This window comes from Schistocerca cancellata, chromosome 9, assembly GCF_023864275.1.
Source record: "Schistocerca cancellata isolate TAMUIC-IGC-003103 chromosome 9, iqSchCanc2.1, whole genome shotgun sequence".
NCBI lineage: Eukaryota > Metazoa > Arthropoda > Insecta > Orthoptera > Acrididae > Schistocerca > Schistocerca cancellata.
The window spans coordinates 305,056,135-305,200,313 of NC_064634.1; the positions used below are offsets into that span (position 1 = coordinate 305,056,135).

Sequence of the window (144,179 nt, forward strand, 5' to 3'; positions counted from 1 at the left end):
AGACTCTTCAATCGGTTTGCTACAGAATCTAGCGTGATTCATCACTCCAGATCATTCGTTGTCAGCCATTCACTGCGCAGTTGCGCCACTTGAAGAGTCGCTTAGCTTTGGCTACGGCCATTGAATCCCATATACCATCACCCTAACCTCGTTTAATCTGTCGGTTCCCGTCAAATCATCGAAGTTTCGCAACGCTTGGGATGGCTTATACTTGGTAGGTATCCGCCGGCTATTGACAATTTTTCCCCTTGCCGTTTCGGCAAACGGGAGACGGAGTGGTGGCAAAAATTTTCTGACCAGCAGCCTTTACACCGATTTACTGCATTAAATTCCGAACCTCTCCAAATTGTCTAACGAAAGGAGGGCATATGGTACTGTTGATGGCGATTCGTCCATCGGATGAAGACGTTATTCTTTGCGGCGCCTTTGGTACTATTCGACAGGTGTAGGTTATGTGCTGGCACTGGGTTTCACCCTATCCCTTCTCTCATTATCGTGCAACGCAAATATGACACCACATTACACACGCGCCCATTACAGTCGACTATACATATTGGATACATTTAACACACAAATCTCACACCTAATGAGTGAAAGTTGCAAGTGTGCGTGAAGAATAGGAGATACCTTTCCGATTAGGCCGCTGAACCTGCCTCTCGGGGTCACCCAGCCAATCATGCCATACGGCTTTACTTTTTGTCATAACCCTCTCTTTCTAACCCTCTACTACGCACAGTCAATGTTAGGTGGACTGGGGGAAGTAGTTTGGAACTCGTGATTGCGTTCACTGGTTTCGTGAAACTTCTTATTACCAGTCGCTGTGATATTGTACGGTCCCTGCCCGTCTGCTTGTGATGTCAGACTGGCCTTAGTGTAGCTGTTGGTGTTTGTTCTCGTTTCCACCTTACAATTATTTCACCACCAGTCGTCTTTGGCAGCTTTAGAAGGGTTGAAACATCCCTGATTGTTACTCAGGTGACAACAAGTTACAGTTCATGTTGGAAGCCACTGAGTATTCCTGATCGACACGTTCTGCTCTTGCTGTTATTCTACTGACAACAACCCCCCCTCCCGCCACCTTTTATACTGACAGGATTAGTAGTCAATTTCGCACTACATAGGGGTGTTTGAATAATTTTGATCAGATAGTGTATGTCACACAGTCTTCTTGGTAAATTTTACGTGATCGTCCCCTTGTTAACGTCTCCTACTTACACTATGTGACTTTCTCACGACATTCATCATTAGTCATGTAGTCATATAATATCGGGTTCTTTGTCTCCGTTGTGGGCATTATTTTACATTCATCCAAATGGAAATTTTGTCCAAGTCTTTCTGCATTTCCTTATTATCGTCCGTTGACAAACATCCACCCCTTGAAAAGAATGCATCTAAGACGCTGACAGGGTGACGAGTTCTGCTGGAATAGAGAATACAGCGTGACATTGCCCGTTTGCTCTCTCTCTCTCTCTCTTTACCTTCCGCTCCCTCTCTCTCTGCCTCTCTCTCTTTCTCTCTCTTTCTCTCTCTCTCTCTCTCTCTCTCTCTCTCTCTCTCGTTTTCCTACTTTTGCATTTGCTTTGACCAACGTGTCCTGCCAATTGTACTTCCTGAGACATGTTCCAGCATCCTGACTCATCACTGAGAAGAAATATGTTACAATGAACAGAGTCCGCAGCTCGCGGTCGTGCGGTAGCGTTCTCGCTTCCCACGCCCAGGTTCCCGGGTTCGATTCCCGGCGGGGTTAGGGATTTTCTCTGCCTCGTGATGACTGTGTGTTGTGTGATGTCCTTAGGTTAGTTAGGTTTAAGTAGTTCTAAGTTCTAGGGGACTGATGACCATAGATGTTAAGTCCCATAGTGCTCAGAGCCATTTGAATGAACACAGAAACTATGTTGCTGCCTTGGGTTTCGCTGCCGCAAAAGAATAAAGAAAACTGCGTCGGTATAATTTACTTTAGCAAATAATTTTCAAAGTTCTTTGACATTTTACTTTTTATTTATATGCACATTTCCAATATAGTTTCCGTTCATAAACAGGGGACACTGTAATGCAACATACACAGAAACATACCAGTTTTCATGAGCTTCCTATCAGTTTATATAATCTTCCAAAATAACATATTATTATTAAGCTGATGGCATCTGATAGTTCCTAGTCTTTTGTCTTTACTGTAATACATATGTCACTTTCCCTCTCAATTTATTTTTTAAGATGAAAATGTAGGAAAAGCCATTCGTTTCCATGAAACTTCCTGGCAGATTAAAACTGTGTGACCGAGACTCGGTCGGGCACACAATTTTAATCTGTCAGGAAGTTTCATATCAGCACACACTCCGTTGCGGAGTGAAAATCTCATTCTGGATTCGTTTCCATTTTTGTAGTACATTCAATTTTCCTTATTTGTTTCGTAAATTAAAACCGCCTTCTCTAGATGCACTGTATTTTATTTCACGCAGACACTTTTCACATTTTTCACTTCGAGGCTTCATCAGTGCGACATTTCTTCGCGTCCTTGGTTGGCATCTGCGTTTCCTCTCACCTAGTGAAATGCTGGAGGTCGCATTAGAGCTCTATTTAAGAAACATAAGAATATTTTTATGTTCCGAACTTTTTTCTTCCGAGTTCTCATCTTGTTTTCCCTTATTGTTGTGATGCGCTATCAGTCTTGTGTCACTAGTTATAGATATTTGATAGAAAACTGAGGTTTCAGGACGTAACACATAGTGAACTCACAGTAGTTCACTATGATTTCACTGTGATTTCGAGAAGTAACACCGAATGAACTCACAGTGGTTATGTCTGTACCTGCTGCGAAGGATGACCACGTAAACAAACTCATTATTTAATTTCCTCTTTCACACTAAACTCAATTATTTGCAAATTCGACCTCTGTTGACACTGATTCTTTGGTTCTGTCGGCTGACGTGCAAATAAAGGTGTATTTAGCTTTTTCATCAAGCTTAACGCAGACGGGATATCCCGACCCGTCATGCCATAAGATCATCTCATTTCATCTGATCCTAATTTAATTTCATGCTAGCCTCGTCAGCATAATATGAGGAGCAATAATGCACTGACGTTTCTGTGAACGTGACTGATATCGCTGCGTTCTACACTGAAATAATGCAGATTATTCTAATCGAGCTTATTATGAGTTGTAACGCTCTTCACAAAATAGATTATCAATTCTGTGATACTTTTATTTGCTTCTTTGCAATTAACTGTTGACGGGTGCCAATGTATCAATCTGACTGAACACGAACCACAGATGCAAATTTTGTTTCGAATCATTTCAAAGTGACTCGGCCTCATATTTAACTTCCAGCTATGCTTAACAGAGATACCTGAGTATTTGTAATTTATTCTTTCGTCAGAGGTTTACAAGGTTGTGCGCACAGTTAAGTGCAGATCTAAAGTGTGGCCCGAGGCCGTATTGAAAAGTGGTGTCTACTAAAGATTTTTAAATAAAACAAACGTTAACCGACCGGAGTGGCCGAACGGTTCTAGGGGCTTCAGTTTGGAACCGCGCGACCGCTACGGTCGCAGGTTCGAATCCTGCCTCGGGCATGGATATGTGTGATGTCTTTAGGTTAGTTAGGTTTAAGTAGTTCTAAGTTCTAGGGGATTGATGACCTCAGCCGTTAAGTCCCATAGTGCTCAGAGCCATTTGAACCCCTTTTGAACAAACGTTATTAGCATTCCACATCCCTATTCTTCATGTCTACATCTCTATTTCTCGACATAGTCACCTAGACGACGAACAAATTACTCCCAGCAAGAGATCAATCTGTAGTTACTTTCACAGTAGAATGTTTGACTTTTCTTACTGAACCACAACCTCAGGTCTGCTTGCACCGCTTCATCGCTATCCAGGTAAAGTCTTTGAAGCTGTTCTTTAAGTTTTGGAAAGACATAAAATCGGAAGGAGCCAAGTCGGTATTGTATGGCGGATGATCGGTGACAGTGAACCCAATACGTCGAATTATTGCTAATGTCGCAGAGCCCGTGTGCGGCCTGGCTTTGGTATGCTGAAGAAAAGGGCACTCTGTGTGTGAACGAACCCTTCGAATTTGTGCTTTCGATTACAGCACGCCGTTTCTCAAGCAGCGGCATAGTTATGTTACACAGTGCCATGTTACACGCTACACTTCGAAGCCTTGTAGAGGCAGAGGGCTGCAAATATGTGGACATGATTTATGAAGATGTAGAATGTTAAAAATATTTGCTTTAATCAAATGAAACTACATTGTTACAGAGATCTTTTAAAGTCTCAGATATCTACGATGTGTATGTGCAGACTCAATGGACAAATGAAAATTTGTACCAAGGCCAGGATTCGAACTCGAGTCTCCTGTTGACTAGGCAGGTGTGCTAACGACTATCCCACCCTGACATAGAGGCTTTGTGCAACTAAGCAAGCTACTCTAGCATCCTCTGTCCCAAATTCCCCTCAACTGTTTAGTGCATCTTCCCAGTGAGCAGGAGGCACGGGTTCAAATCGTGATCCTGGTACATATTTTCATTTGTCGCTTCATCATAAACGTTTATTTTATTAAAAGAGCATTAAGGGCTTTCCATAAAACATCCCGAGGCATTACTTTTCAGCTTGCTCTCGCATATTGTACTGCCAGGTGACCTGGGGTGGTGACTACGAGGGAGGAATCCATACAAAAAAAGATAGTAGAAGCTTTTATAATTGTGGGAGGAAGGCAGATGTTTATAATGAATTACAATAACGATGAGTACGTAGTACAATACAGAATGTAAAGTGTATACTGGCAATGACATGAAAAGTAATTCGGAAGAGGACAAATTTGTTAACATCGAATATAGATTTAAGTGTTACGAGACATTTGTCTCGAGTAGCCTTGTACGGAAATGAAACGTGGATTATTAGCAGCTCAGACAGGAAGGGAAGAGAAGCTTTTGAAATGTCGTGCTACAGAAGACTTTTGAAGACTAAATTGTCGATCACTTAACTAATGAGCGGGTGTGTGTATGGTGTATTGAACTGGGGACTTAGAAACGACGGAGAGGATTCGTCCCGCCGTACCCCACAGTGGTCCACAACCCCACAACAGGCCACAGCATTCACCCACCCCGCCGCCGCCCCGAACCCAGGGTCATTGTGCGGTTTGGCCCCCAGTGGACTCTCCCACTCCCGGGAACGTCTGATGCCAGACGATTGTAACCCCCAATGTTTGCGTGGTAGAGAAATTATGGTGTAAGCGTACGTGGAGACAGTGTTTGCGAAGCAAACATAGTGTAACTGAAGCGGAATAAGGGGAACCAACCCGCATTCGCCGAGGCAGATGGGAAACGGCCTTAAAAACCATGCACGGGCTGGCCGACACACCGGACCTCAACACAAATCCGCAGGGCGAATTCGTGCAGGGTACCGGCAAGACCTCCCGCTCTTGAAGCAGCGCGTTAGACCGCGCGGTTACCCGGGCGGGCTAATGAGAGGGTACTGCATAGAATTGAGAGACAAAAAATTTGTGGCACAACTTGACCAAAAGAAGAGATCGGTTGATAGGACACATTCTGAGGCATCGAGGGATCACCAATTTAGTATTAGAGGAAAGTGTGGGGGAGAAAACTCGTAGAGGGAGACCAAGAGATGGATACAGTAAGCAGATTCAGAAGATGTAGGTTGCAGTGGTTATTCAGAGATTAAGAGGCCCGCACAGGGTAGAATAGCATGGAGAGCTGCATGAAACCAGTGTTCCCTCTGAAGACCACAGAAATAACAACAGCAGCAACATGGTAAAAACATGGTAACAACATACAACTATACATACGTATTACTAAATGAAAGACCCACATCTTCTTTTTCTGTCAGCGTGTTAAAGCTCATATCAGAAACTAATGTGGGGATTTTGGTACGGTTTCTACTAATAAACTGGTTTGCGACGAAAGTTTACGCCAGATTGTGTTTCAGCCGTATTTACTTAACGTTACCCATATGAAGTGGATCAGGTGGCTAGTTGTCATATCCAAATTTTTTACGCATTTCATTGTCATTAAAATCGTGCAAATCTGTGATACGTAAAAATGCTGGTGACGGCAATTTATATTTGAAGGGAAGAAAGGGGACGAGATAGAGACAGTAACAAACTATGAACCCCACCCCACAGAAACGAATCCCCTTATTCGCGCCGGGATACAACTGTCAATGGAAAGAAGAGTTCTCGATTATAAAGACTATACAGACTCGATTCAAGTGTTATTCATTTTTTCTATCTCACAGCCTGTGTGGGTGTCGTGCTATACTTTGTTGTTATCTCAGGTTCAAACCTGACACCCTTTGTCGCCGGTGGCTCATTGCAGAGAAACAATGTAATTATGATTTATTATGGTTTTTTGCCCCACTAATCTCTGTTTCTGTAAAAATACATCAACCACAGTGAAGTAGCCTGTAAGACGAAGTGTACGAGGAAAAAATGATACTGATATTTTTATCCACCAAAGTTTTCTTTTTCTAAAACAACGATATCGTCCCCTTCAAAGTAGTTCCTTCGGGAGATATAAACCGGCAGTGTCGTAGTCCCCTGTCTCGGTAACAGCGCTGAAAGGCTTTAGCTGTTAGGAGGGCCTTTAACATGTCGGTCACATTATTCTGAATGTTATCCAGAGTCTCAAAATTGCGTCCTTTTAAGACATTCTTCAATTTCTGGGAAAGAAAAAACTCGCAAGGACACAGATCAAGGGAGATGGTGGTGCAACAGGAATACCTATTGAGATCAAAAATTCCCGTTGTCATGATGCAGAATCCACTTCTCTGCAGAGTCCAGTCTCACTCGTTTCGCCCATTTCCTGAGTCTTTCAAGAACATCTTTGTAAAACACTTGGTTAACAGTCTTGGGGGAACAAAATCTTTATGCACCATACCCTTACTGTCAAAAAACAAAATCAGCAGTAATTTGTTTTTTGATTTGGTCATTCGAATTTTTTTAATAGGCCGAGGAGATGTCTCAGTGTACCACTCCTCGTTTTTCCACTTTGTCTTAAACACGTACTCAAAAATCCAGAACTCACCACTTGTGATCATATGACTGAACGATTTGCGGTCATTCTCTCATGAAGATCAACGCACACGATTCTTCGATTGTCGTTCTGCTAAGTTGTGAGGTTTTTTGGTACCATTTTGGCAGAAACCTTTCGCATGTGCCAAACTGCGTTCAAAATTTGATGTACGGTGGAAGTACTACAGAATAACAGGTCATCCATCATCCTAATTGTTGAACGATGGTCTGATCTCACAAGACCCGCACACGTTCTACGTTTTCGTCGGTTTTTGAAGTTGGAGGTCTCTCATAGCGAGGTTCATCTTGAACGTATTCTCAGCCTTACAAATATGATTTGTGCCAGCGAAAAACTTGTGCTCTTGATAAGAAACGTTCCACATAGGCCTGTTTCAGCTTTTCAAACGTAGCACACAGGGGTTCCTCAAGTTTAACATAAAATTTGCTAGCGTAATGTTGCTCTAAATTCCGCAGTTCAATTTTCGTAACATACAATAAAAATACAGCTTCGCTAATGGCTCTATGGAGCTGAAACTCTGACAGAGCGTTTGGTACTGATGGACATACTGATCTAGACCAGCAGAACAACAGTGAGTTGTCAGATCGGTCACGATGTTGTCAGCCTCATTACTTTTTTCTGAGTCGTTTGCCACTGTGGAGTCTTGTACCAAGAGGAGTAAGGAGAGAATGTTGTTTGGTAGCTGGTATCTAGCTGGTATCCTCTTTCTACAACACAAGTGCACTGTTGTATTAATAGGGTTCTTTATTCATAAGAACAAGAAAGCTACTTATCCTTAAGCTAGTACATGTATTGAGGTACAAGCTCTTCTGTAATAGTCCACATTAGCTTCACTGCTGGTGAAGTATAGGTCCTACTATAAATATTGCACTGTCATAGCCATTGACATGATGCCAACAAGAATAGTGACTGAGACTGATTTACCCCGAGACTGCGACTCCGACTGTGACTGGACTGACTGTCTGTGAATTACTGGGCTCTCTGGTCTACAGCGGCTACCTAAATACTGGCGGTCGAGAGGGTGTTGGCGGTTCATGGCTTGCGAGTCTGTCTTTGGCCTCTCTCCTGATAGGTGCACTTGATTCAGCACCTATTATCGATCTTCTTGCAACCTCTTTGCCAACCAGTGTGCAGGTGACAGCTTACGCCACCACACTTTCCTCACACACTTCGTATACAGGGTTCAAATGGCTCTGAGCACTATGGGACTTAACATCTGAGGTCATCAGTCCCCTAGAACTTAGAACTACTTAAACCTAACTAACCTAAGAACATCACACACATCCATGCCCGAGGCAGGATTCGAACCTGCGACCGTAGCAGTCCCGCGGTTCCGGACTGTAGCGCCTAGTACCGCACGGCCACCGCGGCCGGCTACACTTCGTATACAATCACTGAAATGTACAGCATAATACACAGAGTAATTCAAGAACTCTCAGAATCTAGAGTCGTTTAATGTGGCCCCCGCCACTGCGGAAACAGCTGATCACAGCGTCGTCGTTGTGCCGCATTAGCTGCCACATCATCTGCCGGTGGACACAGCAGTCACCACAACCACACAGACTACCTCAGCATTCTCAACTTACACCGCACATTACGACCATAGTGCCCCTGCTCATTACCATAATCTCGTCGATTCTTACTGTTTTAGAATGGCGTAGTGGCATGCACATCTGCCTGGTAAGCAGGAGACCAGAGTTCTAATCCCAGTCCAGCACAAATTTTCAACTTTCCCCGTTAATATAAATCAATACTCCCAGGCATCTGATGCCTTTAATTCCTTTGTGAGAAGGGCATTTACCTGTAGTAACAAACATTAAAAGTAAGTTTTGATTAATACTTACCACAAAAAACAGCGCGAATTGTTGTTTGATAAAGATGCTAAAGAAATCGATACAGTCATTTACTTCAGCATCAGCTACTAGGAATGCTTCCCAGCCCTTCACTAGTTTGCTTTCTGCACAGTGCTCCACAATAAGGCTGATTATCTGTAGAGTACAACAACCATACTTGTCGTGCTCTCTGTGGCTCCAGTTGTATAACGAAGTTTTGCAATAGCTTTAATAGGCAGTAATATTTAAGTAGGACCTGAAATTCTTCCCTTGTTGGTCACCAAGGACAGAAGCTTTTTGACTTCGTATTATTTGGCGGTTATAGTGCTCCAGCTCATCCCACTATCTTCCACAGTAATTTAGCTGAAGATTGAGACAATTTGACTTTGTCTTACCCTTTCTCTCCTTCATTACAGCTGCTTGTGTTCTGTAGACTGAAATTCTAGATGTACACACTTTGACATAAAACTCGACCGGCGGGCGGCCGCTGCAGAGGCTAAGTCCGCGCCGATCGCGACATGGGACAAATAAACTGGCCAACTCGCTAATTCTGGTGCTGCGGAATCAAAAATGTGGTACAGACTATGCCACAGTAGCAGAGAGCTGCTAATTTCGGACCATGACCGTGAATTACTCTTGGTTCAGCTGCTGGTTAGTGTGTTGCATCTGCAAATGGAAGAGCCGGCCGGAGTGGCCGAGCGGTTCTAGGCGCTACAGTCTGGAACCGCGCGACCGCCACGGTCGCAGGTTCGAATCCTGCCTCGGGCATGGATGTGTGTGAAGTCCTTAGGTTAGTTAGGTTTAAGTAGTTCTAAGTTCTAGGGGACTGATGACCTTAGAAGTTAAGTCCAATAGTGCTCAGAGCCATTTTTTTTTCTTTGTAAATGGAAGGCTTTGTTTGATGTCTTGTGCTGATTCTGAATATACTATGCCAGTGGATAAAAAATGGTTTAGTTTTGAGACCTAACTCTCAAGGGGGTCTGTTTAATGAATGAAACTCAGAAAGCGTTCGAACAACTACTTTCATGCAGAGACATGCATTTGGTATCTGTTCATCGTTTAGGGGCCAAACAAGAGGAGAACATCACCAACAATGATCAGGCTACTTAATATATAATAGAGCATATAAATTTCAAGGAGGAAACTTATGAAGACACAGATTTCCGCGTTGTCCATATATGCGGCATATCTTTCGTGTTAACGAAAGTAATATCCCGCTTTACCTCTTCTTACATCTCAAATGAAATGAATGCCATGTGGAATCAAATATTTGTTGATTGTTTCTCTTCCTGCTTCGATCCATACTAACAAATTTATTAAGACTCGTGGTAACCATGACATTCTATATGTATGCTGCAAAAGATTGCACGTGGACACATTCGACACCGAGGTGCAAAGTGTTTGATATGTTACGTTATATTCAATTAAAATAAGATTTCGATGTATGTTTACTTCGTTTGTATTTTGAGATGATTATGAACGTTACGGAGAATAATCTCACATGCGTTATGCTGAATGAGAAACACTGAATCATCCGATTTGCTTTCCCTGCGATGTAATGATATATTGTCGGCGTCAACAGCCTCCTTCCACGCCGGAAGCTGAAACTTAATTCATTCTGGATTAATGATAATTGAATGCCTCAAATATATACATAGCCCACAAGGCGACGTCAGAAACTATCAGGGGAGAACGCCGCATAAAAACCAAACGTGCGCGCGCGTCTCCCCTCTGAAGAACCGTATCGGACAATCACGACAAGCATTTCGCTAAAGAGCTGTCTCGTAAGAGAGCTGAGAATTGGCAGCGTCGTAGCAAGTATTTGTCAACACTGTGAGAGTGCATTTACTTCCGGGTGTAGCCCGGCATTACGTCGCTAAATTCACTTGGAATTCGTTTTTCACATCGAAGACTAATACGATATAATCCACTGTAAGATGAGACACGTAGAAACCATATTTAATTTCTGGTCTCCAAGAACGGCATTCTTCACATAAGTAACACCTGTTTGTGTATTTAATGTTGCGTTTTTGAGGCTCAGGCAATATCGCAATGACTATAGTCCGCCTGTTGCCGCGAGCGTCTCGTTAGTTCAGCGATTCCCTTATGCGTTGCGATGCTGGTGCTATATGAAATGACAGTTACAATCTCGGCGAAGGCCGCTACACAAAACGTTTTATTTTCCATTTTAACTAATGGAGTTGCAAACTGCTAAATCTGAAGAATGCCTTTACACATAAATCTTCTTGCAATTTCGACTTAGTAAATTATGTTAATATCATGAATGTATGTTTTGCAAATGCCAAGGTGCTTCACTGTAAAATAGTTTCCGAAAAGATTCAAACCTACTGTCATCGATTAGAATTTGAGGTTGGTTCATCATATACGTCTAACATGTCAGGAGGTTGTTTATGAAGTGAAGATGTAGATAAATATAGTTCCTCTCTTCTAAATTTTCCAATAGCAGTTAACTATAGACGTTTGCTGACACCGGCGTTAGCAATTCCTTTCCATTCTATGAAACCTCAAAATCGATAAATTTTTCTGGTTTAAATCTGATGACCTTAACTATCACTTCCGATGAACGTTAAATACTTCCTGAATCCATACATGGAACTCCAAATGTGCAGTGTTCCTGCACTGCTAAAGAGCATGCATTGCAAGGTATTCACACAGTTTATCGCATAGACTTACCATAAGGAATGAAACAAAAACTGTAATACACTTTACACCACAGACGCTCACTCTGGCTGACGAAAACATCCGAATATTGGCCAAAAGTTGCACAAATAATTGACTTTGAAAGGAAAAGAAAGAGTTATGAAGCATTTATAAATTCATCGAATGTAGTGAGGTGGTTTAATTTCGTCTAAGTCTGTCAAATTAGTTTCGGACCATACGCAGCTCTTGCCGATTAGTGTAATACAGTCATGGACTGTGCGGCTGGTCCCGGCGGAGGTTCGAGTCCTCCCTCGAGCATGGGTGTGTGTGTTTGTCCTTAGGATAATTTAGATTGCGTAGTGTGTAAGCTTAGGGACTGATGACCTTAGCAGCTAAGTCCCATAAGATTTCACGCACATTTGAACATTTTTGAATATATTACAGTACCCATCTACTAATCAGGGCGTCGGTCTGTGTTGCTTTCGAGCGTGAATGGAAATCGTCGGAACCTTCTATGGAGCATCATTTAATAATAATAAAGTGTTTCAAATTATCAAAAGCAATGAGCGGTAGCAGGCGCTTTCGATAAAAAACGGGGGAGTGCTTCGCCGCTGCTGTCGCCACAGCCGCTGCCAGTAGCCAGCAAATGGATCCCAGAAGCTTTGCCGCATGCGACGTCCATTACATTCATGTCTTCAACATTCAGTTGGAAGAGGCTATAAATTTTTTTTTGCACCAGCTAGTTCCGATACACAGACATTGTAGACAGAAACAAAGCACGGGACCGCTGTACCACGGATGTAAACAGTGTATGGTTTCTTTTTATGGGACGAGACTTCCTCCAGGAAGTGGCACAGTCTACAGTGTTGCCAGATTGTGCAGATTGCCGGACTTAGAGAATTAGCGAGTTGGCCAGTTTATTTGTCCCATGTCGCGATCGGCGCGGACTTAACCTCTGCAGTGGCCGGCCGCCGGTCGAGTTTTATGTCAAAGGGTGTACATATATACTCCATATGCCGTTACACGGTACCTGGCGGAGGGCACCTTGCACCACTACTAGTGATTTCCTTTTCGGTTCCAGTCGCTAACAGAGCAGGGAGAAACGACTGTCTGTATGCCTCAGTTTGACCCCTAATTTCTTAAGTTCGTGGTCCTTATACACAATGTATGTTGGCAGTAATAGAACCGTTCGGCAGTCAGCTTCAAATGTCAGTTGTCTAAATTTTCTCAATAGAGTTTCGCGAGAAGAGCGTCGCCTTCCCTCCAGGTATTCCCATTTGAGTTCCTGAAGCATCCCCGTAACACTTATGTGTTGTTCGAACCCACTGGTAACAAATCCAGCAGTCTGCTTCTGAATTGCTTCGATTTCTTCCTTAAGTCCGACCTGGTATGCTACTAAATACCCGTGCAGTACCCAGGAACAGATCGCATCAGCTTCCAATATGCTGTCTCCTTTACAGGTGAAACGAGCGGTCTAGGTCGCTGCAGTCATGGACTGTGCAGCTGGTCCTGGCGGAGGTTCGAGTTCTCCCTCGGGCATGGGTGAGTGTGTTTGTCCTTAGGATGATTTAGGTTAAGTAGTCTGTAAGCTTAGGGACTGATGACCTTAGCAGTTGAGTCCCATAAGATTTCACACACATTTGAACATTTTTTACAGGTGAGCCACTCTTTCTTAAAACTCTCCCAATAAACAAAAGTCGACCACTCGCTTTCCCTTCCACACTTCTCGCAAGTTTGTTCCATTTCATTTCGATTTACCACCTTATGCCCAGATATTTAAAGGACTTGGCTGTGTCAAAGAAGACTCTATCCGAACGTTACAGGTTTTTTCTTCCGCCTCATACGGAGTAACTTACATTTTTCCACTACACTACTGGCAATTAAAATTGCTACCAAGAAGAAATGAAGAAGATAAACGGGTATTCATTGGACAAATATATTGTAATAGAACTGACATGTGATTACATTTTCACGCAATTTGGGTGCATAGATCCTGAGAAATCAGTACCCATTACAACCACCTCTGGCCGTAATAACGGCCTTGATACGCCTGGGCATTGAGTCAAACAGAGCTTGGATGGCGTGTACAGGTACAGCTGCCCATGCAGCTTCAACATGATATCACAATTCATCAAGAGTAGTGACTGGCGTATTGTGACGAGCCAGTTGCTCAGCCGCCATTGACCAGACGTTTTCAGTTGGTGAGAGTTCTAAGGAATGTGCTGGCCAGGGCAAGATCAAACATTTTCTGTATGCAAAAAGGCCCGTACAGGACCTGCAACATGCGGTCGTGCATTATCCTGCAGAAATGTAGGGTTTCGACTGCTAGTGATACGAGGACGTTGTGACCTAGCACGGCGTTCCGTATTACCCTCCTGAACTAACCGATTCCATATTCTGCTAACAGTCATTGGATCTCGACCAACGCGAGCAGCAATGACGCGATTCGATAAACTGCAATTGCGGTAGACTATAATCCGACCTTTATCAAAGTCGGAAACGTGATGGTACGCATTTCTCCTCCTTACACGAGGCATCACAACAACGTTTCACCAGGCAACGCCAGTCAACTGCTGTTTATGTATGAGAAATCGGTTGGAAACTTTTCTCATTTCAGCACGTTGTAGGTGTTGCCACCTGCGCCAACCTTGTGTGGATGCTCTGAGAAGCTAATCATTTGCGTATCACAGCATCTTCTTCCTGGCGGTTAAATTTCGCGTCTGTAGCACGTCATCTTCGTGGTGTAGCAATTTTAATGGCCAGTAGTGTAGCTACCACTTATCACACCAACTAGAAATTTTTGTCTAAGTGGTCTTCCATCTTCCTACAGTCACTCAACTTTGTCATGTTATCCTACACCACAGCATAATCAGCAAACCACCGCAGGTTGCTGCCCACCTGTCCGCCAATTCATTTATGCATATAGGGAACAACAGCGGTCCTGTCCCACCTCCCTAAGGCACTCCTGACGATACCCTTGTCTCTGACGAACTCTCGCCGTCGAGGATAACATGCTGGCTTCTATTACTTAAGAAGTCTTCGAGCCACTCACATATCTGTGACTAATAACGTATGCTTGTACCTTCGTTAACAGCCTGCGGTGGGGGTATCGAACGCCTTCCTGACATCTACAAATATGACATCTGCCTGTTGACCTTCATGCGTAGTTCGCAGTATACAGGGTGAGTCACCTAACATAACCGCTGGATATATTTCGTAAACCACATCAAATACTGACGAACCGATTCCACAGACCGAACGTGAGGAGAGGGGCTAGTGTAATTGGTTAATACAAACCATAAAAAAATGCACGGAAGTATGTTTTTTAACACAAACCTACGTTTTTTTTTTAAATGGAACCCCGTTAGTTTTGTTAGCACAGCTGAACACATAAACAAATACGTAATCAGTGCCGTTTGTTGCATTGTAAAACGTTAATTACATCCGGAGATATTGTAACCTAAAGTTGACGCCTGAGTACCACTCCTCCGCTGTTCGATCGTGTGTATCGGAGAGCACCGAATTACGTAGGGATGTAAAGGGAACGGTGATGGACCTTAGGTACAGAAGAGACTGGAACAGCACATTACGTCCACATGCTAACACCTTTTTATTGGTCTTTTTCACTGACGCACATGTACATTACCATGAGGGGTGAGGTACACGTACACAACGTGGTTTCCGTTTTCAATTACGGAGTGGAATAGAGTATGTCCCGACATGTCAGGCCAATAGATGTTCAATGTGGTGGCCATCATTTGCTGCACACAATTGCAATCTCTGGCGTAATGAATGTCGTACACGCCGCAGTACATCTGGTGTAATGTCGCCGCAGGTTGCCACAATACGTTGTTTCATACCCTCTGGGGTTGTAGGCACATCACGGTACACATTCTCCTTTAGCGTACCCAACAGAAAGAGGTCCAGAGGTGTAAGATCAGGAGAACGGACTGGCCAATTTATGCGTCCTCCACGTCCTATGAAACGCCCGTCGAACATCCTGTCAAGGGTCAGCCTAGTGTTAATTGTGGAATGTGCAGGTGCACCATCATGCTGATACCACATACGTCGACGCGTTTCCAGTGGGACATTTTCGAGCAACGTTGGCAGATCATTCTGTAGAAACGCGATGTATGTTGCAGCTTTTTGTTACAACACGCAACTGAACGTCGGAGGTTTCAAGCGTCAACTTTAGGTTACAATATCTCCGGATGTAATTAACATTTTACAATGCAACAAACGGCACTGATTACGTATTTGTTTATATGTTCAGATGTGCTAAAGAAACTAACGTGGTTCAATTTAAAAAAAACGTAGGTTTGTGTTAAAAAACGTACTTCCGTGCATTTTTTGTATGGTTTGTATTTAACAATTGCACTAGCCCCTCTCCTCACGTTCGGTCTGTGGAATCAGTTCGTCAGTATTTGATATGGTATACGAAATATATCCAGCGGTAACCTTAGGTGACTCACCCTGTATAGTGTGAGAAAAGGGCAAGAGAAGCTTCGCAAGAACGTTGCTCTCTAAAACCATGCTGATTCGTGCGCATAATCTTCTCAGTCATAAGAAAGTTTATTATATTCGAACTGAAGTTAGGAATATTGGACCGTAATTTTGCGGATCCGCTCTTCTACCCTTCTCATATATTGGAGTCACTTGCTGTTTCTTCCAGTCGCTTGAGACTCTGTGGTGAGCGCAAAATGTACACTTTTCCCCACTCATTCAGAGGGGAAATTGTCTGAAGACCAGTGCTGGCACACAGTAGTACTCGAATTACTCAGTAAACTATTGTCCTTTCAGTGCGTTTAGTGCTGCGCACAACCTGTACTTCACTGTATCTTACGTTGGCCCTATAAAGTGCTATGTCCCATAAATCAAGTTTGTTCTTGCTATAACACTTCCAGAACAGATGTATCCATTCTTGAAGAGGTTGAGAGATTGCAGGGCACTCTCACTTCTGATACAGTGTTATGCTGTGCGGTGTTCTTGGGGAAGTTGATCTTTATTACTTGGTTGCTTTACCTGGATACTATCTGACTTCATTCATATGATGAAGTGTTTGGCAGTAGTTAACGCTCTTGCCTGTGTGTCCTAGTGAAGGAATAGCTGTAAGCTTTACCTGCATTCAAAGGAAGAGGATACCAATTTAAACGACTGCAGGAATAGCGTACGGCGGCTGAAGGCCGAGAGGAGCGTTTTTGCAAACTGCCCAGCTCCTTGCTCTCATTGTGCAGACACGTTGGATGGCGCCGGTCGGTCGACGGCCGCGTCCAGGTAGGCTGACTAGCGGCAAGGACTCGCTGCAGCTATGGGCAGAGCAATGATGGCCGGCAATAAAGCAGACGATTGGCCCTTGTTAGGCAGGAAGCCAATGAGGCGACTGTGTGTTCCTGCGAATTTCTGTGGGACAGGTCAGTGGAGCCCAGACATCCAGACTCTGCTACAAAACATATTTGTGAAGGCACGAGGCTTTTAGAGAGTTTGTGGCCGTTCTTTGAAAAGTTCGAAATGGACCCAACAGTGGAGATAACGATCTTTTTATGGAAGGCTGTGGTTCCATCCGGGTCACGCTATTAGCAAAAGATAAGGCGTAAATGCCTGGGAAACACGCCATGAAGCTGAATACTTTTTCCTTTTCTCCCAATTAATTTTTTAAGTCAGATCTGTGTAAGCAGAACAAGGGGCGGTCTCCCAGCTTCGAGTGGCTCTCTCCAGGTCCTGATTGGCTTGGGTTAAAGTGGGAGCAGTCCAAGATGTAGATGTGCTAGGCTACCGAGCTGGTGAGGAAAGCTGAGAGAAAGAGAAGAATATTCTCTTGTACGAGGTGCATTCAAGTTCTAAGGCCTCTGATTTTTTTTCTCCGGACTGGAAAGAGATAGAAACATGTACATTGTTTTAAAATGAGGCCGCATTCATTGTCAATACGTCCCAGAGATGGCAGCACCATACAGCAGATGTAATTTTACCGCGGCGAGAATGAGAACTGTTTTAAATACTTAAAATGGCGACGTTTTCCTTACTTGAACAGCGTGCAATCATTCGTTTTCTGAATTTGCGTGGTGTGAAACCAATTGAAATTCATCGACAGTTGAAGGAGACATGTGGTGATGGAGTTATGGATGTGTCGAAAGTGAGTTCGTGGGTGCGACAGTTTAATGAAGGCAGAACATCGTGTGACAACAAACCGAAACAACCTCGGTCTCGCACAAGCCGGTCTGACGACATGATCGAGAAAGTGGAGAGAATAGTTTTGGGGGATCGCCGAATGACTGTTGAACAGATCGCCTCCAGAGTTGGCATTTCTGTGAGTTCTGTGCACACAATCCTGCATGACGACCTGAAAATGCGAAAAATGTCATCCAGGTGGGTGCCACGAATGTTGGCGGACGACCACACGGCTGCTCGTGTGGCATGTTGCCAAGCAATGTTGACACGCATTAACAGCATGAATTGGACTTTCTTTTCGTCGGTTGTGACAATGGATGAGACGTGGATGCCATTTTTCAATCCAGAAACAAAGCGCCAGTCAGCTCAATGGAAGCACACAGATTCACCGCCACCAAAAAAATTCCGGGTAACCGCCAGTGCTGAAAAAATGATGGTGTCCATGTTCTGGGACAGCGAGGGCGTAATCCTTACCCATTGCGTTCAAAAGGGCACTACGGTAACAGGTGCAACCTACGAAAATGTTTTGAAGAACAAATTCCTTCCTGCACTGCAACAGAAACTTTCGGGAAGGGCTGCGCGTGTGCTGTTTCACCAAGACAATGCACCCGCACATCGAGCTAACGTTACGCAACAGTTTCTTCGTAATAACAACTTTGAAATGATTCCTCATGCTCCCTACTCACCTGACCTGGCTCCTAGTGACTTTTGCCTTTTTCCAACAATGAAAGGCACTCTCCGTGGCCGCACATTCACCAGCCGTGCTGCTATTGCCTTAGCGATTTTCCAGTGGTCAAAACAGACTCCTAAAGAAGCCTTCGCCGCTGCCATGGAATTATGGCGTCAGCGTTGTGAAAAATGTGTACGTCTGCAGGGCGATTACGTCGACAAGTAACGCCAGTTTCATCGATTTCAGGTGAGTAGTTCATTAGAAAAAAAATCGGAGGCCTTAGAACTTGAATGCACCTCGTACTGGCGCTTCACTAGTAATGAACTGCAAGTCTTTACCTAAACGATGAGACTTGTGTCCTTTGCTAGTGTGCCACTTAGAGCCTGTGCCACTCACCATATGAACCATCAGAGGTACTGTTTCTGGCACACAACAAGTGATGTGTGGATGTACTTATTCGTTTTGAGTCAGCTGGCTAAAACTTTGACATATTCCGTTACGCATAGTTGTGGCGAGGAGCCAAATTGGTTTGGCAGGCCAGCAAATGGGTCCACCTGCACAGAGGAATCCACTGGGGTTCAGAGGCTCATAGGGAAATACCTGCATTCTGAATTAGCCTAATGCGAGACCGCATACTTTCACTTTTTGGGCGTGCGCAATTAATTATAGATTACTGCCACCGATGACTCCAGTCGCCGAGAGCATCGTGGTATCCCGCCCTGACCAGCAGGAGGGTAAAGTATTCGTTGCTATGGCGTAGGGCTCCAAAGTATGCTTCTCAGCACCCTGTTCTTTGGAACCATATGTTTATTTATGGAATAGTAGAGTATAGATGCTTGATAGTAGCGTAGTTTTTAGGCCATACCACGGGTTCACATGTATAAAGGCAGGTAAAGCAATTATTTCTGGTTAGTGTCGTATGTTGATCCGCAGCTGATCACTTTGTTCACCATAGACCGCATATCATTGAAAACGTTTGTCCAATTTAAAAAAAAAAAAGTGTTTGTGTGTCGTTTCTTTAGCTATTTTTTGTTGTTTTTTGTCTGGTGATGTTAAGAACGAATAAATGAATTGTTATTTAGATCACAACTCCCCCTCGTGTTCTGAGGAACATTACCTTTGCCATTTTTATTAAAGTATTGATTGCGGTTGAAAGCAGGAAGCTTGCAAGTTTCTTGCGAGATTAACTCTTTCCTACAGTTACCTTGGACAACTGTGCGTGAAGACTAATGCTGAAAGATGTTTTGTGGTTCCATTGCATATCACTTCTCCATTTGTCTGAACTCCTGGTCTCATCAGGTAACAAGATAGTAATTTGATAAATGGAAGAATAGAGTGGCGGATAGCTGTGAAGGAGGCAGGGAGAGGAGTTGGGGTAGAGGTAGAGGATGGTGAAGGGGGGAGTTGGGCAGTTGAGATACCTCAACCAACGCAATTTACAATTCACGCATTAATTCAGAAGCTACTACTCCCTTAAGGGTTGCCAACTTTTTACTGGGAAAGTAAGGGATCGAGGAGAAGACTACAAAATAAATACTTCAAATAATGTTTTCTAAAAGAACAGTAGAAATATATTTAACGTGTACATGCATATTTTATTTTACATTATTGCCTATATTTTTTTACAGATTTTCCTTCTTTTTGCAAATATTGCTTCGACTATAAAGGTATATAAGTATATAAAGAATTCTCTACTGTTAAAATTCACTGCTACTTACAGTTCTGCTTCTACAAACCCGCTGCTACATCTGTTGCACACTTCTGACCATTTGCATTCATTAGGGAAGAAAAAGGTCTGACTCATCATTTGAAACAGGAATGTTTAATACAAACGTAACTACAGCCATCAAATTAAGAACCTGAACGTTTTTGGCTCTCAGGATACAGAGAACATAAAACTTTCTGTTTCCATTGCCTTCCACGGATATCCCTTGCTTCTAAATATCCTTTACATTACAAAATTCATCACACGATCTTCATCTCCTTTATCTGTCTGACCTGAGTCAAATATTTCTCAAAGATATTTAAATTTTAGATCGGAACTTAGGCAAAGAGGTACCCCAGACACTGTTGGCATTGGAAGTTGATCTTCAGATTTGAAATTCTTGACTAAATATTTTTTAAATGACACACAAAATTTCGTAAGATTATCACCAATGTGTTTTCTGGTTCAGGAACAAGTTAACGGCCAAAATATCTGTGCTCATTCTTTGTCAAATATTGCTAACCAGAGTCCTGGCTGTCTCAAAAGTTTCCATCATGCAGAGCATCCTAAAAACTTAGAACAATGAACAATCTAAAACAACTACACGAACATGCGAAAAAAGTTAAATAAATTCTCGCTGTCGTCAGAAGCATTTTAAAATGTCTTTAGACCTCAAGGAAGGCTCCCTCAGCATCCAACAGTTGCTTTCTATTGCTGTACATTGCTAACAATAACTTCATTTACTATAGGCAAAGAGTTTCTTCCAGATATACATTGTGGATAAGGTTGGATATCTCAACATATCTTAATCCTATGACAAGGGTGACGAAGTTTCCGACGGAGGTCCTCATATTTCTTGAACTACATTTACGGAATTAAGACTGTGTCGGCAATTTACGTTCAGGCTGCTTAAGCATTTGGGTTCAAGACCGACCATACAAGCCTGTGAAAAGGTTTTGTCGTGTAAATTACAAATACAACACTGCTGCTGCCGTTACTCATTCTTTTTCATGTCACTCACTACACGTTTTGCGGACAATGCTTTGAAACCAGCCCAGATTGCCAACGACGGTAGGCAGAACGCGGTCAGCGCGGCAGCGACGACATCTAGCAGCATTATCTGGTACCAGCTGAGGTCCTGGCCGGCAGAGCGCAGGGCGGTCGCTCCGCGGTGCCTGACAACGTATTCCGTCCACCAAACGGCCTCTTCCAGCGGCGCGCGAGGACGATCGTGGAAGATACGAGACACCTCACGGGCCCTTATGCGGTAGCTGCAAGCGTCAACAATATCTGTTATATCGACTGTCTCATCTCTCAATCTGAGCAAAAACTATTACTGATGTGAATGTAAACAGAAACAGATCTAAAGAGATACATCTTGCAACAGGGCTGACACATCTGAAACATTCCTAATGAATTACAGTCACCGTTTGAATGTTGTCTTACCACTGAAATATTGGAAAATTAGTCTCTCTCTATTTTTTCAGTGCACATTAGCACTGGTGAAATTTGCAACTTTCACCTCGGTACGGAATACTGACAGTTGCCATCTATAACATTACAAATTCGTTTAGCGGCTGTAAGGTTTGGCCTAACTGAGATCTTTCTTACCACACAAGAAGGGGATGGGGGTCTGATTTGCATACATGTCTGTCACCCCTCTCTCCTTCATAGTTCGCTCTCTGTTTCAAAGGCTGCCTACCAGCACCTTCCGATGAAAAGCCTATGCTAGGCCACTACTTATGACACACAACTCGAATTGCCGGTATGATGGTCAACCAGAGTATTTTCTTTATTTTCCAATCCTTAAAAATTGTTTTATGCTATGGGAATGTATGACAATCCATAGGAACTTGTAACATCGCTGGTAGGAAGTGGCAGCTAAACGACTATTTAAGTTGGTGCGTAGAAACTATGAAACTGGAAACGTGTCACCAAACTCGCGAAAAAATTTTCATCCACACGATCGCAAAGATAGCAAGGCCACATAAGTGAGAAAACCGTCGTACAATAAGCTTCACAGTGTTTGCTTCGACATCGCTTATAAGAATGGTACGTAGATGATTGAAAAAGAGAATGGAGGATCTGTTAGATGATCGTTTGGGATTTAAATAGGTAAGGCGTCAGTGAGTCAGTCCTGACGTTGCGCTTGATAATCGAAGGATGAATTAAGAGAAACCAAGACGTCTTCATACGATTTGGCGAGTTAGAAAAAGTGTTCGACAACGTAAAGTGGTGTAAGACGCTTAAAATTATCCAAAAATGGATATAACGTATGGACAATGTGCAAGGTTGTGTGTGTGTCTGAGTGTGTGGTGTCTGTTCTTTGGACATGTTCGAAAGAACAGACGTCATATTGGTCTAGCAGCCGTTATGAATTCAGACACAAAGGAATTTTAGACATTGGCTGCAAGCGGGCATTGATTGAAATTAATGGGGAAAATTGAAAATCTGTGCCAGACTGGGATTCGAACTCGGGTCTCCTGCTATGCTAATATGCAGGAGATCCGAGTTTGAATCCCCAAATAACACATATTTCCATTTTTAAGACAGGTAAAATTATGAAGACTAAAAAAAAAAACCAGTTCATTTGCAAATGTTCGTGTGTCATGGTAGAAACCTTTCGTTTCAAGGTACAAGACGAAGCACAACTGACATAGTATGGCTTAACCACCCATTCGACACGTGACTAAGTACGGGGAAAGATCGGAAAGTAAGGCACAATTATTGTATTACCAGAAAGTGTAATAGATAACAAAACAAAAAAGTCACAAATGAACTTACCTCATTTACCTATTTTTCTACTTAGTCACCAATGTTCTCAACTTATGTATCCCAGCCGGCCGCGGTGGCCAAGCGGTTCTAGGCGCCTCAGTCCGGAACCGCGCGACTGCTACGGTCGCAGGTTCGAATCCTGCCTCGGGCATGGATGTGTGTGATGTCCTTAGGTTAGTTAGGTTTAAGTAGTTCTAAGTTCTAGGGGACTGATGACCTCAGATGTTAAGTCCCACAGTGCTCAGAGCCATAGTCTGATAGCAGCACCAGCACATGTGTTACTCTCAAAGTAGAACCATGTACGACGTGTTCGTTGATTTACAAGGATTTCGGACCACAGATTGTTGCAAAAGAAATAGCATTTCAGATGCTGGATGACGACGATCGCAGTAGTGTGATGGCATCCGGTGTTTCTACGTTTGGCCGCACAACCGTCTACCATGAGGTGGACGTAAGTTCTGCAAAATGGTTAATCACCACCAGCACAGTATGGACTCAGCTGTCATGCCATTGGAGATGATGTTGAGTTGTATAAGCTCAGTTATTACAGTCAAGTCACGTTTTTCCGTGTAGAACTTCGAGAAAGTGAAATGGGTTAAGCTGGTTTACCAGAATATGATACCTATAATAATGGGGGCTGAATCATATGTGGAATTTTTGGGTCATTAGTGGCGTGATCATCGTTCACGCCGGCCGGTGTGGCCGAGCGGTTGTAGGCGCTACAGTCTGGAACCGCGCGACCGCTACGGTCGCAGGTTCGAATCCTGCCTCGGGCATGGATGTCTGTGATGTCGTTAGGTTAGTTAGGTTTAAGTAGTTCTAAGTTCTAGGGGACTGATGACCTCAGAAGTTAAGTCCCATAGTGCTCAGAGCCATTTGAACCATCATCGTTCACATGTTTCAGTATCTTGAACAGTGAACATTAAAGTCTCGCAGAATATTGAAATCAGTGAGTATCGTCACGTTTTTGCGTTGTAAACTGAACGTCTTCGCAATTCATAAAAGAAAGATGGACACATCCGATGCTCACGATGTTTTTTTTATGAGTTATAATATCGTCGAGGATAAATTCCATGGTGACGATGAAGAACTGCTTTATATTAACACTTTTTAGTGACGAGAACGGTATGCTAGTCGGGGCTACACTTGCGTTTCATTCCTGCATCGCAGAGACTGTCTGTCGTATGAGTATGTTGCTGGACAAGGCTGTGTGTAACTGAACCATTCTCTCGACGATATCCACATTTGCAAGGGTATATTCATACGGTCTCATTTAACGTACAATATTGGATTTGTCTGTCGGATGGCAATAGCCTTACCAATTTCGCAGGTACTTTCTCGACTATTTACGATACGTCATCTCACGACGATAACCAAGCATAATTTTTTAAATAAACAGGTGGATCAGAAATAATTAATAATAGGTTAATTACAATCTAACTATCTTTTCTCGTAACTAAACGACACGTACGGCGCTTAGTGCTTGACGCACGTGCGAAAACTTGTGCACTATATTTAACTGAAATTATCTCGTGTTGGGAAAACTCGGACAGAGTTTCGGTTTGGAGTAGTTGAAAATTTGATGTGTTCCTGAGATTACATTCCCTAATGCATCCACCTAACTTCAATAATAAAAAAGTTTCCGGCATGTTGCAAAGCCGGAAACGTCGACGGAAAAAAAAATATATATATTTTTGCAAACTGTCCGTAAGTAATTTGCTGTCACAGGTAAAGCTAAAATAAAGACATAGTGCAGCTCTTCCTTATTTATAGCGCTAGTAATTGACGAGTTGAATGAAATGTTAGGTTGCGCGTGAGACGTAGCACCTCCACGTGTTCCTGCCGAACAGCAAAATAAGTAGGGTATAAGTAGGCTATAAGCAAAATTCACACAGCACGTCGTGCTCGGCGAACTGCATACGTGTTTGTCTGCATAGAGCTTTAATAAAACACTACCTACAGCTGATATGGCATAGAAGCGGTATATTAAAGTTACTTGGACAGTGATACAGTCCAGCGCATCTCGAAAATTGCCACATGACGGCTTTCGTTATGGTAAGCGGATTCTAAGGTAACTTCCAACGTAAACAGTTTGCTTTCCTAGACGGAGCGTAAATTCGCTTGGAGGTGACATACGTGGATGACCTCTAATTGTAGACCACTATAACGTAGCAAGTTATCACGAGATGACATTCGTTACTGTGAGGCAGGCAACCGTTTGATACGGTGGCTGCAGGATGGCTACGTTCTTTTTTTCGCTTTGCTGCATAGAGTAACACTGAGTCGGTAGAAAAATTAATACCATCTACATATCTAAATAATCCATATTAGTTATTATTCGAATTTGTTCAAATTTGGTACACAGCCTTTTATTAGTAATGGAATAATGCTGTCAAAATTTCAGATATTTATTTATTATAGTTCCGGAGATAATGAAAATTACCTAAAACTCGTAAAACTGACGCTAATGTTTTAAAACCCACTTAGAAACAATAACACATTGACTTTCATTATCATTTCAAGCCATTACAAAGTTATGAGAGCATAAAATCAATTAATTAATATTTTCTTTCCAAAACTTTATTTACTATATATTACGTAACACAAAAATCGCTCAAGACTTATAATTTTGCTGTGTGCGTGCATCAGAATGATTGAGAGAGTGTATGTGGTACATACGTTAAAACTTAATATGTCATTTTATGTAAGACCTTGTACAAACGACCCGTGGGAAAGTTATGGTCAACCACGATTCAGATGACGTATGTCGCTGTGAGCTTGCTTTTGTATAAAAGCAGCCAGAAAGAAAGAGATGGAATAAGTTTATTTATCAATTTGGGGAATATGTTGAACTTCACTTCTTTTGATTAAACAATATACTAGAAACTGAAGGTTTAATTATGTTTATTACTATTAGATTATTGATTAGATAAGGCAAGTTTTGCCGCGAGAATGATCTGAAAGGAATATTCTGATTGGTCGTTTAGATCAACAGCCAATCAGAATTAAGCTGTTCCCGCTCGAATATAGTAGAGTAGGCAGTGAATAGAATAGTTCGAGATAGTCGCTTGCTAACCGGCCTACGGATAGCACCATGTTAGATAGCTCGGTAAAAATAGCCTGTAAGATGAAGAACTAGAGAGTTCATTTCGGTTAGAGCGTGTCGTGACTGAAGCAATTGGACTTACGAACATTTTAATGAAAGTTTGCTGTTTCTGGAATAATTAGTTGGAGATTTATGAGTGTGTGAACATTCTGGTCACAGTAAAAATTCCGCGTGGCCTATTTCGTGCTCTGTACGGAATACTTTGGCGAATACTTCTTACTAAGAAGACCACTGACACGACCGAATGTTTAACTAGCGAAGAGTGCTGGATCTGTGACTGTTATATCGTGAAAATTAGTCGGGTCGGAATTGCAAAAATTCTGGCTGCTTTCCGAGTGAAACTACACTACTGGCCATTAAAATTGCTACACCAATAAGAATTGCAGATGATAAACGGGTATTCATTGGACAAATATATTATACTAGAACTGACATGTGATTACATTTTCACGCAATTTGGGTGCATAGATCCTCAGAAATCAGTACCCAGAACAACCACCTCTGTCCGTAATAACGGCCTTCATACGCCTGTCGTCGAACAGAGCTTGGATGGCGTGTACGGGTACAGCTGCCCATGCAGCTTCAACACGATACTACAGTTCATCAAGAGTAGTGACTAGCGCATTGTGAAGAGCCAGTTGCTCGGCCACCATCGACTAGACGTTTTCAATTGGTTAGAGATCTGGAGAATGTGCTGGCCAGGGCAGCAGTAGAACATTTGCTGTATCCAGAAAAGCCCGTACAGGACCGGCAACATGCGGTCGTGCTTTATCCTGCTGAAATGTAGGGTTTCACAGGGATCGTATGAAGGGTTGGGCCACGGGCAGTAACACATCTGAAATGTGTAATCAACGGCACCCCATACCATCACGCCGGGTGATACGCTAGTATGGCAATGACGAATACACGCTTCCGGTGCACGTTCACCGCGATGTCGCCAAACGTGCCATGTGGCCATCATGATGCTGTAAACAGAACCTGTTTTCATCCGAAAAAATGACGTTTTGCCATTCGTGCACCTAGCTTCGTCGTTGGGTACACCATCGCTGGCGCTCCTGTCTGTGATGAAGCGTCAAGAGTAACAGCAGCCATAGTCTCCGAGCTGATAGTCCATGCTGCTGCAAACGTCGTCGAATTGTTCGTGCAGATGGCTGTTGTCTTCTCCAAACGTCCCGAGCTGTTGACTCAGGGATCGAGACGTGGCTGCACGATCCGTTACAGCAATGCAGATAAGATGCCTGTCATCTCGACTGCTAGTGATACTAAGCCGTTGGGATCCAGCACGGAACGTATTACCCTCCTGAACCCACCGATTCCGTATTTTGCTAAGTCGTTGTATCTAGACCAACGCGAGCAGCAATGTCGCGATACGATAAACCACAATCGCGATAGGCTACAAACCGACCTTTATCAAAGTCGGATACGTGATGGTACGCATTTCTGCTCCCCTTACACGCGGCATCACAACAACGTTTAACCAGGCAGCGCCGGTCAACTGCTGTTTGTGTATGAGAAATCGGTTGGAAACTTTCCTCATGTCAGCACGTTGTAGGTGTCGCCACCGGCGCCAACCTTTTGTGAATGCTCTGAAAAGCTAATCATTTGCATATCACAGCATCTTCTTCCTGTCGGTTAAATTTCGCGTCTGTAGCACGTCATCTTCATGGCGTAGCAATTTTAGTAGGCAGTAGTGTATGTTGTACAGACAGTGAACTAGGAATGACAGAGCATTACCATATTAAATAAGGGTTTGATAGCCATTTCATAGGTTTCCATATGAATAAAAAGCAGATTCAGTCTAATTTTAAATGCTTTCGGCAAGTAGACTGCATCCTCCGAATGCCCGATTTTTGGAATATGAACTTCCAGGAACTGACTTTCAACCCCAGTTACGCGGCCTCTGTTCAAAATGGTTCAAATGGCTCTGAGCACTATAGGACTTAACATCTGTGGTCATCAGTCCCCTAGAACTTAGAACTACTTAAACCTAACTAACCTAAGGACATCACACACATCCATGCCGAGGCAGGATTCGAACCTGCGACCGTAGCGGTCTCGCGGTTAGCGGCCTCTGTGTGGTAGGTGTTAGGTAGTAGTTTCATCAACGCTGCTTTACACTGCCTAGCACGTATCTGCTACTACAAAGTGAAAGGACGTCGGAAGGAATATGGAGGTAGGTGGACTTCCGATAAGTGAGAGAAAGAGGGAGAGAGTAGACGAAGTCGACCGACGTCGCCCCGCCGCATCACGCACTACGTAGTATACTTATATGTAAATCGCAAGCATAGGGATGAACGACATTATCGATAGGCACCAGAACGTATAAGCGTTTTAAACGCCAATAACTGGCGTTTTAGAGCGTGCTTCAATATGGTGTCGGGTAACAAACACCTTACGGAACTGCTGCTGTTTTGTGCTTGACAACTCTCTGTGATTTGTCTACTCGTGCACAGGTAAACCATCCCGTCAAACAATATTATTATTAACTATGCCCTGCCCATATACAGCTTTCATAAACCACGCTGACTCCCATAGCAGCACTATATTCAACAGGTGAAACACGTCAGATATCTGACTCGTACTCATAGCTGGTGCTGCCTTTCACATGTAAATATTTTCGTTTTTCGCTGTCTCAACATGTCGTAACAAGCTGGGGGTAGGGCAGCTCACATTCACCGGCTTGGTATAATTTTAGACCAGCAGAAAATTGCCTCGATTTACCACAAATTCAGCTTGTCTGCTTTTAATACTTAAGTGAGGAACTGAAGCTGACTTTGGTGCCGTGTAGGGGCACACAACGGTACCTAATTCAATTACTACAATAACAACAGAAGCTACGATTTCTGTGTTTGCCGGCAAAGGTATTGAAAAATTTATGGCTTCCTGATATGTAAATGAGTCAATGCGCATTATTTTAGTCTTATCTGTATTTAGAAAGATTTGCGTATCCTCGCATCAGGAGGAAATTTCTCAATTTTTTTTACCGTCCTCCAACGACGATCCGTCCTACAAGCATAATTTGAAAATTATCTCACTGTCGACTAATAACGAAAATACGAGCATAAGAACTATTTTTTTTCGTGATGTACGTAGACCCAATGGCCGCTAAACTATTAGTGCTGCAGTTACGTGTCCTTGGGTGGGGAGGACGGGGCGGCACAGGATGTTGCTTTCAATTTTTCTATAAATTACGTAAAAAATCGTAGTACGCGTCCGCGACCATTGTCTCTAGTGTCCGTTTTCGTCGCAGCCTTCATCGGGACAAATGAGAAGTATTTAATAGTTATGAAGAGCAAAACGAAGACATGGCACATTTACAATCTCGATATCTGCATAAGATTGTCCGTATTCTTGCAAGACAGCCATATAGATTGTAAGTAGGCTGTTTATGTTTTCTTATTGGCAACGTTACATAGCGTTCTGTATGAAAATCGCTGGCTGTGCTGTTACATTGTTTGTTCTCTATCAAAATCTTTCATTTGCTAACTATGCCTATCAGTAGTTAGTGCCTTCAGTAGTTTGAATCTTTTATTTAGCTGGCAGTAGTGCCGCTCGTTGTATTGCAGTAGTTCGAGTAACGAAGATTTTTGGTGAGGTAAGTGATTTGTGAAAGGTACAGGTTAATGTTAGTCAGGGCCATTCCTTTGTAGGGATTTCTGAAAGTCAGATTGCGTTGCGCTAAAAAATATTGTGTCAGTTTAAGCACAGTCATGTATAATTTTTCAAAGGGGACGTTTCATATGTCGACCCTTAGCCGAGGATACCTCACTGGAATCTTCTGATTTTTTCTTGTAGTTTGTGTAATTAGTGTAGATTTTGTTTATTGCTAGAGCGTAATTGTAGAGAGAATCTCCTTTGTAGTTGCAGCCTTTCATTGTTGTACAGTAAAACAGTTGTGGCATGCATGTAGATTTGCACCAAGTATTTCGCAGCTGCGCTTGCAATTAACGAGATATTATTTTCAGTGCTATGTTAATGTGTTCTCTTATTGTTGCTCTTCAAATTGTGTTTTTCTGTGTTGTCATGTGAAATATTGTGACAATAATGGGGTGTGAAAAACGTAACACTAGGCTTCAAAGTAAACTGAGAAATAATAGTGACGACGAGCGTAGCTTATCAGCACCACTGTGTAGTGAATTAACAGACATTCGAAGTAGTAATTTGGTAATTGTGCATAGGGAAATGGAGCGGGCGGCAAATAATGGTGTAGACAGTGAAACAGGTAGTGAAAAAGGAAGCATTATCGATCGATCGGTCGGCAACAGCTCGCCTCAGGAATCCGAAATGACAGAGCACAATATTGCAAATACTGTAGACTTAGGTTTTGGGTCCTCACCGTTTTCTCAAATGAGTCAAGACACATTTTCTGCTTGTCAAAATGTGAATGTTGCCGGTGATAATGCACTGCCAAAAAGCATAGAGAAACAGATTCCAGACACTAATACATTATTATTGCAATTAATGCAAAAAATGGAACAAAATCAGAAACAAACACAGCAACAGTTAGACACAATGGAACAAAATCTTAAAAAGTTAGACACAATGGAACAAAAAAAAAAAATATTGTGTGTCAGTTTAAGCACAGTCATGTATAATTGTTCAAAGGGGACGTTTCAAGATGTTTACGAAAGGTATTTTACATTGGTTTTAATACTCTACAGGAACAGTTGTTAATAATTTTTATTGGTTATGCGACACGAAGCAGCTTTGTCAAGGCAATTACAGTCCCGAAAATAGCAGCTCGTTCTGGCCATCTATTATCACCCTAGCATTTCAGAGCCACTGTACGGTGCGTGCGTGCTTTCTCTGTGTATGTCGGCATGAAACGGGAGACTGTTTAGGTCTGCAGCGCTGGTCGACCAACCTCGGGCATCACTTCTGGTTTACTCGCTGATTTTCCGTCGGTTACTGAGAGAAAATTACGGATCCAGTCGCACAACTGAAACGATGCCCCATAGGCACACAATTTGTGGAACGGCGTCAAAAGTCTTCTGAAAATCTAGAAATACAGAGTCATTTTGAGATCCCTTGCCGCTTTTACTCATTACTTTGCCCGAACAAATAGTTAGTTGTATTTCACAAAAACAACGTTTTCTCATTCCGTGCTGACTGTGTATCAATAAACCGTAACCTGCGAGCTAATTCACAAAAATAATTTGTAATAACAATTACACGAGCTCTGACAAGTTGTGTATTTTACGCTGATATGAAGGCGTCATATTTATCGAGTACTTTAAATCAATTTCTCATTATAACAAATACTCGAGCCCTGAACAAATTGCACGAAAGAAGTTGGGAACTGCGCCATTGACGATGACGTCGACAGGAGGCGCGCCGTGAGGCGTAGCGGTGGCAGGAGAGATGGACGCACTGTGTTTTGTGTTCGTTCAATGACGAGAAAGTGCTGCTGAGAAGTGTAACACTCGTGTGGTGTATGATACAAAGCGCACGCGGCACGCGAGGTTTGGGGTTGGTGGGATGGTGCTTCATGCTGACAACACACACACACACACACACACACACACACACACACGCAAATTTACGCTACATTGGACATGAATTAGAGTAGAGCTCATGGGTACAGGGGTGCTGGTTTCAGCGAAATATGACATAAATGTTGAAAGGAGTCTACTGGATCACACTTGTATATGGCACCAGACTATGATAAGAGTATTAATATAAATTAAAATGAAACTAGTATGCTATAAACGATATATGTCTCTGGTAGGCTCGATAACGCGGATCGCTGACTGTGCACGACCGCAGAGCCAAAGATACTGTTTTTGGTTGAAATTGTTACAGTGTTGCAGTAAGAGAGCTCTCGGCGCACGGTTGTAACTAGCTGTCTGTGAGGGAAAGACGATGTAGTAGGCAGTTTTTCGGCGTGGTGTGTGAAACCACCAAGTGTTAGATTAATTTAGGTATGCCAATATTGTTGACCATGGAAGCAGAAGTCTTCATGCAATCAAGGTAAAGATGTTCAATAATTATGATTTTGTTTTGCCAGCGCGTTAGTATAGATCAGTTGGCTGATAATTTGTAATTGTTGAGTAACCACAGAATGTACGTGGACGGTTTTTATAGAATGGCTAGTTAGATATTTCATTTTTGTTATGGTTTTAAGATTTATTAACAGAGCTATATGTAATTTGATGATTTGCATTTGGTTTAATGAGGTTAGATAATACATGCTGTTTAAATATCATTGTTTGTGAATCAGTTGTGAGTAATGTAACTTCAATTGTCAGATGTTCCTTTTGAAAAGCTAAACTTAACTTGCAATACAATTTTGCTAAGAAAAATACAGTGTTAGTAATTCATCACAAACTGTACCACCTTCCTGTCCAGGTCATATATTTTTCCAGGAAGTTGGATTTCTGATAAATGTGTTCATTTATCAGCCAACAGAATTACAGGTGCATTGCAAAATATTACTGTCAGTATTGCACACTGCTGAGCCTGTAGCTAGCATATTTTGGTTTTTCATGAGAGACCAGAATATATCGCGTTACTCCGTTGCTGCTCTAGAGGTTAGGCAATTCAATTTATTTGTTATGTACACAGTGACCAAAGTTATCAGTTTTGAACAGGGTCAGAGGATTCAGTGCCTATGGAGCTGACTGTATTTTGTATTGGCTGTACTTCTTTATCGGTATTGGGAGTTGCATAGCCCAATCGATTTGTGTAATGCTTAGCCAACCGTAACACAGTGTAAGTACACCACTTGCAGTTGCAACACGTTACACGATAATTCGAGTTTCGCATCAATTTCACAGTTCAGACTTCATTTAACGTAATCGTAAAGTTCTCTCATTATTAATTAAAAGAACGTTCTACAGCTACACCTACATCTACATGGATACTCTGCAAATCACATTTAAGTGCCTGGCTGAGGGTTCATCGAACCACCTTCACAACTCTCTATTATTCCAATCTCGAATAGCGCGTAGGAAGACAGAACACCTATATCTTTCCGTACGAGCTCTGATTTCCCTTATTTTATCTTGGTGATCGTTCCTCCCTATGTAAGTCGGTGTCAACAAAATATTTTCACATTCGGAGGAGAAAGTTGGTGATTGGAATTTCGTGAGAAGATTCCGTCGCAACGAAAAACGCCTTTCTTTTAATAATGTCCATCCCAAATCCTGTATCATAACTGTGACATTCTCTCCCATATTTCGCGATAATACAAAACGTGTTGCCTTTCTTTGAACTTTTTCCATGTACTCCGTCAGTCCTATCTCGTAAGGTCCCACACCACGCAACAGTATTCTAAAAGTGGACGGACAAGCGTAGTGTAGGCAGTCTCCTCAGTAGGTCTGTTACATTTTCTAAGTGTCCTGCCAATGAAATGCAGTCTTTGGTTAGCCTTCCCCACAACATTTTCTGTGTGTTCCTTCCAATTTAAAATGTTCGTAATTGTTATAGCTAGGTATTTAGTTGAATTTACGGCTTTTAGATTAGACTGATTTATCGTGTAACCGAAGTTCAACGCGTTCTTTTTAGCACTCACATGGGTGACCTCACACTTTTCGTTATTTAGGGTCAACTGCCACTTTTCGCACCATTCCGATATTTCTCCTAAATCGTTTTGCACTTTGTTTTACAATGTTAACTCCAGTCGAGTCTCGCGTCCACGCATACAGTGCAGTGAGAAGGGCGCACAAGGCGAAGGGGGAGGGGGGGTGTGTGCTTCAGGCTGATTTTGCAGAGGTGCAGGGGGGGGGGGTCCTTCACTCCTTGACCTTGCCAAATGGCAGGATGTCAATATTTCTGGTATGACCTTGCAGGCAAGGAAATGCCGATAGTGATACCAGCAGCAAATGACGTGTGCAATTGTTTCAGCTGTAATATGACAACATTGATAAAAAAAAGTGCTGGCAGATAATGAATCAGCATTTTTGGCCTGGACATACACCGCCACACCACTCTGATACACTATGTCATCAAAAGTATCCGGACATCCCCAAAAACATACGTTTTCCATATTAGGTGCATTGTACTGCAAGTCACTGCCAGGTACTCCATATCAGCGACTGCAGTAGTCATTAGACATCGTGAGAGAGCAGAATGGGGCGCACTGCGGAACTCACGGACTTCGAACGTCGTCAGGTGATTGGGTGTCACTGGTGTCATACGTCTATTCGCAAGACTTCCACTCTCCTAAACATACCCAGGTCCAATGTTTCCGATGTGATAGTGAACGGGAAACGTCAAGGGACACGTACAGCGCAAAAGCGTAGAGGCTGACCTCGTCTACTGACTGGCAGAGACCGCCGACAGTTGAAGAGGATCGTAATGTGTAATAGAGAGACATCTATTCAGACCATCACACAGGAATCCCAAACTGCATCAGGATCCACTGCAGGAGGTGAGTAAACTTGGATTTCATGGTCGAGTGGCTGCTCATAAGCCACACATCACGCTGGTAAACGCCAAATGACGCCTTGCGTGGCTTAAAGAGTGTAAACATTGGATGACTGAAGATTGGGAAAACGTTGTGTGGAGTGACGAATCATGGTACACAATGTGGTGATCCGGTGGCAGAGTGTGGGTACACCGAATGCCCGGTATACGTCATCTGCCAGCGCGTGTAGTGCCTACAGTAAAATTCTGAGGCGGTCGTGTTACGGTGTGGTCGTGTTTTTCATGGAGGGGGCTTTCACCCCTTGTTGTTTTGTCTGGAACTATCACAGCACAGGCCTACATTGATGTTTTAAGCACCTTTTTGCTTCCCACTGTTTAAGAGCAATTTAGGGATGGCGATTGCATCTTTCAACACGATCAAGCACCTGTTCATAATGCACGGCCTGTGGCGGAGTGGTTACACGACAGTAACATCCCTGCAATGGCCTGGCCTGCACAGGGTCCTGACCTGAATCCTATAGAAGGCCTTTGTGATGTTTTGGAACGCCGACTTCGTGCCGGGCCTCACCGACCGACATCGATACCTGTCCTCAGTGCTGCACTCGGTGAAGAATGGGCTGCCATTCCCCAAGAAACCATCCAACACCTGATTGCACGTATGCCAGCGAGAGTGGAAGCTGTCATCAAGACTAAGGGTGGACCAAAAACATACTGAATTCCAGCACTTCCGATGGAGGGCGCCACGAACTTGTAACTCATTTTAAGCCATGTGTCCGAATACTTTTGATCACATAATGTATGTCTCAAATTGCGCACCTCTGACAGGCGGGAACCATTGTCAACAGTGAAACTAATGCTACGTTTCTGTTACACATTAAGCTAACAGAATATCTTAAAATTAGATTGTAGCGCGAGAATGTCTGTTCTATACTGAACAGCACTTGTATAAAGACACCAACGCGTCCTGCCGTTCGTGAGAATGCGTGTTGTGTCCAGCTTACCTAGGGCTATTAAGCACTTCTGTAAGTGCCCAGGTGAGTGACTCCGCTGTGACGTTACTGAAGTCAAGCCTGACGGCGTAGCCGAGGCGCTCGGCTTGCCTGGCGTTGAAGTGCTGGTCTCCAAAGAACGGCACCACCACCAGCGGTACCCCGTGGTGCACGGCCTCTGTCATGCTCAACAAGCCGCCGTGCGTGATGAACAGACGCACGCTATCGTGAGCTGGAACACCGACATCACAAAGGTAACTGCACCAACGCGTTAAAATTTATAATTACAATTGTTGGAAGACAATTCGGGATTGCAGCCAGTCGTTGTAAACTTCACTCCATGGTAGTTCAAGTGGACACCTGCCAATCATCTTCAGGTGATCCATCGGAGAATCACGAAGGCGTCCTCCACTCCGCCTTGTATAGCGCGCTGATGATATTGCTTTGGATGCGTCAGAGTCAAAGTGACAAACGGACCACACCATCCGGCGGCAGCGTCCTCGCTGGTGGAACTGCCAGCATCAGCTGGTTGATTTTGGGCGGGGCGTGGCGGGGAGGTGGGGAGGGGGAGGGAGCGGATCAAAAAGCGAGGTCATACGCCCCCTCGGATTAGGGAATGAAGGAAGTCGGCCGTGCCCTTTCAAAGGACCAACCCGGTATTTGCCCGGAGCGATTTAGGAGAAATTCAGAAAACCTAAATAAGTATGGCCGGACGCGGGATTGAACAGTCGTCCTCCGGAGTGCAAGTCCAGCGTCTTAACCACTGCGCCACCTCGCTCGGTAAGGATCAGCTGTCTTTGTCGTTGACGCACTCATCGGATTACTCTGGTGTCTTCGTTTGGAGCAAATCTCAGAGATGACTGGATTCCACGCATTATACAGGTAGTAGCCTTTGTCTCAATAGCGAAGAGTATTGCAACGGATTCTTTTATGGTGGAGTCGAAAAAAGATGTTGCTGTGGTCAAAATTAATGTTTTGTTCACAAATGGTTCAAATGGCTCTGAGCACTATGGGACTTAACAGCTGAGGTCATCAGTCCCCTAGAACTTAGAACTACTTAAACCTAACTAACCTAAGGACATCACACACATCCATGCCCGAGGCAGGATTCGAACCTGCGACCGTAGCAGTCGCGCTGTTCCAGACTGAAGCGCCCAGAACCGCTCGGCCACCGTGGCCGTCTAATGTTTTGTCATATTCTATTGAATGTCTGTTGGAGATATAATGTTCCGCACTTGTAGACTTACTGGGTTGCAGAAGGCAAGTGTAGTGTTTATGTTCTGTGCAACGTTCTTCCTCTGTACGTGCTGTTTGTCCTATATAGGCCATACCACGCTAGCAAGGTATTTTGTTAATTCCCGTCTTCCGCAATAATAAGCTATCCTTCACTGATCCCAGCAGGTCCGAAATCTTAGCTGGTGGGGGGATAATCACTTTCACCCGAAGGTCACTAAGGGTTCTTGCTACAGTGAAGGAAATATTTCCAACAAATGGAAGAAAAGCTGGGAGCTTTACTGGCGCGTTTTGCCCTTTATCCACTTCCCGGTTCTTAGTTTTAGCTGAGAATGCCCTGTTAATTTGACGTGTCGAGTATCCATTTTCTATGTACACTGTCCTTAAATGTGCGAGCTCTTTAGGTAAACTATCTGCATCCCTGAGAAGAAGGGTTTTAAGCACTCTCGTGGTTTGGGATGGGTGACGGCAACTTGAAGAATGGAGGTACAAATCAGTGTGAGTGGGCTTACTATAAACAGAATGTCCCAGAGAGTCGTCACTCTTTCATCTAACCAAAACATCCAGGAATTTAATTCGCCGGGAAAATTTTAAATTTCACATAGTTATAATTCCAGTATAGTCGTTGGCTCTTTAATAACGTTAAAACCTGAGTGTCGTCTTTTATTTATCGTAATACTAGCTGAGAAACCCAACGTTGCACGGTTATTTATTTATTCCAGTCTTACATTAATCCGTGTCCTGCTCACTTCTCCCTCAGTCCATCTTCTTCTCTCCCCTTTGTCTGTCCATTTCCCCCTCCTATGTCTCAAATGGCTCAAATGGCTCTGAGGACTACGGGACTTAACTGCTGAGGTCATCAGTCCCCTAGAACTTAGAACTACTTTAACCTATCTAACCTAAGGACATCACACACATCCATGCCCGAGACAGGATTCGAACTTGCGACTGTAGCGCCTAGAACCCCTCGGCCACCCCGGCCGGCCCCTCCTCTATCTCTCTCCATATCCTCCTCCCATCTGTACCTATCTCCTCCTTTCCCCCAAGCTGCCTGTCCATCTCCTCGTCCTCCATTCTCTCTCCCCGTTATCACACTCACGGTCTTCCTTAGCCCTACAGTATTCCTTACCAAACTGTAACCAATATGTGAACCAAATATGACTGAAATCTTTCCAGCGGTTTAGGATGAGTTTTTACCCGTGGTTTTACTTGGATACGCATATGTCAAATATATTTCACACAAACTGAACACTTATATATACACATATTTCACCTGTGTGTCTAGCAGATTTTACCCTTCAGTTTCATTTCCTTGCTTTCTAATGTTTATGACGTCGTAACTTCTGACCTATGCTCTGTGCAATGATATAATTTTGTAGGTACATCCAGTGGTATATATGCCTACCCTATACAACGTGTGTTGTGAATAGAGTTAGTAATACAGAAGTAACAAAACAATACGTCATTAATGATTCGCCGGCTGATGTGGCCGTGCGGTTCTAGGCACTGCAGTCTGGAACCGCGAGACCGCTACGGTCGCAGGTTCGAATCCTGCCTCGGGCATGGATGTGTGTGATGTCCTTAGGTTAGATAGGTTTAACTAGTTCTAAGTTCTAGGGGACTAATGACCTCAGAAGTTGAGGTCATTCATCAGTGTTTAACGCATCTCAGTGTTTACGACGGCATATCTCCTGAAATTCGTGTCATGCAATGATGTATTTTTCTACGTGCGTTGAGCGGCATATGCGAATACCGTCAGTGAAATGTGTTCCGGATAGAATGAATGGGTACCGCCTTTAAAATGAAATATTTGCTGTTTAGTCGCTTCGATTAGTGGCACTGAATGCTGAACACAGTGCAGGCGTGTTTAATTTATGTTTCGTTACACAAAACTTCCCGAAAAATTGAAAGTGAATTTGCACTTACGATGTTTGCAGATTTTACGTGACGCGTAGCTGTTGGTAACGACGTGATGAATCAAGAGAAGTCAAGACGGTGAATAATGAGTCAACTGTAGACAGCCAGTGGGAATGTTGTTCTTCACTTATTTCGCTTTTTTGATAAAGTTAGCTGATATTTTCTGAAGTGTGGCTAGGAAGGAACTTAAGAGCACAGCTTAGATCGCTGCGAACAAAACGAGCAGCAATATTTAGGTACAAGGCACTGCTGTATTGCAAATGATCATGCCGTGGAAAAGCCACTCATGCAACAATTGAATTTTCACGACTGCCGGGAGTTGAATCACGGTTTCTCATATTTAGTTTGTAGGTTCTCAAGTATATGTGGCTATTGCTTCCAAACACGTCACGATTTTTGAAGATGTTGTTATCGCGCTTGGTAGTAACAGCATAACTAAAATTTTAAATTCCTACGAGAGGAACGAAGTGTCAGATAACTATGCAGCTACGTTTATTAACACAGCTAATGAAATGAAGAACAACGTTCTTTGAAATTCGTACGAGAGAAACGAAGTATCCGCTAACTGTACAGCTACGGTTATTTACACAGCAAAAGAAATGAAAAACAACGTCCTCACTGGCTATCAACATCTGACTCGTAATTGGTAATCTTCATTTCCCACGATTCATCGGGCCATTACCAACAGCTGCACGTCACGGAAAAGCTGCCCTCGTCGTAAGTGCACTTTTACCATTCAAATACTTAGCTAATAACAGCACAGCTAACACTTCGAACACAAACAGCGGATTGGCCAATCGTAATCAAAATGGTTCAGATGGCTCTGAGCACTATGGGACTTAACATCTGAGGGCATCAGTCCCCTAGATTTGGAACGACTTAAACCTAACTAACCTAAGGGCATCACACACATCCATGGCCTAGGCAGGATTCGAACCTGCAACCGTAGCAGTAGCGCGGTTCCGGACTGAAGCGCCTTGAACCGCTCGACCACAGCGGCCGGCTAATCATAACCCTTTGGTTGCCGAAAGAAGCGCTGTAATTAGTGTCTAAACCGCCCTATGAAGTGTTAACTCCTTGAACCGTGTAGACGGCAGGGTGGGGCAGGGAACAGTGGTAGTGGCGGGCGCTGCATTGAGAACAACGTCCACGGAATAGTGTCGGTGTTGTATGACAGCTGAAGGCTGTGCACAAACGTATATCTCGCATTAATTCTAAGCTACAGCAGCCGAGTCTGAAAGTAATCGTAGAAACAGTGACGCCAGTACGAATAAAGCATACAAGATATGTTTACAAAATAAAACTGATATATCTTATGAAGTATGTAAAGGCCCACGAGGAAACATGGAAAATGTTTATATGTGAAGTAGGGTACGATGTACGTGGAAGGCAACTAATTGGATTTAAACTAAATTAGCACATAAATAAGCCATAAAAAGATACTTCGAAATTAAAGTTAATACGCGAACAACAATAAGTAAGACATTATTAACGGCTGTGGTATAATGAGTGACTGAGTGACACAGATGTAGACAGGTCCCATGGATGAGTTGGATTGGTGCGCAAGTTCGTACAGTTTCTCCGTAAGTTTAATAAACACAACAGACACACGTAACAGAGACTTTAGTCATCAATAATATACTCTCCTTCACTATTTACAAAAGTCTGCCAACGCTGGTTTAACTTTTCGATTGCGCTACTGTATAAAGCACGTGGTTTTGAGACGAAGAACACGTAGAGCCATATTCGCAGCACATTTTCATCCGGATAGGAAGTTCCTTGAAAGCTGTTCGGTAGAGAACGGAAAAGGTGAAAATCTGAAGGCGGAAGATCAGGTGAATAAGGTGGCTGCGAAATGACTTCCCAACCCAACTACTGTACAGTGAAATAGCATCACTTCATGCATTCTGCCTTGTCGTTGTTCTTGGATTGCGGCTGAAAGACTTCTCAGATGCTAGGAATAAACGTCAGCAGTGATGGTTATCTCTAGGAAAAGAAATTCGTAGTACACCACAACTTAGTTGTTCCACCAGATGCACAACATTATCTTTGGTCGATAAGTGCAGATCCTTTTACGGGGAGATGGTGCTTTGCCTGGGCTCAGCCATTCCTTCCTCTCTCTTGTATTAGCGTAAAGACACCATTCCTCATAACCAGTAACGATGCAGGATAGGAATGATTAGCGTTGCTCACGAGCCAATTGATGACGAGCGCCGGCCGAAGTGGCCGTGCGGTTAAAGGCGCTGCAGTCTGGAACCGCAAGACCGCTACGGTCGCAGGTTCGAATCCTGCCTCGGGCATGGATGTTTGTGATGTTCTTAGGTTAGTTAGGTTTAACTAGTTCTAAGTTCTAGGGGACTAATGACCTCAGCAGTTGAGTCCCATAGTGCTCAGAGCCATTTGAACCATTTGATGACGAGCAAGAATAGATCCACATGTGGCCACCTGCTGAATTTTGTGATTTTGAATTAGAGCATACGTAACCGTATACCTGATTTTAGAACCTTCCAGACTGCATGCAACTGTCGCACGATAGTGAAATCATCAAGGTTCAGCCACATTTGCCACTTCTCCAGTACTGACCTCGACCATTGTGAATTAATGCGTGTAAACGATCTTCATCAATCCATGAAGGTCTTCCTGATCGTGGAGAGTCACAAATGTCAAAACGATCCTCCGTAAAACCAGAAAACCATTTTCCAGCAGCGCTCTGTCCAATGACATTATGTTCATTCACGGCGCAAATGTTTCTGGCTGCCTTCGCTGCTGTCACCACTCTAATGAACTCAAACAAAAAAATTATGTCGGAAATATTCCGATTTCTCCGCTTTACATTCCATTTCTAGCGTTCACAGCTCCAACTACTAGCTCCAAACGATAAAATGACAATTTGTAAACTCAAATAGCAGCAGTGAATTACAAATAAAAATGACAGTCCATAAGTAAACCTATAGCAACCGAAATACCAGCGTGTAAAACAAAAACACTACGAACTTATGCACAAACCTAGTAAGATTCCAGAATTAGACCCTATAACAGTACAAGAACAAGATACACTACTACGATATGTAAAACATGGGAAGATACCTGGATTCGATAGAGTGAAAAAAGTTAAATAAAGGTATATAACATGCAAGTTAAGAATTTAGAGTCTGCTCAGTAAATGCAGGGAAAACTGTAAGATACTCGTACCTCTTTCTTGGTCGACAGCTCTAGTTAAAAATCTAGTCAAAAGAGGAGATCGCAATAACTGTGAAAATTACGAGAAAATTTAGTCTCTTGGATATACGATACAAAATCTATACTAAAATAATACATAACAGATTAAACAGTATTGCAGATTGTCTATTAGGAGAAGAGAAACTGGATTTAGGAAAGGGAGATTTCGCATGGATAATGGCTTCACCATTATATAAACGACAGAACAAAGAATAGGAAAGGATCTGGGAACACATCTCCCTTTTATTGATTTTGATAAGACGATAAATAGGATAAATCGAATAATGTTCTGGCAAATAGTAGAAAATGAGATGTATCTTCCGAACCAAATTTTAGTAATAAGGAGTCTGTATAGGAATATCAATTTTATCATAGAAACACCAATTAAAAGACGTGAACACATTTAGGAAATACAGGAGTTAAACAAGGATGTAGCTTATTATCCACTCTTTTCTGATGCAAGTACTGACGAAATGAAATAAATAAATAAATAAATAAAACTACTAGCAGGTCCAGGAACTGAATTATCAAACAGTGTTTATTCAAACACTCAAATAGTGGCTCAACTAAATGATATACAGTAGAGCCTAGATAGACCAGAATCGTGCAGAATATATGAGTTATTACGTCGAACCAAGAGAAATGTTGACAATTACAAAAAACATCCATGTAACAGCAAAAGGTATTCCCTATTAGCTACAAAAACAATGAAATTTTGAATTGCAATATGCAGGTAATTATTTTACGAAATTTTTACTAAAAGTCAAAAGACTATTACCCATTATATCCGACTGCGGCAGCCATTTTTCAGTTTTTACGTTTTCTGGTTTTCCTTCCAGATCATCTGTTTCCCACTTCCAGAGAATAATTTGTTTCATTTTAGAAAATGTCTCGAAAAATGCTTTTGTTTTAGCTTCAGGCATGTCGGAGCTGCGAAGATTAGATCCAAGGCTGAAAAGTATTACTCCATCCCTTGCATCATCCAGGAGCTTCTGAAAATACTGCAGACAGGAAACAGTTTGTTGTCAGAATATTGTAGTTAACTTTATTTTGAAGTTAATTTGGTCTTGATAACCGGGAAAGTAAATTTCGTTTATGACTTCTGGGAAACATGTAACAATTTTGCATTAGCAACAACAACAGTTGTATTAAGTAAGAATATACGACTTCTGACATTGTTTGAATTTAGCTGTAAGCTACGCACATTATTTCTGAACTTTACTTTTGTGGGGCGGCAGGTGGAATAATTGTTAATGTTCCTATTATTTATTTAATGCTGTTGTTTGCCATTCTCAACACTGGATCTCTAACTACAATATTGGCAACCAGAAAGTGATTAGCAAAACGTGAAGCCTGTAATTAGAATTCCTAGTGCCCACTTCATCTGAGAAATACATTTATAGCTACAGCTTATAGATCTGAGGAATTTGGAGATTGTCTGGGATTCATAATCAAAAACCATTCTCTCTAAAATGTTCACTATATTCTGAAAGTCACAGACCAAAAGGATTCCACACAATCCAACTACCAGAGCAGTTCAGAGTCTAATGCGCTGATGCAACTATAACTGTTCAAATTAAATGTTTAAGTGAATGCTCGCCATAATTTGATGATAATGTTCATCAAACGCCACGCTAATAATGGTAGAATGTCTGTCCTCCAGCGGCACGTGAAAATACGACATACGCAAACTAAAGATAGATCATTAATGTCATCCCAAAATTAACACTTCACTCGAAAACGATTTCATGGTTATGCGTATCCCGAGAAACTTATTACTGCATCCGAGGCTGTTTATATCAACGATACCGACGCGACGCGACTCCTGGCACAGGTGGTGTGCTATTCAGCGTCTGGAGAGAACTGGGGCCTTTTTCTTTCACGCCGCTTTCTTACATATAAAGCCGCAGTGCGGACGGCTGAGGGAACGCCTGATCAAATCTGCTCTCCCGACTAGCTGCTGGGCTAGTAATGCACCACTTTAAGTTATCGAATAAATCATTGCTTCCTTTGCTGATGGCTGATGAAGCTCTCAATTTAAATGCGCAATCAGCACACAGGTAAGTAATCATAATAAAAGTCTGACGTGGCTAAGTCAAATATTTTGGGCGAGATCATTAATTTAATTACACTACACGCAGTAGACGAACTCTGAAATTGCCCTTTGGAGATACGCTATCGCTATAGTTTTACAGTTATTCAGTTGAAGCTTCTCGCATCTTTACGATTATAGCGGATCTCCCTTCTACTTAAATTTAAACATCCTAGCTTTATTTATTCGCCTACTTAATCTATCTTGCTTCCTTAATTTTTAAGATAAAAACCAGAAAATCATGAATTTCAACTAAAATTTTAATTTGTGAGATCCAGAATACTGTTTCTACTAAATTATTATGCAAAAGGAATCTAATTATAAATTTTTAAGTTTCTAGCTCTTTTATGTTGCGCCAATGATTTTTACAGAAAAACATCCAAATTTCGAAAATGGTTAAAGTTATTGAACCGATATTCAACACATATTGATTTAGTATTACTCCTGACATGCTAGAAACGTTTCAGGTTATTTACTTGATTTTTAAAGTATTGCGCAACATTTATGACGTCAGAGCTAGTTACAGCGGACTGGGCTGGCACACAGTGGAAAGACTGATGTGAATTTTATAAGGTGTGAGTAGGCTGCTTCCGTACACTTTGTCATTTACATTGTCCAGTCTTAGGAACACAGGCACAAGCTATGCTACTGACTTCAGTCTCGGCATTAAGCTAGCTGAAAATTAGGAATAAACTGTGATCACGATAAAATAATTATGAGATGTGTGATGGGATGCTGATAATTTAAATTATCATGGGAGACTCAGGACGATGATACATCGTTTGTAAATGGTTTGGTTTAGATGTGGAGAATGATACAAAAGTACTGCATTTGATAGGTAGAACAAAAAGGGGCCCGGTTTTGCTGTACCAGGTCATACTAGGAAGCAAAGCACCAAAGATGAGCATGGAGCCGTCACAATAAGCGGAATGATGCACCGATAGAGAGCGGATAAGCATTCGGGGAGAATGGGATTTAATTTCCCAACCGGTTATCCTGAGGCAAACTTTCCACGATTTCCGAAATCACTCCAGACAACTAGTGTAGTTCCTATGAAAAGGGCCATAGTCAATCTTGTGCCATATTCTTGCCCAGTCTCGTTGTCAAAGAGATGTTAAGAGTCTATTGCCTCGTTTATTTTCATTACTTTAGGATGCCCATTGCGGCTACGATTGGTAGGGTGGATTGCCAGTGGTAGGACGGGTTAATTGCATTGATATCCTGATCTCGATGCGAAGCTTTTCTAAATCATCTACCTCTACACTTATACTCCACAAGCGACCTTTCGATGTGTTTCGGGGGCAATTCCGCTACAAATATGTTATGACCCCTTTTCCAATTTCCATCAGCGATTGCACGAGATATGTAGATGCAAGGAAGGTTGGAATACAGTCTAATGATGTGATTCAAATTTAAGAGAGATGTAATAGAGGTGAAACTTATGTAGTTATTAGAGGAAATATGAGAACTTAACGAGGTGTTGCAAGATATGGACTAGAGGGACAATCCAGTATTGAGAAAGGTATTGTGCGGCGAAGCTTAATGGAGTTAACAGAAACTGGAAGGAATGGAGACGTATGCAGCGTTTACAAACCTGAAAGTGGGACAGATGAGGATCTGGTACGTCCGGATGGTGACTGATGACGATTGAGCTCTCTCTTGCATGGATTTTGGTTACTCATACGTAGGTAGTTGCTGGAGGAGAAGTATACCCAGATGTTTTTGTGTACTGGTTGGAAGAGAGAGGCAGACTAAAGAGCAGGTACATAAACTGTATTTGTGCAGACCAGGAAAGAAATAACTGGTGGAGGACGACACATACTGCCGGGTTAAATGGAATAAATACGCCAGGGAAAAAACTGAAGAAACACGACGGAAAAACAAACTAGTCATAAGAGAGGGAAAACGATGGTGAAGAAGAAGAATGACTATTATGAAGACATCTCTCACTTGTAAAATTCTGATATAGGGCTATTGTAGGAAGGTCTTAGTAATCCCAGGTGTTTATATATAAAAAAAGGTAATAGACGAAAATTGCACCTTGTAGTGCACAATACAGTATATGCTTACTCTACATCGTCATTTTATTTAGATGTATACTTTTTTCTTTATAAAAAAGATAAAGACATATCATAAAGAAATTAGCTGAATTGGACTGAAATCGGACGATGTGGTGTAGATATACCAAAAACAAATGATAACTGTTTCAGAAAAATTGGATGATTTATTGAAGAGAAGAAGCTTCACTGATCTAAAGAGTCACCAACTCTTTGGTCCACCTCTATACGTTATGCGTGGAGTTATTCGGCTTGGTACTGATTGTACTGATTGGCAGAGTTGTTGAATGTCCTCGTGAGGGATATCGTGCCAAATTTTGTCCAATTGGAGCGTTAGATCGTCAAAACCCCGAACTGGCTGGAGGACCCTGCCCGCAACACTCCATACATTCTCAATTGGGGAGAGATCTGGTGATGTACCTGGCGTAGGTAGGGTTTGGCGTGCACGAAGACAAGCAGCAGAAACTCTTGCCGTGAGGCGACGGGCATTATCTTGCTGAAATGTAAGCCCGGGATGGCTCGTCATGTACGGCAACAGAATGGGGCGTAGGATATCATAGACGTACCGCTGTGCTCTAGAGGTGTTACAGATGTCAAGAGTAACGGTCCTGCTATGAAAAGAATTTGCATTACAGACTAAGAGTGCTGGTTGTCGGGCCATATGGTGCGCGACAATCAGTTTGGTATACCACCGCTTTCTTGGACGTTTCCAGACACGCCTTCGCGATTTCCGCGGATCATTTCGAAGTGGGACTCCACAATTAAGACAGTTCTACTCCATTCGAAGAGATTTCGCTCCAAATGTAACCTGGTAGCACGGCAAACGGGCTTTTTGGTGTACGGAGGTGGTGGCAGTCGGCTCAAATTGTGCCGTGAGCTCAGATGCCTTTCTGAGCTCCCTGTGAATGGTCCTTGTAGTCACTGAAGCACCGGTGGCACGTCGGATCGACGATAATGAATCCGGGGATATGAGTGTCCCTTTGACAATTGCTCGAACCTCACGTTTTGTCTCTCTAGCTCGATCGCTTCCATCTTGACTCTGTGTTCGGTCATGGGTAACCCATTCCTGCCAACATCGTCGAATAATGGCGTCGCTCCTACTGAAATGACGAGAGAGCCAATTACTCGAAGAGGTTTCTTTGAGCTCAAGTACACGTCCTCTCTTTGAGACGCTGACATCTGCCTTCTTGTTCACGTGCCTGTCTGCGAGGCACAGTTAGTGTCCAGTGGAGTACACGGAATGGAATTCTCAAAGACCTACTGTCCTGGTAGCAACACGTCTCCTCCTTACTCTCCCTACCAGCTGCGCAGTGAAACTTCACTGCAGCGTCACACACTGATCCATCGGCAGCCAAAGTTCACAGTTTGTCATTTTTCATCGATACCTGCATCGATACCTGCATGATTAGAGGAAATGCCTAGAAGCCACGGTAAATGCGTCTTACTGATTAATCTGTTCGCCTACTGCAAATTTCGTTTGGTCACTGTGCACGGAGACGAGGGATGTTAGGTTTCTTAGACGGCATTGAAACCGTCGTGCAGTGCAAAAGAAAAACTGTAACTGTCTGACTCTCAGAAGTCTAGATCCGGCCATATGCATTATCTCACAGCACTGTGGAATGCGGAAGCTCTGCAGGAACTGTTGTTCTCTTCTGGACGTGCTGTAGCTACGTGACAGGTAGTAGCGTAACAGTAAGCGTCGCACACTGTAGCTGAGACGTCGCGATTTCTATTACATTTTCTGCTACATTTTTTAAAACGCAATTCTGCTGTCTGCTGAAGTTATCAATTTAATGGAACTTTGAACATAATCCCCTTCACTTCTCAACCCAAAATAGTCGCATGTGGAAAATGGGCAAACTTCTGCGACATTTTGTTCTTTTCGGGTTTAATAGACGGCCAGGTAGCAGATGCATCTCGAAGCTTTTATATTATGTATGGGGAGAGTGCATCGTACCAAAATAGTCAGAAAAGTATTTTATACATTAGCTGTCGTCTGGTAGTGGCATTTTATTCTTCTTCAAACCTTATTTAACAGCTATTCGCATTTGCATATGTCGTTGATGATTAATTTCTCGCTCATGTTTAGTTTTGTTTTAACAACACTAAAAGAAACCCTACGAAATTATGCACTGTATTATAAGAAATGCAATAAACTACCCACGATAATCTTACGACGAAAGTCTGTTTTAATAAAACTATCTGTACACAAACGTGCCTCTATTGGCCTCTTTATTTCATAAATAAAGTTATGTAATTCTAGAAACCCAAAATTTGCTTTTCAGCGGTTGAAAGAGGCGTTACCTGTTGTGCAGTATTGTAAGGTTTTCACCATTGCACTATGAGTTGAAAGTATTTTCTTGCGATTTCCTTATCAATTCATTTCCTTGACGCTTATCAACCTAGCATGTGAGTCTTAAGTGAAGAACAATACTGAATTTCGCATGGTTGACGGTCGATTCGAATTTCTTCAGAGACGCTTTTGTTGTGAAGCAGCTTGGCAGTCAGAAAACCGAGATCTATGATCATTAACACAAATTACTGTGTCGAGCTACCAAGAGGATTAGATGTGTTAAGGTTTTCTTCTGACTTCGTTACAGAATTTTTCTGGAAATTCGCAGCTCCATAAAATAAACCACAAAAAAATCTCGCATACGCTGGCCCCTACCATAGGTAGAACTGACGACTCCTTGGAACCGTTGCAACGCGAGACATGGGCGGTACTTCGGGGCTAGGGAGACACTGCTGCTAGCGCGCCACTCTCATCATGGTAGTGGTCGCTCAGCCTAATTACGCATCGTGAAAGATAATAAACGGACCTCATATTTGCGGTAAGGCAACTGCAGGAAAGGCACTATGAGTACGGGAAGGACTTAATCATGGCCTTTTTAGATATTGAGAAGGCGTATGACAGTATCTGTAGGGACAAGCTCTGGGATGTGCTGAACGCAAAAGGGATAGATGAAGAGATAACACGAAAAGTCAGAAAAATGTATGAGGGAAGTGAGAGTTGTGTGAAAGTGGGGAGGGAATGTACTGCATGGTTCAAGCTGGAAAATGGGCTGCGACAGGGAAGTGCACTTTCGCCTTTATTGTTTATTATTGTTATGGATGAAATCCTACAGCAAGTGTCAGATGCAATTGGAGATCATAAAATGAAAGCAGTGCTTTTTGCCGATGACCTGATGTTATGGGGAAATTGCGAGAAGGAGGTGCAAGAGCAGTTAGATGCATGGGAGGCAACGGCAGCACAATATGGAATGCATTTCTCTGCAAAGAAAAGTAAAATAATTGTCACAACAAGGAAGACGAATAGGCCAAATGTGGATATAACTTGTGGAGGGGAAAAACTACAAGTGGTAGAGAACTTCAAGTACCTGGGAAGCGTGATTGAAAGTAAGGGGGGAAACGCAATGGAAATAAATGAAAGGTGCAGAAAAGCAGGGCAGTTCTACAAATGCATTAGGGGGCTTATTTGGAGCAAGGAGGTGCCACAGAAATCCAAGGGAATTATATACCGAACCTACTTTGTCCCCATATTGGCATACGGAAGTGAGACATGGGTAATGCACAAAAGCGACAAAAGTAGAATACAGGCTAGCGAAATGAAGTTCCAGAGGAGCAGGTTGGGTGTAACAAGACGAGACAGATTGCGAAATGAGTATGTGAGGGAAAGACTAAAGGAGGAACCAGTACAGGACAGGATAGAAAAATCAAGACTGCAGTGGTATGGACACATGAAGAGAATGGATGAGGGAAGAATTCCTAAGAGGATGTTTGATCTGCAACTGGAGGGGAAGAGGCCCAGAGGAAGACCAAGAGATAGATGGGTGAAGGGAGTGAAGGAATGTGTGACGAGAAGAGGAGAGAACTGGACGAAGGTGGAAGAGGGGGAATGGTGGAAAGACAGAACACGATGGAGAGGCTTGTGTTCCCGACAGACCCAGCCAGTGGCTGGAAACTGTCCAAGATGATGATGATGACTTATGTCAAGAATAGCATTTGTTTAGCCACAAAATTTAATTTTCTGAATCAGTGTCTTAGTTTACATGAGGATTATATAGCACGAATCATTCAAATGGAAAGGGAATATCAAGTGAATTTAGCGAGTCAATTCAGTACCATACGCGGAAGTGATGCACTGTCATGGTGTTGCCAAATGTTTGTGACGATGTTGCCAATTCTTAGCAATGCTAGGAACAGTTTTGTAGCGTTGTAAGAGGAGAATCCCGTGCTCGTGTCATAGGAGGATACGGCGAGGAGGCGCGAGGTTTGGTTAATATGCAGCGTTTTCTCCTACCAGTTGTGTCAAACATTCAAGTGTATAATCTTCCATCACGATTAAAGTTTCCCACCAAATATATACAAATATAAAAATTACCTTGTTACTTTGTGACAAAACATTATTTCAGTACAATAAAAAGTTTTTGGAAATCAACTTTGCCCACCTGTCACGAAAAGTAAGATAACAAACACTTTGCACTTCGAAATCGATTGCATCTACGTGCAGTCTTGTGATCATACAAGTAGAATTCCATGAATTGCACGAGAATGTAGAAAAATGTTGGTGCGAATGGAAACTGTAAGAAACACAGTTAACTAATTATTCTGTACCATGTAAAAATCAATTCATTTGTAAATTCAGAGAGAAGAACCTAAAAATTATACCCATCAAGACAGAAACTAAAAGTGCAGATACGGGCACTGTGGAGATCTGCACTTTTTCATCTTCAGATCTATACAAATAATGTATACTAACCAGCGTATTCATTGCTTTCGTCATGTTTCCCTCTTGTTTAGTCTTCTAATGATGAACTGAATCCACACCCATGAGTCTGATTGTTTCTTCGTATCCTTCCATCTACCATCTTTGTGTGTTATTGTTCGGTGTACAAAAACCAAAATATTATGCCTGTTCCCACGAGGTATTAAACGAGGTCGCAAGGAGGCTTAAGAATTATAATCAAAATAAAGTGAGACGCCAATTTGTCTACCGACATTGTGTTAAGTCGACAGAAATAATTGGGTGTTATTGCCTGCATCACTGGCATCCCGCTGTAGTCTCCTCTTATTGAGATTTTCATATTACCCTGAACACAAGACGTCAAGATAAATGTGTACATTCTACGTGACGAAACATCCCACATTCCATTCATCCTGATCCATTCGTTACGTGCATCGGCAGCAGTGAGTGATAGGAAAGCTGTTGTGAGGTGCCGAATAACAATAACAGTGGTAGTAATAACAAATCAATAACCAAGGATGATTACTGCATTACAGACGATTAACAAAATAACCAAGAAAGGCTGAGTGTTTAATTGGCACACTGCGTAGGTGTTCTTACCACTTTGTTACTGAATTCTGTTCTGGTTGTTTGCAGAGAGAAAAGAAAGAACCCTGTAGCCATAGATATAGCTAGTACAACGAGATATTACCTATCAACTATCCTTGCTCTACATCACGAGACGAACATGGCGTCACTGAGCTGACATTTGAAATACATTTCTGTTTTCTCTCTCTATCTCTCTCCTATTTATTTTTATTTTTATTTTTATTCTTTGAGGAAAGCATCGAGAGGCGCGATAAATAAGCAAATAGGCATTAACCTGTTTACAGTTATTTTCATCGGGATACATAATGCAAAAATACAATTTTAAGTGTATTATTGCGTAATTCCAGTTATTGATGGTCTATTCGTGAGCTTGCTCGCATTCAGTGGGGTGAAACCTAACACAGAGGCAAGCAAAACACAAATATTTCTTGCACCATGCGCAACACACAAACGAAATCTCGCTGCACTGACGTGTTGTCCGATATATTGCACGGAAAACATATGTGATTCATGTTGCTAAATACAGCTCTGTCAGATATCAATTTAGATGCTTACCAAGTGTATAAAAGTATATCTTGAAGTACGCAGAAAGGCACACTGAGGTATTCGACTGAAACATAGCCATGATCAACATATAACTGCGGTCGACAGCATCGTCGTCTACGACCTTAACAGCTCGAATGGTGACAGTCCTCGGCCGGTTACTTACGTTTACTGGTATCAAAACTACAGCATGAAAACACAAAAATGTTAATAACCCGAAGATCATTAACTTTGGAAGCCATATTGAAGTAAAGCGGTCATCAGTTGGAAGATCGGTTTGAACAGCACAAGGCTTTAATAGGCATGATCTTGTTGGAGGTGGTATGCTGTTGCTTTCCTCCGACCTCTGAGCTGACTTACCTACGGTTTAACGTGGCTTTCGGACCACAGTGCAACTCGGCATTTTTCACATCAACAAACACTGCCCGAGGAGAAATTAATGTAAAATGTCACATAAAAATCGTGGCACTGACGAGGGATCGAACCTGAGACCTTCGCATCCGCAGTCTTGCTCTTTATCACATTCTTTTTTTGTGTTCGTTATTGATCGTTGTGTTTGGTCGTTGGTCGTTACGGACGTCGCAAGTTCGGTGGTTGATCCTTCCACTCAGTTTTTTATTACAGAGGCCAACCGGCTCTCTGAAAGAACACGCTGAGCTACCGTGCCGGCAACTTCCCACTATGCAGCCAACACTGAGGGTTCTACTTGGCATTAAAATTAAGGATCTCTCGTTTGTACTTGCGTTGACACTTGCGTGGCCCTTAGGAGACCTTACCTATGGCAGTACCCTCGTATACGTGTGTAAACGCATTCCAATGCCCACTCAAGGAAGACAGGGATACACAGTCTAGCTTCAATATTATAAATACGCCTCAGGTTGTGGATGAACTCAGACGGTTGTGGATGAACTCAGACTTAGGTCGATAGTAATTTTGAATATTTGAAAGTGCTGTAACCATTGGTGTTAAACTCGTTTACAACCAATGATACACACAGCTACAGGAACACTACTTGTGATACCACTTAGACAAAATAGTTACACAGTGCTATCAGACGAAAAGATCAACCTGACACAAAATGTGGGAGTTTGTTTTACAACCTTCGTACCTAGATAAAGAGCTTTTACTATTTGAGATATCTGTGAACGTTGCTGCTTAAGACGATTTCAGAAGAAACTAAACACCTTCAGCTATGCCAATGTTTAAAGAAATCGTCTTAACGGCATTAAAGCGTGGTTTATGAATCTTTTACCGGGCGTACTCTGCCTCATTTCGCTGGTTGGAAGGCAAAGAGCTTACTGACAAATTTCACAGAAGGAAAAGTTGTTGTGGTCTTCAGTCCTGAGACTGGTCTGATGCAGCTCTCCATGTTACTCTATCCTGTGCAAGATTCTTCATCTCCCAGTACTTAATGCAACCTACATCCTTCTGAACTTGCTTAATGTATTCATCTCTTGGTCTCCCTCTACGATTTTTACCCTCCACGCTGCCTCCAATGCTAAATTTGTGATTCCTTGTTGCCTCAGAACATGTCCTACCAACCGGTCCCTTCTTCTTGTCAAGTTGTGCCACAATCTCCTCTTCTCGCCAATTCTATTCAATACCTCCTCGTTAGTTATGTGATCTACTCATCTAATCTCAGGCATTCTTCTGTAGCACCACACTTCGAAAGCTTCTATTCTCTTCTTGTCCGAACTACACTCATGGAAATTGAAATAAGAACACCGTGAATTCATTGTCCCAGGAAGGGGAAACTTTATTGACACATTCCTGGGGTCAGATACATCACATGATCACACTGACAGAACCACAGGCACATAGACACAGGCAACAGAGCATACACAATGTCGGCACTAGTACAGTGTATATCCACCTTTCGCAGCAATGCAGGCTGCTATTCTCCCATGGAGACGATCGTAGAGATGCTGGATGTAGTCCTGTGGAACGGCTTGCCATGCCATTTGCACCTGGCCCCTCAGTTGGACCAGCGTTCGTGCTGGACGTGCAGACCGCGTGAGACGACGCTTCATCCAGTCCCAAACATGCTCAATGGGGGACAGATCCGGAGATCTTGCTGGCCAGGGTAGTTGACTTACACCTTCTAGAGCATGTTGGGTGGCACGGGATACATGCGAACGTGCATTGTCCTGTTGGAACAGCAAGTTCCCTTGCCGGTCTAGGAATGGTAGAACGATGGGTTCGATGACGGTTTGGATGTACCGTGCACTATTCAGTGTCCCCTCGACGATCACCAGTGGTGTACGGCCAGTGTAGGAGATCGCTCCCCACACCATGATGCCGGGTGTTGGCCCTGTGTGCCTCGGTCGTATGCAGTCCTGATTGTGGCGCTCACCTGCACGGCGCCAAACACGCATACGACCATCATTGGCACCAAGGCAGAAGCGACTCTCATCGCTGAAGACGACACGTCTCCATTCGTCCCTCCATTCACGCCTGTCGCGACACCACTGGAGGCGGGCTGCACGATGTTGGGGCGTGAGCGGAAGACGGCCTAACGGTGTGCGGGACCGTAGCCCAGCTTCATGGAGACGGTTGCGAATGGTCCTCGCCGATACCCCAGGAGCAACAGTGTCCCTAATTTGCTGGGAAGTGGCGGTGCGGTCCCCTACGGCACTGCGTAGGATCCTACGGTCTTGGCGTGCATCCGTGCGTCGCTGCGGTCCGGTCCCAGGACGACGGGCACGTGCACCTTCCGCCGACCACTGGCGACAACATCGATGTACTGTGGAGACCTCACGCCCCACGTGTTGAGCAATTCGGCGGTACGTCCACCCGGCCTCCCGCATGCCCACTATACGCCCTCGCTCAAAGTCCGTCAAATGCACATACGGTTCACGTCCACGCTGTCGCGGCATGCTACCAGTGTTAAAGACTGCGATGGAGCTCCGTATGCCACGGCAAACTGGCTGACACTGACGGCGGCGGTGCACAAATGCTGCGCAGCTAGCGCCATTCGACGGCCAACACCGCGGTTCCTGGTGTGTCCGCTGTGCCGTGCGTGTGATCATTGCTTGTACAGCCCTCTCGCAGTGTCCGGAGCAAGTATGGCGGGTCTGACACACCGGTGTCAATGTGTTCTTTTTTCCATTTCCAGGAGTGTATTTTTCGTCCATGTTTCACTTCCATACATGGCTACACTCCATACAAATACTTTCAGAAGCGACTTCCTGACACTTAAATCTATACTCGATGTTAACAAATTTCTCTTCTTCATAAACGCTTTCCTTGCCATTGCCAGTCTACATTTTATATCCTCTCTACTTCGACCATCATCAGTTATTTTGCTCCCCAAATAGCAAAACTCCTTTATTACGTTAAGTGTCTCATTACCTAATCTAATACCCTCACCATCACCCGACTTAATTCAACTACATTCCATTAGCCTCGTTTTGCTTTTGTTGATGTTCATCTTATACCCTCCTTTCCAAAGTTTTTATTTCTTCTCCATGAATTTTAATTCCAACTCCGAATTTTTCTGTTGTTTCCTTTACTGCTTGCTCAATATACAGATTGAATAACATCGGGGAGAGGCTACAGCCCTGTCTCACTCCCTTCCCAACCACTGCTTCCCTTTCGTGCTCCTCAACTCATATAACTGCCATCTGGTTTCTGTGCAAATTGTAAAAAGCCTTTCGCTCCCTGTATTTTACCCCTGCCACCTTTAGAATTTGAAAGAGAGTATTCCAGCCAACATTGTCAAAAGCTTTCTCTAAGTCTACAAATGCTAGAAACGTAGGTTTGCCTTTACTTAATCTTTCTTCTAAGATAATTCGTCAGGTCAGTATTGCCTCACGTGTTCCAACATTTCTACGGAATCCAAACTGATCTTTCTCGAGGTCGATTTCTACCAGTTTTTCCATTCGTCTGTAAAGAATTCGCGTTGGTATTTTGCAGCCGTGACTTACTAAACTGATAGTTCGGTAATTTTCACATCTGTCAACACCTGCTTTCTTTGGGATTGGAATTATTATATTCTTCTTGAAGTCTGAGGGTATTTCACCTGTCTCACACACATCGTGCTCACCATATGATAGAGTTTTGTCAGGACTGGCTCTCCCAAGACCGTCAGTAGTTCTAATGGAATGTTGTCTACCCCCGGGGCCTTGTTTCGACTCAGGTCTTTCAGTGCTCTGTCAAACTCTTCACGCAGTATCGTATCTCCCATTTCATCTTCATCTACATCCTCTTCCATTTCCATAATATTGTCCTCAAGTACATCGCCCTTGTATAGACACTCTATATACTCCTTCCACCTTTCTGCTTTTCCTTCTTTGCTTAGAACTGGGTTTCCACCTGAGCTCTTGATATTCGTACAAGTGGCTCTCTTTTCTCCAAACGTCTCTTTAATTTTCCTGTAGGCAGTATCTATCTAACCCCTAGTGAGATAAGCCTCTACATCCTTACATTTGTCCTCTAGCCATCCCTGCTTAGTTATTTTGCACTTACTGTCGATCTCATTTTTTAGACGTTTGTATTTCTTTTTGCCTGCTTCATTTACTGCATTTTTATATTTGCTCCTTTCATCAATTAAATTGAATATTTTCTCTGTCACCCAAGGATTTCTACTAGCCCTCGTCTTTTTACCTTATTGATCCTCTGCTGCCTTCACTACTTCATCCCTCAGAGCTACCCATTCTTCTTCTACTGTATTTTTCTTTCCCCCATTTCTGTGAATTGTTCCCTTATGCTCTACATGAAACTCTGTACAACCTCTGGTTTAGTCAGTTTATTCAGGTCCCATCTTCTTAAATTCCCACCTTTTAGCAGTTTCTTCAGTTTTAATCTACAGTTCATAGCCAATAGCTTTTGGTCAGAGTCCACATCTGCCCCTGGAAATGTCTTACAATTTAAAACCTGGTTCCTAAATCTCTGTATTACCATTATATAATCTATCTTATACCTGTCAGTATCTCCATGATTCTTCCATGTATACAACTTTCTTTTATGAGTGTTGAACCAAGTGTTAGCTATGATTAAGTTATGCTCTGTGCAGAATTCTATCAGACGGCTTCCTCTTTCATTTCTTACCCCCAATCCATATTCACCTACTATGTTTCCTTCTCTCCCTTTTCCTACTCTCGAATTCCAGTCACCCATGACTATTAAATTTTCATCTCCCTTCACAACCTGAATAATTTCTTTTACCTCATCATACATGTTATCAATTTCTTCATCATCTGCAGAGCTAGTTGGCATATAAACTTGTACTACTGTAGTAGGCGTGGGCTTCGTGTCTATCTTGGCCACAATAATGTGTTCACTATGCTGTTTGTAGTAGCTTACCCGCACTCCTATCTTTTTATTCATTATTAAACCTACTCCTGCATTACCTCTATTTGATTTTGTATTTAGAACCCTGTATTCACCCGACCAAAAGTCTTGTTCCTCCTGCCACCGAACTTTACTAATTCCCACTATATCTAACTTTAACCTATCCATTTCCCTTTTTAAATTTTCTAACCTAACTTCCCGATTAAGGGGTCTGACATTCCACGCTCCGATCTGTAGAACGCCAGTTATCTTTCTGCTCATAATGACGTCCTCTTGAGTAGTCCCCACTTGGAGGTACGAACGGGGGACTATTTTACCTCCGGAATATTTTACCCAAGAGGACGCCATCGTCATTTAACCATACAGTAAAGCTGGATGCCCTCATGAAAAATTACGGCCGTAGTTTCCCCTTGCTTTCAGCCGTTCGCAGTACCAGCACAGCAAGGCCGTTTTGGTTAGTGTTACAAGGTCAGATCAGTCAATCATCCATACTGTTGCCCCTGCAACTACTGAAAAGGCTGCTGCCCCTCTTCAGGAACCACACGTTTGTCTGTCCTCTCAACAGATACCCCTCCGTTGCGGTTGCACCTACGGTACGGCCATCTGTATCGCTGAGGTACGCAGACCTGCCCACCAACGGCATGGTCCAATGTGGGGGGGGGGGGGGGCAGAAGGAAAAGGGGGACGAAATGTCTCCCACTGGAAGGTCATGTTGTTTTATTTAAATTATTACAAAACCAAGTAAAACGAACAGTGAGGCTATCAGTATAAGCACATTACTCTTGTCAGAGTGATGTTGCACCGCCCAGGGCCTGTAATGATATAGGGCCCGTTTAGGTCAGGAAAATTTTATATAGAAGTGGAAGAGAGAGTACCACTAAATTCTACAATCCGTACGCATTGCATACACACAGAAAATACTGTTACAGAGTACTTATGGAGTGTGTGCTTGTATATTTTCCAGTGATTAAGAGCACTGGCATACAGTCTTCGCTACATTAGGTTACTTAAACTGGTGTCACTCTGAGGTAGAATTTATGGTCAGCGACTAAGTGTAAGGACAATGAGTCGGATGCGGGTTTTGCAACTGTGAAATACTTTCCCACATTATAGAAGCGAATATTAAATTTGAACTACTATTGCGAAAATTTTGGACTTGGATAGCTTAGAATGAAAATCTTTCTGTTTATTGCAAAGGAAAACAATTGATTTGGTAAAACATTCTCTGTCATACACAACTTGAAACCGGTCAGGTCGACCAAATCATATGAAAGAACAGACAGCGTCGTATTTCGGAAGGCAGTAAGATCCCTTGGCTTTTGTTTTGGCAGTATTCGACAGTCATTTCTAGGTGCAAGTAAATGAAGAAAGGCAGCGTTTTTGTTATCAAGTAACGTGTTTAGTTTTAATGTGATCTACGAGTAATTGCTGATGTTTGATATTAACATGAAAAGGATTCCGTAGACACGGAAAGAACTTGTTCTTGGGCAACTACTTCTATAATGACCAAAAGGCCTTAAATGATCTTCAAGGGCATGTGTTCCAGCAGCGGTATGAAGAAAATGATAGTAATAATGACGGTAATAATCGAATTATCTTGTAACTTCACATTTCACAGTGGATTTTCTCGAACTAAGAAATTTCTTGAATTAGTGAAAATTTCAGAATGGCTTCACATCGAGGCTATGATACGTAGAAGGGTCTTTACATCCTGATAACATGAGAATAGCATAATCTCCACGTCAGAAGCTTTCTTCTACTTTACCATTTAATAGACTCACATTTTTTCCACCTTGACTAATTTTGTAAGCTGAGCACATCATCGATTACACCACACTCCTGGGGCTGGGAAATGTGGCCACAATGGTCTGGTGGGATGAACTATCACAACTGCAATGCGTGGGTTCAGGCATTTACTTTTAAGAGTCGCAAAACTGATTTACTTTACCTTTGGTAACCTCAATAGAAAGATGTTATAATCCAGAATCCGCATTAAACATCACTTTCCTTCATTCCCAACTGGGCAGAGCCGGTTTACGATGGGAAAGGACATAGGTGGAGGTAATGGTAAACAGAAATACTGCAGCCAGTAAACTTACTTACATTAGAAAATTTTATTTTATTTGATGAACCGATAGCCATTTAAAGGAACAGGGCTCTTATTTTACTTGTACTTGATTGAACTAGAGACGTTGAAAAATTTGGTGCTGGACTGTGATTCGAATCCTCTTTCTAGGATCTGCATCTCTCGGAACAGTATAATTCAATCATTTCGTCCTTTTCCCAAGACTTCTTCTGTAGGTCTTCTCCAAAAGTTAAGTATGTGGGTCTGAATATTGATCCTATACAAAAATATTCATAATTTCATTTCAAGCCCTATCACGTGCACACCGGCCTGCTAGTGAAAATTAACGTGCATTTTTAATGTCTGTTCATGTGTTGCCAATAATTTCTGGTCAAACACCTACACATCTTACTGTTGGTGAGTAAGCAATTGATACTTATGCTATATTCGTGGACGATAAAGAAGAACGATAGGAGTGCGGTTCGATTGTCGCTCAGGCACAAACATTTGTATCCTTATTTTAGATTCAACCATCTAGCAGCTGATAAAAAAAAACCGATACGTAACATTTGATTTTACTTTGTTAACAATCCGATTACGTGTTGTGTTCGTATCTCCGTCATCTTTAAATGCATACACACTTTGTTACTTCTGAATGGAGGTATATCAAACATCTTTCGTGGTTAGTTAACAGGGATGAAAGGGTCTTGATAGGAGTACCGGTTTATTACAAAAACTGTCGTCTTTTATTTTCAAGTTTAGATTTGGTACTGATATTGGCGAAAATTTCGGTAATTCATGACCCTTCAAGGCTATTCAGCAATATGATATGATTAGATTTGATTAGATTAATACTAGTTCCATATATCATGAACACGACATTTCGTAATGCTGTGGAACATGTCATTTTAATGAAAGATTTCTTTACATAGCAGTATTCAATTTCGTTACAACAATTTTTTACCCTCTCTCTCATTCTTTTTTATTTTTATCTCTCTCTCTCTCTCTCTCTCTCTCTCTCTCTCTCTCTCTCACACACACACACACACACACACACACATACACACAAATTCTCTTTTTATTTTTATTTGTTTGTTGTGCTCTATTATTGGCAAGGCACGAAATCATCCGTGAATTAGTTTCTTAGTTTTGAGTACAGTTCTGAAAGAAATATAAAAACAACAATGAAAATTACTGATTTATGATGCTTAGTTTGCTGTCAGTTCTGAGTATTATTAGTAACTAGGCTCCAGTGCCTAAACCTAGTTACACACGCATTACGTATCCCAGGCCGTAGCAGCTGCGTCTTTGAAACACCAGCTATGGTCCCTTCGCAGCCTGCTGTACGATCACATCGGTTCGTCTTCTTCCTGCTGGTACTGTAACTGAGATTTGGCAACAAGGAAAGGTATGTTTGGCAATTCTGTGATCGACAAGTTACTTCCTGGTATGCACGGAATTAAGCCTCAAAGTTCACTTGATTTTTCCTGTCATTTCCATTGAATAATCTGAGTTATTATCGCTTGAGGTGTAACAGAACATTGTAAATTTACGATTTTCAGCCCAGGAAAGTCGTTGCACGTGGAAGTCACAACTAATTTCGTCCTTCACATAGCGGAATACGAGTTCTAGCCACTATTGGCGTCGTAAGAGGAAAGCAGAACACGTACCTCTTCGCTAGCTCTGTGGTGAAGTGCTCACCTGTGAAAAAGGGTCTGTTATGGTTCGTGGTTCCAGTCTCGCTGACTAGCGATTTTACCCCTTCTGTGAAAGCGCTACTAGCAGTCAGATCAAACATCGATAAGTAAATCGCAAGAAAATACTTTCAGCTCGTAGTGCAATGGTGAAAAACTTACAATGCAGCACAATAGGTAACGCCTGTTTCCGCTGATGACGAGGAAATTTTGGGTTTCTAGGAATACATAACTTTATTTATGAAATGTCATATTTGCATACCTATTGAGTATGACACAGCATACCAATTAAACACAGACCCAATCGAAATCTAAGAGTAGTATTTTAGTAATTCGCGCCGATAGAGGCACACTTGTGTACAGATACTCAGTTTCATTAAAACAGACTTTCGTCGTAAGGTTATCGTGGGTAGTTTATTTCATTTCTTATAGTACAGTGCATAATTTCGTAGGGTTTCTTTTAGTGTTGTTAAAACAAAACTAAACATGAGCGAGAAATTAATCATCAACGAAGTATGCGAATTATGTTATCTGTAACAGTCTGACAATGCACATGCAGTTTATTGATTACATGCATGTAGAAAACTTGTTCAGAGTTAAAGCTGTTAAACAAGGTTTGAAGAAGAATAAAATGCCACTACCAGACGACAGCTAATGTATAAAATACTTTTCTGACTATTCTGGTACGATGCGCTCTCCTCATACGTAATACAAAAGCATCGAGATGCATCTGCTACCTGGCCGTCTATTAAACCCGAAAAGAACAAAATGTCGCAGAAGTTTGCCCTTTTTCCACATGCGACTATTTTGGTTGAGAAGTGAAGGGGCTTATGTTCAAAGTTCCATTAAATTGATAACTTCAGCAGACAGCAGAATTGCGTTTTAAAAAATGTAGCAGCGAATGTAATAGAACTCGCGACGTCAGAGCTACAGTGTGCGACGCTTACTGTTACGCTACTACCTGTCACGTAGCTACAGCACGTCCAGAAGAGAACAAAAGTTCCTCCAGAACTTCCGCATTCCACAGTGCTGTGAGGTAATGCATATGCCAGGATCTAGACTTCTTAGAGTCAGACAGTTACAGCTTTTCTTTTGCACTGCACGACGGTTTCAACAAACAGATAGCGCAGTAGAGTAGCTCAATTGAAAAGGAACACTTCCTATTTAAATTTCTGCATCCTAAACTGTTGACAGTTCGGAGTAGGTGGCAGTAACGTTATTTTATTTCGGTGATTACAAAATAGAGTCGAATTTATGCACTGGGTAGCGGAGGCAGCTAGTTTATGGCGATTCGGTCAACCAAATAAATGAATGCACTGAACATGGTGCAAACCACTACAGGGAGCCTGTAGTGGTTATGATAGAAAAATGAGTCACAGAGAAAAGGATTTGGTGGTATGTTGGATTGATGATAGTTTCGTATACTGATGGTCTAGGTTCGATTCTGGCTTCTGCCAATGATTTTTCGTAGGGAGAGACAGATTCTATTCGCTTATGGCTGTACCAAGTGAAGAATCTATAGTGGCATTGTGGTCTGAAATTCACATTAAACATGATATTCCTTCTCTACCAAGTAGACATTAGGTTTAACCACAATAATGTCTGGAGTGGCTACATGTGGAAACTCTATCACCAGTAACCTTTCTTATACTAGTTATTTAATTCTAGTGACGAAACAAACGCTATGTAGGTTCACAGGACACATATTCCATCTTTTATTTGAGCTTCTGTATGTCGATAAAATTGGTTCTGAACTGGGAATGCAACTCAGACCGCCCTTCACGCGGAATCTGATCCCTTCGTAACAATACAGCTCGACTACAATTTCTTGTTTGTTTAAAACGGCAGATTTCTCGCCGGCCGGAGTGGCCGCGCGTTTCTAGGCGCTATAGTCTGGAACCGCACGACCGCTACGATCGCAGGTTCGAATTCTGCCTCGGTCATGGATATGTGTGACGTCCTTAGGTTAGTTAGGTTTAAGTAATTCTAAGTTCTAGGGGACTGATGACCTCAGAAGTTAAGTCCTATAGTACTCAAAGCCATTTGAACCATTTTTTGCCGATTCCTCAACATCTTCAAATATTGCGCGAGAATGGGTTCGAATCCAGGCATGGCACTAAGGTTTTCGTTATGTATTATCAAGCTCTAGCATGAGAACACCTATCTGCTGGTGGATAATAATTTTGATTTTTTACGCATTTTCATTCGTTGTCAACACTAACGATATATGACGTTTTTGACTCCCTGTGAGACATAGAACAATTTGCGAGGTCACAGTAAGTTCAAGGATGTTATTCCGAGCTGTTGGTGGAGAAAACTTCGGTGCCTGACGTCTCTTTGTGTACAGTGTGGGGTTCGATTCCCAGTCAGCATTGAACTCTTCGTCATAGTATTTCTGGTTCAAACATGCTCACATGTCGCAGCTGGTGTAACAAACGCATATTTAACGTTCGTTTTCTCTAGAACATAACAGCGATAGGTACCGGGTTGGAGTCCTAGGAATGAAAAAATTAACGTTTCGTCACGTCATATCAGTTAAAACATCTAGCTACTGCCGAGAAAATCCGATATGTCACAGTTGATTGTGCTTCGATATCAATCCGATTAGGTTCTAGGTTCGAATCCCTGTCCAACGCAAAGCCTTACCTCACGGCATTTGAAGTAAGTTACTTGTGAAGAAGCTAAATTTAACATCTATCGTAGTTCGTTAACAGGGACAATAGATCCTGGGCGGGAATTCGCGTCCGTTAAAAACGTTTACGTTATGTAATTTAAAGTTGATATTTGCTAACTGTAACTGTCTAAAATCGAGGTATATCACTCTCTGTATGCCTAGTCAGGAGTGACTGTTAGTTTTCGTCAGTGACGAAATCTTAGTCTGCATGGCCTGGGTTTGAATCCATATGCAGAACGAGACAGTTCGTCGTGTCATTTGAAGTTCATACATATTCTCAACTAGCTGCTCGTGAATAACTTAAAGTTTTAATGTCACTTTGTGTTAAATAACAAGTACGGGATGTTACTTTGAGGAGGAAATCATGAATACGACGAACTTACTACGTACATTACCTATCTGACGTAATAATGAGAGTGGTAACATTTCAGGTACGTCATTTCTTGCAGTAAATGTGAGCTTACAAGCCTTAAGGACAGTCTTATCTGTGATAAGGTGTTCCCTGATATTTGTAGTATCGTGGTTTTATTTTACATCTTGAGTTATTGCAATACAGCGCAGTGTTTTGTAGTGGTGACTTGTTGGAACCATTTTCAATAGTCAAACGACTGTACCAAGGTGCTATTGGAGGACATGCTAGACAGCTGCGTTATGTGTGTTGCATGCGAATCAGGCGAAATGCAATTCAGGTCGTTCGGATACTTTTGAGCATGACTGTACATGTAAATAAACACCACAGTACGAGTAAACTAGTACGCATTTTAGTTGTAATAAAGCTGGAAAACAGTAATGTTAGACAAAGCCGTAGACAGGTTTACTTCCGTATTTCTGGCCCAAGGTTTCCTACCTCAAATTGTTCAAGGGAGCATTCACAATGTCCTGTCACATTTTTGCACGCTCTGATGGAAACACCCTGTACGTTGGCTCATCAGTGTGCGTTTGTGATTTCCCTAGAGATTAGTTTTGAAAAATTTACTTAGTTTACCGAACCAAATAATAATTAATAAAAGACGACACGGAGAAGGAAAACTATTGTATAACTGGCTATGCATCCGTGCTTCCCAATGGAAGTTGAAGAAAGGGCTCTTTGTACCCTCACTTTTTGGTTTCCGTAGGTCCTTCGGCAGAAACGGCACAGTTATAGGATAACTTCGTCAATAAATTCCTTTTTTTTCTTCCCAACAATTCAACATAAATGAAACACTTCAAAAGAAGCAGGGCTGTTTCATTAAATTTTCGACAAACAAAGCAAAATTATTAAATCCATAAAACCTCGGCAAGTAAAATCAGTGTTAGTTTGTGTTCGTAAAGATAAGATTGCGGCACTTAACTCTGTCGTTGTCGTAACTTTCCGAAAATACTTCTGTCATTGTGGTAAAAAGAAAGAAAGAAAACCAACATTACCATCTATTGCTTCTTTGCTGTACTATGCCGTCACTAAGGTAAATATTCGAACTGATAAGCTGGGCAGACTTTTAAAACTATGCTATCTGATTTCCCGTGATCCGATTTTGGTCAAATAAAACAGATATGCCGTCCGACGCTATGCTCAAGTTAGCTACGAAAACTCCATGAAATTCCCCTAGTAGCTTTTGAGATTAGCTTCTCTAAACAGACAGACCTTTCTACAGTTTTATTATTAATATTAATAAAATTATATTGTTATAGAATTATACAGGGTTATTACAAATGATTGAAGCGATTTCACAGCTCTACAATAACTTTATTATTTGAGATATTTTCCAAATGCTTTGCACACACATACAAAAACTCAAAAAGGTTTTTTAGGCATTCACAAATATTCGATATGTGCCTCTTTAGTGATTCGGCAGACATCAAGTCAATAATCAAGTTCCTCCCACACTCGGCGCAGCATGTCCCCATCAATGAGTTCGAAAGCATCGTTGATGCGAGCTTGCTGTTCTGGCACGTTTCTTGGTAGAGGAGGTTTAAACACTGAATCTTTCACATAACCCCACAGAAAGAAATCACATGGGGTTAAGTCGGGAGAGCGTGGAGGCCATGACATGAATTGCTGATCATGATCTCCACTACGACCGATCCATCGGTTTTCCAATCTCCTGTTTATGAAATGCCGAACATCATGATGGAAGTGCGGTGGAGCACCATCCTGTTGAAAGATGAAGTCGGCGCTGTCGGTCTCCAGTTGTGGCATGAGCCAATTTTCCGCGGGCTATGCTTGAAACTTGCCCGCACGCATTCAACCGTTTCTTCGCTCACTGCAGGCCGACCCGTGATTTCCCCTTACAGAGGCATCCAGAAGCTTTAAACTGCGCATACCATCGCCGAATGGAGTTAGCAGTTGGTGGACCTTTGTTGAATTTCGTCCTGAAGTGTCGTTGCACTGTTATGACTGACTGACGTGAGTGCATTTCAAGCACGACATACGCTTTCTCGGCTCCAGTCGCCATTTTGTCTCACTGCGCTCTCGAGCGCTCTGACGGCAGAAACCTGAAGTGCGGCTTCAGCTGAACAAAACTTTATGAGTTTTTCTACGTATCTGTAGAGTGTCGTGACGATATGTCAATGAATGGAGCTACAGTGAATTTATGAAATCGCTTCAATCATTTGTAATAGCCCTGTACATGCTGATAAAAATTAACGTATTACTTCTCCGAGGGTCAACTATGAGCCATTTTGCTTCAAGTGGCCGCTTACGTCATCTTTCCTTTTTGGACGCACTTTGTATAGCATATTATCGGAAAATATTACAAAGACCCACCTGTGGAAGCTTTTGCGGAGGCCTTATGTGCACCCCTCCGATTTCGATGAAATTAGGCGACAGGGGACGCGGGAAAAACATGCTCACATGAGTGTTTGAAAGTAGGACGGAGGTGTTCTTCTCCATGTCCGATACGCTTGGCAGCGCCGTGTTGTTCAGGTACTGCCGCAAAACGGCTTCCAATCCCGGTTTGTAATACATCTCGCGAGCTACTTTAGACAGAGTCGCAAACGCCGCGTTGTGGAGTCGCTGCAAGAAGGACATCCTGTCCGTGTACCAGAGGAATGTGTCCGGAACGTAAGCGTACGGACTGGGGCTGCCGACGATATCCGCCATCCAAGAGGTCGGCGATATTGTCGCCACACCGATGACGGGGATCCGCAGCCTGTGAGCCAGCGGCAGGAAGCACTCGCTGAAGAACTCTTCGACGATCATGACGTCGAACTTGTGCTCGGCGAGGAACAGTCGCCGGACGCTCTCTGTCTGGAGGAAAATTTCACACGAACTCACTCCGAAACGGAAGAGAGTCATGATCAGTCCAAATGCGCCACGTTCGCCGAGTGAGAACATGTTGGTATCTGTAAGACAAAAGAGGTATTCGTATTTAGTCACAGCGAAGCTGTTTCTCTCTTCCAAAAAATTATGTCTAAAGAAATGAATGTGACAAGTAACAAACGTGACCCGGATAGTTATTAGAACTCAGATCTATAGGACATTTGACCTGCGTAGAGTTGGCACCTACTACTTCTGAAAGTACCTCTCTCAGCATTAAAAGGTCTATTGCAAAACCTCTCCCTACATCTGATCAACTGATTCAGACTCAAATGTTCATGGGTCTCAACCTGAACTTTATAATATAAATATGGGGATCAATATTGAGTGAACACAGAAAGATGGTGGGAAAACAGGACTCGATGGCGAGTCTTCCAAACAGACCCAGCCTGGGACAGGAGTCTGATCAAGATGGTGTTGATGATGAATACTGAGTTCCGTTGTTACATATAAATCACTTTCAACTGCCAAGTAAAATACTGCTTGCAATTTTTGTGTTCTTTTTGTGCCCATCATTTTGACATGTTACTTTCACAATCAATTGTCACTGTGTGACCTCTTTTAATTTCGTTTTTAGACATTATACTCAACATTTATTGGCTGTCAGAACGTCCTTTTAGTCGCACTGAAATAAAGGTTTCCTGAAGGATACCTTCCGTCGCAAGCTAGTGCCACCAAACCTATTACGAAAGCACTAAACTTAATGTTTTTACTTTAAAAAAAGGTCGGTGTTAGTAAATGAAGTATTTCAATCGAAGCAGGATGTCAAAACACCATATGTCAGACAGATTATTAGTCACACATGATCGCATTTTACTTAACATGAAAGGACTCAAAAATTGGTTTCAGAGCTGAATCTGTGATGATGGATCGTCAATCGTACCTGGATATCTCACTCGACAAAAGTATTGTCTGCAGTAGGCAGGGTTACGGACTCGAAACCCAATCTGGAACACATTTAAAATTTTCCATCTAATTTCAAAACAGCACACGCTTGGTCAGTACCACTACTACGGAACAGTTTTCCCAAAACTAATTCAAAACCGTATTAATAAATCATTATTTAGATGCTGCGCGTGGTAGCCGCAAGGTCTATGGCGCCTGTTCACGGTTCGCGCAACTGCCCCCGTCGGATGTTCGAATCCTCCCTCGGGCACCGGTGCGTGTGTTGACCTTAGCATAAGTTAGTTTAAGTTAGATTAAGTAGTGTGTAAGCCTAGGGACCGATGAGCTCAGCAGTTTGCTCCCATAGGAACTTACCACAAATTTCCAAATTTCGAGTATTCAGATAAGGAAACTCAATAGATTTCAGTTTTTAACGCTGCATGAAAGTATGGACACAATTAAAACCAATACCAATGACTTCATATGTAAGTAGTAATGTTTTCTTTGTCTCTGTACGGTGACATGTAATTGTAAGCCGGCCGGAGTGGCCGTGTGGTTCTAGGCGCTACAGTCTGGAACCGAGCGACCGCTACGGTCGCAGGTTCGAATCCTGTCTCGGGCATGGATGTGTGTGATGTCCTTAGGTCAGTTAGGTTTAATTAGTTCTAAGTTCTAGGCGACTGATGACCTCAGAAGTTAAGTCGCATAGTGCTCAGAGCCATTTGAACCATTTGTAATTGTAATGTTTTTCTTATACTTGAGACGGCCAGCCAGATATATGAACAGATAAGTGCACTGAAGGAGATTTAGGCAGATGGACAAAAACAACGTTTCTGCTGAACACCTGATATCGGGCAGGTATAGGCCGGGAACAAAGAGCTATTTTTTCAGCAGGCGCGCAAACACCAGTTGATTTCTGAGGGGGAGATAGGCTAATTGACTGCACAGCCCGTTGTAAACTTACAGAAAGTGAGGAGCTTAAAGAGTGCCCTCCAGAAAAGGTCACATCTGCAACGGCAGGAGGAAAATACGACACACTCAGCTTGGGACATGGACGTTGCGGATGGAAGGAGGTCACAGGGGTAGATGGTTAAATGATGTAAGGAAGCCTTGGACTGGTTCATAGCAATTATTTTGGTAACAAGGATGAGAACCCAAAAGTGCATTCATGCAAACGTTTTGACTGGAGCAAACGCGAAAACACACATATTGTGAGACAGATTTTCTGTCTTCTGCCCCCTCTCAGAGAGATAACTGAACATGGTTGGTCAACCACGGCACTTTAGTTGGGAGTGGTGAAATTTTTGGAATTGTAATAAAATTTTCATTGGTCGGGTCTCGGAATGTATACTGTGATTGGCTGTCGAGATCCTGGCACTGTCAGAACCAGATAGATCTTGTGGAGGAGAAGAGAAAGACACTTAATGTTAAGGCATGAAGGAGTACGTTTCTTTTCCGTGAGGCACCAGGGAAAGGAGAGAGGTATCTTCGCTTCAGAGCTTATGTCAGGACCTATACTGAGGCCACTACTTCTGGGGCCCTCTGCACCTGAGTATCAAAATGGTTCAAATGGCTCTGAGCACTATGGGACTTAACATCTGAGCTCATCCGTCCCCTAGACTTAGAACTACTTAAACCTAACTAATCTAAAGACATCACACACATCCATGCCCGAGGCAGGATTCGAACCTGCGACCGTAGCAGTAGCGCGGTTCCAGACTGTAGCGCCTAGAACCGCTCGGCCACACCGGCCGGCTTTTACGATCAATAATGGCTGTTGAGGAGGTTGAAAATACCTTGACGAGTGAAGCTAGATTCGTCAGTCCATATCACATTATTTATAAAATGTTCGTTATCTTCAACCTGGTGCAAAAGCCATTCACAAAATTATACTTATCGAATGCGGTCCTGTGGCCCTTGGTGTTGAGCTAACGTGTAATGGTATGGACGCAGTTTTTCATTGCACAACACTTCAACAACCACTCTTTGAGATATCTGGACTTGCCTTGCGATATCACGGGTTTGTGTAGTACGTCTAATGCTTATAGGACATCTGTCCATTACTTTTGGACGAAAACTGATGGTTTCACGAAGACGTTGCTCCAGGCAACGAAAAACTTCCTCATTGGGATGGCGCCTTTGAGGGTACTGTGAAGAATACGCAAGAGCAGCAGCAGCAGCTTGGTTATCGGATGCAACCAACACCTGTTTGTGAACTCCATCGGGAAGTCGCCATACATGAACTGACAGGACCGGTAATGGTTGTGGGCTGCGCTATTAGTAGACACGTGCATGTAATTTATTGGATCCCACTGTCCCGCTTATAAACGACGAGATCTAGGGAACGGATGTCAAAAAAATGAAAAAGAAACCTGACAAGGATGCGGACCATAGCTCCTAGGTTGATGTGGGTTTGATGTCCAACCAATCTTCTCATTGAGCTACCACGGCTCGTACAGTTAAGTTGAGCGATGCGCGTTCCTCTGTACATCCCGATGCACTGTGATGTCAGCTTGTCGTTTTCATACAAGCGTTTTCAAAATTCACCAGATCTGATTTTCGTAGGTAAGCTTTCGTCTTGAATCTGGATGAGAAATCGCATGCTAACGTCCACGTGCGGTATTATTTCTATCTATCCCAGGCATGTTCGATAGGGTTCATGTCTGGAGAATATTCTGACCACTGTAATAGAGCGATGTCGTTATCCTGAAGGTAGTCATTCACAAGATGTGCACGATGGGAGCGCGAATTGTCGTCCATGAAGACGAATGCTTTGCCAGTATGTTGCCGGTATGGTTGCACTATCGGTCGAAGGATGGCATTCACTTATCTTACAGCCGTTACGGCGCCTTCCATGACTACCAGCGGCGTACGTTGGCCCCACATAATGCTACCTCATAACAGCAGGGAACCTCCACCTTGCTGCACTCGCTGGACAGTGTGTGTAAGGCATTCAGCCTGACCAGGTTGCCTCCAAACACGTCTCCGACAACTGTCTGGTGGGAGGCATATGCGACACTCACCGGTGAAGAGAACGTGATGCCAATCCTGAGCGGTCCATTCGGCATGTCGTTGGGCCCACATGTACCGCGCTGCATGGTGTCGTGGTTGCAAAGACTGACCTCGCCATAGATGTCGGGAGTGAAGTTGCGCATCATGCAGTCTATTGCGCACACTTTGAGCTGTAACGCGACGACCTGTGGCTGCATGAAAAGCATTATTCAACATTGTGGCGTTGCTGTCAGGTTTCCCCAGGTTTCCTCCGAGCCATAATCCATAGGTAGCGGTCATCCACTTTAGTAGTAGCCCTTGGACGGCCTGATCGAGACATGCCAGCGACAGTTCCTGTCTCTTTGCATCTCCTCCATGTCCGAACAACATCGCTTTAGTTCACTCCGAGACGCCTCGACACTTCCCTTGTTGAGAGCCCTTCCTGGCAACAATGCGGACGCAAACGAACCGCGATATTGAGCGTCTAGCCGGCCGCGGTGGTCTCACGGTTCTAGGCGCTCAGTCCGGAACCGTGCGACTGCTACGGTCGCAGGTTCGAATCCTGCCTCGGGCATGGATGTGTATGATGTCCTTAGGTTAGTTAGGTTTAAGTAGTTCTAAGTTCTAGGGGACTGATGACCACAGACGTTAAGTCCCATAGTGCTCAGAGCCATTTGAACCATTTTTGAGCGTCTAGGCATGGTTGAACTACAGACAACACAAGCCGTGTACTTCTTTCCTGGTGGAATGACTAGAAGTGATCGGCTGTGGGATTTTCTCCGTCTGTTAGGCGCTTCTCATGCATGGTTGTTTACATCTTTTGGCAGGTTTAGTGACATTTCTGAACAGCCAAATGGACTGTGTCTGTGATACAATATCCACAGTCAACGTGGAGTTCTGGCAGCCGGGGTGATTGAAACTTTTTTTCTGTTTGTATGTTAAGATTTTTTTCTATTGTGTAAAGTTACATTACAACTTTTCTCATTTTTTCCTTTTCTGTCTTCTCTTAGTTTGCTTGCTACCTTTGAATTTTTTTTCCTTTTTGATAGCTTTCATTCTGAAGACAGTGTGTGTCCTTACGAAACATTACAGGGAAGTTCCGACCACAAAAGATGATGCTTGGTAAGAGAGGCAACGAAAATTCGTAGCCTTTATTACAATATCTTCAGATGACCAGATAGTTCACCGTCCTTTCACAGCTACTTGTTGTTAAAAGTCAGAAAAAGAGCCCAGAATCACCTTTTAACATGTTTTAAAACATGTTAAACTAAGAGAGACGATGTGTAAATATTTTTTTGCGTAATGTCTTTCATTTATGTTTCCTTAATTTTTAATTTTTGGCGTAAGCACGCATTGCCGCATTTACAGCAGGGTTTATTTTCATGGTTGACGTTTTCTCTAGTATAAATTTCTTCATTAGTTGCGTCTTCTACTTCATTACGCTGGCTTCGTTTGTGGGCCCAAATACTTATCTGATTATTAATGTCTTTACTACCTCCTAAATCAGCACCAGAGGATGGTAGATTTAGAGTTGGAACAGCATCAGTCAGTCATCAGCCTGTGTTTCGAAGGAATGTTCAACAGCTCTTTACAAACCCCTTTCATAACATGAGGCAGTAAAATATAGGGAGCTGTCATGAGCATTTTCAGCTGAAACAGAATTTGCAAGTTTACAAGCATTTCCACATTTTCCTTTTGTCTGTTTTTAAGACGTGCAGAAAATCATTATCTTTCACTTAAAAACTTAGTTTAAAATCCCTCAATTCCGCAATGATTACAGCGCAACTCTGTACTCAACCACCAGTCATTAATAAAACTTTGCACTGTCGTAAGTTACTTCGTTGTCGCTCGTAAACACAATTAGAGCCGAATACGTTATAGCAAATATGGGTTTCTGAGCGCTGTTTGGGTTCACTCTGACGTCAGCGGCACGGCTTCCTACAGCGCATGCATGATCCCTACCGTGTATTCATGTATCGGTGGCGGACACCATTGCTTAACAGCTCGGTGCATTATAAAGTGGACTCTTATTTACTTTCATATCTGTCAACGTGTTTTGGCGTCATATGTTTGTAATTTTACGAGGTGCATTCAAGTTCTAAGGCCTCCGACTTTTTTCTCCAGACTGGAAAGAGATAGAAACATGCACATTGTTTTGAAATGAGACTGCGTTCATTGTCAATACGTCCCAGAAATGGCAGCACCGTACGGCAGATGCAAGTTTAACGCCAGCGGCGAGAATGAGAACTGTTTTAAATACTTAAAATGGCGACGTTTTCCTTACTTGAACAGCTGAAACGTCCCCTTAGAAAAATTTATACATATGAAACGTCCACTTAGAACAATTATACAAGCCTGTGCTTAAACTGACACACAATATTATTTAGCGCAACGCAATCTGACTTTCAATAAACCCTACAAAACAATGGCCCTGACTAACTTTAACCTATACCTTTTACAAATCACTTACCTCACAAAAATCTTCGCTACTCAAGCTACTGCAAAACAGCGAGCGCCACTACTGCCAGCTAAATAAAAGATTCAAACCACTGAAGGTACTAACTACTGATAGGGATAGTTAGCAAATGAAAGATATTAATAGAGAACAAACAATGTATTTACGTTAATATTCATAATTGACATTCAGTCTTACAGATTATCAAAACTCCGCCATCTCTCTCCCCACGTCCACCACTGCTGGCGGCTCACCTCCAACTGAGCAACGCTATGCGCTGTTAACATATAGCTGCCCCTCTACAATGGCAGACAACAATGCAAACTAGCCACATACTGCACACAGCACAGCCACAGAGAGCGCTACGTAACGTTGCCAATAAGAAAACATAAACATCAAACTTACATAAAGAAAACATAAACAGCCTACTTACATAGAGAAAACATAAACAGCCTACTTACATAGAGAAAACATAAACAGCCTACTTACATAGCCCCCATGCTCCCCACAAAAAATTTTACAAATGTTTTTGGCCAGTGGCCAATAATGATTTGATAAAATTTTTCATAATTACACTAACAAAGATATCCAATGCACACACTTATTGATACAATGTTGGTCAAAAGCTAAAATTTTCTCACAGTCCATAAAGACAGTCCTGATCATTCATCATAATAGTAATTACAGTTTTTTTTCACAAAGTCTCATTAGTAAAAGAAATTGCACACAGAAGTAGTGGATTTCCATGCAGTCTTGAAGAAGTAGTGTTGTCCTTCCAACGGAAAGACAGTGCTGACTCGTGACATGCTGACAGGTAATGGGCCACAACAGAGCAAACCCACAGCAGAGTCAGTCGACGTTTCGAAGAATATTGGTAGGTAGGTCATCACTGAGCAGACCCACTGCAGTCCTGGTAGAGATTGTGGTATTTGTGGGCCACCAGAGGTGTAGACCCACTGTAGTCCTTGTAGAGATGGCCAGCAGCCATCTGTTGCGACTGTGCAGGTGCACAATCACCATTGAAGAGTCTTGCGGATAATAGAGCAAGTCCATAACCACCACTTGTGCACTCACAAAGTTTGTGGAATTGTCCTTAGAACCAGCAATGCTGTTATCCAGTCCCTTGCTGAATTAGTAACACACGTGCAAACACTAACAGTCCCTACTTCTCACATATTGTCCATATACTATGACCAACAGAAATGTGTGCAGTGAAATGAATGCTTACAAGTTACTTAATTTGAGTAACTGGTGTCAATTACAATTATATAACATAAGAAAACAATTACAAAGGTACAAAATACAACATTAAAGACATAACAATACAGATAATATTTGTAGTAATAGGGGCTTTACAAAAGAATAGAAATAAACATATACATCAGTGTTACAGGAATGATGACATGAGTACATACATAAAAGATCAGAATAACTTTTGAAACGTCAACTTCACACATGAGCATGAAAACAACACAGAATAAATAATGTTTAAGCATCTTTACAAAGAAAATAACAGAATATTAGAAAAATTCTACAACATAGCTCTCATCAGCTAAACAGGAAAAAAAAAAACAAATACAGAAGGGTACACAAACACATAGTGGGATAACACCAAAAGGAAAGGACACCACACAATTACATATTTGGAAAAGGCAGCAAAGAGGAAAGGACAGGGTTTGGTTTACTGCAGTATTTTGCTTGGAGATCTCCCTTCATTCCATAGATCGTTCGTCTTATTTCAACCTTTGCTTCCACCAAAAAAATCCTATCCAAGCATGCTTTCTGTATTTATGTGTTCACATATTTCTTACCTCATTATTTATTTCCAAGATAATCCTACCTATACCTCCTTCCTGTATTCTATTCATATTTCTTTCAAAATAATTATTTCTGATTGTACAATACTCATTGGGGCCCAAATCTTTCTTCGCAATGCATTCTTTACCTATTCTCCATAGTCAGTTTCTTATATAGTCTACCCCCTCTTAAGCTAACTTAAATCTACTGAGCTCAGATATATATACCAAGGGACGAGGCAATGCAGCAAAAAAAAATAATTAACACAAACATCAATGACAAAATACAGAAATGGCAAAGCAAGCAGCATAAATTAGCAAAGCAAGTGCAATATTACAACTAATATAAGGCAATGCAGGAAACAAGAAAAACTAGCTTAGAAGAGTAACACAAAGTCAAATTCAGTAACACTATGCCTGACAAACAGCAGCAACTTATACCTAAACATGACATAGCTCAAGCAGAAAAAATATTACAGGAAACAACAATGCAGACAAGGGAAATGCATATTCACATCTTAATGTCTATGTAATTAAAGTGGTCATCTTAATGTCTATGTAATTAAAGTGGTGCACCATAACAACTTATTGTAAAAAAAATATTACCATGTACTTGAAAAGAAAATTTTGTTTTACTGTTGCTAGTTCCTTCTTATTGTTCTTTCCTTTCCAAGTGCTCCTTTTTTAAAGAATGTGGATTATAAAATAATTATTTAATAAATCCGTTGACAGAAAGAGTTCACATTAGCAAATGCATTTCATTTTATAAAAGCAATGCTGCAACACAGCTGGAAACCAGATATCAAATGAAATAAGCAATTACGCAAACCAAAGCATAAAAATATCATTCAGTAGTCATGTGACATTTCATTTCATAAGTTAATGGCTCTCAACTCTCGTAGAAAGACACTTGTCATAATCAGGTGTGCAGATGTAAAAATATTTCTTGTCATTTTGTTAGGCATTTCAGTAAATATCATAAATTTTTAAGTAACGAGGGTGTCGCATTAGCGATGAAAGGCACATCCTAATGGCTTATTCTCCAGGTGTTTGACACAGCTGTGTGCCCACAACGCATTACAAAAATCATATGTTTTCAAGTAACGAGCGTGTCGCATTAGCGATGCCCTCTACAAAGGAATGTCATTAACATGTGTCTAGGCCTCTCTTTGTCCTTCTCTTCCACCTGTGCCTCTGGCACACCCTAATGGCTTTCTTTTCTACCTGAGCGTCTGAAAAGGCTTGTTCTCCAGGTGTCTGACACACCTGGGTGCCCACGTCGTATTATGTGCAGGTGGTCACTTAACTTTCTTACGGAAATATTTACGACAGCAGTTTCCGCTACAGTGACAGTCTCATATAAAAATATTTCACAGGTCAAGAATTTGCGTTACAAATCTGTAGAGACAAAATCCAATTGACATAACAGAGTCCAAAAAATTTTTGTCGGCATTGTAATACATTCACGCATTTACATACATTTCATAACTCTTAAAGTACGATTCTTGGTTTCCAACAACCTTTTTCACAAACCAGAGTCCCTAACCACTACTCATTATTCCTTACCTTATTCGTCGACACTTTTTTCATATTTCATCATAACAGATACATAGCATAATCAAATAACTCATATAGCATCAGCTTATGGATCATAAACTTACCGCAACAGCATAATACACATCGTCGTCGTAAAAATAACATCATAAAACCTCAGTCAAATCTCAAAATCGTCGTAGCTTCCTCCAATAATTTCAAAACCTAACAAAATTCTCTGCTCATGTCAAAAGTGTCATCTGCCTCCAACGTACTTTAAAATCATACTCCCTTACCAAATACATCATTCAAAGTTCTCATAGTATCACAATGGTTCCAAAAAAATATGAACAGTGCACAAAGTACAGACAAAGTACAATTTCTTAAGTGTGAAGTAATCCAACTCTGTAATTGCGTAAACATGTGTCACTGACGTAGAAAAAAAAATGTTTGTTTCTCTGTTAAATGATCAGATAGGTGTGTAATTTATGTGTTAGAGAAATATGTTACCGATGTGTTAAATTGTATAAGCAAATACCATATTAGCTAGGGCTCCTTGTGCTTGCCAAACACATGGTACACAAAGTAAGCGTGTACCCCCCTGAGGTTTATTGTAATTATACCCTCAGGTGTTACAGATTTCAGCAATGGAATGAAATGTATTGCGAAAAACTTTCTTTGTAATTCAAAAATCTTTAAAAATAAATGTTTTAAGTACAAAATTAATCACTCAAATACGTGTCTTGTAGCGCTAAATGTGCGTCTTGCTGTAAGATAATCTCTGGGAAGTGTCGTAGTTATTGTCCTCCGAAAGCTAAGTTCTGCAGAAGTCAATGTACTTACCTCATGATAAACAAAGTGAAATGCTTTGCGTATAGATAACTTAGTTATTACGCTTATTGCCGCGATGAAGGAATTATTGTGCTGTAAAGTATTGTTGTGCTACGGAAAAGGCTGTCTCATTGTAGCTATACCACAAAAGTTACTACTAAAACATGTCTCACTTTATAGAAGAATTCAGAAAAAACTGTGCAGATATAAAACAGATACACCGCAAAAGCAACATTGTAAATTGTCACGCATTAGCAGCGTCGTGATAAAATCGTGTAGCTGTCACATAAACTAACCACTGTGTCATCTGGCATTTCACAGAAAGCACCTCAAATCCAGAATCCACTCGTAAGCAAACCAAAATGTTGCATGAAAATTTCATTAGCAGTGCTGGTATATGTTCTAAGTATGTAAGCCGTATATTCGTTATGTAATCGTGCAACTAACAAGGAAGAATGTATAAATAACAACACTGTGTCGTCTGTTCGCAATAACAATGCATTCGCAATTACTTGTCTAAGTTACCTATGTTCTTGACTGGATGGTTAGTTAACTTTAAAAACATAGTTGCATGTTAACAGTTTCTCAGTGGGACAAATTGTACAAGTAGCGTGAAGTGACAATTGCAAAGACTAAGTTAAAAAGCAGATTATCTGTCAATAAATGGTTTTACATGAGAAATGTGGTGTAAACCTTTACTCTTCCTAGTACGCAGAGTTTCAACTTCAACGCAATTATCATGTGGTATACGTCGGATTCTGTAAGGTCCATTGTAAACTAGAAAGAATTTGTGACTCAAGTGTTTCTTCTTATGTGACAATGAATGAGCTTTAATGAGAACTTTCTGACCAATATATAATTTCTTTGCATTTGCTTTACCGTGTAGTTTTCTCCTTTTGTCTGCTGCAGATTTTATATTTTTTAGAGCCAAATCAATTATGTCTTTGTGTCGAAGTTTACGTGTATTCGGGAAAGGTACAAGCTCTCTGATTCTGTTCGGAGGTTCTTCATTCTTCAGTACAAGAGTAGGTGGTAAAGCAGTGGAATCATGAGGCATTTCATTCAGCACATTTTGAAATAAGTGTAAATATCTGTCCCAATGCTGATGCTTTCTGTGACAATAAAGTCTGCAAAGCTTATTGATTTCTTTCATAATCCGTTCAGACGGGTTACAATGTGGTGAATACAATGAAATAAAAACAGGTTTGATTCTATGATTCCGAAGCATGCGTGACCAAACAGCAGATCTGAATTGCGGTCCGTTATCTGAAATGACTTTACTAACGTGTCCAACGTCACGTAAGAAATTTTTAACAAAGGCGTTGGATACAGACCGTCCAGTGGCTTTACGTAACGGAGTGAAAGAAACAAATTTTGAAGTAAGTTCAACAGCGACTAGAACGTACGAAAATCCATTCGATGTTCTGACAAGGGGTCCCAAGAGATCAACAGCAGCAAATTCTTTTAATTTAGAAGGAATAATAGGAAATAACGGAGCACGATGTGAGATAGTAGATGGTTTCGCCTTTTGACAAAGTTTACAAATAGACAACACTCTTCGAATTCGCTTTTCCATATTGTTAAAATAACAAGTCGTTCGAAGAATATGATAACATTTTCGTGGACCAAAATGTGCGTAGCTGAAATGAATGTACCAAATGAGCTTATTAACAAAATCGTCTGGAATGCAAAGTACCCATAGCTTGTCATCAACAGTGCAGCGTTTGAAGAGTATGTTGTTTCTAACCAGGTAATAATGCCGAATCTGAGTGTGTGTCTTTTCATGCCATTTACTTTTGATATCTTTCCGAATCGGATCTTTATCTTGTTCACGAGCAATGTCCTTTAAAGATGTGGTGATGAAGTTTTCAAAGGCGACTTTCTGAATGTAAAGAATACTGAAATTTTTCTCGAGATTGCCTTCTGTGTTACTTTTCTCAAGCCCAGCCGGTGCGCGTGACAGCGCGTCCGCAACAATGTTCTCCTTGCCGGGAACGTAGACTATTGTGAAGCGGAATTCTTGCAGAAACAATGCCCAACGTTTTAACCTATCATGATTTAATTTTGAAGACATAAGAAACTGTAATGCACGGTGATCACTGTATACTTTTACGTGCTTACCAGAAAGAAAGAAACGGAATTTGTTAAATGCCCAAACGATAGCTAAAGCTTCTAATTCAGTAACGGAATAATTTTTTTCAGATTTTGTTAGCACTCGGCTAGCAAAAGCAATGGTTTTCTGAACAGTAATGTCATCTTCTATGGCTTCTTGAAATAAATGGGCACCAAGACCAACTTTGGAAGAATCAGTGCTAAGGCAGAAATCTTATGACAGATCTGGATGAGCTAGTATTGGCGCGTGAAGTAACGCTTCTTTCAAAGAATTGAATTCCAACTGTGCTTGTTCGTCCCAGTTCCAAATAGTATTTTTTCCAGTGAGAGAACAAAGTTTTGGTGTAACTAGAATTTGCATATTCAGAAAACGACGGTAAAAATTTACGAGACCTAGAAAACTGCGGACTTGTCTTTTTGTGGATGGAACTGGAATGGCTCTGATTGCTTCTAACTTTTCTGGATCCGGCTGAATGCCTTCAGAAGAAATAATATGTCCCAAAAACTTCACCTTTGACCTACCGAATTCTGACTTTTTTGCAGATTCTGCAAAAATACGTAACAAACTGTTGAGGATGCGGTTATGTTGTTCCCATGAAGCTTCTGCTATTAGAATATCGTCCACATATAAAGTGATGTGACGTTTTAAGAACTCAGGTAATATGGAATTTAGCCCCCGAATGAATGCCGCTGAAGAAATGTTCAAACCAAAAGGAAGTTTCCGAAACTGATAACAAACGCCGAAACAAAGGAAAGCTGTGTATTTTCTACATTCTGGATGAAGTTCGATCTGATAAAAGCTGGATCTGAGATCAATGGAAGATAACACTTTTACACCATTAAAATTTTGAAGAAGTTCTTCCATCGTCTGCGGCCTGTCTGTTTCAGGAATGATGATAGTATTGATTTGTCTCGAATCTAAAACAAGCCTGATCGATCCATTCTTCTTCTCAACAACATGTAATGGGTTGTTGTATGAGCTTACTGCAGGCTCAATAATGCCCTCGACAAGCATAGATTGTATTTCTGTTCTAACACGGTCCCTATAATGCGCCGGAATTACGTATGGTCTAACACAAAATTTAGTATGCTCACGAACACGAAATTGGTATTGAAACCCCTTGATTGTTCCTGTTTTGTGAGTAAAAACTGTGGAATGTGCTTGTAAAATCTCAAAAAGGTCCTGCCTATCAGTGTCATTACAATTCTCAATTGTCTGAATTTTATTCTGAATTAACTCATTAATTTCAAATATGCCGTCGATGTCAACCCTGTCAGTACTTGCAGAGTGATTGTTGGTGTCTACTTCCGTAGAAAATTCCGAACTGTTGTCTAACAGAACGTAAAGCCGATTAATTTCCTCATCATGGTTTGAGAGCCAGTCTTCAAATTTCAAAGCTATTGACTTACCTTCTTTCTCTAAACTTATTTCAGCATCGTGAAAGCTTAAGATTGCTTTATATTCATTCAAAAAGTCTACTCCCAGTATAATTTCCGTCGACAATAATGGAACAATAAGGAAGTTCATAGAGAAGCTGTGGCTTTGACAAAAGAATTCTAAATTGGTTTGTTGGCGTACATCTACACTTTTTCCAAAGATTGCACCTTGTAATTTAATCTTACGTAACGGAAGTGTGGGGCAATCGTTCGCTTTGTTGCATTTGCTAAAAGCTGTTTCGCTAATTACTGAAGTGGGACTGCCAGAGTCAAGTACTGCCGTAAATTTTACGTCATTTACAGTAATGTGAATCACAGGATATGCAATGTTGTTACGTGTTACGTCGTGTTCCTGGAGTAAGATGTCCCTAATGTCTTCCATTTTTACGTAATTACTAGCTACGGCAGCTGCGTCATCAGTTTCATAAGTACGTCTTGTGGCTGCCAGTGGTGTGAGTCATCGCCTATTGTCTCTTTGTTGGCGCGCGTCGTTATTGGGATTTGGAGACCTAACTTCCACAAATTCGCCTTGCCCAGAGGGCCCAGCTCTGTTTAAATCTCGCCAGTTCTGATGCAGTTCAGGTCTGTCGTTACGATCATATCGTCTGTCGTCATGTCGGTAGATTCCATAGTTTCTTTCTTGTCGGTCACGTGGTGGAGAATTTCTCCTTGAATCGTAACTACGCGCTGGACCGTTGCGTCTAAAGTTATTCTGTCTCCCTTGATAATAGTTATTTTGGTTCCCATATTGTCTGTTTCTCTGATTGTCTCTGTGATAGTCATTACTGCGGAGAGGTGATCTTTCCCTGTAACTATTACTCTGCCAGTGGTTGTCATATGGGTGGTGTCTGTTTTGGTCACGATTTACGTTGTAAGAATAGGTTTGTCGTGGCCATTTATTGTTTCTGTCGTCACGGAATTGTGACGGATGTGACCTGTAATGATTGTTTTCCTGTTTTCGCATCCCGCGACTGTTTGTGTCAATTTCCAGTTCTTGTAACAGTCCCTGAAAAGCTTCAATGTCGTCTTTGCAACGTCCTGCTAAAATAATATGTCTCAAATGTTCGGGCAGTTTGATTAAGCAAATGCGGATGAGTTCTGAGGGGCTGTATGGGTTTGACAGGTATTGATTCTTGTGCAACATGTCTTCAAAATATTTGACAAGACTGGAAAATTCAGATTGTTCAAAGTGTTTCATCATCATGATGCTATGTTTTACGCGGTCTTGTGTGGCTTGAGACCAATATGCTGAGAGGAAGGCATGGTAAAACTCTCCTTCACTGTGGCAATCGTGAATGACCGATCGCATTCTTACAGCTGGTTCATTCTCCAAGTAGCCACACATAAATTCTAATCTGTGCTCCAATGACCAGTTGGGAGGGAAACAATGAGAGAATTGATGGAGCCATGCTTGTGGATGAATGTCGTTGGCAGAATTCTTGAATGTTTTGAATTTACGTGTAGTAATGAACAGCTTATAGTCAAAATCATCGTGTCGGCGAGTCACATATCGGTCATTGTTACGTCGTGTCGGCGGTTCCATATCAAAATTCGGTGCACCTTGCCAATTCCTTTCATAATTACCGAAATGCTCTGTGTTATTATTTTGTGGCTGTTCCGTATTTCTATGTCCCTCTTCCCTTATTGGGGCGCGAGTGTCCTCTGAAATACGTAATTCTTGTATTACCTGTGTCAGCTGATCTTGTACTTCCCGCATTTCTCTTTTGTATTGCGTATTAATTTGATTCTGATTTTGTTTGAATTTTCTTATTTGTTCATACTCTTCTGTGTCAGTGAAGGCTACGGGTCTTGTGTCATTCAGATCATCATCTACCTTTGTAGATAAATTAGTGACCTGATCCGAAAGTTCGGCTACTTTCTCTGATAATGAACTAATTTCCTCCATGTGTCTTTCTACTGTGTCCTTTAAGTTTTCCTGAGTTTTTGCAAGTTGCGTTACCGAATCGGTAGATGCAACTGAGTCAATTTTAGCCCACAAGGTCTCATGAGTTTCATGAACAATGGTTTGCAGCTCTTTTATGGCTGCTTCGTGATTCTGTAATGCATTTTCATGCAGCGAAAAAATAGGTTGAAAATGCTCACAAATTTGTGTTTTTACGTCATTACAGACTTTTTGACATTTCGATTCGATTTTATGTAACTCAGTAGTTAAATCTTCACGTGTTTGTTCAAGCGTTTGTTCCAATGAGTCTAACTTTTGAAGCTTTTGCTGTGTTTGTCTCTGATTTTGTTCCACTGTGTCTAACTTTTGCAGATTTTGTCCCATTGTATCTAACTGTTGCTGTGTTTGTTTCTGATTTTGTTCCATTTTTTGCATTAATTGCAATAATAATGTATTAGTGTCTGGAATCTGTTTCTCTATGCTCTTTGGCAGTGCGTTTTCACCGGCAGCATTCACATTTTGACAAGCAGAAAATGTGTCTTGACTCATTTGAGAAAACGGTGAGGACGCAAAACCTGAATCTACAGTATTTGCAAAATTGTGTCCTATCATTTCGGATTCCTGAGGCGAGCTGTTGCCGACCGATCGATCGATAATGCTTCCCTGTTCACTACCTGTTTGACTGTCTACGCCATTGTTTGACGCCCGCTCCATTTCCCTATGCACAGTTACCAAATTACTACTTTGAACATTAGTTAACTCATTACACAGTGGCGCTAACACATTGCTTTCGTCTTCACTGTCGTTTCTTAGTTTACTTTGGAGCCGAGTGTTACGTTTTTCACACGCCATTATTGTGACAATATTTCACACGATAACACACAAAAACACAATTTGAAGAGCAAAAATAAGAGAACACATTAACATAGCACTGAAAATAATATCTAGTTAATTGCAGCAGCGAAATACTTGGCGCAAAGCTACATGCATGCCACAACTGTTTTACTGTACAACAATGAAAGACTGCAACTACAAAGGAGATTCTCTCTACAATTACGCACTAGCAATAAACAAAAACTACACTAAATACACAAACTACAAGAAAAAATCAGAAGATTCCAGTGAGGTATCCTAGGCTAAGGGTCGACATATGAAACGTCCCCTTAGAAAAATTTATACATATGAAACGTCCACTTAGAACAATTATACAAGCCTGTGCTTAAACTGACACACAATATTATTTAGCGCAACGCAATCTGACTTTCAATAAACCCTACAAAACAATGGCCCTGACTAACTTTAACCTATACCTTTTACAAATCACTTACCTCACAAAAATCTTCGCTACTCAAGCTACTGCAAAACAGCGAGCGCCACTACTGCCAGCTAAATAAAAGATTCAAACCACTGAAGGTACTAACTACTGATAGGGATAGTTAGCAAATGAAAGATATTAATAGAGAACAAACAATGTATTTACGTTAATATTCATAATTGACATTCAGTCTTACAGATTATCAAAACTCCGCCATCTCTCTCCCCACGTCCACCACTGCTGGCGGCTCACCTCCAACTGAGCAACGCTATGCGCTGTTAACATATAGCTGCCCCTCTACAATGGCAGACAACAATGCAAACTAGCCACATACTGCACACAGCACAGCCACAGAGAGCGCTACGTAACGTTGCCAATAAGAAAACATAAACATCAAACTTACATAAAGAAAACATAAACAGCCTACTTACATAGAGAAAACATAAACAGCCTACTTACATAGAGAAAACATAAACAGCCTACTTACACAGCGTGCAATCATTCGTTTTCTGAATTTGCGTGGTGTGAAACCAACAGAAATTCATCGGCAGTTGAAGGAGACATGTGGTGATGGAGTTATGGATGTGTCGAAAGTGCGTTCACGGGTGCAACAGTTTAATGAAGGCAGAACATCATCTGACAACAAACCGAAACAACCTCGGGCTCGCACAAACCGGTCTGACGACATGATCGAGAAAGTGGAGAGAATAGTTTTGGGGGATCGCCGAATGACTGTTGAACAGATCGCCTCCAGAGTTGGCACTTCTGTGGGTTCTGTGCACACAATCCTGCATGACGACCTGAAAATGCGAAAAGTGTCATCCAGGTGGGTGCCACGAATGCTAACGGACGACCACACGGCTGCCCGTGTGGCATGTTGCCAAGCAATGTTGACGCGCAATGACAGCATGAATGGGACTTTCTTTCCGTCGGTTGTGGCAATGGATGAGACGTGGATGCCATTTCTCAATCCAGAAACAAAGCGCCAGTCAGCTCAATGGAAGCGCACAGATTCACCACCACCAAAAAAAAATTCGGGTAACCGCCAGTGCTGAAAAAATGATGGTGTCCATGTTCTGGGACAGCGAGGGCGTAATCCTTACCCATTGCGTTCCAAAGGGAACTACGGTAACAGGTGCATCCTACGAAAATGTTTTGAAGAACATATTCCTTCCTGCACTGCAACAAAAACGTCCGGGAAGGGCTGCGCGTGTGCTGTTTCACCAAGACAATGCACCTGCACATCGAGCTAACGTTACGCAACAGTTTCTTCGTGATAACAACTTTGAAGTAATTCCTCATGCTCCCTACACACCTTACCTGGCTCCTAGTGACTTTTGGCTTTTTCCAACAATGAAAGACACTCTCCGTGGACACACATTCACCAGCTGTGCTGCTATTGCCTCAGCGATTTTCCAGTGGTCAAAACAGACTCCTAAAGAAGCCTTCGCCGCTGCAATGGAATCATGGCGTGAGCGTTGTGAAAAATGTGTACGTCTGCAGGGCGATTACGTCGAGAAGTAACGCCAGTTTCATCGATTTCGGGTGAGTAGTTAATTAGAAAAAAAATCGGAGGCCTTAGAACTTGAATGCACCTCGTAGGTTATCCACTTACCTCCAAAGAGATGCATAGTGTTGGGTACCGGCACGTGTGTCCAATTGTCCGATGATCCTTGCTCCGAGAAGGGCGTGACGGCTGTGACGTGATGGCCGCGGGCAGCCAGCCCGGCCGCCAGCGCCCTCCCTAGGGTCCAGTGGCTGCGCGCGCCCATCTGGAAGACCAGCAGGACGCGACACGTCTGGGGGGAGGTTCCAGGCGCCGCCGCCATCAGTGCCACGGCTCCCACCAAGGTCAGCAGCAGCGTTACTGCGCGAATACCACACATCGCCGCGGTACCTGCCACACAGCATCTTCCGTTGAACGTCGGATGGTACATGACACTAAAAATTAGACAACTGCAACACCCAGACACACGGTTTGAACGAAAACTCGGAAGATATGTTGGACGAAAACTGGAAAGATGAGTTGTTCAGCATGATTAGAATGACATAGGAGGCGGGGTTGGACAGAAATATGGGAAAACCGCGAGAAATGCATGTTTGAACATAAATGCAGTTGCTAGCTAAACCTGCAGGTTACCCTGTTGTATTTGGCCACTAACGGCCCCTGTGAAATGCCCTCAGTACGTTGTGAGCATCAGTCGTGGTCAGAACAGTGTTCAGCGTAATTGTGAGTGCATTATGTCAAGAGAATCCAATGTGGGCATATGATTGGTGCTCGTATCGAAGAGTTATGCCACATACAAGGAAAGCGGAAAAACATCACTAAGTCACAACGCGGGCGAAAGTATGTGTTGAGTGGTCGTGACAGATGATCACAGAAGAGATTTGTGACAAATGATAAGGGGGCGACTGCTGCAGAAGTAAATGCAGAACTGGATGCCGCTGTCACAAACGCTGCCAGCGCCAGAATAACACCGAGTAGCAATCTACAGGGCGAAATGAAATTCCAAAACCACTCATTAGTGATGCAAATGCCCGTAACAGGAGAACGTGGTGCTGAGGCCAGGAAACCTGGTCAGTGGAGCAATGGAAGAAAGTCATTTCGTCGGATGAGTCTTGTTGCATGCTACTTCCAATTTCTAGCCGAGTTTACATCCCGAGAGTGAAATATTGTGGGGTTTCGTGATGATTTGGCAGTCGTATCACGGTACTCCGTGGGCCCCATTGGCGTTATGCAAAGTCATATTATCGCAAAAGATTATGTTGTGGTTCTGTCTGATCAGGTCCATCCAGTGGTACAATGTTGGTTCCCAAATAGTGATGGTGCGTAGTAAAACGACACGGTTCCTGTTCACATAGCTCGCATCGCCCAGGACAGGTTTCGTGAGCATAGAGATGAAATTTTTGCATCTCTTCCCCTGACCACAGTCAACCGACCTCAGTATTATTGAGCTTTTGTGGTCTACTTCAGAGAGAATGTACCGTGATTGCTTTCCACTTCCATCACCGTTATCTGAGCTTCCCATTGTTTTGCAGGGAAAATAGTGTACGATTTCCTTAAGTACCCTGCACCGACTGTACGCCCTCATTCCCAGATGACTGGAAGCTTATTTTGAACGCCGACGCTGTTCCTAGCCCATATTAGGTGTGGTGTCACCGCCAGACACCACACTTGCTAGGTGGTAGCTTTAAATCGGCCGCGGTCCATTAGTACATGTCGGACCCGCGTGTCGCCACTGTCAGTAATTGCAGACCGAGCGCCACCACACGGCAGGTCTACAGAGACGTACTAGCACTCGCCCCAGTTGTACGACGACGTTGCTAGCGACTACACTGACGAAGCCTTTCTCTCATTTGCCGAGAGACAGTTAGAATAGCCTTCAGCTAAGTCCATGGCTACGACCTAGCAAGGCGCCATTAGCCTTACAGTGCTTGTATTTAAAGAGTATCATTTGTATCGTCAAGAGCGATGTACCACAATGATGAATTAAAGTTAAGTATTAAAGAAGCTACGTACTTTTCTTTATAGCATTCATTACGTATCCTATTTCAGACATCACGCCAGCCGGCGTGTGTAACGCGTGCATTTCGGCTACTTCCGAGTGGCGTGGCTGTCTTGATACGCCACAACATTAGGCATGGTAATGTGCTGGATTTTGTGTTCCAATATTTTTGTCCATCCCCTATAGATGGAGTACACTAAAGTCTAGCACCATCTTATCTGGTGTAGGCACAAAAGGAATGTATTACATTTCGAAGCAGACAGATGAAATGCGGTTCAACCAAGTGGGAAAGTGAAACTGAGTGCTAGTATCCATCAACAACATCAGATACCGTAATGTTAACACGTGAGTTCGACTGCTCATGTTGCTATTGTTTTGTGGCTGGTGAAATCTATCGCCATCTTCAAAAAGGTCGGTTGTGTAGAATCAGTGCAATAACATGTTGTCCAGAACATCTGGAAGAATGACAGAAAGGTGCTTTACTGGATCGACTAGCATATGACCTCAAAGTGACATAACTTCTCCAGTTTATTGGTCTGCGAAAGAGGACTTTCCAACATGTCTACAATGAATGTTGTACGTGCACGTCTATACACCGCAAGTCACCTTACGGTGTGTGGCCGAGGATACTCTGCCACTGTCACTTCGTTCTTTTTCCGTTCCACTCGTGAATGGTATGTTTGAAGAACTACTGCTAGAAAGCCTCCGTGTGAGCTGGAATCTAATATTCCCTTCATGATATTTTCGCCAATTATACCTAGGAGGAGGCAATATATTGGTTGACTCTTCTTGCAGTGTAGACTCTTAGAACATTAACAGCAAAGCACACTGTAGAACAGGAGAACTCCCTTGAAACATATGCCACTGATGTTGGCGGAACGTTTCCATGACGCTTTCATGCTTACTAAATGGACGTGTAATGAAACATGCTGATCTGCTTTGGATCTTCTCTGTTTCCTCTATCAGTTCTATTTGGCATGGATCGAAGACTGCAAGCAATATCCCAATATTGGTGGAACGAGTGTTTTGTAAGCTAGCTCCTTTAGAGGTGGACCTCGTTTCCTCAGGATTCTTGCAGTGAATCTGTATCTGGCTTCTGCCGTAGCTGCGATTAGTTTTATGTAATTGCTCCAATTTAAATGTAATATTTTGTGGATCTGACCACTCTCAATATTGGTTCTTCAGTCGTGTAAGAGCCTGTGCTGAAACCCTTACAATTGCAGGGTGGTGAAGCATGGAGTATGGTGGCGAATTCGAGATGGAGCTTTGTGTGCTAATGATATACCATTAGCAAGACATTTATGTATTCGATTTAGGTGTTAAAGTTGAATCTTCTTCTCCACAGTCATGGCAAGGGCAGCGGGCATAGCATTCAGCTTTGGAATTTGATCACTCATCCACTTCAGCAGATATTTGAGGCCACTGCCTCTCTCATGGCTGCTTATGTACACCTTGGCGCCCTGTAGGGCAGCAGGTGGCATTCATAGCTTGTATACCATGTCGACCACCAGATAGTCGACTGATTTTTATTAGGGAACTCTTGTGGACGTCGACTGAGTGTCGGAGTACAGTAGCTCTCCACAGGTTGGGGATCATAATGCAGAGTTACGACATGGCCTCTCCATCAGAGGTAGGCCCTGAACGCCAGTGTCTGCTCACAGATGCAAGTCAATTTTCGGCACACCTCCTGGATACAGTGACAGGTTGATTGTGAACCAAACACCATCAGTTGAGCATTTAGCAAACCAGAGGTAGAAGTCCCCAAGATTCAAATCACCACATGAGTTGTTTGCAGCTCGCAGCAACCAGGTTCAACAGACAAGGTGGGCAGCAATCTCGAAGGTGGTAGGGCGAATGGCAGGTAGCATGTCAAAGGGTCTGCATTATAGTTGGCTCGCTGTAACTGAATAGCATGTAGACTTGGATGCCTGAGACTTTACTGCCGACAGTCTGAGGTAATAGTATCAGGTCTCGCTGTGAAAGACTGCATGTGCCCTTGTTTTCTGGGTTCATCAGCGCTGTTTGCCACGCCTCAGTATCACAGCATTGGTTCTGAGTGCTTCAATTTTGTGCTTTTCTGCCACGACTGTAGGCTGGTAGGTATTCTTGTGGAACTTTTACTCGATTTTGATGCATCGTGCTTTGCTTTCAGCAAGGCGTTATGATTCCTCCTCCGTGAGGTCTCGTTGCTGATTTAACTATTCAGACTTCTTCCTCGGGCGAGGTGGAGTAATAGCTGCCTGTTTGTAATTGTGATTGCTACACGGTACTCTGGCCTGATCTGACTTGACTTAGTGACGGATGGAATAACTGCAAGAAAATATTTCATTTGCTTTTGATGTATTCTGTGGGGCAACAATCGTGAAGAGGGACTCAGAAATACGGAAAAGCCACAAAATAATAGCATAGGGCATTTCGGAAATTATGAAAGAAATTGGCAAGGTGCACCGAATTTTGAGATGGAACCGCCCACACGACGTAACAATGACCGATATGTGACTCTCCGACACGATGATTTTGACTATAAGCTGTTCATTACTACGCGTAAATTCAAAACATTTAAGAATTCTGGCAGCAACATTCATCCACAAGCGTGGCATCATCAATTCTCTCATTGTTTTCCTCCCAACTGGTCATTGGAGCACAGATTAGAATTTATGTGTGGCTATTTAGAGAATGAACCAGCTGTAAGAATGCCACAGTGAAGGAGAATTTTATCATGCCTTCCTCTCAACATGTTGGTCTCAAGCCACACAAGATCGAGTAAAATATAGCATCATAATGATGAAACATTTCGAACAATCTGAATTTTTCAGTCTTGTGAAACATTTTGAAGTCATTTTGCACAAGAATCAGTACCTGTCAAACCCTTACAGCCCCTCAGACCTCATCCGCATTTGCTTAATCAAATTGCCTGAACATTTACGACATACTATTTTGGCAGGAAGTTGCAAAGACGACATTAAAGCTTTTCAGGGACTGTTACAAGAATTGGAAATTGACACTGACAATCACGGAACGCGAAAACAGGAGCTCAACAATTACAGGTCACATCCGTCACAATTCCACGATGACAGAAATAATAAATGGACACGACAAGGCTATTCTTTCAACGTAAATCGTGAGCAAAACAGACACCACCCGTATGACAACCATTTTCAGAGTAGTAATAATTACAGTGAAAAATCACCTCTCCGCAGTAATGACTATCACAGAGACAATCAGAGAAACAGACAATATGGGAACCAAAATAATTATTGTCAAGGGTGTCAGAATAATTTCAGACACAATAGTCCAGCGCGCAGTTACGATTCAGGGAGAAATTCTCCACCACATGACCGACAAGAAAGAAACTATGGTATCTACCGACATGACGACAGACCATATGATCGTAATGACAGACCTGAATTGCTTCAGAACTGGTGGGATTCAAACAGGGCAGGGCCCTCTCGACAAGGTGAATTTGTAGAAGTTAGGTCTGCAAATCCCAATAACGACGATCGCCAACAAAGAGACAATAGGCAATGACTCATACCGCTGGCAGCCGCAAATCATACTTATGAAACTGACGACACAACTGCCGTAGGTAGTAATTACGTAAAAATGGAAGACATTAGGGACATCTTACTCCAGGAACACGACGTAAAACAACAACATTGCATATCCTGTGATTCACATTACGGTAAATGACGTAAGATTTATGGCAGTTCTTGACTCTGTCAGTCCCATTTCAGTAATTAATGAAACAGCTTTAGCCGGCTGCGGAGGTCTCACGGTTCTAGGCGCTCATTCCGGAACTGCGCGACTGCTACGGTCGCAGGTTCGAATCCTGCCTCGGGCATGGATGTGTGTGATGTCCTTAGGTTAGTTAGGTTTAAGTAGTTCTAAGTTCTAGGGGACTGATGACCACAGCAGTTAAGTCCCATAGTGCTCAGAGCCATTTGAACCTGTAAGTAGGCTGTTTATCTTTTCTTATTGGCAACGTTATGTAGCGCTCTGTATGAAAATCACTGACTGTGCTGTGTGCAGTCTGTAGCTAGTTTGCATTGTTGTCTGCCATTGTAGTGTTGGGCAGCGGCAGCTGGATGTGAACAGCGCATAGCGTTGCGCAATTGGAGGTGAGCCGCCAGCAGTGGTGGATGTGGGGAGAGAGATGGCAGAGTTTTGTAATTTGTCATGAACTGCTATATATATTATGACTATTAAGGTAAATACAATGTTTGTTCTCTATTAATATCTTTCATTTGCTAACTATCCCTATCAGTAGTTAGTGCCTTCCGTAGTTTGAATCTTTTATTTAGCTGGCAGTAGTGGCGCTCGCTGTATTGCAGTAGTTCGAGTAATGAAGATTTTTGTGAGGTAAGTGATTTCTGAAAGGTATAGTTTAATGTTACTCAGGGCCATTCTTTTGCAGGGATCTTTGATAGTCAGATTGCGTTGCGCTAAAAATATTGTGTGTCAGTTTAAGCACAGTTGTGTACAATTGTTCTAAGGGGACGTTTCATATGGCGACCCTGCCAGGATACCTCACTGGAATCTTCTGATTTTTTCTTGTAGTTTGTGTAATTAGTGTAGATTTTGTTTATTGCCAGCACGTAATTGTAGAGAAAATCTCCTTTGTAGTTGCAGTCTTTCATTGTTGTACAGTAAAACAGTTGTGGCATGCATGTAGATTTGCACCAAGTATTTCATAGCTGCAATTAACTAGATATTATTTTCAGTACTATGTTAATGTGTTCTCTTCTTTTTGCTCTTCAAATTGTGTTTTTTTGTGTTGTCTTTGTGAAATATTGTGACAATAATGGCGTGTGAAAAACGTAATACTAGGCTCCAAAGTAAACTGAGAAATGACAGTGAAGACGAAAGCAGAGTGTCAGCGCTACCATGTAATGAATTAACTAATATTCAAAGTAGTAATTTGGTAACTGTGCATAGGGAAATGGAGCGGGCATCAAATAATGGTGTAGACAGTGAAACAGGTAGTAAACAGGGAAGCATTATCGATCGATCGGTCGGCAACAGCTCGCCTCAGGAATCGGGAATGACAGAACACAATATTGCAAATACTGTAGACTCAGGTTTTGGGTTCTCATCGTTTTCTCAAATGAGTCAAGACACATTTTCCGCTTGTCAAAATGTGAATGTTGCCAGTGCAAATTCACTGCCGAAAAGCACTGAGGAACATGTTTCAGACACCAGTGCATTGTTATTACAATTAATGCAACAAATGGGACAAAAGCTTCAAAAGTTAGACACAATGGAACAAAATCTTCAAAAGTTAGACACAATGGAACAAAATCTTCAAAAGTTAGACACAATGGAACAACACCAGAGACAAACACATCAACAGTTAGACACAATGGAACAAAATCTTCAAAAGTTAGACACAATGGAACAACACCAGAGACAAACACAGCAACAGTTAGATACAATGGAACAAAATCTTCAAAAGTTAGACACAATGGAACAACACCAGAAACAAACACAGCAACAGTTAGACACAATGGAACAAAATCTTCAAAAGTTAGACACCACGCTTGAACAAACACGTGAAGATTTAACTACTGAGTTACATAACATTGAATCGAAATGTCCAAAAGTCTGTAATGACATAAAAACACAAATTTGTGAGCATTTTCAACCTATTTTTTCGCGGCTTGAAAATGCATTACAGAATCACGAAGCAGCCATAAAAGAACTCCAAACTGTTGTTCACGAAAATCATGAGACCTTGCAAGCTACAATTGACTCAGTTGCATCTACCGATTTGGTTACGCAACTTGCAAAAACTCAGGAAAACTTAAAGGACACAGTAGATACTCTGAAAATTGGTTCAGAAAGACACAAGGAGGAAATTAGTTCATTATCAGGGAAAGTAGTTGAACTTTCGGATCAGCTAAATAATTTATCTACGAAGGTAGATGATAATCTGAATGACACAAAACCAGTAGTCTTTAATGACACAGAAGAGTGCGAACAAATTAGGAAACTGAAACAAAATCTGAATCAAATTAATACGCAACACCAAAGAGAAATCCGGGAAGTACAAGATCAGCTGACACAGGTAATACAAGAATTACGTATTTCAGAGGACACTCGCGCTCCAATACGGGAAGAGGGACATAGAAATACGGAACAGCTACAAAATAATAACACAGGGCACTTCGGAAATTATGAAAGGAATTGGCAAGGTACACCGAATTTTGAGATGGAACCGCCCACATGACGTAACAATGACCGACATGCGACTCGCCGACATGATGATTTTGACTATAAGCTGTTCATTACTACACATAAATTCAAAACATTTAAGAATTCTGACAACGACATTCATCCACAAGCATGGCTTCATCAATTTTCTCATTGTTTTTCTCCCAACTGGTCATTGGAGCACAGGTTAGAATTTATGTGTGGCTACTTGGAGAATGAACCAGCTGTAAGAATGCGATTGGTCATTCACGATTGTCACAGTGAAGGAGATTTTTATCATGCCTTCCTCTCTGCATATTGGTCTCAAACTACACAACACCGAGTAAAACATAGCATCCTAATGATGAAACGTTTCGAACAATCAGAATTTTCCAGTCTTATGAAATATTTTGAAGACATGTTGCATAAGAATCAGTACCTGTCAAACCCATACAGCCCCTCAGAACTCATCCACGTTTGCTTAATCAAACTACCTGAACATTTACGACATATTATTTTGGCAGGACGTTGCAAAGACGACATTGAAGCTTTTCAGGGACTGTTACAAGAACTGGAAATTGACACTGACAATCGCGGAACGCGAAAACAGGAGCACAACAAATACAGATCACATCCGTCACAATTCTACAATGACAGAAATAATATACGACAAGGCTATTCTTTCAATGTAAATCGTGACCGAAACAGACACCACCCGTATGACAACCGTTGGCAGAGTAGTAATAATTACAGGGAAAGATCACCTTTCCGCAGTAATGACTATCACAGAGACAATCAGAGAAACAGACAATATGGGAACCAAAATAATTATTATCAAGGGAGACAGAATACCTTTAGACGCAACGGTCCAGCGCGCAGTTATGACTCAGGGAGAAATTCTCCACCACGTGACCGACAAGAAAGAAAATATGGAATCTACCGACATGACCACAGACGATATGATCGTAACGACAGACCTGAACTGCATCAGAACTGGCGGGATTCAAACACAGCAGCGCACTCTCGTCACGGTGAATTTGTAGAAGTTAGGTCTCCAAATCCCAATAACGACGCGCGCCAACAAAGGGACAATAGGCAATGACTCACACCGCTGGCAGCCACAAAACGTACTTATGAAACTGACGACGCAGCTGCCGTAGCTAGTAATTACGTAAGAATGGAAGACATTAGAGACATCTTACTCCAGGAACACGACGTAAAACATAACAACATTACGTATCCTGTGATTCACATTACAGTAAATGACGTAAAATTTACGGCAGTACTTGACTCTGGCAGTCCCATTTCAGTAATTAATGGAACAGCTTTTAGCAAATGCAACAAATCGAACGATTGCCCCACACTTCCGTTACGTAAGATTAAATTACAAGGTGCAATCTTTGGAAAAAGTGTAGATGTACGCCAACAAACCAATTTAGAATTTTTTTGCCAAAGCCACAGTTTCTCTATAAACTATCTTATTGTTCCATTATTGTCGACGGAATAGACTTTTTGAATGAATACAAAGCAATCTTAAACATTCAAGATGCTGAAATAAGTTTAGAGAAGGAAGGTAAGTCAATAGCTTTGAAATTTGAAGATTGGCTCTCAAACCATGATGAGGAAGTTAATCGGCTTTACCTTCTGTTAGACAACAGAATTTTCCACAGAACTAGACACTAACAATCACTCTGCACGTACTGACAGGGATGATATTGACGGCATATTTGATACTAATGAGTTAATTCAGAATAAAATTCAAACAACTGAGAATTGTAATGACACTGATAGGCAGGACCTTTTTGAGATTTTACAAGCACATTCCACAGTTTTTACTCACAAAACAGGAACAATCAAGGGATTTCAATACCAATTTCGTGTTCGTGAGCATACTAGAGTTTGCGTTAGACCATACGTAATTCCAGCACATTATAGGGACCGTATTAGAACAGAAATGCAATCTATGCTTGACGAGGGCATTATTGAGCCTGCAGTAAGGTCATACAACAATCCATTACATGTTGTTGAGAAGAAAAATGGATTGATCAGGCTTGTCTTAGATTCGAGACAAATCAATACTATTATTATTCCTGAAACAGACAGGCTGCAAACGTTGGAAGAACTTCTTCAAAATTTTAATGGTGTAAAAGTGTTGTCTTCCATTGATTACAGATCCAGCTTGTATCAGATCGAACTTCATCCAGAAGGTAGAAAATACACAGCTTTCCTTTGCTTCGGCGTTTGTTATCAGTTTCGGAAACTTCCTTTTGGTTTGAACATTTCTTCAGCAGCATTCATTCGCGGGCTAAATTCCATATTACCTGAGTTCTTAAAACGTCACATCACCTTATATGTGGACGATATTCTAATAGCAGAAACTTCATGGGAACAGCACAATCGCATCCTCAACAGTTTGTTACGTATTTTTGCAGAATCTGGAATTACGGTTAACTTAGAAAAGCCTGAATTCGGTAGTTCAAGGTGAGGTTTTTGGGACATATTATTTCTTCTGAAGGCATTCGGCCGGATCCTGAAGTGTTAGAAGCAATCAGACCCATTCCAGTTCCATCCACAAAAAGACAAGTCCGCAGTTTTCTAGGTCTCATAAATTTTTACCGTCGTTTTCTTAATATGCAAATTCTAGTTACACCAAAACTTTGTTCCCTCACTGGAAAAAATACTATTTGGAACTGGGACGAACAAGCACAGTTGGAATTCAATTCTTTGAAAGAAGCGTTACTTCACGCGCCAATACTAACTCATCCAGATCTGTCACAAGATTTCTGCCTTAGCACGGATTCTTCTAAAGTCGGTCTTGGTTCCCATTTATTTCAAGAAGCCACAGAAAATGACACTACCGTTCAGAAAACCATTGCTTTTGCTAGCCGAGTGCTAACAAAATCTGAAAAAAAATATTCCGTTACTGAATTAGAAGCTTTAGCTATCGTTTGGGCATTTAACAAATTCCGTTGCTTTCTTTCTGGTAAGCACGTAAAAGTATACAGTGATCATCGTGCATTACAATTTCTTATGTCTTCAAAATTAAATCATGACAGGTTAAAACGTTGGACATTGTTTCTGCAAGAATTCCACTTCACAATAGTCTACATTCCCGGCAAGGAGAACATTGTTGCGGACGCACTGTCACGCGCACCGACTGGGCTTGAGAAAAATAACACAGAAGGCAACCTCGAGAAAAATTTCAGTATTCTTTACATTCAGAAAGTCGCCTTTGAAAACTTCATTACAACATCTTTAAAGGACATTGCTCATGAACAAGATAAAAATCCGATTAGGAAAGACATCAAAAGTAAATGGTATGATAAGACACACACTCAGATTCGGCATTATTATCTGGTTAGAAACAACATACTCTTGAAACGCTGCACTGTTGATGACAAGCTGTGGGTACTTTGCATTCCAGACGATTTTGTTAATAAGTTCATTTGGTATATTCATTTCAGCTACGCACATTTTGGTCCACGAAAATGTTATCATATTCTTCGAACGACTTGTTATTTTAACAATATGGGAAAGAGAATTCGAAGAGTCTTGTCTATTTGTAAACTTTGTCAAAAGGTGAAACTATCTACTATCTCACATCGTGCTCCGCTGTTTCCTATCATTCCTTCTAAATTAAAAGAATTTGCTGCTGTTGATCTCTTGGGACCCCTTGTCAGAACATCGAATGGATTTTCGTACGTTCTAGTCGCTTAATTCAAAATTTGTTTCTTTCACTCCGTTACGCAAAGCCACTGGGCAGTCTGTATCCAACGCCTTTGTTAAAAATTTCTTACGTGAAGTTGGACACGTTAGTAAAGTCATTTCAGATAATGGGCCGCAATTCTGATCTTGTGTTTGGTCACACATGCTTCGGAACCATAAAATCAACCTGTTTTTATTTCATGGTACTCACCACATTGTAACCCATCTGAACGGATTATGAAAGAAATCAATAAGCTTTGCGGACTTTATTGTCACAGAAATCATTAGCATTGGGACAGATATTTACACTTATCTCAAAATGTGCTGAATGAAATGCCTCATGATTCCACTGCTTTACCACCTACTCTTGTACTAAAGAATGAAGAACCACCGAACAGAAACAGAGAGCTTGTACCTTTCCCGAATACACGTAAACTTCGACACAAAGACATAATTGATTTGGCTATTAAAAATATAAATTCTGCAGCAGACAAAAGGATAAAACTACACGGTAAAGCAAATGCAAAGCAATAATATATTGGTCAGAAAGTTCTCATTAAAGCTCATTCATTGTCACATAAGAAGAAACACTTGAGTCACAAATTCTTTCTAGTTCACAATGGACCTTACAGAATCCGACATATACCACATGATAATTGCGTTGAAGTTGAAACTCTGCGTACTAGGAAGAGTAAAGGTTTACACCACATTTCACATGTAATACGGTTTATTGAAAAATAATCTGCTTTTTAACTTTGTCTTTGCTATAAAACGTTTCGCTTCACATTTCTAGTATGCATTGTCACATTAAAAACTGTTATCATGCAACTATGTTTTGAAGTTAACTATCCAGTCTAGAACCTAGGGTACGTATTTAGACAGTAATTACCACTGCATTGTGATAGTAAACAGAGGACACCGTGTTACTGTGTTTGTACATTCTTGCTTGTTAGTTGCACGATTATGTAACGACTATCAGGCTTACATACTTACAACATATACCGGCACTGCTAATGAGATTTCCATGCAACATTTTGGTTTACTTGAAAATACATTCTTTATTTGAAGTACTTTCTGTGAGATTAAAGATGACTTAGTATTTGGTTTCTTTGACAGCTACACGATTATACCACGATGCTACTAATGAGTGACACAATTTATAGTATTGCTTTTGCGGTGTTTCTGTTTCGTATCTGCACAGTTTTTCTGTATTATTCTGGAAAGTAAAACATGTTTTAGTAGTAACTTTGTGGTATAGCTACAATGAGACAGCCTTTTCCGTAGCACAACAATACGTTACATTATAGTACTTTCTTGATTACGGTCAGTAAGTAATAACTACGATATCTATACGCAAAGATTTTCACTTTCGTTTATAATGAGGTAAGTACATTGACTTCTGCAGAACTTAGCTTTCGGAGGACGATAACTACGACACTTCCACAGAGATTATCTTACAACAAGACACACAGTTTAGCGCTACAGTACACGTATTTGAGTGATTAATTTTGTACTTAAAACATTTTTTTTAAAGATATTTGAAGTACAATGATACAAAAGTTTTCCGTGATACAGTTCATTTCATTGCTGTAATTTGTAACACCTGAGGGTATAATTACATTAGTCCTCAGGGGGGTACACGCTTACTTTGTGTATCATGTGTTTGGCAAGCACAAGGAGACCTAGCTAATATGGTATTTGCTTATACAAATTTACACATCGGTACCATATTTCTCTAACACACAAATTACACAGCTATCTGATCATTTAACTGAGAGATAAACATTTTTTTACTACATCAGTGACAGATGTTTACGTAATTACACAGTTGGATAACTTCATACTTATGAAATTGTATTTTGTCTGTACTTTGTGAAATGCTCATATTTTTCGGAACCATTGTGATAATATGAGAGCTTTGAATGATGTATTTGGTAAGGGATTATGATTTTTAAAGTGCGTTTGAGGCAGATGACAGTTTTGACATGAGCAGAGAATTTTTTTAGGTTTTGAAATTATTGGAGGAAGCTACGACGATTTTGAGAGTTGACTGAGGTGTTATGATGTTATTATTTCGATGACTATGTGTATTATGCTGTTGAGGTATGTTTATGACAAATAAGCTGATGTTATATGAATTATCTGGTTATGCTACATCATTATTATGATGAAATATTGAAGTGTCGACGCAAGATTGACGTGTCGACGAATAGGTATATGTGTAATAAGGTAAGGAATAATGAGTAGTGGTTAGGCACTCTGATTTGTGAAAAAGGTTGTTGGAAACCAAGAATCGTACTTGAAAGAGTTATGAAATGTGTGTAAATGCGTAAATGTGTCACAATGCCGGCGAAAATTTTTTGGACACTGTTATAGTCATAGGATTTTGTTTCTACACATTTGTAACGTAAATTTTCGACCTGTGAAATTTTCATATGAGACTGTCACTGTAGCAGAAACTGGTGTCGTATATATTTCCGTAAGAAAGTTAAGTGACCACCTGCACGTAATGCGTCGTGGGCACCCAGCTGGGCGACAGACGCCTGGAAAAAAGCCATTAGCGTGTGCCCCTTTAGAGGTACAGGTGGAGGGAGAAAAAAGGGAGGCCATTATCCTCGCTATTGACGTTCCTTTGTAGAAAGCATCGCAAAAACGACATGGTCGAACTTGAAAACATATAATTACACTGTGGAGCTCTTAATCTATGATATTTACTGAAATGCCTAATGAAATGACGAGAAATATTTTTATGTCTATACACCTGATTACGACTACTGTCTCTCTAGTTGAGAGATTTTTCTACTAACTTATGAAATGCCTCATGACTACTGAATGATGTTCTTATGCTTTACTTTGTACATAGTTGCTTATTTCATTTGATATCTGGTTTCCAGCTGTCTTGCAGCATTGGTTTCATAAAATAAAATTAAATGCATTTGCTAATGTGAACACTTTCTGTCAACAGATCTATTAAATAATTATTTTATGATCCACATTCTTTGAAAAAGGAGCTCTTGGAATGGAAAGAACAATAAGAAGGGACTAATAACAGTAACTGCTTATATCATTTTCTTTTCAAGTACTTGGTAATTTCTTTTGTAGAATAATTTGTGGTGCACCACTTTAATTACATAGACATTAAGATGTGAATAGACATTTCCCTTGTCTGCATTGTTGTTTTTACTGTAATATTTTTTCTGCTTGAGCTATGTCATGTTTAGGTATAAGTTATAGCTGCTGCTGTTTGCCAGGCATAGTGTTACTGAATTTGACTTTGTATTACTCTGTTAAGCTAGTTATACTACTGATTTATTTTTCTTGTTTGCTGCACAGTGCCTTATATTAGTTGTAGTCCTGCAATTGCTTTGCCTATTTAAATTTTTTGTCATTGATGTTTGTGTTAATTGTTTTATGCTGCTGCATTGATTCGTCCCTTAGTTTAGCATCTGAGCTCAGTAGATTTAAGTTAGCTTAAGAGGGGGTAGCCTATAAGAGAATGAGTTGCAATGAATTTGAAGAAATGCACTGAGAGGTTATACGAGAAAAATACAGAAAGCATGCTTGAATAGGATTTATTTGGTGGAAACAAATGTTGAAATAAGACGAAAGATCTATGGAATGAAGTTTTGGGTTGGACTGCAGTACCAAATGTTACACTGAGAACGAACCCTGTCCTTTCCTTTTGTGTTATCCCACTATGTGTTTGTGTACCCTTGTGTATTTGTTTTCTTCCTGTCTCTCTGTAGTTTCATAGAATTTTTTTTCTTCTAATACTAAGCTACATTCACTATGATGAGGAATTCTGTTATCCTCAAATATAACTGACATTAATAATTAATATGTTCTTTACTTTGTAAAGATGTTTAGACATTATTTATTCTGTTTTGTTTTAATGCTCATGTGTGAAGTTGATGTTTCGAAAATTATTCTGATCTTTTATGTATTTACTTACGTCATAATTATTGTAACACTGATGTATATGTCTATTTCTATTCTTTTGTAAAGCCTGTGTTACTACAAATGTTATCTGCATTGTTATGTTCTTTAATGATGTATTTTGTACCTTTGTAATTGCCTTCTTACGTTATAAAATTGTAATTGACACTAATTTATCACATTAACTAACTTGTAAGCATTCATTTCACTGCACACATTTCTGTTGGTCATAGTAATGGACAATATGTGAGAAGTAGGGACTGTTAGTGTTTGCACGTGTGTTAACAATTCAGCAAGGGACTGGATAACAGCATTGCTGGTTCTAAGGACAATTCCAAAAACTTCAGTAGTGTACAAGTGGTGGTTTATGGACTTGCTATATTGTCTGCAAGACTTCTAAGGACAATTCCAAAAACTTTGTGCGTGCACAAGTGGTGGTTTATGGACTTGCTATCTTCTCTGCAAGACTCTTCGATGGTGATTGTGCACCTGCACAGTCGCAGCAGATGGCTGCTGGCCATCACTACAAGGACTACACTGGGTCTGCATCTCTGATGGCCCACCAACATCATTATTTCTACAAGGACTGCAGTGGGTCTGCACCTCTGGTGGCCCACCAGTACCATATTCTCTACCAGGACTACAGTGGGTCTGCTCTGTGATGACCTACCTACCAATATTCTTCAAAACTTCGAATGACTCTGCTGTGGGTTTGCTCTGTTGTGGCCCATTACCTGCCTGCATGTCAAGTGTCAGCACTGTCTTTCCGTTGGAAGGACAACACTACTTCTTCAAGACTGCATGGAAATCCACTACTTCTGTGTGGAATTTCTTTTAATAATGAGACTTTGTGAAAAAAACTGTAATTACTATTATGATGAATGATCAGGACTATCTTTATGGACTGTGAGAAAATTTTAGCTTTTGACCAACATTGTATCAATAAGTGTGTGCATTTGATTTCTTTGCTATTGTAATTATGAAAAATTTTAACAAATATGTATTGCCCACTGCCCAAAACTATTTGTAAAATTTTTTGTGGGGAGCATGGGGCTATGTAAGTAGGCTGTTTATTTTTTCTTATTGGCAACGTTACGTAGCGCTCTGTATGAAAATCACTGGCTGTGCTGTGTGCAGTCTGTGGCTAGTTTGCATTGTTGTCTGCCATTGTAGTGTTGGGCAGCGGCAGCTGGATGTGAACAGCGTGTAGCGTTGCGCAGTTGGAGGTGAGCCGCCAGCAGTGGTGGATGTGGGGAGAGAGATGGCGGAGTTTTGTAATTTGTCATGAACTGCTATATATATTATGACTATTAAGGTAAATACATTGTTTGTTCTCTATTAATATCTTTCATTTGCTAACTATCCCTATCAGTAGTTAGTGCCTTCCGTAGTTTGAATCTTTTATTTAGCTGGCAGTAGTGGCGCTCGCTGTATTGCAGTAGTTCGAGTAATGAAGATTTTTGGTGAGGTAAGTGATTTCTGAAAGGTATAGTTTAATGTTACTCAGGGCCATTCTTTTGCAGTGATCTTTGATAGTCAGATTGCGTTGCGCTAAAAATATTGTGTGTCAGTTTAAGCACAGTCGTGTACAATTGTTCTAAGGGGACGTTTCAAACCATTGTTTTGAAACAGCATTTAGCAAATGCAACAAATCGAACGATTGCCCCACACTTCCTTTACGTAAGATTAAATTACAAGGTGCAATTTTTGGAAAAAGTTAGATGTCCACAACCAAACCAACTTAGAATTCTTTTGTAAAAGCCACAGCTTCTCTATGATCTCTCTTATTGTTCCATTATTTTCGACAGAAATTATATTGGGAGTAGACTATTTGAATGAATACAAAGCAATCTTAAACATTCACGATGCTGAAATAAGTTTAGAGAAAGAAGGTAAGTCAATAGCTTTGAAATTTGAAGATTGGCTCTCAAACCATGACGAGGAAATTAATCGGCTTTACCTTCTGTTAGACAACAGATCGGAATTTTCTACGGAACTAGACACTAACAATCACTCTGCACGTACTGACAGGGATGATATTGACGGCATATTTGATACTAATGAGTTAATTCAGAATAAAATTCAAACAACTGAGAATTGTAATGACACTGATAGGCAGGACCTTTTTGAGATTTTACAAGCACATTCCACAGTTTTTACTCACAAAACAGGAACAATCAAGGGATTTCAATACCAATTTCGTGTTCGTGAGCATACTAAATTTTGTGTTAGACCATACGTAATTCCAGCACATTATAGGGACCGTGTTAGAACAGAAATACAATCTATGCTTGACGAGGGCATTATTGAGCCTGAGATAAGGTCATAAAACAATCCATTACATGTTGTTGAGAAGAAAAATGGATCGATCAGGCTTGTCTTAGATTCGAGACAAATCAATACTATTATTATTCCTGAAACAGACAGGCTGCAAACGATGGAAGAACTTCTTCAAAATTTTAATGGTGCAAAAGTGTTGTCTTCTGTTGATCTCAGATCCAGCTTTTATCAGATCGAACTTCATCCAGAATGTAGAAAATACTTAGCTTTTCTTTGTTTCGGCGTTTGTTATCAATTTCAGAAACTTCCTTTTGGTTTGAACATTTCTTCGGCAGCGTTCATTCGCGGGCTAAATTCCATATTTGCTGATTTGTTAAAACGTCACATCACCTTATATGTGGATGATATTCTAATAGCAGAAGCCTCATGGGAACTACATAATCGCATCCTCAACAGTTTGTTACGCATTTTTGCAGAATCTGGAATTACAGTTAACTTAGAAAAGTCTGAATTCGATAGTTCAAGGTGAGATTTTTGGGACATATTATTTCTTCTGAAGGCATTCGGCCGGATCCTGAAAAGTTAGAAGCAATCAGAGCCATTCCAGTTCCATCCACAAAAAGACAAGTCCGCAGTTTTCTAGGTCTCGTAAATTTTTCTGAATATGCAAATTCTAGTTACACCAAAACTTTGTTCTCTCACTGGAAAAAATAATATTTGGAACTGGGACGAACAAGCACAGTTGGAATTCAATTCTTTGAAAGAATCGCTACTTAACGCGCCAATACTAGCTCATCCAGATCTGTCACAAGATTTCTGCCTTAGCACGGATTCTTCTAAAGTCGGTCTTGGTGCCCATTTATTTCAAGAAGCCATAGAAAATGACACTACTGTTCAGAAAACCATTGCTTTTGCTAGCCGAGTGCTAACAAAATCTGAAAAAAATTATTCCGTTACTGAATTAGAAGCTTTAGCTATCGTTTGGGCATTTAACAAATTCCGTTGCTTTCTTTCTGGCAAGCAAGTAAAAGTATACAATGACCATCGTTCATTACAGTTTCTTATGTCTTCAAAATTAAATCATGACTGGTTGAAACGTTGGACATTGTTTATGCAAGAATTCCACTTCACAATAGTCTACATTCCCGGCAAGGAGAACATTGTAGCGGGCGCACCGTCACGCGCACCGGCTGGGCTTGCGAAAAATAACACAGAAGGAACCTCGAGAATAATTTCAGTATTCATTACATTCAGAAAGTCGCCTTTGAAAACTTCATCACAACATCTTTAAAGGACATTGCTCATGAACAAGATAAAGATCCGATTAGGAAAGACATCAAAAGTAAATGGTATGATAAGACGCACACTCAGATTCGGCATTATTATCTGGTTAGAAACAACATACTCTTGAACGCTGCACTGTTGATGACAAGCTGTGGGTACTTTGCATTCCAGACGATTTTGTTAATAAGTTCATTTGGTATATTCATTTCAGCTACGCACATTTTGGTCCACGAAAATGTTATCATATTCTTCGAACGACTTGTTATTTTAACAATATGGAAAAGAGAATTCGAAGAGTCTTGTCTATTTGTAAACTTTGTCAAAAGGTGAAACCATCTACTATCTCACATCGTGCTCCGTTGTTTCCTATCATTCCTTCTAAATTAAAAGAATTTGCTGCTGTTGATCTCTTGGGACCCCTTGTCAGAACATCGAATGGATTTTCGTACGTTCTAGTCGCTTAATTCAAAATTTGTTTCTTTCACTCCGTTACGCAAAGCCACTGGGCAGTCTGTATCCAACGCCTTTGCTAAAAATTTCTTACGTGAAGTTGGACACGTTAGTAAAGTCATTTCAGATAATGGGCCGCAATTCTGATCTTGTGTTTGGTCACACATGCTTCGGAACCATAAAATCAAACCTGTTTTTATTTCATTGTACTCACCACATTGTAACCCATCTGAGCAGATTATGAAAGAAATCAATAAGCTTTGCGGACTTTATTGTCACAGAAAGCATCAGCATTGGGACAGATATTTACACTTATTTCAAAACGTTCTGAATGAAATGCCTCATGACTCCACTGCTTTACCACCTATTCTTGTACTGAAGAATGAAGAACCACCGAACGGAATCAGAGAGCTTGTACCTTTTCCGAATACACGTAAACTTCGACACAAAGACATAATTGATTTGGCTATTAAAAATATAAATTCTGCAGCAGACAAAAGGATAAAACTACACGGTAAAGCAAATGCAAAGCAATAATATATTGGTCAGAAAGTTCTCATTAAAGCTCATTCATTGTCGCATAAGAAGAAACACTTGAGTCACAAATTCTTTCTAGTTTACAATGGACCTTACAGAATCCGACGTATACCACATGATAATTGCGTTGAAGTTGAAACTCTGCGTACTAGGAAGAGTAAAGGTTTACACCACATTTCACATGTAATACGGTTTATTGAAAAATAATCTGCTTTTTAACTTTGTCTTTGCCATAAAACATTTCGCTTCACATTTCTAGTATGCATTGTCACACTTAGAAACTGTTATCATGCAACTATGTTTTGAAGTTAACTATCCAGTCTAGAACCTAGGGTACGTATTTAGACAGTAATTACCACTGCATTGTGATAGTGAACAGAGGACACAGTGTTACTGTGTTTGTACATTCTTGCTTGTTAGTTGCACGATTATGTAACGACTATCAGGCTTACATACTTACAACATATACCGGCACTGCTAATGAGATTTCCATGCAACATTTTGGTTTACTTGAAAATACATTCTTTATTTGAAGTACTTTCTGTGAGATTAAAGATGACTTAGTATTTGGTTTCTTTGACAGCTACACGATTATACCACGATGCTACTAATGAGTGACACAATTTATAGTATTGCTTTTGCGGTGTTTTTGTTTCGTATCTGCACAGTTTTTCTGTATTATTCTGGAAAGCAAAACATGTTTTAGTAGTAACTATAATTAGTAGTAGCTACAATGTGACAGCCTTTTCCGTAGCACAACAATACGTTACAGTATAGTACTTTCTTGATCACGGTAATGTACGTAATAACTACGATATCTATACACATAGCATTTCACTTTTGTTTATCATGAGGTAAGTACATTGATTTCTGCTGAACTTAGCTTTCGGAGGACAACAACTACGACATTTCCACAGAATTATCTTATAGCAGGACGTACATTTAGCGCTAAAGGACACGTATTTGAGTGTTTAATTTTGTACTTAAAACATTTATTTTTAAAGATTTTTGAATTACAATGATACAAAGGTTTTCCGTGATACATTTCATACCATTGCTCTAATATGTAACACCTGAGGGTATAATTGCATTAATCTTCAGTGGGGTACACGCTTACTTTGTGTACCATGTGTGTGGCAAGCACAAGGAGCCCTAGCTAATATGGTATTTGCTTATAAAACTTTACACATCGGTACCATATTTCTCCAACATAGAATTACATAGCTACCTGATTATTTAATAGAGAAACAAACATTTTCTTACTACGTCAGTGACAGATGTTTACGCAATTACACAGCTGGATAACTTCACACTTAGGAAACTGTATTTTGTATGTACTTTGTGAACTCTTCATATTTTTTCAGAACCATTGTGATACTATGAGAGCTTTGAATGATTTATTTGGTATGAGATCATGATTTTTTAAAGTACGTTTAAGGTAGATGACACTATTGAAATGTGCAGAGAATATACGAGGGTAGTTCAATAAGTGATGCAACACTTTTTTTTCAGAAACAGGGGTTGTTTTATTCAGCATTGAAATACACCAGGTTATTCCCCAATCTTTTAGCTACACAACACTATTTTTCAACGTAATCTCCATTCAATGCTATGGCCTTACGCCACCTTGAAATGAGGGCCTGTATGCCTGCACGGTACCATTCCACTGGTCGATGTCGGAGCCAACGTCGTACTGCATCAATAACTTCTTCATCATCCGCGTAGTGCCTCCCACGGATTGCGTCCTTCATTGGGCCAAACATATGAAAATCCGACGGTGCGAGATCGGGGCTGTAGGGTGCATGAGGAAAAACAGGCCACTGAAGTTTTGTGAGCTCCTCTCAGGTGCGAAGACTTGTGTGAGGGCTTGCGTTGTCATGAAGAAGGAGAAGTTCGTTCAGATTTTTGTGCCTACGAACACGCTGAAGTCGTTTCTTCAATTTCTGAAGAGTAGCACAATACACGTCAGAGTTGATCGTTTGACCATGGGGAAGGACATCGAACAGAATAACCCCTTCAGCGTCCCAGAAGACTATAACCATGACTTTACCGGCTGAGGGTATGGCTTTAAACTTTTTCTTGGTCGGGGAGTGGGTGTGGCGCCACTCCATTGATTGCCGTTTTGTTTCAGGTTCGAAGTGATGAACCCATGTTTCATCGCCTGTAACAATCTTTGACAAGAAATTGTCACCCTCAGCGACATGACGAGCAAGCAATTCTGCACAGATGGTTCTCCTTTGCTCTTTATGGTGTTCGGTTAGACAACGAGGGGCCCAGAGGGAACAAACCTTTGAATATCCCAACTGGTGAACAATTGTGACAGCACTACCAACAGAGATGTCAAGTTGAGCACTGAGTTCTTTAATGGTGATCCGTCGATCATCTCGAACGTGTGTGTTCGCACGCTCCGCCATTGCAGGAGTCACAGCTGTGCACGACCGGCCCGCACGCGGGAGATCAGAGAGTCTTGCTTGACCTTGCAGCAATGATGACACACGCATTGCCCAACGACTCACCGTGCTTTTGTCCACTGCCAGATCACCGTAGACATTCTGCAAGCGCCTATGAATATCTGAGATGCCCTGGTTTTCCGCCAAAAGAAACTCGATCACTGCCCATTGTTTGCAACGCACATCCGTTACAGACGCCATTTTAACAGCTCCATACAGCGCTGCCACCTGTCGGAAGTCAATCAAACTATACGAGACGAAGCGGGAATGTTTGAAAATATTCCACAAGAAATTTCCGGTTTTTTCAACCAAAATTGGCCGAGAAAAAAAATGTGTTGCATTACTTATTGAACTGCCCTCGTATTTTAGGGTTTGAAATTATTGCAGAAAGCTACAACGTTTTTGAGATTTGGCTGAGGTTGTATGATGTTATTATTACGATGACAATGTGTATTATGTTTTTGAGGTATGTTTATGATCAATAAGCTGATGCTATGTGAGAAATTTGATTATGCTATGTATTTATTATGATGAAATATTGAAGTGCCGATGAATATGTATATAGGTAATAAGGTAAGGAATAATGAGTAGTGGTTAGGCACTCTGATTTGAGAAAAAGGATGTTGGAAACCAAGAATCGTACTTTAAGAGTTATGAAATGTGTGTAAATGCGTGAGTGTATCACAATGACGGCGAAAATTTATTGGACACTGTTATATTTATAGGATTTTGTTTCTACACATTTCTACTGCAATTTCTCGACTTGTGAAATTTTATTTGTATCAAACTGTCACTGTAGCGGAAACTTCTGTTGTAAATTTCGGTAAGAAAGCTAAGTGACCTCGACGTAATGCGTCGTTGACGCCCAGCTGTGCGTCACCTGGAGGAAAAGCCATTAGGTGGAGAAAAAAGAGGCCATTAACCTCGATATTGACAGTTCTTCGTAGAAAGCATCGCAAATACGACACGCTCAAACTTGAAAACATGATTACACTGTAGAGTTCTTAATTTATGATATTTACTGAAATGAAATGATGAGAAACATTTCACGTCTGTTGTCTTGCTAGTTGAAAGATTGTTTACTGCATTATGAAATGCCATATGGCTTGTGAATGACGTTTCAAACCTTGCTTTGCATATTTTGTTTAATATCTAGTTTCTAGCTGCACTGCAGCATTGGTTAAAATAAAATTTTATAAATGTACTAATATAAATATTTTATGCCTACAGATCCAGTAAATAATAACTTAATGATGTACTTTAAAAAAAATGAAGGAGCAAAAATGGTTCAAATGGCTCTGAGCACTATGGGACTCAACATCTTAGGTCATAAGTCCCCTAGAACTTAGAACTACTTAAACCTAACTAACCTAAGGACATCACACACACCCACGTCCAAGGCAGGATTCGAAACTGCGACCATAGCAGTCCCACGGTTCCGGACTGCAGCGCCAGAACCGCTAGACCACCGCGGCCGGCTAATGAAGGAGCACAAAAAGACATTTCCCTTCACAGGAATTGCATACAGAATTTTCTTTCCAAGTACTTGGTAATTTCCTTTGTAGAATTAGTTGTGGTGCACCACTTTAATTCACATAGACATTAAGATGTGAATATACGTTTCCCTTATCTGCATTGTTATCTTTAGTGTAATATTTTTTCTGCTTGAGCTTTGTCATGTTTAGGTATAAGTTATAGCATTTGCTGCTGCAGTTTGCCAAACATAGTGTTACTGAATTTGACTTTGTATTACTCTGTTAAGCCTGTTTTATTACGGATTTATTTTTCTTGTTTGCTGCACATTGCCTTATATTAGTTGTAATATTGCAATTGCTTTGCTAATTTATATATACTGGTGCTTGCTTTGCCAATTTCCATTGTTTTGCCATTGCTGTTTCTGTTAATTTGTTATGTGCTGCTGCATTGCCTCGTCCCTTGCTATATATATCTGAGCTCAGTAGATTTAAGTTAGCTTAAGAGGGGGTAGACTATATAAGAAACTAACTATGATGAATGGGAAGAAATGCATTGAGAATCTATAAGAAAATGGTTTGGCCAAAAAAGTTGTGTACAGTGGAGAAAAACTATTTTTGAAAGAGGATGTTAACAGAATACAGAAAGCATGCTTGGATACGATTTTTTTTTTTTTTTTTTTTTTTGGTGGAAACAAATGTTGAAATAAGAGGAAAGATCTACAGAATGAAGTTTTCGGTTTGACTGTCACACTGAAAACAAATCCTGTCCTGTACTTTTGTGTTATTACACTATGTGAATTTGTGTTTTTCCTGTCTTTATGTGTTTAGCTAATAACATTTACGTTGTAGAATTTTTCTGATAGTATGTTATTTACCTTGTAAAGAAGTTTACACATTATTTATTCTGTTTTGTTATAATGCTCATGTGTGAAGTTGATGTTTCAAAAGTTATTCTGATGTTTTATGTATGTACTTACGTCATAATTTTTGTATCACTGATGTACGTGTTTATTTCTATTCTTTTGTAAAGCCTGTTTTACTACAAATGTTATCTGTATTGCTATGTTCATTACTGATGTATTTTGTACCATTCTTATTGTATTCTTATGTTATAAAATTGTAATTGACACCAGTTCATCAAATTAAATAACTTGTAAGTTACATTTGACTGCACACGTTTCTGTTGGTCATAGTATATGGACAATATGTGAGAAGTAGTGACTGTTAGTGTTTTCACGTGTGTTGATAATTCAGCAAGGGAGTGGTTAACAGCATTGCGGGTTCTAACGATAATTCCAAAAAACTTTGTGCGTGCACAAGTGGTGGTTTATGGACTTGTGATATAGTACAGGACTCTTCGATGGTGATTGTGCACCTGCACAGTCGCAACAGATGGCTGCTGGCCGTCTCTACAAGGACTAAAGTGGGTCTGCACCTTTGATGATCCACCAATACCATTATTTCTACAAGGACTGCAGTGGGTCTGCACCTCTGGTGGCCCACCAATACCATACTCTCTACCAAGACTATAGTGGGTCTGCTCTGTGATGACCTACCTATCAATATTCTTCAAAACTTCGAATGACTCTGCTTTGGGTTTGCTCTGTTGTGGCCCATTACCTGTTTGCATATCAAGAGTCAGCACTGTCTCTCCGTTGGAAGGACAGCACTACTTCTTCAAGACTGCATGGAAATCCACTACTTCCGTGTGCATTTTCTTTTACTGCTCAGACTTTGAGAAAAACACTGAAATTTTACTGTGATGAACGATCAGGACTGTCTTTATGGACTGTGAAAAAATTTTAGCATTTGACCAACATTGTATCGATAAGTGTGTGCATTTGATTTCTTTGTTATTGTAATTATGAAAAATTTTTTCAAATCTGTATTGGCCACTGCCCAAAACAATTTGTAAAATATTTTGTGGGGACCATGGGGGCTCTGTAAGTAGGCTGTTTAGGTTTTTATATTGGTAACGCCACGTAGCGCTCTGTATGAAAATCACTGGCTATGCTGTGTGCAGTCTGTGGCTGGTTGGCATTGTTGTTGGCTATTGTAGTGTTGGGCAGTTGGCTGTTAACAGTGCGTAGCGTTGCGCAGTTGGAGGTGAGCCGCCAGCAGTGGTGGATGTGGGAAGTGAGATGGCGGAGTTTTGAGAGCGGATGATCTGGATATCATGAACCGATATATATATTATGAATTTTGAACACTATTAAGGTAAATACATTGTTTGATCTCTATCAAAATCTTTCATTTGCTAACTATGCCTATCAGTAGTTAGTGCCTTCAGTAGTTAGAATCTTTTATTTAGCTGGCAGTAGTGGCGCTCGCTGTATTGCAGTAGCTTGAGTAACGAAGATTTTTGTGGGGTAAGTGATTTGTGAAAGGTATAGGTTAATGTTAGTCAGGGCCACTCTTTTGTAGGGCTTATTGAAAGTCAGATTCCTTTGCGCTAAAAATATTGTGTGTCAGTTTAAGCACAGTCATGTACAATTTTTCAAGGGGGACGTTTCAACTGGTCAACATCTATTGTTAGTCTGCCTAAGTGAGAAACCGCCCTTCCGGGTTGCTGTTTAGATCCCGGCGACGGGGCACGTTAATTTTAGTCTTCCCTAGGACGCCGGTGACTGAGGATGCTCTAACTAGTATCTCTAGTTGCTAAGTTGAAATGTGTAAGAGTTAGCTTTGTTTGAGTTTCTGGAAGTCACTATGGTGTGTGACGCTGATAATTATGCCGCACCAATTATTTCGGTCAGGGAACGGAGTTAATTTCACTAATATTCAGTTTATTCGATGAGATCTTTCGTACAAATGCAACTTGGTGTGAACGGACGGTGCCGCCACGTGATGTGCAGTGCTAGTTAGTTTCGTGTATTACGTATGACTGTGTCGTGTGCTTTGTGGAATGCTTGTGTTAAATTTTATTTAATTTACCGTTCAATTTGTATTTCATTCCACGGACTTAACAGCCCGTACTCTGCTGCACCACGTGCGTTTCTTTGTAAATCATAAGGCTCCAGTTCGACGTAAACATCTCTCGTATTCGATTCAAAGCCTCAATTTCATTGCGGAGTAGATGTGCTTTACGTAAATTTATTTACAAAATTACTGAATTGTATGGGATTACAGAAGTGTGCTTTGTACTCTGAAACTGAGTAGAGGAGCTTTCTTCTAAATTACGTCTTTCGTTGTGTGAGTGATCAGTGTGAACGCGATATGTGTGATGTTGATAAATCGTAACCAGTAATGTAGCAGACGTGCCCCACACGCGTCGGTGCAGTTTTTGCGCTGTATAATGTAACATGTGTCGAGATTCACGCGCCAGCTTTACAAGTAACTGTGTTTTAACTTAACATCTGTATGTGTGTTACTTTTAATGAGGAAATAAATGTTAATGGTTGCCAAATTCGTTGCTACTACTTTTCAAAGCGCCATTTCACTCCCTAGTCAAGATCATTAAAATCGGTTAGTTTGCACCTCCCCTTAATAATGATTCATCATGATTATTGTACACTACTGGCCATTAAAATTGCTACACCCCGAAGATGACGTGCTACAGACGCGAAATTTAACCGACAGAAAGAAGATGCTGTGATGTGCAAATGATTAGCTTTTCAGAGCATTCACACAAGGTTGGCGCCGGTGGCGACACCTACAACGTGCTGACATGAGGAAAGTTTCCAACAGATTTCTCATACGCAAACAGCAGTTGACTGGCGTTTTCTGGTGAAACGTTGTTGTGATGCCTCGTGTAAGGAGGAGAAATGCGTACCATCACGTTTCCGACTTTGGTAAAGTTTGGGTTGTAGCCTATCCCGATTCCGGTTTATCGTATCACGGCATTGCTGCTCGCGTTGGTCGAGATCCAATGACTGTTAGCAGAATATGGACTCGGTGGGTTCAGGAGGGCAATACGGAACGCCGTGCTGGATCCCAACGGCCTCGTACCACTAGCAGTCGAGATGACAGGCATCTTATCCGCATGGCTGTAACGGATCGTGCAGCCACGTCTCGATCCCTGAGTCAACAGATGGGGGCGTTTGGAAGACAACAACCATCTGCACGAACAGTTCGACGACATTTGCAGCAGCATGGACTATCAGCTCGGAGACCATGGCCGCGGTTACCCTTGACGCTGCATCACGGACAGGAGCACCTGCGATAATGTAGTCAACGACGAACCTGGGTGCACGAAGACCAAACTTCATTTTTTCACATGAATCCAGTTTCTGTTTACTGCATCATGATGGTCGCATCCGTGTTTGGTGATATCGCGGTGAACACACATTGGAAGCGTGTATTCGTCGTCGCCATACTGGCGTATCACCCGGCATGATGGTGTGGGGTGCCATTAGTTACACGTCTCGGTCACCGCTTGTTCGCATTGACGGCACTTTGAACAGTGGACGTCACATTTCAGATGTGTTACGACCCGTGGCTCTACCCTTCATTCGATCCTTGCGAAACCCTACATTTCAGCAGGATAAAGCACGACCGCATGTTGCAGGTCCCCGACGGGACTTTCTGGATACAGAAAATGTTCGACTGGTGGCCTGGCCAGCACATTCTCCAGGTATCTCACTAATTGAAACTGACTGGACAGTGGTGGCCGAGGAACTGGCTCGTCACAATACGGTCACTACCCCTGCTGAAGTGTGGTATGGTGTTGAAGCTGCATGGGCAGCTGTACCTGTATACGCCATCCATTCTCTGTTTGACTCAATGCCCATGCGTATCAAGGCCGTTATTACGGCCAGAGGTGGTTGTTCTGGGTACTGATTTCTCAGGATCTATGCACCAAAATTGCGTGAAAATGTAATCACATGGCAGTTCTAGTATAATATACAGGGTGATTAAAAAAGAATACCACAACTTTAGGAATTTAAAACTCTGCAACGACAAAAGGCAGAGCTAAGTACTATCTGTCGGCGAATTAAGGGAGCTATAAAGTTTCATTTGTACATTTGTTCGCTTGAGGCGCTGTTGACTAGGCGTCAGCGTCAGTTGATGCTAAGATGGCGACCGCTCAACAGAAAGCTTTTTGTGTTATTGAGTACGGCAGAAGTGAATCGACGACAGTTGTTCAGCGTGCATTTCGAACGAAGTATGGTGTTAAACCTCCTGATAGGTGGTGTATTAAACGTTGGTATAAACAGTTTACAGAGAATGGGTGTCTGTGGAAAGGGAAAAGTTCTGGACGGCCGAGAACGAGTGATGAAAATGTAGCACGCACCCAGCAAGCATTTGTTCGCAGCCCAGGAAAATCGACTCGCAGAGGTAGCAGAGAGCTGCAAATTCCACAATCAACTGCATGGAGAGTCCTACGAAGAAGGTTAGTTATGAAACCTGAACGTCAACTACCCGAGGCGATGGATCGGCCGCCAGGCAGCCCGTGACAGAGCACTTCATGACTGGCCTCCAAGAAGCCCTGATCTTACCCCCTGCGATTTTTTCTTATAGGGGTATGTTAAGGATATGGTGTTTCGGCCACCTCTCCCAGCCACCATTGATGATTTGAAACGAGAAATAACAGCAGCTATCCAAACCGTTACGCCTGATATGCTACAGAGAGTGTGGAACGAGTTGGAGTAATGGGTTGATATTGCTCGAGTGTCTGGAGGGGGCCATATTGAACATCTCTGAACTTATTTTTGAGTGAAAAAAACCTTTTTAAATACTCTTTGTAATGATGTATAACAGAAGGTTATATTATGTTTCTTTCATTAAATACACATTTTTAAAGTTGTGGTATTCTTTTTGAATCACCCTGTATTTGTCCAATGAATACCCGTTCATCATCTGCATTTCTTCTTGGTGTAGCAATTTTAATAGCCAGTAGCGTATAAAAATGGACTGGCATGCGACTGGGAAGAAAGGATATCTTTGGTAGCAAACAGGACGACGCGGCCCGTTGCGCTTCTTCTGAGCTGGGACTACGAGGGGTGGGGGTCACACAATGGCCGAGGGCCGGCTGTGCTTTCTGTGACGCGCTGCGGCGCCCGCGCACTAATTCTGCAGCAAGGAGCCTTCCAGTATCGACCACTTTTGAGATTATTTTATGAGGTGTACTGAGGAGGAACGTTAGCAGAAAGCGCTATTGCTTGCCGAATGTAGCCACGACTTCAGGGACAACCACGGAGATCGCGATCGGGCGGGTGAAACGAAATCCCCACTCTTTGAAACCTATGGGACATCGGTGAATATGCGGCTTTTACACAAAAAATACATTCAACTGGAACTTTCCCCAGAGTGACTGAGAGCACAAGAATGCCTTAAGGAACTTCCTTTATTGGACGAGGAAGGAGACACAAAGAACGAGAAACGACATTTTCCGAAGAAACTGTTATGAAGAGTTTCATTGGTTATCCAAGTTAAACATAGCACACAGGAAGGGACCTGAGTCTTACAGACACATCTTTAGCGATCGGAGATGGCAACAAGTAGAAACCCAGCCCGTCAGTGTGGTAAAGCGATGTTTCCTTAATGGGCGCCTTCACACGGTGATATCACAATTCATCATCCTTTTCTCTACTCCTGGTCGTCTTACAGAGCTTCTCCGCAGGACTTCTACCTAGATCTCCATTACCGAACTTCGACTCATGACGCCATATTGGAAGATAAAAATGCTGGTAGTGCCGCAAATTGAGGTAGCAATTTTTATGCCACCAAGAACTACAATATGATGAAACTGAGTCGCTTCTACGTGAGATGTAGGGCAAATCAAATCATTTTGCAACTTCAACATCTTAGAGCTTCACTCTAATGATTTATCTTGCAACTCGAGAAACGTTTGCTTCCAAACTGCATAATACGTGCGAGAAAGTAATTCATAATTCTGCACTTTTATCCTATACTAACGCATTTCACGGCGATCACTCAGAACTTGTGCAATTTATTTTCGGTTTACCCCACTGCCCCCTATGTCAGACTAACAGGTTTATGGTTCAAATGGCTCTGAGCACTATGGGACTTAACACCTCAGGTCATCAGTGCCCTACACTTAGAACTACTTAAACCTAACTAACCTAAGGACATCACACACATCCATGCTCGAGGCAGGATTCGAACCTGTGTAACAGGTTTATGTTCGCACAGGTAATCTTAAGTAACTGTACATCGAGATATTGCCGCAGGATGCTCTAATGAAATTTTGTCGCAATCGTGAACTGTCGAGATTGTAAGTAAACCAAATAATTAATACAGCGAACTGAATTCAATTCCACATTCCTAATAATAAGAAACCCATTTACATTTTCTGTATTATTGATAATTTTTGGGATTTTGATCTATTCGTACTTGAATACTTTTAATATTTTCCCTTGAAGATTGTGTCCCGATCAACGCATTGACCATTTTCATTATTTCACTCAGGAGACTAATTAGAATAAAAAAATGAAATGTTGTGTGACGAGTGCCTCCCGGCGGGTAGACCTGATCGCCTGGTGCAAGTCTTCTGAGGTGACACCATTTCGGCGACTTGTGCGTCCATGAGGATGAGACGACGCTGATGAAGATGACACACTCTGTTCCTGAGAGGAGTAATCTACAACCCGACCAGGAATCTAACTCGGGCCCCCCAGCATGACAAGCCAGCACGGTGTCTACTTTCTTTTTTTTTTTCGATATACACTCCTGGAAATGGAAAAAAGAACACATTGACACCGGTGTGTCAGACCCACCATACTTGCTCCGGACACTGCGAGAGGGCTGTACAAGCAATGATCACACGCATGGCACAGCGGACACACCAGGAACCGCGGTGTTGGCCGTCGAATGGCGCTAGCTGCGCAGCATTTGTGCACCGCCGCCGTCAGTGTCAGCCAGTTTGCCGTGGCATACGGAGCTCCATCGCAGTCTTTAACACTGGTAGCATGCCGCGACAGCGTGGACGTGAACCGTATGTGCAGTTGACGGACTTTGAGCGAGGGCGTATAGTGGGCATGCGGGAGGCCGGGTGGACGTACCGCCGAATTGCTCAACACGTGGGGCGTGAGGTCTCCACAGTATATCGATGTTGTCGCCAGTGGTCGGCGGAAGGTGTACGTGCCCGTCGACCTGGGACCGGACCGCAGCGACGCACGGATGCACGCCAAGACCGTAGGATCCTACGCAGTGCCGTAGGGGACCGCACCGCCACATCCCAGCAAATTAGGGACACTGTTGCTCCTGGGGTATCGGCGAGGACCATTCGCAACCGTCTCCATGAAGCTGGGCTACGGTCCCGCACACCGTTAGGCCGTCTTCCGCTCACGCCCCAACATCGTGCAGCCCGCCTCCAGTGGTGTCGCGACAGGCGTGAATGGAGGGACGAATGGAGACGTGTCGTCTTCAGCGATGAGAGTCGCTTCTGCCTTGGTGCCAATGATGGTCGTATGCGTGTTTGGCGCCGTGCAGGTGAGCGCCACAATCAGGACTGCATACGACCGAGGCACACAGGGCCAACAGCCGGCATCATGGTGTGGGGAGCGATCTCCTACACTGGCCGTACACCACTGGTGATCGTCGAGGGGACACTGAATAGTGCACGGTACATCCAAACCGTCATCGAACCCATCGTTCTACCATTCCTAGACCGGCAAGGGAACTTGCTGTTCCAACAGGACAATGCACGTCCGCATGCGTCCCGTGCCACCCAACGTGCTCTAGAAGGTGTAAGTCAACTACCCTGGCCAGCAAGATCTCCGGATCTGTCCCTCATTGAGCATGTTTGGGACTGGATGAAGCGTCGTCTCACGCGGTCTGCACGTCCAGCACGAACGCTGGTCCAACTGAGGCGCCAGGTGGAAATGGCATGGCAAGCCGTTCCGCAGGACTACATCCAGCATCTCTACGATCGTCTCCATGGGAGAATAGCAGCCTGCATTGCTGCGAAAGGTGGATATACACTGTACTAGTGCCGACATTGTGCATGCTCTGTTGCCTGTGTCTATGTGCCTGTGGTTCTGTCAGTGTGATCATGTGATGTATCTGACCCCAGGAATGTGTCAATAAAGTTTCCCCTTCCTGGGACAATGAATTCACGGTGTTCTTATTTCAATTTCCAGGAGTGTATTTAGCTGATACGAAAGTTCAACTACTTTCTCTGATAATGAACTAATTTCCTCCTTGTGTCTTTCTGAACCAATTTTCAGAGTATCTACTGTGTCCTTTAAGTTTTCCTGAGTTTTTGCAAGTTGCGTAACCAAATCGGTAGATGCAACTGAGTCAATTTTAGCTTGCAAGGTCTCATGATTTTCATGAACAATAGTTTGGAGTTCTTTTATGGCTCCTTCGTGATTCTGTAATGCATTTTCATGCCGCGAAAAAATAGGTTGAAAATGCTCACAAATTTGTGTTTTTACGTCATTACAGACTTTTGGACATTTCGATTCAATGTTATGTAACTCAGTAGTTAAATCTTCACGTTCAAGCGTTCTTATTTCAATTTCCAGGATTGTAGTTTGTTGCGTTTGGTCTGGGCGGATGTCACAAGATAACCTTTCAAGTTGATCGTTGATTCCTTTCCTCAGTTTTTTTTATTACAGAGAGCAAGCTGCCCTCTGACCGAACACGCTGAGCTACGGTGCCGGCTTTTCTCTGGCCGACGCATCGGACCTCGACACTAATCCTCCGGGCGGATTTGTGCCGGCGACCGGCACGCCTACCCGCCCGGAAAGCAATCAGCTACGGTGGCGGACGTTAATTAGCATCAAAGATGGCCTAACAGGCAGAACAGCAGAAAAAACGTACCACAACTGAATTTTCAGTTTTGGAAAAGGCATAGGAGAGATCACAGTCGATAACATGATATTTGTAAAGTCTTGGAACAACATTTAAATTCAGACACGATATATCGGCATAGAAGAGGCACAGCAGTTTTAGAAGGATCGTCGACATACACTTCAGCAAGGAACACACAATAAATTTCATTGCCTTTTCCTATTCATAATTCAAATTTATTATGTAGACACAGTATTTTCAAGCAATAAATAACTTTCGCCATCCACTTTGCGTAGTTGATATTACGGAGATATTTTTTCAATATTTCTTGAGTAACCAAAATGTAAAATATTTGCCAGGTATCGATCGGCCAATCAAAGATAATTAAGAGCACTGACAGACTGACTGGTCGCTGCGGTTGAGCGTTTCTAGGCGCTTCAGTCCGGAACAACGCGCCTGCTACGGTCGCAGGTTCGAATCCTGCCTCGGGCATGGATGTGTGTGATGTCCTTAGGTTAGTTAGGTTTAAGTAGTTCTAAGTCTAGGGGACTGACGACCTCAGATGTTAAGTCCCATAGTGCTTAGAGCCATTTGAACCATTTTGACATAATTACGCTCTTCACTTATTAACTTTATTAGTAGTCTGCTGTTCTGTCCTCGTTGGTCATGAATTGTCGACGTATATGCGAAACCTAGTACTATGTTTATGAAAGTTTATTTGAATAATCACCAGTTTTAAGTCAAAACAAAATCTCCATGTTTATCATTATTTGTTGAAGCCTAATAACTCATTCTCCTCGACCAATATCGTTAATATTTACACGAGATGTATAAAGGTAGCAGCGGCGATATTCGCTGTACATAAATGGAGGTAGGTGAACATGCCCTTTTCTTCCTTTGTGACCGCCATTTTCTTTTTTTTTTTTAAATTGATCATTTTCCGTGACACTAATGCCCATAATCTTCATCATTCGTCTTTTTCTAACGAATTACAATTACTCTTGTTATAATATTTATCTGATTCTTATTTCCACTATAACCGATATTCTTTGCAACAAGGTAACAAGGAAGGGTAAATCTAAGAAAAGACGTTTGTCTAGCTCTTCCGTAAATTCGTCATATGTGAGCGACTTCACAATAATTACAATTTCTTACCGTCTTCACCAAATAGTTATTAGACGGCCCCCTGACTCGCGATTGTGCGCGCCTTTCCCCTTGTTGCAGCCAGTCTGGTGTTAAATATAACTTATATTTTATTAATATTCTGTGGCATAGTGTCCACTTGTGTATACTGCTATGGCCGCATCGCTGCTTCACGCCGACTTTATAACTAAACCAATTTCCCCAATTACTGCAGCGGCTGGCGAAATAATTAGAAAGATTAAAAAACAACGGAGAAGGTGAATTACAATTTCCCCCGGTCTATGTCCAGGTACCCGTGTGAGAGGAACGTCCAGCTATAACAGCGCCAGCATTTTGTGTTAGTACACAGCGTTTAGTTTAGTTCTGTCCTTTTTTCAAGAGCTTCTGCCGGGATCGGAATATTATTTGTATTTTAATTGACGCATTAATGTTTATTATTTACATTTATAACTTGCGTATTTATTTTCTGCAGTAGCTTTTGTGGGAGCTGAGTATCTAGTGAAATGTCAACTACTGACACATGTTTTCTGTAATGTAATTTATTTCTGTTTTAAGTGCTTGGAAATTTCGTAACTTTAGGATGTACTGAGAATTTTTCAGTGTAGGTTTTAGTGTTTGTTTATTCTCCTTGTTTACATTTTGTGGACATCCCAACTTCAGTAGCACCACAGTTGGGTAATGTTTGTTCTTTCTCAATTAGTCCTGACCGTTTTGTTTGCCTTTTACGAGAGTCCATAGAATTATCTACAAAGTACGTTACGAATAGTGACTGAGCTTTTTGGATGCGGACACAAGAAGAATTTCCCGTTGTCCGCAAACAGCTGAAGGCTGTTTTAGACATGATCGACAGGTTTCAGGGTACTGCTCAAGGCTGCATCGCCATCGGGACGCCAGTGATGAAACCTGTAGAACCTGCTATGCCGCTGTAATCTCCTGGTAATCCAGTTACCGCTGCGTCTTCTGATACACAACATCTGACCCGTCTGTCCTCATTCGGGAATGGGTGTCAGACACTGGTGTGTTTGTGTATCTCTGGATGGGGAGTGAAAGTGGGAACTGGCGTCACGGTAGACCCCTTACGCCTTAGCAACAGGCACGAGTTGTTACCCAAGGTTGATAACAGTTCGTAGCCTGCACACGATGCATCTCCTGTTTGGCGATTGATTTTCCAGTCCATTCCTGAGAACTGCAGTGGGTAGCTATACTAAACAATGGGAGCTCCAACGTTACATGGCTAATGGACCCTCTCAGGGTAGCTGCAGGCATGTTGAGAAGTGAGCTCTCGGTATGTTTGACGGGTGTGTGTGCGGAGGAAGGGGGGGGGGGGGAGGAGGTCAAAGATGTGGAGGAGGCTCGGCTGGTAGTTATAAAGTGTACTAGGTGCAACCGACTGCAAATAGTGGTTCATAACGACGCCTTTTAGCTTGGGTTCTGATGCCGTCCTCGGTTCCTTTTAGCTGATGACTGATTTGGTGAAGGCAGCTATCATCGTACATGGGATACAGGCTAAGCTCTCGATCTGTAGCGTTTTGCCTAGAGTCAATCGTGGTCCTCTGGTTCGAAGCAGACTGGGATGTCTAAACCAGAGGCTTGGACGTTTCTGTGACGATGTCGGATGGAATTTCTCGGCCTCCGCTATCGGTAGAACTGTAGAGTTCCGCTTAATAGGTCAGAATAGGTGAGGCGTGCACTACACAGAGGAAGCTTCTACTTGGGTAGCGGCGTACGTGTGGCGTGCACATAGGTTTCTTTATGTTTAACGATCCCTTTCTTGGAACCAGCGATGAAATGTCTTCCGAAATCGAAGAAAGATCAGTTACTTTATTCTCAGAATGATTGTCTTCGGAGACAGGGAACATAAATGGTTAATACGATATCAGTAAACTGCAGGAGCATCCTTGAATTATATCGTTAATGGAAGATAATAATGCCCAGATAGTATCAGGAGCAGATAGTTGGATCAAACTGGAAATCTATAGCAACTAAATCCAAAATTCGAATTGGAATGCTTATTACAAAAGCGGTTAGACGCCAGTGGTGGAAGCGTATTTACTGCAGTAAAGAACTCGATAATATGTAATGAGGTTATCACAGATTCGGAATGTGAATTAATACGGCTGAAGCTTGACGTCAAAGGAGGATCAAGCTTGAAAATCAAGTGCTTTTCTAGACGGTCTGCTTGATCTCCAATGAAACACAGATTGGTACGGGCCTGTTTGCTGTGTTAATCCCAAATTATAAACTTTTTTTTTCACATTAGAGCATCGCTTAAAGAATTACATTTTTAAACATTGTACTAGTTTCCTCCAGATGCGTTAACTGTAGGACCGAGACGCTGTCCACCGAAACGCTTATGTCATCTTCCAAAATTTCAGCTTAGTTAACTCGATATTTTTAAGACATGCGCCACTGCCCAGCTTATACGCAATCAATTATTCCAGAATGCTTTTGATGTTGCAAAAATTAAATGCCGAACTTTTTCGTTAAATTCGCTATTTCCTGTCCACGGGTTTGTCAAACAAACACGCAGACGTACCAACAAAGTATTTCACAGTTTGCCCTATTTTTGAAGCAACTGTCGCGAAGTATTGTTGACGATAGTGGGAATACAAACAAAGCATTTCTTGCATTTACTTTAGCGCTGTGTAGAAAAATATAAAAGGTAAAGAACATGCTGGTCCAAGGAATGGCTGAGGTTCAGAGATAAATATATCAGTGAAAATCTGATGAAAGTTCATTAAAATATCACAATGTGGGAACTCAGTACACTCTAAAACAAAAAAGAAAAAGAAAAAAAAAAAAACAAAAAGAAAAATGACAACCAGGCCCTCCAACGGATTATCCAAATAGGACGGAAATCAGTAGATGTGATGTACATGCACAGACAAACATATCATTACAATTTCAGAAATTTGGATGATTTATGCAAGAGAAAGAGCTCCAGAAATTGAGCAAGTCAACAACGTATTGATCCACCTCTCACACTTATGCAGGCAGTTATGCGACTTGGCGTTGACTGATACAGTAGCTGCATGCCATCCTGAGGGACATTGTGTCAAATTCTGTCCAGCTGGCGCGTTAGATGTAAAAATTCCAAGGCGGGTTGGTAGGTGGTGCACATCATGCTCCGAACGTTCACAATTGAGGAGAGATTCGGAAACCTTGCTAGGCACAGTAGGATTTGGAAACGACGAAGTCAAGCAGTAGAAATACTAGCCGTGTGCGGGCTGGTGTAATCTTGTTGAAACGTAAGCTCAAGATGGCACGCTATAAAAGGCAACAAAATTGGACGTAGAATATCGTCGACGTATTACTGTCTTAGGGGTGCGGCGAATGATAACAGAAGGCCTCCTGATACCCAAAGAAATGAAAACATGGACTATTACTCCTGATTGTCTGGCCATATGGAGGGCGACGGTCAAGTTTGTGTCCAACCTCTGTCCAGGGCGTCTGCAGACACGTATTCTCTGGTCATCGGGACTCAATTAGAAGCGAGACTCATTCCTGAAAACAATTCTGTTCCAGTCAACGAGAGTCCAGACCGAAGACGGGTCTGGAGACGCCCCAGGGATACCAACCTGACAGTCGCCCACCATACGGCACGGAATCCAGGACTGATGATCTGTGGTGCGGTTCCTTTTCAAAGAAGCATCCGTTTTGTTGTCATCCGCTACATTCTTAAATCACGGCAGTACGTCGACGATGTTCTACGTCTCGTTTTGTTGCCCTTCACGCCATACCATCCTAGGCTTACATTTCAGCAAGATGACGGCCGCCCGCATGTGGCGAGAGTTTCTACTGCTTATCTTCGTGCTTGCCAAACTCTACCTTGGGCATCAAGCTCATTGGATATCTCCCTAATTACGAACGTCTGGAGCATTATGGACAGGTCCCGGCAACAAGTTTGAGACTTTGATGACGTAAGCCGCCAACTGAACAGAATTTGCACGATATCTCTAAGTAGGACATCCACTAACTCTATCAATCAGTGTCTAGCCGAATAACTGCTTGCATAAGGGCCAGAGTTGGACCAGTGTCTAACTGACTTGCTCAGTTCCTGAAGCTCTCTCTCCCGAATAAATGATCGAGATCATCTGTTTGTTTGTACAAGTACATCCATCGATTTCCGTCCCATTCGGGTGATACTGTCATGGCGCGAATTTTGCGTCTTAGTGTTTATATACACATCAAAAAAAGTTTTACATCACCCTAGTTCCCAGAACTTACGGAAATAGATGTTGATTGTGGATATTCTATCACAGATACAGTCCCTTTGACTGTTCAGAGATGTCACTAAAGCCGCCCACGAGCAGCGCCTATTAGACGGAGGGGGTCCGACAGCCATTGTTCCAGTCATTTCACCAGGAAGAAGGTATACGGCTCGTGTTGTCTGTAGGTCAACCATGCCTAGACGGTTAATACCGCGGTTCGATTGCATCCGCATTGTTACTTTGTGCCATGAAGGGAAGAGTCCAGGTGTCTCGGAGTGAGCCAAAGTGGCGTTGTTCGGACATGGAGGAAATACACAGAGACAGGAACTATCGATGACATGACTCGCTCAGGCAGCCCAAGGGCTACCTCTGCAGTGCATGGCCGCTACCTACGGATTATGGATCAGAGGAACCCTGCCAGCAATGTCATCATGGTGAATAATACTTTTAGATCAACCACAGGATGTCGTGTTATGACTGAAACTGTGCGCAGTAGGTTGCATGATGCGCAACTTCACTCCCGACGTCCATGGCGAGATCCATCTTTGCAACCACGACACCATGCAAATCGGTACAGATGGGCTCAACAACATACCGAATGGTCCACTCAGGGCTGGCATCACATTCTCTTCACCAATGAGTGTCGCTTATGCCTTCAACCAAACAATCGTCGGAGATGTGTTTCCAGGTAACCCGGTCAGGCTGAACACCTTAGACACATTTCCCAGCGAGTGTAACAAGGTGGAGGTTCCTGCTGTTTTGGGGTGGCATTATGTGGGAACGACGTATGCCGCTGCTGGTCATGGAAGGCGCCATAATGGCTGTAGGATACGTCAATACCATCCTCCGACCATATTGATAGCATATTGGAGATGCATTCGTCTTCATGGACGACAATTCGCGCCCCCATCGTGCACATCTTGTGAATGACTTCCTTCAAGATAACGACATCGCTCGACTAGAGTGTCCAGCATGTTCTCCAGACATGAACCCTATCGAACATGCTTGTGGATAGTATGCCACTATGAATACAGGCATGCATCATTGCAAGAGAACGTGCTACTGGGTATTAGATGTACCGGTGTGTATAGCAATCTGGACCACCACCTCTGAATGTCTCGCTGTATGGTGGTACAACATGCAATGTGTGGTTTTCGTGAGCAATAAAAAGGGCGGAAATGATGTTTATTTTGACCTCTATTCCAATTTTCTTTACAAGTTCCGGAACTCTCGGAACCGACGTGATGCAAAATTATTTTTGATGTGTGTATGTAGTTCGTAAGGTACTGGAGTGCTTCCATTTTTCTATTTTGCAGAACTTCTGTTTCTACATTTCATGGAATGCTAGAGAAATACGGTACACAGAAATGCATACTGCAAGGTTTGCCGTTGATTGGTGGATACAATTTTTCCAGTACCGTCACACCACCTACTTTTTGGTCAGTATGTGACGAAGCTAGCTGGGATATTTTTACTTCTCCTCTTGTTTCGCCATCTGCGTCCTTAAAATTCAGTTTGAGCTAATTACCAGTAACATACGTGAGTGTAATCTGCATTTTCATATAAGAGAAAGGTTGGCCCTCAGTTTTAAAGAGTTTAACACCAGATCTAATTTAGTGCATAGTTTTATGTATGTAATTGATTTTCGAAGTTTTTTGACTTTACCTAGTCAGTATTGTTGACATATAAACAAATATAAATTTTGTAATAATTTTAAATATTTGAATGGTGAGATGCTTATATTCTTAATCAATCTGGATCTATTCGGAAACATGTTAGCGAAGTCATCCCTTAATTAATTCCAAAGTAATTAACAATTTTGTCAAAAGCATTTTATGAGTACTTATATTTGTTAATTTCATGCTTTCAACAAACAATTCGGCCTAACTCTCTAAACATTCTGCGTGGTGTCTGTTTGTTCTATATCATGTCTCCCTACCACTTTTGTGCAACGACGCTCTGAGCGTGTTTTTTAGGGAATTTACTAGTTTGAACCTGGGACCTGTTGCTGGTAAGGAGACGCCAGACCACACATGACATGTAGAATTCAGAAGAGTTCAGTGAGACTAGCGATGATATAACGAAATACTTAATGATTTCAGCATCAGATCCACTGCACTCCCTGTAAAGGAATCTTAATACTAACTAAATTTAGTGGAAGGGGATCAAGGCTTTCCTATTTTTAGTTAGCTGGTAAAATAACGTCGAAAAAGCAGTTAAGTCTACCACTGGAAATTTTATTCTACTCGCAAAACATCATTTATAAATTGCACTATTGACAAAAGAAAATATTTTGATACAGGATGGTAAAAACCAACTGCATTCAACAAAAATGTGAACGAATATTCCCTGAATGGGTTTCCAAGTTCTACGATGGATCGAAGGATGACCTATGCCATATCACTTCTATAATCTAGGTTTAAATTAAGTTTCACAAGAGAGAAAACTATCAAAATGGTCTACAGTGACCCTCAAATATCTTTAATTACTTATCTAACTTGTCGTAAATTACAGTGGCTGATGTGGCTTCTCAATAACTATATAACAGAAAAATCATCGCGTTTCAGATTTTTACTTCAAGTGGCAAATGTGAACACCATGAGCTTTAATTGACGATCGACACTAGTATTACGCAAAAAGGGGATGTAACAGATGAGACTTCTGCAGTTCTGAGTGAAGCCTTATGCGCTCAAAATGCGGCATCGCGTGCGTTCATTACCTTGTCGGTGTTTTTCAGGGGGCAGCGGCCGGCGCAGCTCCGTCCAGCTCACCCTCTTGGAAGCAACTCTCGAGCAACTCTCCTTACTACAATTTACCGAAGTTGGTTTAAAAACAACAATCTGGCTGTGTTTTCATCTGACCAATCAGGGTCTCAATGTTAACCTTAAGCTCTGCCTACAGAAATTCTGTCTATCCAATGAGAAACGTTATACTTTTCGTGGTGGGGCAATGTTTTTAAAGTTTGCAACGTAACAGAGACGCGAAAAAGTCTCACGCTAAAACTTGCGGGTGGTATAGTCCTTTTTGTGTTATCGTAAGATCTATACTGTTCTTCTGGAGGGCTCTAGCTTTTATCATGGGCTGGGGGGTGGTCCTGAGGTAACAGAGACGCGAAAAAGTCTCACGCTAAAACTTGCGTGTGGTGTGGTCCTAGCAGTTAGCTGGCGACGTGGGTGACCGTCCGTCCCTTATCGTAGGGCCTTCCAGCTTGACACGGTTCTGCTCTCGGCTTCTGTTCTCGTTTCTCCCCTCGGAACTGCGTCTGTCTCATGGTGGGAAGGTATGACATGCATTTAGGCATTCTTGTGTTAGTCTGTGGTATTCCATTTGCTCACTCGTTACTCGTATTACTTACTTATGTCACGATTTATTCAGAGCTATCTGACATACTACTGGATTTGCTTATCATGTCAGGGTTTTCATGGAAGGTGTTGGATTTGCCTGACACCTTACAACTCCTGTAATAGAAGAAACTGTTAAAAGACAGAAGTTTTCGATATATTCAGTTAATTTAATGAGTTAGGTTTTAATTGTAATTTCTGTTAATTTAACTTCTAACAATGTGTAATTTCGGTCCCTGTTATTGTGAGGATATATAAGGGCCCGATTTTTGGTTACGAGACAGTCAGTCCACGGCCGAGTTTCAGACGAGAAACGTGTGTTAGTTAGAACCACAACAATGCTACAGTTTAACTGTGAAATAAGTGTTACACAATTAGGCCGTGTGTTAAAACAATGTCAGTGTCTGCTCCATAAATTACTTTCTATTCTTCAAGAACTGTGAACTTTGTGGTCAGGTTTTTACTGCTCGTAGATGTTCAACAGGAAATTATTGTAGCAGTGTGTGGATGTTCGCTTGCAAACGATTAATGAGGCTTATCGAAAGTTAAATAATAGTGCACTGGCCATATAATTGTATATAATATTGGGGGTTGTGAACTATGAGCGTAAAAGACTGTGAAACACAACTGTGCACCTGTTGGCTACATCATTTACAGTAGGCAGTAGTTGTACTTCCACAACCCATTTTTCAGCCAGTGTAGCAGCAGTACTTCGACACCGAGGAGCCGGCCTGAATGGCCGAGCGGTTCTAGGCGCTTCAGTCTGGAGCCGCGCGACCGCTACGGTCGCAGGTTCGAATCCTGCCTCGGGCATGGATGTGTGTGATGTCCTTAGGTTAGTTAGGTTTAAGTAGTTCTAAGTTCTAGGGGACTGATGACCTCAGATATTAAGTCCCATAGTGCTCTTAGCCATTTGAACCATTTTTGATACCGAGGACAATCAACGAAGAGACAAAAAGCAGGCGAGCGTCGTCACAAGTATTTTCATTTGGCAACACGATTTGAAGAAGCGAAGATGTTGACAAACGATGAAGCATGATTGTCAAAAAATCAATAAAAAAAATGAATACATCAATGATTGAGAGAAAGGAACGAAATAATCCATGCTAATTTGCTCGCTAAAAGCCCATGTCTCTTGCGACTCATGAAAAATTATTAATGATGACACATGACAGAACTGAGAAAGATGTGGTGTCACCGCCAGACACCACACTTGCTAGGTGGTAGCTTTAAATCGGCCGCGGTCCATTAGTACATGTCGGACCCGCGTGTCGCCACTGTCAGTGATCGCAGACCGAGCGCCACCACACGGCAGGTCTTGAGAGACGTACTAGCACTCGCCCCAGTTGTACGACGAATTTGCTAGCGACTACACTGACGAAGCCTTTCTCTCATTTGCCGAGAGATAGTTAGAATAGCCTTCAGCTAAGTCCATGGCTACCACCTAGCAAGGCGCCATTAACCATTTCTAGAGAAAGTCTCACTTGTATCATCAAGAATGCTGTATACAAATGATGGATTAAAGTATTCCAGCAGCTACGTACTTTTCTTTATAGCATTCATTACGTATCCTGTTTCAGACTTAACGCAAGCCGGCGTGAGTTGACGCGTACCCTTTCGGCTTCTTCGCCTTGTGTCTAGACTGTCTTGTCTAGACACAACAAAAGAGAAAGTGGTAATTATAGAGGTAATTGCAACTGATAAAAGTGGTGGAGTAGCTGATATTTACGGCGACAGGAAAGCCATTTGAGTGCAAATGCTAGCAGTAAAACTGTCACGAAAACCTGCAAAGCAACTACATCGCTCAGGTAATAATGTTTCTAGCAAAAAAAAAAAAAAAGCAAAGACGCAATTTTTTGTTTTATGATTATTATTTTGTATAGCATGAAGATCAATACTAATGTAGAACAATAAGCAGATATAAGTCATTAAGGGTAAATCTTAAATATATACAGATTCACATTTTGATAAGCAAGTAATGAAGTATTACTAATGCTGTATGTCGAGATACCTCAGTCATTTCTGATAATCTCATGAGACTCATGCGCATTTTACAGACTATCAATTTTTGTGTAAGTGTGAACTACTGTTCGAAGTGGAAGCAATTTTCTGCAGCTGCAATATGGAATACTGTTGTGATTCAAGTCGACAAGCTGAAACTGGTTTCACTGTTTAAAACGAAAGCAATGTTCAAGAGAATCATTTGCTAACCTCATTACGAAGTGCTGAATATAATTATTATTGCAGCTGTGTTAAAATACTGTGCAAGAAATCCAAACTGAGGAACTATAGTTTTGTTTTGTTTTAAATGTGTAGCACGAAGACATACATGTATCATAAAGTATGCTATGTCAGGAATATTGTGAGACCAAATAACGCTAGTCGCTTGTTCATGAACGAGCAAACATGGACTATTATTTGGACAATTTGTCTTTTTATGTTAAACACCACTATGTCATTTTTGGTAGCATTTTCGTGGTGGCAATGTTAATCAGGATTTATCTAACCTGGCAGATAAGAGTGAAGTTTCAGAAAAATGCCCATGAGTAACAACTGTTGTTGTACAGTGGCCGAAAGGCTGGGAAGAGGGCGGGGTAGATCCCTTTGGGAAACGGTTGTGTCAGAAAAATATCCATGTACGCGTATCTTCCGACACCTTTTTTTGAACAGAATACAGTCTAATAATAATTATAGTAATAGTAATAATTATGTCCGCCACCGTAGCTGAGTATACGGGGCACCAGCTTGTCATGCCTCATGCCGGGAGGGTGGGGGTGGGTGAAGGGGTCGGGGTTCGGTTCCCGACTGGGTTGGAGGTTTTCTCTGCTCAGGGACTGGGTCTTTGTTTCGTGTTCATCATCATAATTTCACCCTCAATGACGGGCAAGTCGCCAAGTGGCGTCACCTCAAAAGACTTGTACCAGGCGATCAGGTCTACCCGCCGGGAGGTCCCCGTCACACGACATTCATTCATTCCGTAATAATAATAAACAGAGTCCTCGAAGAAATTATCCGAATGGCACGGAAACCGGTAGATGTGTTGCACATGTGCAAAATAAGCCTGACAGTCACCTGCCATATGGCCAGAACAACCAGAAGCGATGTTCTGGGGTGCCATTTCTTTTCATAACATGACCCGTTTGGTTGTCACCAGCAGAACCCTTACAGCAAAGCAGTATGTCGAAAATATTCTACGCCCCTTTATGTTGCCCTTTGTGGCAAGCCATCCAGGGCTTACATTTTAGCAAGATAGCGTCCCGCCACACACGGTGAGAATTTCTACTGCTTTTATTTTTGCTTGCCGAACCTTTCCTTGGGCAGAAAGGTCACCAGATCTCTTCCTAGTTAGGAGTGTTTGGAGCATTATGGGCACGGTTCTCCAACCATCTCGGGATTATGACGATTTAACACGCCAGTTGGACAGAATGTGGCGCGGTGTCTCCCAGGAGCAAATCCAACAACTCTATCAATCAATAACAAGCCTGCATAAGGGCCAGAGGTGAACCACCGCGTTACTGAGCTGCTCAGTCTGTGAAGCTCTCTCGCCGGCCGGTGTGACCGGGCGGTTCTAGGCGCTTCAGTCAGAAACCGCATGACAGCTACGGTCGCAGGTTCGAATCCTGCCTCGGGCATGAATGTGTGTGATGTCCTTAGGTTAGTTAGGTTTAAGCAGTTCTAAGTTCTAGAGGACTGATGACCTGAGATGTTAAGTCCCATAGTGGTCAGAGCCATTTTGAGCCATTTGAACCATTTGATTTGAAGCTCTCTCTCCTGAATGAATCATCCAACTGAAACTGCTCTGATCTGTTTATCTTTTCATGTACATTTACAGATTTCCGTTCGATTCGGATAATTGCTTCGTGATGTTCCTTTTTTTTGTCTTTGAGTGTGTTTTCTTCTTAACGTCTTTCTGCGTAATGTTGTACATGACTGGGAAAGACGTGACGACTCTACCACTGTGGTAATAGCCAGTACTCTTTTGTGTTTATCCGTATACTCTTTTGATCGTGGTATCCACAACTGTGTGTACTCGCGGCACAGTAAGAAAAACTCTCTTTCGCTGAAAATGCACGGTGAAGCAGCAACACAAGCAACGTCCTATACCTTGCCGAATCGGCCGTCAATCAAAATTTATGTACAAAACTTCAAACACGGTCACATATTGGCAAACAATTTGACAGGTTAGGTAGTTTGACAAATAGTTTGATCGAACATCTCGATGTTTAGAACATCTCGACAGACGGTAATTTACAGAAATCTTACCAGACAGCGGGACTGCTCAACCGAATTGTGCTTCTGCCAGCTGTGTTGTCACCACGGTTGTTCTGAAGTTCTCTCCGTGCTCGTGGTCTGCCTGGTAGCTTTCACTCCCACTTCCCGAGCCTTCGCTAATGTCATGCACCAGTTACCCCATTATTTATGCTCGCAATAAGCTAATTTAGCAATCTCCCTGTACTTTCTGACAAGAACACGTGCAGTTTATCTTCAAGCCAACGGAAAGAAATTGTGTTGCAGGTAAAGCTGAAAGATACTGCAATAGGTAAACATTCCACAACACTCGTGTGACAGGAAAAAAAAAAAAAAAAAAAAAAAAAAAAACTGTGGGGAGATTAGAGTTTATCACCCCGTCGACGCGAATATGGGTCGGGAGGGGGGGGGGGGGAGGGAGGGGGGAGCGTAGCACAGCCTCGTCTAGTGGCGGGGCTCGTTTTCAAAACAATCATACTGGCATTATCTTAAAAAATTTTGCTGGAACAATAATTGTGTGAGATTCACTAGTAGATTATTGTGCTGTCTATTTTTACTCTATCTGTGTAGATAGGTCAAGAGCGTTTGTCTTGTAATTGATTGGTAACGTACATTGCATACGCCACTTTGAAAACATTAGTTAAAAGAAAGTTTGATTCAAATGGCTCTGAGCACTATGGGACTCAACATCTTAGGTCATAAGTCCCCTAGAACTTAGAACTACTTAAACCCAACTAATGTAAGGGCATCACACACACCCATGCCCGAGGCAGGATTCGAACCTGCGACCGTAGCAGTCCCGCGGTTCCGGACTGCAGGGCCAGAACCGCTAGACCACTGCGGCCGGCTAAAAGAAAGTTTCTGTAATATGTATGGCCTGAGCAAAAATTCATTGCTGTGTGTCTAATACGACACAAGAATTTTTTTTTTGTGCACGGACTGTCCAGTTTTGACTAATTTTCACATCTTTATCGATACTGTTAGAACTGGAAATTTTTCCTACAGGAGATACATTGTGAAGTAATCACACTACCAAAAAAGCTGCAGGACCTTCGGTTTTCCAAAACACTTCAATAAATTCGCTTGCCAGTTATCGTCGTAGTCAGACGTCTTGCGGATAATAAATGATAAAGCTCCTCTCAACGTTCGATTTAGTTTGTACGCTACAGTGCTTTACAGGGAGCTTACTCACTCAATCAGTTATAGGGCGTCCTATAGTTCAGACCGCAACTCGTGGTCTTGTGGTAGCGTTCTCGATTCACGCGCACGGGGTCCAGGGTTTGATTCCCGGCGGGGTCAGGGATTTTTCCTGCCTCGAGATGACTGGGTGGTGTTGTGTCGTCTTCATCGCCATCATTCATCCCCATTACCGTCGGAGGAAGGCAATGGCAAACCAAATCCACTAGGACCTTGTCTAGTACAGCGTTGCGGGTCTCACGCATCGTGCCCTGCGCTGCTCGGTGTATGGGACCTCATCATCATCATAGTTCAGAGTGTACTCCGAAACCCGGTGAAACATGGATTGACTCATATACAAAGCTTGGACCAAATATAAAAACATCACGCAAAATGCGTGCTGGAACGTAATTAATGTACATCCATGCCAAGCCTGTAGATTTCATTTGACCAAGGACGACACCTGAGTTCTGACCTCATTACGTTCCGAGCCTCAGTCGTGATCAGCACATTGTTTCCTGTAATTGTCACTGCATTCTGTCGTAGAGAAGCGAATTCAAAGTTGGACAAATTATTGGTGCTCTTATGGTGGGTGCTTCCGTAGTCAAGGGCACCGAAGCCTTTGGTGTTTCGAGAAGCATCGTATCCAAGATCTATAACCGAATACAGGAAAAACGGAAAAACATGATCCACTGAGTCACAACGCTTACGAAAGTGGGCGACCGTGACAGACGGTCATTGAAGAGCACTGTGACGAAAAATAATGGAACAGACTGCAAAAGTAGTTACACAACTGGAGGTCACTCTCGCGAACACTGTCAGCACCAAAACAGCAAGAAATGAGCGCCATAAGCAGGGAATTCCAGGGCTAGCTGGAATCGCAAAACCATTCATCAGTGATAAAAATGCCCGTAAAAGAGAAAGGTGCTGCCGCAGTCATGAGATCTGGAGTTTGTGTGGATCAGTGAAAGAAAGTCATTTGGTCGGATAAGTCTTGTTGCACATTGTTTGCAAATTCTGGGGAGAAAACGTCATAAGAGTGAAACAAAGTGGGTGTTCAGTTATCATTTAGGCAGCCATGTCGTGGTACCTCATGGGCCCCATGGTTATTCTGCAAGGTAGCAATACTATTTTGGCTGATTAGGTCCATCCCATGGCACAGATTTGTTCCCTGTGGTGATGACGACACGCCAATGTTGACACAGCTCGCTTCTTCCAGGCCTGGTTTTGTGAGTAAGCACTACGTGTTCTCCCAATTTGCCATGGCGATCATAGTCAACAGATCTCTATAATATTGAGCCTTTGTGGTCTGCTTTGGAGAGAAGGCTGGCTGCTTTACAAATGGCTCAAACGACTCTGAGCACTATGGGTGTTAACATCTGTGGTCATCAGTCCTCTAGAACTTAGAACTACTTAAACCTAACTAACCTAAGGACATCACACACATCCATGCCCGAGGCAGGATTCGAACCTGCGACCGTAGCGGTCACGCGGTTCCAGACTGGAGCGCCTAGAACCGCACGGCCACACCGGCCGGCGGCTGCTTTACACCTATGTGATACTCCGCAAGCTACCTAATGGTGTATGGAGCAGGGCAGGGCACATCTGGTATCGCTAACTGATCTCCCCCCCCCCCCCCCCCCCTACACTGTTCCACTCGCGAACGGCTCATGGGAAGAATTATTGTCGGTAAGCCTTTGCTTTAGCTCTTATTTCTCGAATTTTCTCGTCGTGGACATTACACGAGATGCACTTGGGAGGAAGCAGTATGTTGTACGATTCTTCTCGAATCTGCCGCTCGTGGTCGCGCGGTCGCGTTCTCGCTTCCCGAGCACGGGGTCCCGGGTTCGATTCCCGGCGAGTTTAGGGATTTTTCACCTGCCTGGAGATGACTGGGCGATTGTGTTGTCCCCATCATTTCATCATCATTCATGCACGTGGCAAGATTGGACTGAGAAGAGGTTGGAAAGTTGTATGGGCGCTGATAACCGCACAGTTGAGCGCCCCACAATCCAAACATCATCGATTCTTCTCGAAAAGCGCTGTTTCGAAATTTCTGTAGTAAAGTCGTCCGTGATGTACAACGCCTCTCTTGTAACGTCTGCCAGTGGAGTTTGTTAACCATCTTGATAACGCTTTCGCGTCGACTAAACGATCCCGTGACGGAACGAGCTGCTCATCGTTGTTTCTTCTCTATCTCTTGTATCAGTCCTACCTGGTAAGGATCCCTTGTCGATGAACAAAACCCAAGATTCGGTCGAAAAAATGCCATATAGGCCACTTCCTTCGTGAATAAGCTAGTTCATTTAGATTCATCCTGAGAATCTGTCTAGCCTCTGATTTTCTTACTATTTGTTTTATGTCGTCTTTCTACTTAAGTTCGCCCTGGATAGTCACTTATAGATATTTTACGTTAGATACTGTTCCCAGCAGTTTCTCATCGGTAGTACAGTAGTGGGTTTCTTTTCCTATGCATGCACAGGATGTTAAATTTACGCCTAATTCATCAGTCCTCTGCATGTAAATCGATACTGTCTTCCGGTGTCGCTACTTTCTTACAGACATCATATCATCTGCGAACAGTGGTAAAGAGTTTTCAAGTCTTTTTGCTAGATTATTCATATGTAAACACTAACGGTTCTGTCACAGTTTCTTGGGGTACTAAGGAAATTACCTTTACATCTGGCGGTTCTTTACCGTTAAGAGCCTCATCTTCTACCGACAAACAAGTTTTGGATCCAGTCGCAGATCTGGTCCGATACTCGATATGCTCGTAGTTTTTTTTCTTTTGTTTTTCATTAAACGGCAGTGCGAAACGGTGACAAATGCCTTCATGAAGTCAAGGAGCAAGGCATCAACATGGGCGCCTTGTCTTCTGATAAGGGAAGAACGAGTTGAGGTTCGCAACATCCCTATTTGTGGAAACCATGTTGATTTTTTATACAGGAAATTTTTGTCCCCCAAAAGATAAGATCACTATGCACCGCTGTTATTGCCACCTGAACTTGGCACTATATTTCTGGAAGAATGGTATAAGATTGCCTTGAAAACTGTAGAAGATCTGTATTTATTCATTCAGAGACGACGGGAAGCTATTTTGCACGCCAAAGTTTTTCCTACACCATATTAGATATGGAAGTGGTTGTCGTTGGCATTTGCATTGTTGTTGTTCACACCCTGCATACAAAACATCATGCAAAGTAAAAGAAGGGGTAATTAGTAGAAACAAATCCAAAAAGCTATTGAACAATGAATAAAATTCTTCAGTTTCCTAGTCTGACGCTTACAGCTTAGCATTCGATCCTTTCCTTTCCCCTTCTTTTCCACTTCCTTTTCCCTTCCTTTTCTCTTCCTCTTGTCTTCCTTTTCTCTTATTCTCCTCTTGCTTCCTCTTCCTTTTCTCCGCTGTACCTTTTCCTTTCCTATGCTTTTCCTCCTCCTTTCCTCTGCTTTTCCTCTTCCTTTTCGCTTTCTATCCTCTTCCTTTCTGTAAGTGTCAAAGTTTTTATTTCTTCTGCCTCAACTTTAATTGATTTTCCAACTTGTCCTTAGGATTACTTCATCGCTTGCTCAATCTATAGATTGAATAACGTGGTGGATAGACAACCCTGTCTCACTATCTCAACAATCACCACCTTACTTTCAGGTGGTTCGACTTTTATAACTGTAATACGTTTTCCGTACTAGTTGTAGATAATGTTTCGCTTTCCGTATTTTATCGCTGCTACTTTCAGAATTTCCAAGAGTGTATTCCACCAACATTGTCAATAGTTTTTTCTATCGCTACAGATGCTATTATTACAGGTTTTCCCTTATTCAGTCGCTTTTGTAATACAAATCGTAGGTTCAGCATTGCCACACTTGTTCATATCTTTCTCCCAAATCCAAACTTGATTTGGCCTTTTTAATTCGTTCCTGCCTCTGTAAATAATTCTTGTTAATATTTCGCCACCATGCGTTATGAAACTGATCATTCGGTAATATTCAGATCTTTTAGTGCTTGCCTCCATTGGAACTGGAATTATTTCATTCTTCTTAAAGTCTGGGGTTATGTCACTTGTCTCATATATCTTGCTTACCAGGTGGAATAGGTTTTTCATGGTATGTATCTTCCAAGGATCTCAATAATTCTCGGCGAATGATGTCTATTCACACTTCTTTCTTGCCACTTCGTTCAGTCATGTGTCAAATTCTTCTCGCAAAATCATCTGTCCCATCTAACCTTTACGCCACTTCATTCAGTCGTGTGTCAATTTCTTCTCGCAAAAACATCCATCCCATCTAACCTTTAACTACATCCTCTTCCCTTTGTATTCCATTGTCTTCAAATTCTGGCAGCCGGGGGTCCATGCAGTATTAAACACACAAGGCGTAACAGTAATAGCACAGTCTACGACTTTCACAACCCTCTGCGGGGCACTTAAGTGTGAATTGCAGAGTAACCATGTAGATGTAGATGTAGGAAGTAAATTATTACCTAACAGGTTGGTTGCCTCGCCGTTGAGGATGAATGTTCCACAGACAGACAGACCAAGCCAGGAACACGTAGTTCGGGATGAAGCTCTGTTGTAGCCGCTGGCGAGTACAACCTGACAAACGTGGTCGTCTCAGCCGAATCCTGTCTCGTCTCGATGGGAGAATCTATTAACGTAAGCAGGATACGTGGAAAGTGCCAATCACGTACGTTATAACAGTCATTTTTGTCGGTTAAATAATGAATATCCATTCATATCTTTATCTACGTCAGTATTTCGCAAAGTAATATGAGATGATGGCATAGAGTACGTCCCATTGTACTAACTGTCTCGACTGGCTTGCCATAAAGGGCAACACAAAGGGGCGTTACTATCGTTGACGTACCGCTGTGCTATAAGGATGCCAGATGACTATCAAAGGTGTGAAATGAAATGGCACCGGCCGGCCGAAGTGGCCGCGCGGTTCTGGCGCTGCAGTCTGGAACCGCGAGACCGCTACGGTCGCAGGTTCGAATCCTGCCTCGGCCATGGATGTGTGTGTTGTCCTTAGGTTAGTTAGGTTTAACTAGTTCTAAGTTCTAGGGGACTAATGACCTCAGCAGTTGAGTCCCATAGTGCTCAGAGCCATTTTTGAAATGGCACCCCAGAGAATCTTCCCTGGTTTGTTTTGTTTTATTGATTGGCGACTCCATGGAGTGTTCTGTGCACCACGACCAAATAGTGGATAGAATTGGAAGGAAAATCAGCATTGGCCGTATTTTGTTGTTTTGTTGTCCGCAAAATCGATTTTCGGTCACTTAGTGACCATCCTCAGTGCTGTAATATACAATTAAACGATAATTGTATATTACAGCACTGAGGATGGTCACTAAATGAGCGAAAATCGATTTTGCGGACAATAAAACAACGAAATACGGCCAACGCTGATTTTCATTCCAGTTGTTTTGTTTTGTTTTGCTTTAGGGCCCAAAAAACAGCTGGGGTCATACACGCCCATCTTCCCCTCGTCGTTGGGCCGTATGGTGACATCCAGGTTGGTATCCCATCGTTGTTAGAGGTGTCTCCAGACACGTCTTCGCCGGTCATCGGGTCTCATTTCGAAGCGGGACTCATCACTGAAGGCAACTCTACTACAGACAGATTCCAGGCCGAATAAGTTTCTGGAGACGCTCCGTATGGGAGTGGAATACCAACCAGATTGTCACCCGTCATCGAATCGACTACCAGGAGTGGTGTTCTGGGGTGGCAATTCTTTTCATAGTAGGACTCCTTCGGTTGTCATCCGCAGCACCCTTACAGCACAGCGGTACCTCGACGAAATTCTACAGCCCGTTTTGTTGCCCTCCATGGCAAGCCATCGTTGTCTTATATTTCAGCACGTTAATGCCCTCTCACACATGTCAAGAGTTTGTCTTTGTGACTGACAAAACCCGCCTTGGAAAGAAAGGTCGCCAGAGCTCTACCTAATTGAGAACCTTTGGAGCATTATAGGCATGGCCCCCCAACCAGCTCATATTTTGACGAACTATCACGCCAGTTGGTCAGAATATGGCACGGCATCACTCAAGAGGAGATACAGCAGCCCTGTCAATCAGTGCCAAACTTACATAAAGGCCAGAGGTAGACCAATGCGTTACCAATTTGTTCAATTTGTGGAGATCTTTCTCATGAATAAGGCATCAATTTTTTCTGGAATTCCTAATCATTCGTTTTTCTGCACATGTACATAGTGTTGCAGTGATTCTGAACAAAAAGCTTCATACGGACGTATGCCGTATTCCGAATGATTTCCGAGTTGTTGTTCTTGTGGTCTTCAGTCCAGAGACTGGTTTCATGCAGCTCTCCATGCTACTCTATCCTGTGCAATCTTCTTCATCCCCCAGTACCTACTGCAACGTACATCCTTTTGAAACTGCTTAGTGTATTCATCTCTTGGTCTCAGTCTACGATTTTTACCCTCCACGCTGCCCTCCAAACTAAATTGGTGATCCCTTGATGCCTCAGAATATGTCCTAGCAACCGATCCCTTCTTATATTCGAGTTGTGCCACAAATTTCTCTTCTCCCCAATTCTTTTCAATACCTCCTCATTAGTTATTTGATCTACCCATATAATCTTCTGTATTCTTCTGTAGCACCACATTTCGAAATCTTCTATTCTTTTCTTGTCCAAACTATTTATCGTACATGTTTCACTTCCATACATAGCTACACTCCATACAAGTACTTTCAGAAATGACTTCCTGACACTTAAATCTATACTCGATGTTAAGAAATTTCTCTTCTTCAGACACGCTTTCCTTGTCATTGCCAGTCTACATTTTACATCCTGTCTACTTCGACCACCATCAATTATTTTGCTCCCCAAATAGCAAAACTCACTTAATACCTTAAGTGTCTCATTTCCTAATCTAATTTCCTCAGCATCACCCGACTTAATTCGATTACATTCCATTATCCTAGTTTTGATTTTGTTGATGTTCATCTTATATCCTCGTTTCAACACACTGTCCATTAGGTTCAACTGCTCTTCCAGGTCCTTTGCTGTCTCTGACAGAATTCCAATGTCATCGGCGAACCTCAAAGTTTTTGTTTCTTCTCCATGGATTTTAATTCCTACTCTGAATTTTTCTTTTGTTTCCTTTACTGCCTGCTCAATATACAGATTGAATAACATCGGGGATAGGCTGCAACCCTGTCTCACTCTTTTCCCAACCACTGCTTCCTTTTCATGCCCCTCGAATCTTAGAACTGCCATCTGGTTTCTGTACAAATTGTAAATAGCCTTTCGCTCCCTGTATTTTACCCCTGCCATCTTCAGAATTTGAAAGAGAGTATTTCAGTCAACATTGTCAAAAAGTCTACAAATGCTAGAAATATAGAAATGTACATCATATCTACCGATTTCCGTCCCATTCCTGTAACTACTTCGTGGTTCGTCGTTTTTCTTGTCTTTCAGTGTGTTTCGCCTAAAGTTATGTTCCTTTAGCTTAATGTAATGTTAATCCGTGGTCGCTTGACGGAAACAAGTTGCCCATGGAAGGAAAAAAAAACTCATTCTAGCAGCCTTTCGCGCTTTTCTTGAGGATGTGCATTCAATTGCTCATGTACTGTGTCAAGGCAGGACAATGTCGGCTCAACGTATTCAGCCACTCCCCAGAATTTTAAGCAAAGATGTGCTGACGAAAATGAGTTAACAATCAGAATGCTTGGATGTGGCGTATGGGAAAGTTAAGACACTGTGGACGTACCACTTTCATTTTTGTAAGTAAGACAATACACCCGTGGTATAGGGGTAGTGTCTTTGATTCGAATCTCGCCGCTACGTAAATTTCGATTAATGTTGATCAATAAGCAGCATTGGCGGCTCAAGACTTCCGGCATAAGAAGTCAGCCTCATTCTGCCAACGGCCTTGTCAAAGAGGGTGGAGGAGAGGACAGAGGCTCACGGCACTCTTTTGTATTAGAGGTGGGAAACTGCCCCTAAGGGCGGAAGAATCAGCAATGATCAACGGTGTGAGGATGCAGAAGGCAATGGAAACCACTGCATTAAAGACACGTAACGTGTATCCACAGGACATGTGGCCTATAATTGAAGAAGTGTCATGATGGTCTCTCCATTGGCAAAAGATTCCAGGATAGTCCCCCATTCAGATTTCCGGGAGGAGACTGCCAAGGGGGAGATTACCATGAGAAAAAGATAGAGTAACCAACGGAAGGACAAAATTCTACGAGTCGGGTCGTGGAATGTCAGAAGCTTGAACGTGGTAGGGAAACTACAAAATCTGAAAATGGAAATGCAAAGGCTCAATCTAGATATAGTGGCGGTCAGTGAAGCCGAAAGAAGACAAGGATTTCTGGTCAGATGAGTATAGGGTAATACCAACAGCAGCAGAAAATGGTGTAACAGAAGTAGGATTCGTTATGAATAGGAAGGTAGGGCAGAGGGTGTGTTTCTGTGAACAATTCAGTGGCAGGTTCTTTCTTATCAGAATCGACAGCAAACCAACACCAACAACGATAGTTCATGTCTACATGCCAACGTCGGAAGCTGAAGATGAAGAGATAGAGAAAGTGTATGAGCATATTGAAAGAGTAATACAGTATGTAACGGGGGATGAAAATCTGACGGTCATGGGGTTCTGGAATGCATTTGTAGGGGAAGGAGAGAAGAACAGTATACAGGAGCATATGGGCTTGGGAAAAGGAATGAAAGAGGGGAAAGACTAATTGTGCTCTGTAACAAGTTTCAGATAATAATAGCGAGTACCCTGTACGAGTATCACAAGAGGAGGAGGTATACTTGGAAAAGGCCGGGAGGTACGGGAAGATTTCAGTTGGATTACATCATGGTCAGACAGAGACTCCGAAATTACATACCGCATTGTAAGGCGTACCAAGGAGCAGATATAGACTCAGATCACAATATAACAGTGACGAAGAAGTTTAAGTCATTAGTCAGGAAGAATCAATACTCAAAGAAGTGGGATACGGAAGTACTAAGGAATGACGAGATACGTTTGAAGTTCTCTAACGCTGTAGATACAGAAATAAGGAATAGCGCAGTAGGCAGTACAGTTGAAGAGTAATGGACATCTCTAAAAAGGGCCATCACAGAAGTTGGGAAGGAAAACATAGGTACAAAGAAGGTAGCTGCGAAGAAACCATGAGTAACAGAAGAAATACTTCAGTTGATTGATGAAAGGAGGAAGTACAAACATGTTCCGGGAAAATCAGGAATACAAAAATACAAGTCACTGACGAATGAAATAAATAGGAAGTGCAGGGAAGCTAAGACGAAATGGCTGCAGGAAAAATATGAAGACATCGAAAAAGATATGATTGTCGGAAGGACAGACTCAGCATACAGGAAAGTCAAACAACCTTTGGTGACATTAGAAGCAGCGGTGGTAACATTAAGAGTGCAACGGGTATTCCAGTGTTAAATGCAGAGAAGAGAGCGGATAGGTGGAAAGAATACATAGAAAGCCTCTATGAGGGGAAAGATATGTCTGATGTGATAGTAGAAGAAATAGGATTCGATTTAGAAGAGAAAGGGTTCCAGTATTAGAATCCGAATTTAAAGAGCTTTGGAGGACTTAAGATGAAATAAGGCAGAAGGATAAATTACATTCCATCAGAATTTCTAAAATCATTGGAGGAAGTGGCAACAAAACGACTATTCACCTTGGAGTGTAGAATGTATGAGTCTGGCGACGTACCATCTGACATTCGGAAAAGCATTATCCACACAATTGCAAAGACGGCAAGAGCTGACAAGTGCGAGAATAATCACACAGTCAGCTTAACAGCTCATGCATCCAAGTTGCTTACAAGAATAGCATACAGAAGAATGAAAAAGAAAGTTGAGGATGCGCTAGATGACGATCAGTATGTCTTTAGGAAAGTCAAGGCACGAGAGAGGCAGTTCTGACGTTGCGGTTAGTAATGGAAGCAAGACTAACGAAAAATTAAGACACTTCATAGGATTTGTCGACCTGGAAAAAGCGTTCGACCGTGAAAAATGGTGCAAGATGTTCGAAATTCTGAAAAAAAATAGGGATAAGCTATAGGAATAGACGGGTCGTATACAATATGTACAACAGCCAAGAGGAAATAATAAGGGTGGACGACCAAGAATGAAATGCTCCTATTAAAAAGGGTGTAAGACAAGGATGTAGCCTTTCACTCCTACTGCTCAATCTTTACATCGACAAAGCAATGATGGAAATAAAAGAAAGGTTCAGGAGTGGAATTAAAACTCAAGTTGAAAGGATATCAGTGATACGATTCGCTGATGGCATTGCCGTCCTGAGTGAAAGCGAAGAGTTGGCCGCTGTGACCGAGCGGTTCTAGGCGCTTCAGTTCAGAACCCCGCTGCTGCTACGGTTGCAGGTTCGAATGATGCCTCAGGCATGAATGTGTGTGATGTCCTTATGTTAGTTAGGTTTTAGTAGTTCCAAGTCCAGGGGACTGATGACTCAATATGTTAAGTCCCATACTGCTTAGAGCCATTTGAACCATTTTAAAGCGAAGAAGAATTACGTGACCTGCTAAATGGAATGGTCTAATGAGTTTACAGTATGG

At 42.0% G+C, this 144,179-nt stretch overlaps 1 protein-coding gene across 1 annotated transcript; it reads right to left on the minus strand.

Annotated features, from left to right (window-relative positions):
- Positions 1-19,995: 19,995 nt before the first annotated feature.
- LOC126100563 (UDP-glycosyltransferase UGT5-like) lies at positions 19,996-85,798 on the minus strand. Its single transcript, XM_049911180.1, has 5 exons — positions 85,604-85,798; positions 66,179-66,756; positions 42,465-42,687; positions 35,330-35,549; positions 19,996-21,351 (listed from the first exon to the last, which is right to left on the minus strand). The coding sequence occupies exons 1-5, from the start codon at positions 85,758-85,760 to the stop codon at positions 21,075-21,077; spliced, it is 1,455 nt and encodes a 484-aa protein (XP_049767137.1). The 5' UTR covers positions 85,761-85,798; the 3' UTR covers positions 19,996-21,074.
- Positions 85,799-144,179: the final 58,381 nt, after the last annotated feature.

Excerpts from the sequence above, each read along its gene's own strand:
- LOC126100563 (XM_049911180.1), bottom strand. The coding sequence starts at position 85,760 with ATGGGCGCGCGCAGCCACTGGACCCTAGGGAGGGCGCTGGCGGCCGGG. Across the intron at positions 66,757-85,603 it reads CACTATGCATCTCTTTGGAG|ATACCAACATGTTCTCACTC; the intron begins GTAAGTGGATAA and ends TTTGTCTTACAG. Across the intron at positions 42,688-66,178 it reads CTCCGCAAAAGCTTCCACAG|TATTTTCAGAAGCTCCTGGA; the intron begins GTGGGTCTTTGT and ends TCCTGTCTGCAG.